General features: G+C 43.7%; 1 protein-coding gene and 1 long non-coding RNA gene across 3 annotated transcripts; one reads left to right on the top strand and one right to left on the bottom strand.

The window, feature by feature from the left end:
• The first annotated feature begins 1,434 nt into the window (after positions 1-1,434).
• On the top strand, positions 1,435-2,026 carry LOC120910692. The gene is made up of 2 exons (XR_005741536.1): positions 1,435-1,732; positions 1,816-2,026. It is a non-coding gene; the product is annotated as an uncharacterized LOC120910692 (long non-coding RNA).
• A 24,960-nt stretch (positions 2,027-26,986) lies between these two features.
• HECTD2 (HECT domain E3 ubiquitin protein ligase 2) lies at positions 26,987-132,692 on the bottom strand. Of its 2 annotated transcripts, none has more exons than XM_040362129.1 (21): positions 132,117-132,692; positions 94,063-94,192; positions 84,697-84,835; positions 72,532-72,634; positions 68,887-68,976; positions 64,034-64,098; positions 62,601-62,646; positions 62,397-62,506; positions 60,351-60,499; positions 57,499-57,622; positions 51,748-51,844; positions 49,148-49,255; positions 47,781-47,913; positions 45,531-45,619; positions 42,145-42,303; positions 39,996-40,070; positions 37,658-37,745; positions 37,458-37,564; positions 35,692-35,807; positions 33,272-33,415; positions 26,987-27,538 (listed from the first exon to the last, which is right to left on the bottom strand). In XM_040362129.1, the coding sequence occupies exons 1-21, from the start codon at positions 132,216-132,218 to the stop codon at positions 27,418-27,420; spliced, it is 2,295 nt and encodes a 764-aa protein (XP_040218063.1). In that variant the 5' UTR covers positions 132,219-132,692; the 3' UTR covers positions 26,987-27,417. The 2 variants fall into 2 exon arrangements, with proteins under 2 accessions (XP_040218063.1, XP_040218064.1); XM_040362130.1 differs by lacking the exon at positions 132,117-132,692 and adding an exon at positions 131,136-131,162.
• Between the last annotated feature and the right edge of the window lie 11,487 nt (positions 132,693-144,179).

The following is a 144,179-nucleotide window of genomic DNA, read 5'->3' as shown; positions in this document are numbered from 1 at the left end:
GTTCTACTGTACGTCCTTACGTGTAGTAGAATGACAATAAAGCTTGACTTGACTTGAGAAGAGGAGGACCAGGGCTGCTCTGTGCAAAACCATTGGACAGAGTAGGTAAGTATAACATGTTTGTTATTTTCTTATACCTTTCCCTATACAAAATATGCTAGAATTGTTTAACCAAGCAACTTTGTAAATGTTGCTTTTTTTATCTTTCCATTTTAGCTTTAGGCATGTAACAACAGTGTCTGCGGTGTCTTTAGAGATTTGTCACCCTAATGAAGTCTGTGTGCACCATTCTTAAGCCATAATAATATTCTTTTGCTATGCATAGGTTACCATAACTCATGCACTCTGTATAGTTCTAGAAGAGGGGGGTTGTCACCACATTGGCTTCCTCGGTCATTTTTAGACATCCAGACTATGTGTCACCACTAATAATGACAGGCTCTAGAAGGTCAGAAGTACTGTGGTTATATGTGGATAAGTGTGACAAGAATGCTTTGGAAAGAAAATAGAAAAAGTTCATATAAGTAACCTTAGCTTTGGAAGTAGAAAACTGTTAAACGCGTAGAAACTAGAAAACATAAACACTGGTATCCCTGATATTTTAAATCAGGAATTTTAAATAAAATGTCACCAAACTGATTTGAAGCTACGAGGGAGGGTAGTTAAAAGGAAGCTGCATATAATAGATTAAAAATTAACAAATACTTCAGTTGTTTTGGTTCACTTAACACTCTGTTTCCAAATTTCACAATTTCAACCCTAAATATAACCAAGGTCAATACACCTCCAAATACTCACGTAGCATGCAATGTTATCATATGTTGTTTTTTTTCCGAAAAACCTGTTTGCAGTACCTACTGTACTTTGTAGGATCTTTCTATTATTGAAGGCTTAGTACACATTAACTTATGCAGAATTGAGAAGAATCCAAAGCTGGCCATACACTACAGCAGGGGTGTGAAAATCAATTTCATTGTGGGACACATCAGCATTATGATTGCCCTCAAAAGGGCCGGTTGATTCTGTAAGATTAGATGTCCAGCGCATCCCCTCCCCTTACATTAGATGTCAAGAGCCACCCCACCATCAGAAGTTGAGTCCCCCACTCTCCCTTACATCACAGTGTACCCACTTTCCTTATGCTGCTGCCGGGAAGAAGCTGGATGTTTGCTTGAAAGCAGAAAGTAAGGGTCTGGAGGAGGACCAGAGGTTGGCTGGGGGTGCGAGGGCCACATGAAATGGCCTAGAGGGCTGGATTCGGTCTGCGAGCCTTTTGTTTGACACCTGTGCACTACAGGATTTTCAAACAAAATAAAATTCATATGAAAATTCTCATTTCATGACATGTGGGTATCTTTTTTTTTAATTAATAAATACATTTGTTTATGAATCTGCTGCACTATAGTCTTTGCTTTGATGTATCTTTTATGCCAGTCCCTCTTTTTTATATACATGCCTTACCCACAGATAATCCTACACTTTAGCACAATATGCTATGATTTAATATTTCTAATTCTCTTTAACTACACAGGGCTAACCCATTGGGGGCACTCTGCAGGCACCGGCTCCCCTGATCCTCGGAGGGCGTCCACTGTGCGGCTCCTTGCAACCCCCCTGGGGTCTGTTTTGGTTTCCCTCTCTCCCCCCTGGGGTTGTGGGTGGCGCTCCCTTCGGATTTTCTAACGGCTCTGCACATCTCTGGTCATTACAAAACTCACTTCATTCGTTAACGGTAAACCTTTTTCTTTGGTCAATTTATGTGATTTATATTTATACTTTTTTGATCGCAAATTTATGTTATGTATATTTTTGTAGAATCAACCATCCCCCTGAAGAGACCACTTAGAGGTCGAAACGCATCGGGGAACGCACATCACACAGCATAAAGCAATGTTGTATACATTTGTCCAATATTGTGGAATATGTATTGTATCACCTGATCCGGAAAGGGTTTTCTTTTAATTGTTATTGCATTTAAAATGTTTGTTATTGACAACCATAAAATAAACCATGTTTTATTATATTACATTTGTTACACTTTTATACTATTGCTGTCCAAAGCCCCGTGGGGTAAATTCCTTTTTCTACATGATGTATCTTTTATGGGGATGCTATAAACCATACAGTGGAGACTGGTAAATTGGAGAAAAGGGAAGATTATATGTGCTTCCTTGCCCTGGCAAGTGAGGGCAAATATTTTTGGATATGAGTATATTGACACGTGGGTTGTAGTACTTGGTGAGAGCAACACATGGTGTTTGTGGGATTGTTGCACTTGATGATCACAAATAAATGTAAGCACAACTGCTTATTTATATATACTTTGGGTTTAGTATACTAAATTAGTATTATTTTTTTGGGGGGTAATAACTGTGGAAAAAAATAGAAGCGATGAACACTGGAGTCTAAGTAATAGATCTGAGAGTTGCAATATGTGTAATGTTGCCCAGGACCTTAGGGCAACACAGTTTGGTAGGAGTATATTGGTTTAGGGGATAAGGCACTTGGTGGAGAAACCACATGGGGAAGAGAAACTGTTGCACTGTATTGATACAATAAATGTCAGCAATGCTGATAAGGCAATACATGCCTTATCAGTACATTGTGGTTTCCTTTAGAACATATTATACCATATGGTTTTATTTCTTTTTTCTTTCTGGTATAACTTCTGGAGGAGAAGAGCACAGTGTGAAAGCAAGAAAACACAGATACCTGTATAGCACCCTCCTAGTTAGGTTGCTAAGAAGATAGGCAAATCCTGGGCTAACCCCACCCACAGCAGTTCTCCTGGTTGAAGCTAATCTCCATGAAGGTCCGAGCTGTGGTATAGCTGAGGGGTATATTCCTAAATACCCACGTTTGAAGCTAGTCAAGAGAACACTCCTCCAAGGACCTGGTCTGGAGAGCTCACTGAAGAGTGCCTTGGTGGAAGTTAGGAGCTTGGCTGTACTGTGGCATTGTGAGCATTAACCTTTCCCTCACTGAAGAGTGTCTGGTGGATACTGGAAGGAGGCATGGTTCCGTTACAGCAGCTCCTACAGGGGTAGCACTACACCTGGATTATGATATGACATGCATTAAAGGGGTTGTAAAGGAATTTTTTTTTTCATAATAAGTATCCTTTACCTGCAGACATTCCTCTTTTCACTTCCTCATTGTTCGTTTTTTGCTCAGAAGTTGTTCTATTTCTTCTCTGTTCTGTTCACTTCCTGCTTCTCTGATTTTACTCACCACCGTGATGGAAGGCTTTACTGCGGTGGTGAGTAACGTGCTCACCCCCTCCTGGGAAGTACATCTGTGCGGCAGGACGCTCTCTACGTGTTAGAGACTTCAAGGAGGTGTGAATTACTGGGCGTGCCGCAATTCATACTGGGAAATGTAGTTCTTACATGAACAAACGATGCAAACCAGGAAGTGAATGAGAGAACAGAAACTAGAATGCCGGAGGTGATATAGATGAAGGAATTTAATAGGTATTTACTCGTTTTTTAACAGAATCATTACACTATTCTGTCTGTCTACCTTGCAGACATTAATTTTAGGCAAACATTTTTTTTCCTTTAGTGACCCTTAAAGGGTCACAAGTTTTGTTGAGAATTTGAGATTTTTTTAAAGAAAGAATAGGACTGATGATATGGGACTGTATTTTTTATGTAATATTAAAAAGCTGGTTTACCTGTTGTAACGGTCACCACCGTTTACGATATTCCCATTCCATCAGCCACGACAGCTTATCTGACACTCCAACCATCCAACAGACACGATCCATATCAATTCTCCAGAAAGACGAGACAAGCTCCGTTCTCTGAGTGTATGAACACTTTTAATGGTAACTTAGCTTTCTTATATACAGTTTTAGAAACCAAGTGAACAATGAATCAACTCCACCCAAGAGGGCACTTTAATACACACTCTTAGACAATGACATTCAGTTGAGTTAATTATCCCCAGACGACCGGACTCCGATAATAAGTGATTCACCTGCATAATACACATTTCTATATGAAATTCCTATAGAAAGGGGAGCATGGCTGAGAAATTAGAAGCATTAAATCTGGAGGAAAAATAAAGGAACACTAGTGTGGAGAGCCAGCGGATAGGTAAAAACTTGATCCTTCTTATGGTATAGTTAGGTATTATGTGCTCAGGTGCTCTTTTCTTTCTATACAGAGAACATATACTCCCCCCCCCCATTTTCTCTTGCTTACTTTGTCTGATCTCCCACATTTACATTACTCCTTTTTTAAAACTCCCCAATCTTGAATACATCTGTACGAAAATTGAAAAAATTGCAAAGTCACAATTTTATATAACCTCAGCTGACTAGTCCTGCTTGAGCAAAAAGACACAGAAACACATACATTAATGGTACTCATCCATTGTTTAATTTGCAAACCTGAATATGACTTTGTCTCATTTTGGCCCTTTGGGCAATTCTGTTAAAGTGTTTACAAGTACTGCATGGTCTCTGGTATTTTAAAATAAAAAAAAGGAGCACGGACTTCTGGAAAACAAATGTGCTATTGATATCCTGGAGGATACCAGGGGGGTGGCGATAGACCCCATAATTTGCTGAAATGATGAGGCACTGGGGAATTAATGGTTTCATATTTAAAAAAATAAAAGAAATAAACAGGAAATTTGAAGTACAATCATTAATTAGTTCACTGATACTTTACTTAAAGTGGACCCACTGCATTCTCTCTTCTGCCCTGTGTAAGTATATATAACCAAATACAACTTCTCCGTCTACTTATGTAATTATAACAGTACTACTGTTGAAAACAAGGGCCCAGATCCACAAAGAAGTTACGTCGGCGTATCTTATGATACGCCGCGTAACTTCTAGGATGCGCCAGCGTATCTTTGTTTTGTATCCACAAAACAAGATACGCCTAAATGTGGGCTAGATCCGACTGATGTACGTCTTAGTATGCCGTTGGATCTTAGGTGCAAATTTTACGCTGGCCGCTAGGTGGTGCTTCCGTTGATTTCCGCGTAGAGTATGCAAATTAGCTAGATATGCCGATTCTCAGAGCGTATGTCCGCCCGGCGCATTTTTTACGTCGTTTACGTAAGGCTTTTTTCGGCGTAACGTTACCCCTGCCTCATGAGGCGTACGCAATGTTAAATATGGACGTCGGGACAGCGTACAATTTCCCGTCGTTTACGTAAAACGTTCGCGAATAGGGCTTTGTGTAAATTACGTTCACGTCAAAAGCATTGACCATTTGCGACGTGATTTCGAGCATGCACACTGGGATACCCCCACGGACGGCGCATGCACCGTGGGGTCAAGATGTATTAACATAAAACACGCCCACATCTTAGTTATTTGAATTTTGCGCCCTTACGCAGACACATTTATACTACGCCGCCGTAAATTACGGCACAAATTCTTTCTGGATATGGAAACTACGCTCTAAGTTACGGTGGCGTAGTGTATCTGAGATACGCTACCCTGCCTAAAGATAGGCAGATCTTTGTGGATCTGGCCCTAGGTTTTTAAAAAAATCACATATGTATAATATTTACATAAAATTGACTTGTGGCCACCCAAAAAAAATTCAGGTGTCTGCATACCAACTTTGTTGTCCCCTTAAATAGCTGGGGTCGAGAAACTTGGGGTGCATAGTAACCAACTTTCATGGTTGCTGGCATTTTTTTAACTCCCCATTCCCAGTGGTGTCTTTGGTTGGGTCTAGTGACAGCACAAGTCTTTTTTGCTCTCTTTTTCCTCCGCTGATGGGCAGATCCAAAATTCTGCAGACCAATTATGTGCAATCTTCTATGAGTCAAGGGCAGGAGGCAGAGCCTTGAAGCCTTGAGCTTACAGGAAGTGGGTTAAATGAGTATCATTCAACCTGGAAGATGTGTGATGCTGGATTAGTGAATCTGCATCGGACAGCACAGAGAACAGCCGAGTATATCAACCAGAGATTGTTTTTATTATTAGGCACTGCTGGGGGAGCAAATATCCGTTTTTTTTTTACACAAAATTGAATTGAGTGCTTCTTTACCTGCCCAAAGATTTGTTTTTCTGTCTGTCCAGTCAAGATTTGCACAGCACTGTCACACAGCACAGCCAGGTGGATGAACAGTTTTCTCTGTTATAACTATAGACTGTAGAAGGATTACCATGGTCCCCCCCCCCAGCTTACTGACTGGACAGTGACAGAGCAGCAGCAGACTGATGAGGTCATCCCTCTGCATATTCCGTTTACTTCTCCGCTAAGCATGTTCCTTGTTAAAATATTTGCATGCATCTCCCCTCATTGTCTCCCAGTCTTACCTCTAAAGAGGCTGGTATCAAGTCAAAGTAAGCCCCATTCACGCGGGACGTACTAAAACATATGCCTGTGCAGGATTGTGTTCCATGCATCCCTGTGCAGAGAGTCCCACTGATGTCAATTGGGATGCAGTGGCTGCAAGGGCATGGCCACTGCACTCAATATGACATCCGTGTTGATACAGGATGCATGAGGGATACAAACCTGCACCCACCTGGATGTCATTTTGGATGCATCGGCCGTGTCTATGCAGCCACCGTACTCTGATTGGCATCATTGGGACTGTCTACATGGGAATGCTTGGAACACCTGTGCATCCCAGTGCGAGTAAAGCTGTCTCTGCATGGGTGTACACTAGTAAACCCCAAGTTAATGAGGTGTTAAGGATATGAAGCTGCATTTATTTGCGTATTTTATATCTACCTGGAGTTCAGCTTTATCTATCCATCGAACAGAATCCAACATACTGATTTATATCAGCAGGGCTTATGTTTTCCAGAAACCTAGGATTAATCTCAGACCCCCTTCCTCAGTACATGTATCCTCAAATTTGCTTTTCCGTAAAATTTTGCTGCAGTTCAGAACATGCACTTACAAGCTGGAAAGCATAATATGTGGTCATATAGCTAGATTCACAAAGAGTTAAGCCGGCGTATCAGTAGATACGCCGTCATAACTCTGAATCTAAGCCGTCGTACATTTAAGTGTATTCTCAAATTGAGATACACTTCAATGTAGCTAAGATACGACAGCCTGCGCCGTCGTATCTTAGCTGTCTAGTTCCGCCGGCCGCTAGGGGCGTGAACGCTGATTTACGCCTAGAATGCGTAAATCAGCGAGATACGCCTATTCACGAACCTACGCTTGCCAGTCGCAGTAAAGATACGCCGTTTACGTAAAGCGTTTTCAGGCGTAAAGTTAGTCGAACAAATAGCTGGCCTAGCCAATGTTAAGTATGGACGTCGTTCCCGCGTCGAATTTTGAAAATTTTACATCGTTTGCGTAAGTCGTCCGTGAATGGGGCTGGACGGAATTTACGTTCACATTGAAACCAACAAGTCCTTGCGGTGTACTTTGGAGCAATGCACACTGGGATATGTCCACGGACGGCGCATGCGCCGTTCGTTAAAAACGTCAATCACGTCGGGTCATGGTTTATTTACATAAAACACACCCACCTCTTCACAATTTGAATTTGGTGCGCTTACGCCGGCCCATTTACGCTACGCCGCTGTAACTTAGGAGGCAAGTGCTTTGTGAATACAGCACTTGCCTCTCTGACTTACAGTGGCGTAGCCTAAATGCGATACGCTACGCCTGCACAAAGATAAGCCAGTCTTTCTGAATCTGGCTAATAGAGTGGCACTCAAATTAGGAATTTTACTGAGAAGAAAATAACTATTTTGCTTTTTATTGTCATATCTTACCATTATATCAAATTGCGGTATAATAAAATTAGAAAATAGTGTATACTGTACTTGTATTTAGTTGCTAGGAGTAAAGTATTTTTACATAGAGCACACTAGCATTTGTGTATGTATAGTATTTACTACAGCATACGGTTGATGATATACTGCCATCATGTGTTCATTTTATCTCAGTGCATTTTTCCTGAGAAGGATTTTCACACTTTGGCCATGTAAGATAATAAGAAAAATAATATAATAATTAAGAAAAGAAGACTAGAGGAGGATGCCATCTGTGTACTACTAAAGCCCCATACACACGATCGGACCTTTGTCCGACCAAACTCACATCGGAAAAGAGAACATGTTCTCTATCTAAACTCTGCTGGAATTCATCTGAATATCCAATCGAAAAACTCAGATGGGCATACACACGGTCGGAATTTCCGATGGAAAAAGTCCGTCTGACCCTTTCAATCGGAAATTCCAATCGTGTGTACAAGGCATAAGAGTATGAGGCAGCTAATGTTGTGACACTGGGGTACGTTACATGCTAATTTGTTGCTACTTTACAAAAATGTGGTGGAACAGCTTTTCATTATTTTTTTTGCTACAGTTTTTGTATAATACGCAGATATAAGCTTAAAAATGTTCTGTTGCAGCTCACTGTTAATGAAAAATATATGAATTTCTTAACACAAACATTTTTTTGGATTTGGAAAGGGATAGAAATTTGTCATGTTTTTATAGCTGCCTATGGGCCAGATTCTGAAAGGACTTACGACAGCGCAGCGCCATATACGCCGTCGTAAGTCCTAATCCGACCCGTCGTATCTATGCCCCTGATTCTTAGAATCAGTTACGCATAGATATCCATTAGATCCGACAGGCGTAAGTCTCTTACACCGTCGGATCTTAACTGCATTTTTTTGCTGACCGCTAGGTGGCGCTTCCGTCGAATTCCGCATCGAGTATGCAAATTAGCTAGATACGCGAATTCCCGAACGTACGCGCGGCCGACGCAGTAAAGTTACGACGTTTACGTTAGGCTTTTCCCGGCGTATAGTTGCCCCTGCTATATGAGGCATAAGTGCGGCGTACCAATGTTAAGTATGGCCGTCGTTTCCGCATCAAAATTTGAAAAAGTTACGTCGTTTGCGTAAGTCGTCCGTGAATGGGGCTGGACGTCATTTACATTCACGTCGAAGCCAATGACGTCCTTGCGGCGTACTTTGGAGCAATGCACACTGGGAAATTCCATGAACGGCGCATGCGCCGTTCCGCAAAAACGTGAATCACGTCGGGTCACGGTAGTTTTACATAAAACACGCCCCCCTGATCCAAATTTGAATTAGGCGGGCTTACGCCGGCCGATTTACGCTACGCCGCCGCAACTTACGGAGCAAGTGCTTTGAGAATACAGCACTTGCCCGTCTAAGTTGCGGAGGCGTAACGTAAATCGGATACGTTACGCCCGGGCAAAGTTACGCCGCTGACTGAGAATCTGGCCCTATGTTTACAGTCAGAAATTAATCTTCCCTTTCCTGGTAACTAGTATTGTGGGATAGCAAGACATGTACAGTACTTGTTATATTAGTGGTAGGAGTTCAAGATGGTCACATTTTATTACTCTTTAGGTCCTAAATGGGAGATTTCCCATTTGTTTTGTTTTTTTTTGCTGTTTTTTTTTGGCTAGACTTCTACTGCAGGTCCTCAGTTGTTGGCAGCAAAAAAGCTACCTAGTACTTTAGGGTATGGAGGAGCATGTGACTTACTCCATGTGACCAGCACTGTCATATTGGGAGAGTCCCTAGTTCTGTGTAAGTTACAACTTAATCCTGATCCCAGGAGCCAAGCGATGTGGTGGGCAAGTGGGAAAAAAGGTAAGTAGGTGGTGGTGGAGAGTTGCTTTCTCAGATCAACTTTCCAGATCAGTAAAGTACAAATGAGATGGACAGAAAAAAAAAAAAAAACCATCATGAAACTTTATTATGATCTTGACTTTAACCTCCCTGGCGGTATGATTATGTCAGATTTTTGATGCTGAAAGAGGTAAAATTGTTTTGTATGGAAATTTGGCGTTTTTATATTGTAGGCCTGTAATTCTTAGAAATAACTCACCTTATTCTGTCCAAACATGAGTCTAGTAGACATCCCGGGTATTATAAAGTTTGAAACACAAAATCATAAATTATAATATAATAAATAACTATAAATAATTATCAAAAATAATAATATAATAATAATAATAACATTTATTCAATAATGTAATCAACTCAAAAACACTGAAATTTGCTCAGTTGCAGAATTGTCGCTGTCATAACTTTTAGTGTTTGATGACGAATTTCCCCACAAATCGCTATCGCTCAATTCTGCAAGTGGGTCTAAACCAGCTTTTGATGTAAAGGGACACTTTTTGGTTGCTATGGACAATCTCTAGTTTCCAGGCAGAGAGAACAGTATTTATAATATAAAACTGCATGCAGGGCACTGGACAAAGCACTAGGGACAAAGGGGAGGTGAAATAATTTGATACAGTAATTTAATTTGTAAGATTACAGTGTACTGTATGTATTCTGTTTTTTGCACTTTTTGAATTTCCTGCCGGGATCCGTCTCCATGCGTCACGCTTCTTGCAGGAAACGGAGCACGGCATACAGAGCATCGCACGGAAGACACAGCCACCGCAGTGGGGGACATTGCAGGATCCTGGGGACAAGGTAAGTAACTTTCCCTGGATACTGCAATGCAGCCCCAAGTGTGGTTCGGGGGTTACCGCTCTTGGTATGGAAAATTCACCCGAGCCACACTCGGGAATACCGGTAAGGAGGTTTACAAACGTGCTGCTCTATTTTTCTATGATTTGCATTGCATACTGATATGCAGATTCAGGCAAATATTACCATATTTTTCACTCTATAAGACGCACCTAGGTTTTAGAGTAGGAAAACAAGAAAATAATTGCCTGGTGCCTGCTCAGTATTCACTCCATAAGACGCAGAGACATTTTCACCCATATTTTTGGGGGAAAAAAGTGTGTCTTATGCGAAAAAATATGGTAGATCTTGATTTAAATAATGCTCACAGATAAAGGTGATATCAGCGGCTGCAGCAATGTCCCGTCGCGGCCGCTGATAGGCTGAGCGCACTGTGAGTCACCGACCCGCAGGAAGTGGAACAGACCGGGACCGGAGAACGGGACGGCGATATCGGAACAACGGGGGATCGTAGGCAGGTAAGTGAAAGTTTATTTTGTATAGTTTTACAGCCCGGGCACAGCGGGGGTTAAAAGTTTTAGCTTAGAGAACTCCTTTAAGTTACGGCACTCTAAATTTGTGTCGTAAGTGCCGTATCCACAGCGCATTTGCGTCCAAAATTGCGCAAGTGTAACTTAAATTCCGAGACGTAAGGCGGGGTTATTGCAAGTGGGAAGGAAGTGGGCGTGCTTCATTGTAATGAGCCGTGACCCCATGCAAATGAAGGGCCGGCCGTACTGCGCATGCGCGCACGAATCTGCTCCTCACTGGGCATGTGCAGAACTTGGCTCAGCGCAATCAGTGAGATAGGTAAAAGGCCAAGTGTACTTAGTTTGAGGATCGCCCTGTGTATAAAAAGCCCCAGACAAACACACTTCCCTTGCAAAAGTATATCCCTGTGTTCCCCTTCCTAGAGCAAGTTGCTTCTGCTCTGTCGTTTGTTGGTGTGTGTTGGTGAGTTGTGTGTGAGATAAAAGTTTGGGAGGAGTAGTAGAGTGAAGTTGGTGTATTTTCTGTTTGTTTTTTGCGTGTTTGTTTTTGAATTTGTAGTAGCTGTCTGCTTGTGTGTTTTGCTTTTTGTGTGTGTTTCTTCTGTGAGTATTTTTGTTTGTTTGTTGTGTGAGTATTTTTGTTTGTTTGTTGTGTGAGTATTTTTGTTTGTTTGTTGTGTTTGTTTTTTGTTGGTGCTGAGTGGTGGGTGTGATGGCACCGAAGCGTGGGAAGCTTAATTTTTCCACCATTGAGAAGCAGATACTTGCTCGGGGCATCGTCCAATATGGGCGTTATTTACATGGCCCTGAGAGCCGGAACACCTCCCCGGCCCAGAGGAAGGATTAAAAAAATCACGGATCAGATCAATGCGGGGGGGGGGGGAGACGAGGACCACCGCTGGCATACAAAAGAAGATGAACGATCTTAGGAGCCTGGTCCGTGACAAGATGGCCAGGATCAATGCCCATGCCACGGGCACTGGAGGAGGCGGACCCTGCCCCGTCAGGCTGACTGAGGAGGAATGGGCAGTGGCCCGGTGTTTCCACCCACAGCAGGTGGTGGGCCTGCCTGGCTATCAATCAGATGTTCCTGTGAGGACAGGTACATTTTTGGTTTTTCTATCTGGTGATTAGCATATGTGGGTGGGGGAAGGGAAGATGTGCCAAGTGTGTGGATCCTCCAACCTGTGATTGTTTTGTGTCCTCCACAGATGGCCAGGAGATTGCTGGCCCATCAGGCCAGGAGGTGCCGGCCCATCAGGCCAGGAGGTTGCTGGCCCATCAGGCCAGGCTGCTGCACCATCCCAAGGACAAGAGGCTGCTGAGGAGTCCCAAGAAGGGCAGGAGTCCCCAGGTGAGGGGATTGGCCACACCTCCCCTCATGAGGAGGTTGAGGGGGAGGAGGATGAGGGGGTGGAGGCTGAGAAAGAAGATATGCAGATTGGCAGGGAAGTTCTTTTGGCCTCGGATTTGTTTACCCCTGAGGCTACCCCTGAGGCTGCCAGCAGTCAGGCCACCATTAGGGGTAGCCCCTCCCATTCCTCCCCCAACAGGCCTCAACCCACAAGGGTCACTCTCTCCCCTCCTCCCAGGCCACAAGCCTCAGGGGCAGGCATGATGGCGACCCAGGAGACCAGGGGGGTGGCCGAGCATCTGCCGACCAGTTTGCAGAGGGACAATGCCCGGCAGACCCGCAATCTGGCTCAGATAAAAGAGACTCTGAGCCAGATGCAGACAAGCCTGGGTGCAATGAAGGAGGCAATCACTGATGGGGCCACAAACTCCTTGGCGGTCATCACATGCTTGTGTGACCTGCAGACTGCCACAACAGGCGTGGCCCAGGAGGTGAGTGCCCTGACCCAGGCTGTCCAGGACAATACCCGGGCTGGCCAGGCCAATGCAGCTGCCCTCACAAACTGTCTGACCAGGATAGCAGTGGCCTTGGAGGGCAGGCCAGCAGGAGGACAGTCACCAGGGGAGGCTCCTCCTTCCCGTGCTCACCCACCTCCCCAGGACGATCCTCCTTCCCCTGCTCACACCCCCCCCAGGATGATCCTCCTTCCCCTGCTCACACCCCCCCCCATGAAGATCCTCCTTCCCCTGCTCACATCCCCCCCCAGGAGGCTCCTCTGGTTGGCCGTGCCCGTGTCCGTGGGCGGCCCAGGCGTAGCTCACGCCTCCGCCGTTAATTTTGCAGGGTACTTTTGTTTTTTTATTTTTATAATTTTGTTTTGTATACTGTACTTATGATTTGTTTCATGTGTGTGAATGATGTGTAAATGTGGGGGGTGGCATTCCTGATTAAATAAGGGTGTCACCCTCAGTTTTGGTGGAGTAGGGATCCCCAGGACCAGGGAGAAGTGATCCCAGGTCCCTGAATGGTGTATGAATGCACAGTGACATAATTGGAGCCATGGCGGGGCGTTACTGCTCCCAAGTACCATTGGGGGGGTATTTGGATCTAATCCAATTTGATGTGCATGTGATGTGTCTGTGCTAGGGACCACAGTGGGTGTGCATTCATGCATTCTCATTGTGACATAATTAATGTGTGTGTTTACTGTGCAAAGATGCCTTCTGCGAGGCGTCTCCTGGCTGCTGTTCCCTCAGCAGACCGGGTAGAGTTGGTTGGGGGGGGATTGTCAGGTTCGGGGGTCAGGTCATCACATATGTCAATCTCCAGGCCCCTTCTCACTGCGAAGTTGTGCAGAATGCAACATGCCCCGATGATCTGGCACACAAAGTCTGGGGAATACAACAGGGTACCCCCAGACTTATCCAGGCATCGGAAACGTGACTTCAGGAGGCCAAATGTGCGTTGCACCACCACAAACCAAAAATGTATTATATTGCAGCTAAGATGTGGTGGCTGCCAGAGGTGGCTCTTGGCTTTATGAGGGCTTAGGCAAAACTTAGACATGAGGCCCCACAAACACCGCAACTGCGTATCAGTAAGGCAACTAAGCTTAGGGAAAGAGGCAAGGCCCCTGTTCAGAAAGTGACCAAAGTCACTATAGTTACAGTAGAAAAGGACTGGAGATAAGATTGCCATGTGGCTCTTTGCAATGTGTTAGCAGCAGCGGGAAGATGCTTTCTTGGCACTGACAGTCAAGAAAGAGAGTGTGCATGCGTGCAAACACTTCACCTAGCAGATGACTTAAGAGTTTGGCTCCCCAGTGTTAACCCCTTCTGTAGTACAAACTGGCAGAATGTGAGAATTTTAAATGCACCCAACGTTGGTGCCCGAGTAAATCAGCAGAGAGACGGCAAACGCAGAGGCAATGCCAATGATCCTGGACCTGCAAAGCACTTTGTGGTTAAGATGATACCAGAACTGGAAACAATTTACTAGTGCCCAAAGGTCACCTACAGGTTAGCCTTCCGCATCCAGTCCAGTAGGGTAGGCCAAGCAGAATAGCTGAAATTCTAGAGACCAGATTTAGCGGTTAAGTATGTAATAGAATGTATAAATAACTGACTTAATTTTTAAGTAGAAATTAACTTTTCAATATGTGTTTTGACATAATTAGCTTAGCTAACAGTTTGCAGAGTCACACCCTGCTACTGCTAAGTCATTGTGGTTAAGCTTACTCATAGAACAGCCTGATTGTATAAGCAAAGTCATCTTTTAGTCCTTGTTAAAACTAAATTCAGCTGGTTTAAATCATGATAAGAATATACTGACTTTGTATGATATTTACAGACATATGCAATAATATGCAGCCCCTCCTATCTTTCTTCTGTATATAAGTCACTCTGAGAGAATGCACTTTATAGATCTAATGAACACTCAAATGCTTCCTTGTGTCTCATTTTGATTTCTCACGGAATTCCGGGGGTTACTGAAATTTATCCTGCATTTACCTGAAGTACACCTGGGTGGCGGTATTACCTGCTTCAAAGTAGAGCAGCATCTTGGTTTAAAACAAAAGAAAAAGGAAAAGCGCTAGTAAACAATAGGCAAAACCTTCCTCTGCAGAACTAAAAAAAAAAATGAGGGGGTTATAATGAGCTGGTCAATATGTGTCTAAACTCCCTGTAAGTGACAGGTGATAAGACTTCCTGCATCCTTCAATGGACGAGAAAAAAGTAAGGCCTGAAGATAGCATTGCGCCTTGGTTTTAATAATTAAAAAAAAAATGTTAAAACAAATATATTAATATATTTTTATAAACAATAGTGCTTTTATTTAAAAGCGTACCAAATAAAAGCTTGTTTGAAATAAAAATGTTTTAGATATGCAAATTAGCCAGTGTTACAGTCATGCTAATCGAGGCATGCCTGCGCTGTTAAATTTGGTCCGGATATCTAGATGTTAATGACCTCTAAAGGGTTAAAGGGCTTACTATAAGTGCAGTGGACGTGTCCTGTATAGAATTTGTAGTAAATACATTTTCTACAAATGGTTTAAAAAAAATGATCTGTCTCTAACTCTGTACATTAAAAAAATCCATTCACCAAAGCCCATTATGGTTTCTCATTATGCATTGCCCAACAATACTAAGACAGTTAATTTAAATAAAATATCAAACTAAAAAAAAATTCTAGGTGAGTACAAAGTGCAGATAGATTTATTATTTTTTTTGTACAACGTATAAAATGTATCCCTAACATTTCTATTGAATTTATAATTTATGCAAACAGCAGTATTTTTCTGAGGTATTATTCATACAGTAAACAAAACATCTCATTAATAAATAATAAAAAAAAATCCTAAGGCAATGTTTAATTCTCTAAACAAAGTCAGCGATAAAGCTTTTTCATTTTGTTTTTGAAATACAGGCAACAACTGTCTTGTGTTCAACATACATTTTCAAATGCTTCGTTTTATCCAGAAATACTTACAACAGATCTAGGAAAAACACTTAGGCCCCTTTCAGACGTGCGGACCGTATGTCCGCATTTTCATTCATCCGTTGCGGATGAAAACGGGACATACATTGGTCCCTATGTGATTGCGGGTGTCAGCGGATGACCATCGCTGACAACCGTAATCACCCGCCTCCGCAAAATCGGACGGAAGAAAATCCTATTTTTCTTCCGTCTGGCGGATCGGATCGGATGAACACTGACATACGGTCCGTGTTCATCCGATCCCCCCATGGGGGAGAGTGGAGGAAAGACAGGGCGGTCCCTGCACAGAGTGCGGGGACTGCCCTGTCAGCCGACGGCTCAGCGGGGATTTTACGGAGGATGCCCGCTGAGCTTGACAGACACACGGAGGTGGATCATTACTGACCCGCCCCGTGTGAAAGGGCCCTTAAGCTGAACTCCAGAAACAAAACATTTCATATAAATATATTCCCTTTAAAAACCACAGAGGAGATGATTGCACTTTATGTGCATTAAATACCTTTCCAAACCTAGATATTGCCTTGGTCTGTATTACAGGATCCTCCTGCACAAAGGCAAAGTTCCCCACTGAATTACTGCACTGATCTGGAAGAAATACACAAAGCACACCAAGATTCAAATAATAATACACATACCTCTCGTATTGAGAGAATATTGGCTTATCCTGGAGTTCAGCTAAATGTATAGAAGCTTGAAAACAAAAAAAAAACGAATACTAAAATGTTAAAAGAGTAAATTGTTGCCCATGATGGCCAATTCAATTCTTTGTTATGTCTGGCAAGGAAAAAAATATAAAATTGGATTGGTCAACATGGGCAACAGTTTTTTTTTTTTAATTATTATTCTTGTCTATTTTTTTTTTTAAAAAATAGACAAATTTGTCTATATTAAGGCCCCCCTTTAATTGTGGAAAAGACCTACAATAACAAGGACATGACACTAACGTAAACATGTAATGGGGATTTTATTTGGAATTTGAGCTTAATGGTTGGTTCTAAGAAATACTTTATATAATAAAACTTAATGAAAATAAACTGTAAAGCCTCGTACACATGATCAGAATTTCCGATGGAAAAAGTCAGACGTCTTTTCCATTGGAAATTCCGACCGTGTGTATGCCCATCGGAGTAATTCCATCGGAAATTCCAATGAATTTCATGTTCTATTTTACTCTGATGGAATTCTGTCGGAATTCCGATGTGATTTTGGTCGGACAAAGGTCTGATCGTGTGTACGAGGCTTTACTTTAAAGCCCTGTACACACGATCGGATTTCCATCGGACAAAGCTGTGGAATTTTGTCTGAAGGGCGTTGGCCGTGAACTTGTTCTGCTTACAGATGGCAAAACCTTGTCAGCCAACAAATACGAAACAACGTGGTTTTTAAGCTCTTTAGAGTCACCCTTTGGGCAACTTCTGCTAATGTTGCGCTATGGTTAGCATTGCTTCTGAGCATGTGTATTTGTACTTTGATTTTTTTCCGACGAACTTGTGTACACACGATCGGATAATCCAACATCACACATTTGTTCTCGGAAAATTTGAAAGCATGCTATCCAACATTTGTTGTCGTAAAAACCCACAATTGTCTGATGGAGCAAACAAAACGGTCGGATTTTCCGACAAAACCCTGCCATCGCACATTTGTTGTTGGAAAATCCGATCGTGTGTACGGGCCTTTACTTTTGTGTTCTGCTCTAGATACTGATGTGATTTATATACCTTTATCATATATAGAGACCCCCTTAAAGCTCTAAATGGATTGCCACAAAATCCAAATGCAGTATCCACATTTTCCAAATAAGAAATAAAAAAAGTCAGTGGCAGATAAATCTTCAAAGGGGCCAGTTTTTCTACGTGCGCCTTAAGACTGACTGCTATGTAGTTATTTGTTCTATAACATCAGCTGCTAGTTGTATTACGTGCAGTTACTTTTTGGTACCAAAAGTCGGGGTATATTTTTGTACCACCCACAATTCTGACTTCCTAACACTTGTCTAACACTACATTTAAGTCGTCTCTTGTTGGTCATGTGACAAGCAGGGTCCTTCCTTTTTCCTCCAGTATTGGTAGTGGGGGTAGCCCATCAGATGCTGATGAGTCGTGCCAAGTGCCCCCCCCCCCCCCCCCACACACACACACCACCACCAGCACCCTGCATCCCATCTTAATTCCTTCTATTTCTCCTTAAAATGATTCTCCCTAACCGTAAAATGAACCCCATAACTCTTGTGGTATCCCTAAACCAAATTTAACATCCTTCAAATGCTAGATTACTCCCTCCCTGAATTGTCTGTACTCTTTTGATCCAGCAGTTATGGCAGTGGGCATAATATATCTTGTTGTGGGACACAAATTACAAAAAAAGGGGCCACAGGGGTTATAACCATCTGTTACTCTATCCAAATGGAAAAAAATAATAAAAAAAAGTTGTGTCTTTAGTTTTACTTTAAAGTGGTTGTAAACCCCATTCATAAAATCTTATCTCAACACATATATCTGTAGTGTTTACTTATCTCTCTCCAAAGCCCTAAGTGCGGTGTCTTTCGGTTGCTTCATTCCTCTGTTATCAGCATGATAACGTCTCACAAGTTCTCAGACACAGGAGATAAAAGCAGCTGGAAATTTGTGTAGGGGAGGGAACTTAGAGACAGATAAGCAGAGAGCTTGTCCATTCAGACTGCAGCTCTGCAAGTTTCTTCATTCCTCTGCCTATGTGGTGGGGGGTGTGTGCCTTTTCTCCAATCAGCTCTCACACAGTGTATGCCCAGACTCCCCTCCCACTGCCGAATGGGGAAACAAGATTTCTAACACAATGTGCACTTTTTAAAAAAATTAAAAAGTTGAAGACTGCAGATATACAAGTAAAATTTATGTTGGAGGATTTGTTTCATCTCTGTGTATCATCTGAGGCTGTTCACTTCACTGGGTATATGTGAGGGTTTACATCCACTTTAAGACACAGCTTCCTAATAAAAACAAATACCAATAAAGTAACACTGTATAGTAAACCACAATAAGCAGGAATTTGGCATTTAGAAGCTTAATGTAAAATCTCTAAATATACACCTGGTGGAAATGAGTTATTGTATATTGCATTTGTTCATTAAACATACATCTAGAGAAAAGAATTGGCAAACAATGCTTATGTACTAACAGCACGTAAGCTGAATGAATGTACAGATATTTTTGAACATACATGAAAGGCAATATATTGCAAAGTGAAACCTAGGTCACCATGCTGTGACCTGATGACCTTATTAATGTAATACAATAGTGTGCTTACTGTACATGATATGGTATAAGATACTGAAAAACGTGCAAGTGGTCACAATGACAGACAACTCAGAAGATACAAGCTTCATAATACATATTTTACACCTACGCTACTAGAAGTGCAACATATATTCTAAACTTCATACAAGTAAAAAATGTACACATATTGTTTTGCCTGTATATGTTTGAAAATGTTGCAAGCTTATAACAGTTCTTTGTTATCTTGCTTTTGTCAAAGTCCATAGAAAACGACATAAGTTCTTTTTTAATTAAATAAACATTAATAAATGAGCTTTGTAATGTTATCTTATGACCAGCAAATAGTAACTTCCTAGTTCATAAAATGTGGTCAAAGTCATTATTGCAAATCGTGAGGCCTCGTACACACGACCGAGAATCTTGTCGTAAAAGAGACGTTGTTTTCCTCGACGAATTTCTTGTCATGCTTGTCGAGAATCTTGTCAAGCTTTCTTTGTATACACACTGTCAAGACAAAATCTTGTCGTTCTCAAACGCGGTGACGTACAACACATACAACGGCACTATAAAGGGGAAGTTCCATTCCATTGGCGCCACCCTTGGGGCTTCTTTTGCTAATCTCATGTTACTGCGTGTTAAGTAAAAGTTTGGTGAGAGACGATTTGCGCTTTTCAGTCTGTTACAGCGTGACAAATGTGCTATCTCCATTACGAACGCTACTTTTACCAAAGGTGCGCTCCCGTCTCATACTTTATTCTGAGCATGCGTGGGTTTCTAAGCATACACACAAACGTGTTTCCCGTCGTAAACCAGCCTGACGAGAAACACGACAAGGAAATTGAGACTTCCGACGAGAAAAAAGAGAACATGTTCTTTTTTTTTCTCGTCGAGATCCACGAAGGTTTTCTCGACGAAAAACATACACGCGACCGTTTTTCTTGGCAAAAATGCTCTGCCAGCATTTTTCTTGATGGATTTTGCCGAGGAAAACGGTTGTGTGTACAAGGCCTCAGTCAAGTATCTCTTTCAGTTGATAAAGTAAACTTTTTCCTCTAGTATCAACAACTGGTAATGTATTCTACTGGAATCAATACTACAACTCCAAATTATTAGAAACAGAAAACCATTTCAGAGAGACCGTTTTCTCTCAAAGTCATAAACCTTTCCTGCTAAAATAGTTTTTTCATGGACACAGTTTTTTATATTACATATAAAAAAAATAAGAAAATAAAGATTCCTGCATTAAATATCCGAACTGCATTTTAGGACTGTAGAATCGTGCTACTTTGATATTTATAATTTACCATAGGTCCACAGCCCATCGTATCCAATCAGATATAATCTATTAGCAGAACAGACTTAATTCATCAAATCTGTGGCTGCTCTCGTTAGACAAGACCGTTAGAGTGCTGCTTTGTACAGTATATTGCTATGTTCTGGTTATTATTTACATTATAGCAGGTTTTAAATCATTGCGTGATGCAGATACCAATTATGAACGAGCATATTGAGGCACATACCGTATTTATCGGCGTATATCGCGCACTATTTTCCCCTTAAAATAAGGGGAAACCGTGGGTGCGCGATATACGCCGATAGCCGCTTCCCGGGCTCAGTTGAAATCCTGCGCCGACATATACCGAGTGCAGTACACTCGGGTACATTTGGTCAGGCTCAGCTTCGCTCGTGCTCACGCATAATTGTCACAGAGCATGAGCGCGAGCTAAGCCGAGCCTTGCCGAATGTACCCTAGTGTACTGCACTCGGTATATGTTGGCGGAGGCATTCGAACTGAGCGCTGGAAGCAGGGACTCGACGTGAGGCGCGCGCTGGAGAAGCCGGGAGGACACCATCGAGGCCGCAGACGGACGCCGGACCGGACCGGACGATGGACGCTGGGAAGACACCAAAACTGTAAGTAATAAATTCATATAACATTTTTTTTTACAGGAATTTCGGGGGCAACTTTAGGGGTGCGCGGTATACGCGGGAGCGCGTTATACCGCGATAAATACGGTACTTTTTTTTTCTTTCTGCTTTTGTCTTAGTGTAAAATTTTAAAATTTCCAGTAAAAAAGAAAAAAAAAAGGTAAAATGTTTGGGGGTTACTGTTTCCCATAGACGTGCTGTCAAAGATTTGGGCTCTGTAGCCCAGTCACATAATTTACCTGTCATTGAGCATAGGTTCACACTGACAGCGGGAATCAAATAGTGTGAGTTCAGCTGAACTCGCACGATTTTATTCCGGCATGTCAGTCCCGACTTCGGGGGGCGATTTCAGTTTGGGTTTCTGCACAGATGTCTATTGAAATCACACCCTGAAGTCGCCAAAAGTAGTACAGAAACTACTTTTGGGAATCGGTGTGGAGCCCCAAATGCGGCATCGCAATGTTTCGGACAGTGCCATTGCCGGCAAAAGCCACCAATTTGGCATGTGAACCAAGGCTTACAGGCATTTCTGTCATCTTAAAAGTCCAAGAATTACAAGCCATGGGCACTGACTGCCAAATGCTTGCATCTACACCCAGCTAAAATAATCCTCTTCTTAATAAGTTCATGGTCGAAAAAGTATTAAAACATTGGATTGTCTGTTTTGTACATACCCTACCCAAGATCTACCTTAACATGTCTACAAAATCCTAAACTGACTTTACAGTCCTCTTTGATGAGGACTGGCACAGAAAGCAAAGATTGCTCCACCACGCTCTATAGAGAATGGAACCATTTACTGCATGTGCACCACCAAAATCAAACACAAGATTCACATTCACAGAAGCAGCAGACTCGACCATTCCTTTTACTGAGGGATCTTCCCTTCTATCACCATCCTAACTAACCCAGTTCTTGTTTGCCAGTACCTTGTTACTTGTTGGTACACACAGTGCTTATGATACACTTAAAATGGAACTTCAGTCACTTTTTCAACTTTCCATCTATTAAATCTTCTGCCCTTGTTCTTTAAGCTTTGGATAGTAAAACATTTTTTTTTCTGCCAGTAAATACCTTATACAGCCCACTTCCTGTTTCTTGTCTGGTAAAAAGTCTAGGCTTATGACATCATGCACAGCTTTCTCTCACTCTTGTGAGAGTTTTCCAGGAAGAGGGGGGGGGTGAGTCATATGAGGGCCAATGAACCTCTGCAGAGCTGGAGGTGTACCTCTGTGTGTCTGTGTAACTCCAGGAAGTGAACAGGCAGCAGCTTCAGCTGCCCATAGTCAAAATGGCTGTAGCCGGACTTAGTGGAGGGAGATTTCTGCAGCATATTTGGCAAGTACAGAATTACAGTATATATAAAATAATATGCAAAGTGGTTGGAGGGAAGCTTCAGAATGGCAAAGATGTTTTTGTATTACAAATTATGTGAGCAGACTGCAGTTCCTCTTTAAGGCAGCATTAAACCCAAAACAAATACTGTAATATTGCAGCTTACCAACTCTTCATTGTGGTTGCTGCAATTTTGTTTAAAGGCTTTTTCCCCCTAGTGATCCAGCCAGTAATGCAATTCCTGTCTTGGGGTATTTCCACGCCACAGTAGGGGCAACTAAGACACCTTTGGACAGCAGCATTGCCAATCTGGAGAGAGGGTAGTGTTCAGTTATTATAGAAGATATCAATAGGGAAACTTGTCATGAAAGTCCTACCTATAAGCGTTATATTTATTTTTTCTTTATAGTTCAATACCACTTTAGGTTGAACATGTTTTTGCCAGAACCAGACTTTTTTATGGGACCCAGGTCATTCCGCTTGCTATCCCGTCTACCAATACAGCAGCCTCCCTATTATCACAGCTCTCTAGCAAGCCATTGACAGCAGGTGTGATACTATGTGAATAAATCCACCATTGGAGGTCTGCGCACCAGTTTTCATTTTGCCTGAACACAATTACATTATTATATTATTTATTAATTAAGGGGGGATATGATCAACGTGTATAAATACATAAGTGGTCCACATAGTGAACTTGGTGGTAAGTTAATCACTTTAAGGTCATCACAAAGGACAAGGGCGCACACTTTACAACTAGAGGAAAAGAGATTTTATCTCCAAATACGGAAAGGTTTCTTCACAGTAAATGCTGTGAAAATGTGGATAAGGCCCCGTACACACGGGAGGATTTATCCGCGGATACGGTCCAGCGGACCGTTTCCACGGATAAATCCTCTCGAGGATTTGCGCGGATTTTGATGCGATGGAGTGTACTCACCATCGAATCGAAATCCGCGCCGAAATCCTCTGGCGATGACGTGTCGTGCCGTCGCCGCGATGATGACGCGGCGACGTGCGCGACGCAGTCATATAAGGAATTCCACGCATGCGTCGAATCATTACGACGCATGCGGGGGATCCCTTTGGACGGATTGATCCGGTGAGTCTGTACAGACCAGCGGATCAATCCGTTGGGATGGATTCCAGCGGATAGATTTGAAGACATGTCTTCAAATATTTATCTGCTGGAAATCCATCGCATGGGAGAAAAATCCGCGGAAACAGATCCGCTGGATTGTACACACCATAGAATCTATCCGCTGAAACCGTTCCGCTGAGATTTTTCAGCGGATGGATTCTATCGTGTGTACGGGGCCTAAGACTCCATCAAGAGCTGCTTCTGGCCAGCTCAGTAGATTGCTTTAAAAAAGGCCTGGATACTTTCCTAAATGTACATAATAAAACTGTATACTAACATTTATAGGTAAAGTTGATCCGGGGAATATCTGATTGCCTCTCGGGGGATGAGGAAAGATTTTTTTCCCCTGCTGTAGCAAATTGGATCATGCTTTGTTGAGGTTTTTTGTCTTCCCCTGGATCAACTGTGGGTATAGGATTGTGTATATGGGATTGTATGATTTTTTTTTTCAACCAGACTAACTATGTAACTGTTGGCTAGAATTATTATTATTATTTTGGCTGAGGAGCTCTTAACAGAACTGTTTGATGGGATAGCAAGAGGAATAGCATAAGCCATCTTATGACTTTTGTGGACAACAATTTTATGATAAAAATCACACTATTCTAGATTACATAATGGAAAGATGAAGTTTGTAATTTTTTCCCCTAAAAACATCATTATTAAAACCTTTTAAAGCACAACTGCTTCAGCCAGAACTGCTTCAGCCAGTTGCGTTAATTTTTTATCCTCTCCCTGTGCTAGTAAGACAAGAAAAAAAGGCAGTGTTTTTCACAGGGACAGGAAGAAATAGCAATGGTTAACTGACAACAATTAAAACCCTACATCATTTCACTGAACAAAACTTTTTTTTTTGTCACAGTCGGTGTCACCATTTAAATTGTGACTTACACAAAAAAAATAATACTTGTGAAAAGGCAGGATTTTTAATGCAGAAGAGACATACTGTGCTGCTTCTGCATTAAGTACTGTTCCCTGCTTGTTCGCAATGTACACTGAGCTGAGAACAATCAGCTTAATGTACAATTTCGTCACCTACCGAGATGAATGAACTCCTGCGAATACAAGGGAGTCAAGTCATTCCTGGCCAGCCAATTAAAATGGCTTAAGGTCAGAACATGTCAGCAACCAGTGAGGGAACGAAACAAAATGTGAGTGAATATCTTCCCAATGGAGACCGCCGGTTAAAAATAAAGCCCTGACAAATGTTCCATCACTATTACCCTATCCTTTCTCTGTCCAATAAAAAAACTGTATTTCAAACAATATACTGTATCTTTCATCAACAACAGATAAATGGGATAACTGTTTTTTTTTGAGAATTTAAATATTACTACTTTTTGCAAACAATAGCTTTCAAACTGAGCTGTTTATGTCAGGCCAATTTCAGATTTCTATTGAATTAGTCATAACATAAAAAAGCAGGCTCAGGCCCCGTACACACGTCCGAGAAACTCGACGAGCAAAACACATCGTTTTGCTCGTCGAGTTCCTTGTCAAGCCGCCAAGGATCTCGGCGAGCCAAGTTTCCTCATTGACTAACGAGGAAATAGAGAACATGTTCTCTATTTGGCCCGACGAGATCCTCGTCGGCTTCCTCGGCCAAAAGTGTACACACGACCGGGTTTCTCGTCAGAATACGTCTCCGATCGAGTTTCTGGCTGAATTCTGTCGTGTGTACGGGGCCTCATAGAAGGAAAAAAACTGTAATAAACATTATTATCTTCCACCTACATTCAAAGCTTGTAAATACATTTTGATAAGGTCTAAGTTGCAGATCTGAAATTTTACTTCCCTTTAAACCTATGCTATAAATGTCCTCTGCTGTGAGGATCCCTTCAAAAATCCCATTTTAACTGCTCCCTATACATGCAATTGTCAGAATGGAGTCTCTTACAACATACTGGTACTAAATCAATGAAGAGTCTGCCAAGAGAACTATATACAGTAGATCCTTTCCATAAAGCATCTTGAGTAACTTAAAGTGCATATTGGGTTCACTAATTGCTCTCCACCTACAACTAAATTTCAGTTTGGATAAATATTTATTTAACGGGGTTCTAAAGCCTGAAGGTTTTTCACCTTAATGCATTCTATGCATTAGGCCCCTTTCACATGTGCGGATAGTTCAGATCCGCTTGTCAGTTTTATCAGGCGGACCTGAACAGGCCCTGTATGTACCTCTATGGAGCGTTGGATGTCAGCCTGATCAGCCCTTATCCGATCCACTCCGCTAAACCCTAACCCTAAAGCAGAGATCCGACTGGTCCGTTTCTGCACAGTGTGCAAAGAAGGACTAGACATCCCCTGGCTCAGCGGGGATCAATGGTGCGATCCCCGCTGAGCAAGCGGATGCCTAAAAACGGATCCGCACATGTGAAAGGGGCCTAAGGGTGGAACAACTTCTGTGCTGCAGCTGCCCCCCAGACCCCCCCCCCACCTTGTTCATACATTTTTCTTACCCGATCCGATGCAGCGATGTGCATGAGCAGTGGCTCCAGACACTGTCTCTCTCTTCATTGAATAGCAGCAGGAGTCATTGGCTCCCACTGCTGTCAATCAAATCATGTGACACAAGAGTGGGGGCGGGGCAGACTCCCGCTGTCTGTGTCAATGGCGTGAGCCCGCACAGGTGCCCTCAGGGAAGGCAGATTTCCATGGGGGCACCCTAAGAAGGGGAGGGGCCTGCAGTGCTGGGGAGGACGCCAGAAGAGGAAGATTAGGGCTGCTCTGTGCAAAACCATTGCATGGAGTAATTAACTATAGGCATGTTTGTTATTATTATAAAAAAAGGAAGGTTTACAACCACTTTAAGGCTAAATCGGGGTTCCTGCTTCCACATCTGACAATTTAAAAAAATACTACTGAGCATTTTCAATAGCATTTAGCTAGTGATTCCCCTGTGCTCTTATTGCATGGGCTAAATACATTGCAATCGTGACAGCTCAACAAGGCTGCCTATTGAATTGCTAAGGTGACTACATGTTGGAAGATGTCACAAACATCAGTGTATAAGTAGAATAATAAAAGCAGAAAGTGTGACAAGTAGTTTCTCTATAGCAGGGGTCTCCAAACTGCGGCCCGAGGGCCAGATGTGGCCCTTTGCCAGCCTTAATCCGGCCCTTGGGGCACAATTCCTTCCACTGATATGAGGCACTATTCCTCCCACTGACACCAACAATGGGGCACTATATCTTCCACGGATACCAATGATGGCATACTATTTCTCCTACTATTAGGGGGAATACTCCTCCTCCATTTGACCACCAACCCTGAGGCCATATTTTTTCTCCCCGATGCTGGGATCGTGAAATTTTCTGCCCCTTTTGGCCACAATACGGCCCTCCTAAAGTCTGAAGGACAATAACGTGGCCCTTTGTATGAAAAGTTTGGAGACCCCTGCTCTATAGCAATAGCATCGTAACATTTTTTTTTAAAGAAACCATAAATATGTACATTATAATTACAGTTCCCAGAGCTCAAACAATTTCAATATTTTTCTATTTACAGTAGAAAATAGAAAAAAACTATTCACTATTTTTCCAGCTCTTTATAAATATATCTACATCCCATTAGCGTAATAAAGCAACGTAAACCAATAGTGGAAATAATAAAAGTCGTTTCTGGCAAAATCTGCTGATCAGAATTGTGCCAAGGTCAGGGTAATGTAGCAGGTGTGCAGAGGTGGTGAGTCTCTTGTGTTGGTTTCATCGTGGGTAATAGACATTCTGCAGGTCTTTCCAGCACAATGATATCATTTAAAAGCACAGTAAATGGAAGTGCAGATGCTGACAGACTCTGTTGATTACAAAGTTTCCTCCTTGCACATCTGAAGTCAGGCAATAGTTGCACGTTCTATCAAAGTGTTGAGTTGACAGCACTGCTGCACTCGTTACACAAATATAACATTCTAGATATCTACAAAGAAAAGGTTGAAGTCTGTAAAGGCCTCTGAGTTTCTTCACTGCAGCCCAAATCCTTCTGCATTGGAAATGGCGATTGTCAGCTTCTGCTTTAATTCCTTCTTCGTTTTATAGGGTGGTAAACACAGCTGGTTAAAGCACGTGTGCGAAACTGGCAACCTGAAAAGGACAGACACATTAAGAAGTTTTATATCAGCTACTTGCAAGATTTTAAGTAAAATAAATAGCAGTTTATTCAGGGGGGCTATTATTTTTCATGTCCACATGGCTCAGGCCTCGTACACACGACCGAGTTTCTCGGCAAAAACCAGCATGAAACCTGTTTTTTTTTTTTTGCCGAGGAAACCGGTCGTGTGTACACTTTTCGACGAGGAAACTGTCGAGGATCTCGTCGAGCCAAAAAGAGAGCATGTCTTCTTTTTCCTCGACAGGAATGGGGAAATTTGGCTTGCCGAGATCGTCGACAGCCTAACAAGGAACTCGACGAGCAAAACGATGTGTTTCGCCCGTGGAGTTTCTCGGTCGTGTGTACGAGGCTTCAGTATATGTCCCTGTACCTGGTTGCTTTCCACAGTCAAACTTAAAGGTTAACTCCACTTTCGTGGGGAAAAAAAGCAAATGAAGAAAAAAAATAACCTGCGACACTAATCATATAGTAATTGAATGTTATTAAAAATAACCCTTCCTTTTCAATCTGTAGCCACTATAATTTTCTTTGAATGCATTGCAATATGGCTACCTGGAGTTGTTCTGTACACATAGTGTATACTGACCACCCCCCAGAAACATAATTTCCTGCTTGTGTTATTGGCTCACCAATCTTTCCAGAAGTCTGCCTAAGATGCAAGTCAGATTTCAGGCATCCCCTACAACAAAAATTTCATTTTTGGAGAGGTACTTTGAATAGGAACATGTCTAAAGGGATGCAGGCCCAGCAGATTTCCTCATTAGTGCTCTGCAGCTGCACACCTGACAGTTAACTATGAAATCACTCCCATTAGACCCACTCAGGACAGAGGTACAGAGAAACACAGAGGGATTTCTTCAGAATAACAAAAGGTAGGAATCTCCAACAACGTTTTTTATAATCCTTGCAATGAACATAGATCGCCCAGAGAGGAATGTTTTTTTTCTTGACACAAGTGGAGTCACGCTTTAATTGCAGGTGAAGAAACGTTTAACTTTACATGCCCTGGTATCAGTGTAGGCATTTCTGTGACTGTTATAAAACCTTGTTCTGCCAAGAGGTGCAGCACTGAACACTGCTTTGTCCATTTTTTTTTATTCTAATGAATCAGAGACTTGACCAGGATGAGCATGTGATTTGGAGAGCGAGGCACAGAAAAAGGTATACCATACAAAGGAACAACAGAGCATGCATTTGATACCATAGTCAGAGAAAAGACACACAGCAAAAGGGCCTGTGGAGGTACACAAAGAATAGTGCATTGAAGCTGCATAGGAAAAATAAAGTTGAATGTGCAGTAAAGCTGTACAGGAAATAGGCCATTAAGCTACATGGGGAGCAGTCGGCAGTGTACCTTGTACAGTCAAGGTACAGGGCCTCAAACCTTACTGTCAGAAAGTAAGCACAAAACCCAGGAGTAGCAAGCAAGCTATGGAGAAAGAAACCTGGTGGAGAAGAGTGAATTAACCTGAAAAATAGCAGATGGGATGAAAATAAGTCCTGCAGAAAATCATTGTAAACTGAGAAGTAGAGCAAAGAAAATGTAGTGGAACACCGTGTAGTAGAGAAAACAGCAAGGTGGTGCATGAGTATGAGGATGTAAAACGTGCAATGACAAGCACACAAAGAGCTCCTTTGCTGCTTAAAAAGATAAGGCGTTTCGAGAGGGATGTATGTTAAGCCCCTTCTTTTTTTATGAATTCTTTATTTAAGGCTTTTCATAACAGTAACAAAAAAACATATCATTTCTCAGTCAGGTACAGAGTAAATATGAACTCCAGTATCCCCTGAAGATATGCATGTACACAAAACAAGTTGGGAGGAGTTACGTGCTGACGTCATGCTGCGGCTTCCATTTCTGGGACCGGCAGCCGTCTTAGTAAGTGAATGTCCCCACATGGTAGATTTACACACTGCTAAAAGTTTCTGTATGGATTTAATGGATAGATAGAAGCTTAATTTACGAGTAAACTACTACACAAAATACCTAAAAATATTTTCTGTGGTTCCCGTGTGGTGAGCATTCCTCTTAAGCTTGATATGTTGGTTGTGCTAGCAGCATGCAAGTGGAGGTCTGCAATGCAAAAGCATTCCCATACTGATATGCCCTGTCTGTGCTGTCTGCTGTGTTTCTGATGCAGCTTAATAGCTGGTAAGTGTGCAAAGGTGGTGTTTTGGATTGGGGTAACACTATTGTCAGGGCTGGGCTCCTGCTATTTACGAGCAGCTCTTTTCTTGCACAGAGGCTGCTCAGCTGTTGGTTAATTACCAGCCACTCATTGTTTCCACAGTGACTCCCCTGGTTACCATTACCTGCCTCATTAGTCCTATAGCTAGACCCTTTTGTCTCTTTAAAAAGCTTTGCTCATTTTCTCTGTGCCCTTGCATTGTCTATGATCTCCAGTGTGTTCCTGTGTACGACTTAGCCTGGCTGATTTCTCTTTGATACCTGTTCCTGGTTTTGCTCCTTACTTCACTGAGTTCCAGCCTCCTGACCCCAGCTCGTCTGACTACCCGCTCTGGTATCCAAATCCTAGTTTCAGTTTTTGACTACTTTCCTGAACTGTGTTATTTTTTGCTATTTTATTAAAGGTGTGATTTTAACTGCATTTTCTGTCTCCGCTGGATTTATGGTTCCTGACAACAATACACAGATAACTGTTTTTTTATTTACCACTAAGAAGAGTCACGTGTTTGTGGGACTTTTTATGCACTTCTTAAAGTTTAAAACATTTTTGGTTGTTTTTGTTATAGGCAACAGTGGTTGTGGTCAAATTTCACTAACAGTGGGGGGATCTTAAAGGGGTGCTTATACGAGTTTAATCTGGTTTCTTCCAAAGCGTGGGGATAAAGGCAAAGCCTGCATTCATCAGGTGAATTATGAGGGACTGCTTTTTTTATTTTTGAAGCAAATGTATAGGGATATAGAAGAAAGGCTGTTTTTTTTTTAAGGATCTGGAAGTTGGTGGACTTTTGGGTAGTGGTATGGATTTGGTCCCAAAATTGGCTTAATTGGTGCATCTCCGCTGGATTTATGGTTCCTGACAACAATACACAGATAACTGTTTTTTTATTTACCACTAAGAAGAGTCACGTGTTTGTGGGACTTTTTATGCACTTCTTAAAGTTTAAAAAATGTTTGGTTGTTTTTGTTATAGGCAACAGTGGTTGTGGTCAAATTTCACTAACAGTGGGGGGATCTTAAAGGGGTGCTTATACGAGTTTAATCTGGTTTCTTCCAAAGCGTGGGGATAAAGGCAAAGCCTGCATTCATCAGGTGAATTATGAGGGACTGCTTTTTTTATTTTTGAAGCAAATGTATAGGGATATAGAAGAAAGGCTGTTTTTTTTTTTAAGGATCTGGAAGTTGGTGGACTTTTGGGTAGTGGTATGGATTTGGTCCCAAAATTGGCTTAATTGGTGCATCTCCGCTGGATTTATGGTTCCTGACAACAATACACAGATAACTGTTTTTTTATTTACCACTAAGAAGAGTCACGTGTTTGTGGGACTTTTTATGCACTTCTTAAAGTTTACATTTTTTTTGGTTGTTTTTGTTATAGGCAGAGCTTTTTTTCTCAGAAGATAGGTGCAGGAACTTAACCATGACCCCCTAAAACTCCCTCACCCCCCTCCCCAACAAACACACCTGCCAAACCCCATCCAAGAGTGGTTGTGGTCAAATTTCACTAACAGTGGGGGGATCTTAAAGGGGTGCTAAATACCAGGAGTGCATTAAATACCAAGTGCAGAGTTGGGGGGGGGGGGGTTACACAAAGACTGCAGAGTTCAGGGGTGTGCTACGAAAAGGGTTCAGAGGTGTGCTGTGTACATACTGTAGAGTTCAGGAGTGCACTGCATACAGACTGCAGAGTTCAGCCTTTTTCCATAGCTGCATCCCCTATCCATGGCTCACTTTCACCCCTCTTTAGCTCTGACCTCTGCATGCAACCCCTCCTCCACTGCCCCCACCCCCCCTCCTTAAAAGCTCCACCATCTTCCACATGTCTTACTTTTAATGCATTTTTAAGCTGAAGCACCCAGCCGGCCCTAGTACCTCCCCGTACACTGTAGGTGGCTCTGCCTCTCTCACTTGCAGGGAGATCATCCAGTGGGGGTGTCAGCATCTGCACTGTACCCAGGGCACCTGCATCTCCCTTGTCCCCATCCTGTCCTCAGTGGGAGCCGCTCAGAAGATTAGATCTGTGGGAGCTGTTGGGAGTCAAGCTGTCACTTGTAAAAACAGAAGCCGAACTTCTGTGTTTACAAGTGTTAGTGGTAGGCAGGGAGCAGAGGGCCTGGTCCAGAGTTGGTAGAATTGAGTTCCACCAATTTCCATCTGAAAAAAAGCCTTGGTTATAGGGATATTGTTTACACGTTGGTTTTTGATTATATAAATTGTTATATTCATTTTTGCTCACTTAGGTACTGCAGTTTTGTTTTTACATCTTATTTTGGGGTTTCTATACTTACCTTACTTGCTAGCTGCCTAAATATTACACTCTGCACTTGTCTGATTTCAGAAGCTAAGCAGGGTCAGGTCTGGTCAGTACTTGGATGGTAGACCGCCTTACCTTACTTACTAGCTGCATAAATATTCTCCTTTTCCCTAGTGCTGACTTTATCTTTTGAATCAACGCAAATATGTCATAAATGTGCATGATTACCATATTACTGCATATTTAAAATGAATGCAAACAAACAGGGAGCATTCAACCTTTCTATGCAGCTTCCAATGGTTGCGCACCAAAAAGAGGAGGAGCCCAGAGTATCGGTGGGGGACTTGAAAAGAGAGGTTCGGGGCCACTCTGTGCAATACAAATGCACAGAGCAAGTTAATATAACATGTTTATTTAAAAAAAAAGGCTTTATAATCACTTTAAGGACTTGTTTGTTCAGCCTGTTGAACCAGTGTTTTATACGAGTTTAATCTGGTTTCTTCCAAACCGTGGGGATGAAGGCTTTTTTATTTTTGAAGCAAATGTATAGGGATATAGAAGAAAGGCTGTTTTTTTATTAAGGATCTGGAAGTTGGTGGACTTTTGGGTAGTGGTATGGATTTGGTCCCAAAATTGTCTTAATTGGTGCATAACCAAAAGATGTGTAGAAAGTCAACATAAACTATTAATACATGGGACAGTAGGAAGCAGAGTCCACATATCATTAAGAACTAAAAAAAACAACCTTAAAGCTATCTAAATGAGAAAAATACACAAAATAAGCATATGAAAGTTATATAAATTTATATATTATTAAGTTCCTGCATAAATTAACCCTTAGGCCGCGTACACACGACCGGTCCAAACCAATGAAAATGGACTGAAGTCCAGTTTCATCAGTCCAAACCGACCGTGTGTACGGCCCATCGGTCTGTTGTCCTTCGGACAAAAATTATAGAACTTGCTTTAAAATCGAACCAATGGATGGCTGACCATCAGTCAAAACCGATGGTTAGTACAGAAAAGCATCGGTTCAAAACCCGCCCATTCTCAGAATCAAGTCGACGCATGCTTGGAAGCATTGAACTTCATTTTTTTCAGCACGTCGTGTATTTTACGTGACCGCATTCTGACCTGATCGGGCTTTGAACTGATGGTGTGTACGCACATCAGACCATCGGTCTGCTTCCGTGGTGAACCGTTGAAAATGGTCTGTCGGACCATTCTCATCGGATGGATCGACCGTTCAACAGCATGCACTATTACCAGTTAGTTGATGTTTCACTCTTTGAAATCTTGAAATTCAAGTCTGCCATCCCTCCCACTGGCACTCTGTCACTCCCCGTTGTGAAGTGAAGCAATTTCTTTTGAAGGTCAAGAGGAAATCCCAAAACGACATCCCAAAAATGTCTGCAAGAGAACAATCCATTAGGACCATATCATTTATATAGGTGTACTATACATTTTTTTTGTCTCTCATTGAATGGCCCTTTTTAAGAAAAAAATTAACACCAGTCTAAAAAATGTAAAGACCAAAAGTAGTCCCTTGGCGTGGGGCTGTGCTTGCACTGCAAAGGTTGACTGCTTGTTTATGTCTAGGGTTCAGTAAAAGTATTTATATTACCTGATCCTCCACAATCCCAGCAACTGGTGTTCCCCTACCTTTAGGCAGTGGACTATCCCTCAGCACCCTCACCTCCAAATGCAGGGCTATGGTCCCTGCATCAGTTTTGATGACATCAGGTGCATTCGGCCATTGGAGTGCAGGGGAAAAGGTGCTGCAGGGACTGGTGCTGCAGAGGATAGTTAAGTAAAACTGTTTTACCCAGTCCCCCTTGCATAGAATATTTTGGGCTTGTTTAGACCATGTGCAGAGAGGTGTTTTTTTATTTATTTTTTATTATTATTATTTAACATAGGTCTCTGCAAGAACACAAAAAAAAAAAACAGCATCCATGTTGCAGATTTCTGTGCAGGAAAAAATCTGCACATTGACCAGTGCTGTGGTGTGAATAGGGCACATCGAGAACAATTGTCCTTGAGTGGCCCAGCCAAAGCACAGAACCTGATTGAACATCTCTGGAGAGATCTGAAAATGGCTGTGCACCGTTGCTCCACATCCAACCTGATGGAGCTTGAGAGGTCCTACAAAGAACAATGGGAGCAACTGCCCAAAAATAGGTGTGCCAAGCTTGTAGCATCATACTCAAAAAGACATGAGGCTGTAATTGATGCCAAATGTGCTTCAACAAAGTATGGAGCAAAGGCTTTGAATACTTATGTACATGTGATTTATTTATTTATTTATAAATTTGCAAAAATTTCAAACAAACGTCCATGTTGTCATTATGGGCTATTGTTTGAAGAATTTGGAGAAAAATAATGAATTTAATCCATTCTGTAATAAGGCTGTAACATAACAAAATAAGGAAAAGGTGAAGCGCTGTGAATACTTTCTAGATGCATTGTAAGTGCGTCTTGAAGCAACTCTGAAGCAACTTCAGGGAATGTCTGGGTAATCTTCCTGTAATGTCGGATCCAAATCACATCACTATAGATGAGGATCTAACTTGGAGGCGACTTCCATTAAAGTCTATGGGCCAGATCCACAAAGATCTGCCTATCTTTAGGCAGGCGTAGCGTATCTAAGATACACTACGCCGCCGTAACTTAGAGCGTAGTTTCCGTATCCTGAAAGAATTTGCGCCGTAAGTTACAGCGGTGTAATATAAATGTGGCGGCGTAAGGGCGCGCAATTCAAATGGATAAGATGTGGGCGTGTTTTATGGTAATTCATCTTGACCCCACGTAAATTACGTTTTTTTGGAACGGCGCATGCGCCGTCCGTGGGGGTATCCCAGTGCGCATGCTCGAAATCACGTCGCAAATAGTCAATGCTTTCGACGTGAACGTAATTTACGCAAAGCCCTATTCGCGAACGTTTTACGCAAACGACGGAAAATTCCCGACGTCCATACTTAACATTGCGTACGCCTCATAGACCCAGGGGTAACGTTACGCTGAAAAAAGACTTACGTAAACAACGTAAAAAAATGCGCCGGGCGGACGTACGTTTGAGGATCGGCGTATCTAGCTAATTTGCATACTCTACGCGGAAATCAACGGAAGCGCCGCCTAGCAGCCAGCGAAAATATGCACCTAAGATCCGACGGCGTACTAAGACATACGTCAGTCGGATCGAGCCCACATTCAGTCGTATCTTGTTTTGTGGATACAAAACAAAGATACGACGGGGCATCTTAGAACTTACGCGGCCTATCAATAGATACGCCGGCGTAAGTTCTTTGTGGATCTGGGCCAAAGGGCACAAGTCGGATAGAAGTCAACTTGAAGTAGTACAGGAACCTGTTCTAAAGTCAAAGCGACTTCAGTAGTTCTAATTAAGACAGCTCTCATTGACTAAAATGTCACGCGACTTGGGATCTCACAAGTTGGATCCCAAGTCACTGCAGTCTAAACCGAGCTTAATGCACTACTTAGAGAGTCAATGATCTGGAACAAGTCAAGTGTCTGAGCAAGTTTGATACTAAATGTGAAGTGAGAAAAAATTGACAGCCCTGGAGCCTGCGCCTTCAAAAACCGATTGGTAGTGACAGTCCCAGTCATTTTCTCACATTATTTTTTAAAGTTTATGTAAAAACAAAAAAAAACAAAAAACAGCTGACCTGATTGTAAGATCTGTTTTCTGGTATCCATCATATTGAGTATTTTTCTGGAGTGCATGCAAATCTAGTTCAGGATTTCCACAAACAAGAATCTCCACTTCTTCTGGACGTAGTAACTAGAGGGAAAAGTGTACCATTAAATGTTTTCCCATACAATTGATCTCAGCCTTTTACATTACATAAAGCTTGACAAGGAACTCTATAAATATGCAAACATGTTCCCGGGGGCAATGCTTTGTTCAATTTGCAACTCCCAATGAAAGTCCCAACACTACTTGCAAAGTCAACAATCTCTAATAAAAACACACACATGCAGAAATAAGTTTGAGAAAGTTAGCCAACTAAAGTGTAAAGAACTGGACTATAGGGTAGAGCTATAAATCGCCATAAGTTGTTTCTTAAGTGCTGCAGCTCAAAGTTTACTCTCTGAACTCAGACCAGAACAAGATCCTGACTCTTTGCAATGGTTCACCTTAACTGAGAATTAAAGCTTTAGAATAAGGACTGTTTATTAAATTAGGTCATTAAAGTTTTAAAGCTAAACTCCACAAATTCAGCCATTTAATACAATGTGCTGGATTACAAGTTCCTCAGTTTAGGCCAATACTTAGTATTCTTCTACTTATTTTTGGTAAAAAAAAAATCACAATAAGCGTTTATTGATTGATTTGCGCAAAAGTTATAGCGTCTACAAAATAGGGGATAGTTTTATGGCATTTTTATTAATATTTTTTTTTTTTACTAGTAATGACTGCGACATTATGGCGGACACATCGGACACTTTTGACAAATTTTCGGGACCATTGTCATTTTCACAGCGAAAAAGTGGTATAAAAATGCACTGATTACTGTGAAAATTACAATGGCAGTGAAGGGGTTAACCACTAGGGGGCGCTAAGGGGTTAAGTGTGCAATGAGGGAGTGATTCTTACTGTAGGGGGCGTAGCTGTAGGTATGACCTCACTGATCGTCGTTCCCTATAACAGGGAACAGACGATCAGTGTCGCTACCACAGAGAAGAATGGGGAAGGTGTGTTTACACTCACCTCTCCCCGTTTTTCATCTCCTGTGACCCGATCGGGGGACACCGGCGGCAATTGGGTCCGCGGGTACCGCAGGCGCGGTCACAGGGCTTCGGACTGGGCCACGCGCGCCAGCAGTTGCGTGCGAGCGACCCACGGCTGGGCTCTTAAAGGCGACTTACCGGTACGTGCCTGTGCTCAGCCGTGCCATTCTGCCGACGTATATCGGCGTTAGGCGGTCCTTAAGTGGTTAATGTACAATTTGTATTTTTACTGATCGATACTCTGAAACTGAACCTTCTGGTCTCAGCTATTGCAGCTGCAGAGTTGTATGCAGCAGCTGTGCCAGCCTCTCCCCTCCTACTGCCCAATCACAGAGCGCTTTGTATTATGTGAACTAATTCACATAGCGTAGCAATATGAGCTCCATAAAACTGTCAGATGTAAATAGGAGATAAGTCCAGGAGGTGGCATGGACCTCATTGGACGAGCTCCTACAGTTCAGCTTTAAGTACCAAGGCAAATTCTTGTATGACTTGGAGGAAAGGAGTTTGCAGATATGTAGGCACCTGGTCTGAATTCAAACCCAAATAAACAACACTGTAAAAATAAAAAATTAAAAAAAATATTTTTTATATAACTGAAACAGTATTAATTTTGCCATGTTTTGTACTGTAGGTATTTAACCGTTAATATCAACTACTTTAACATTTCCAAACATATTGCTTATATGGTCACTCTTACCATCAATGCATTAGAGGAACACACACTGTGGAAACCATAATAAAAGGCAGAGAATTGCTTGTAGATGGATTTATTAAGCAGAAAATCTACATACAGCTGGACATATTCTAGAAATATAAAACAAAACTTAATGTAAACATTACAATTCCGCTATAATAGTTTCAAGCACAAACTAACACATTCCTAATACATATTTGTACCTTTTCTGTTCTGATTGGTAACAGGGATTTTATCTCCACCAGGTTTAAGACTGTATGATTTAATGACTCCAAACTCTTCTTGAAAGACCTGAAAATAAATTATCTGCAAATAATTGAATGTTGTAATTCAACTAAATAAAATGACGGTATCTAGATAACTGTGAGAACAGAGTTTTGAGTTGATACCCAAGGGAAGAGAAACTATTCATTATGAATATATTTTTTTTATTTTAAGTGGTAGTAAACTCTTTTTTCAATTTTTACCTACAGGTAAGCTTGTAAAAAAAAAAAGAAAAAAAACCTGTACGTGAAATGAATATCTCTTAACCTCCCTGGCAGTATGATTATGTCAGATTTTAGGTGCTGAAAGCGGTATCATTATTTTGCATGGAAATTTGGCGTTTTATATTGTAGACCTGCAATTCTTAGGAATAACTCACTTAAATCTGTCCAAACAAGAGTCTAGTAGACATCCCAGGTATGATAAAGTTTAAAAAACAAAATCATAAATTATAAAATAATAAATAACTATAAATAATTATAACAAATAATAATGTAATTATAATAAAAAATATTCAATGATGTAATCAAATCAAAAACACAGAAATTTGCTCAGTTGCAGAATTGTCGCTGTCATTACTTCAGTGTTTGATGACGAATTTCCCCACAAATCGCTATTGCTCAATTCTGCAAGTGATTATAATTTAATATCGCTGTTTTCTAGCTGATCTAAAACCACTTTTGATGTAAAGGGACACTTTTTGGTTGCTATGGATCTCTAGTTTCCAGGCAGAAAGAACAGTTTTTATTATATATTATGCAGGACACTGGACAGACCACTAGGGACAAAGGGTGTGTGTATTTATTTCATACAGTATACCGTATGTTTTGTGTGTATTTACTTTTTTGAGTTTGGCGCCGATCTCCGCCCCCAGGAAAACCTGCTCCAGGACCTCAGACTGGGGCGAAGGTTCAACTTCGCCCCAGTCTGAATACTTATGTACATATCATTTTTGTTTTGTTTATTTTTAATAAATTTGCAAAGATTTCAAACAAACTTCTTTCATATTGTCATTATGGGGTATTGTTTGTAGAATTTTGAGTAAAATAATTAATTTAATCCATTTAATATAGGCTGTAACATAACAAAATGTGGAAAAGGTGAAGGGTTGTGAATACTTTCCAAGTGCACTGTAAATCTGGAGGATGCGTAGCAAAATATACACTATAGTATCAAAAGTATTGGGACACCTGCCTTTACATGCACATGAACTTTAATGGCACGCCAGTCTTAGTCAGTAGGGTTTAATAAAACTCAATATTAAACCCTACAGACTAAGACTAGGATGCCATTATAGTTCATGTGCGTGTAAAGGCAAGTGTCCCAATACTTTTGGTAATATATAGCTGGATTCAGGTAGGGCGGCTTACTTTTGAGGCGGCGTAGCATATCGCATATACGCTACGCCGCCGTAAGTCAGAAAGGCAAGTGCTGTATTCACAAAGCACTTGCCTCCCAAGTTACGGGAATGGGCCGGCCTAAGCGCGCCTAATTCAAATGTGGAACAGGGGGGCGTGTTTTATGTTAATGTCTAGTGACCTGACGTGATCGACGTTTTTAACGAACGGCGCATGCGCCCTCCGTGGACATATCCCAGTGTGCATTGCTCCAAAGTACGCCGTTTCGACGTGAACGTAAATTACGTCCAGCCCAATTCGCGTACGACTTACACAAACGACGTAAAAAGATAGGCCTGTTCCGACGTCCATACCTTGCATGGGCTGCGCCACCTAGGAAGCAGCTTTATCTTTACGCCGGCGTATCTCTAACGTAAACAAATTGCGACGGGCGCACGTACGTTTCGGAATCAGTTTATCTAGTCATTTGCATATTGTACGCCAAACTCAACGGAAGCGCCACCTAGCGGGCAGCGTAAATATGCACCCTAAGATACGACGGCGTAGGAGACTTACGCCGCTCGTATCTTAGCCTAATTTAAGCGTATATGGTTTCCAGAATACGCTTAAATTTGCGACGGCGTCGATTCAGAGTTACAACGGCGTATCTACTGATACGCTGGCGTAACTCTCTGTGAATCTAGCTAATAGTGTATATAACAAGATATAACAGCAGAGCACCACACACGAAAGATTAAAAAATTCAGAACTGGGTAGCATTAGATTTTCCTCAACCCTTAAGCTCTAATACTTGACATTTGATAAAACCTGGAAATTTATTGGATGAATAATTAAGGCATAATAGTCAATCAATCAGCTTATCTCAAGATGATCTAACGACAGACAGATAATCTTATCCTAAAAATTGTTTAAAACAGACCTGGAATGTTGAATAGAAATCTTCTTCTACATTGCCCTCATACGTTAGAAGCTCATTCAGTCCATGAGCCAATTCCTGAAAACAAAAAAACATATTCAGTACAGAAACATTACTAACATACAGCCTTGAGCCATATTTTGCAGTGTTATGTTAACCACATGAGTACTAGTCTGTCTATAACCCTTAAATACCAGGCAATTTTTTAGTGCTTTGACAGTTTGTCTGACAATTACTCTGAACACAAATTCATTTTATAACTTTTTGTCTTAAATAGAGCCTTCTTTTGGTGGTATTTAATAACTACTAGTTTGTTATTTACTTTATTATAGAAAATAGGCCACAAGTAAAACATCTTAATTACTGTTATAAAACAGATACAGTATATAACAAACAAAAATGTATGAACACACCCTCTCCCTAATGAACAAGTAGACACCCCAAGGGGGTCTCATTTGTTGCCGCATTTTTTTTATAAATGAAGAAACATGCTGGCATTTCATTTGGGTACAGCAAAAAATACAAATAAAGGGAGGGGGGCTGCCTCAGGCTCTTATGCCGCGTACAGACGGTCGTTTTTTGTGATGAAAAAAAACAACGTTTTTGAAAACGTCATTTAAAATGACCGTGTGTGGGGAAAACGTAGTTTTATGTCTTCTGAAAAACGACAAAAAAAAAATTCGAACATGCTCGAATTTTTTGTGTCGTTTTTCAAAACGTTGTTTTTTGTGTCAATGAAAATGATAGTGTGTGGGCAAAACGACGTTTCAAAACAACGTTTTTAAACCCGTGCATGCTCAGAAGCAAGTTATGAAGCTAGCTTCAATGGAAAAGAGTGCCGTCGTACGTGTTGAACGTAACCGCGCTTTGCTAGAGCATTTTAAAAAACGATGGTGTATAGGCAACGTCGTTTTTGAAAATTAAGTTTCAAAAACGTCGTTTTATTTCATGATTCAAACGTCGTTTTTTTTTTATCACAAAAAACGACCGTCTGTATGTGGCATTAGACTCTCGCATTACTGTTGGGATCCCTGCAGAGCCTGGACGGCTATGTGACGTCAGTCGACAGCAGGCTTTAGCCCGCTGCTGGCTGAATCGGAGTCACAGAAGTGCAAAACGAAGTGCACTAACAGCTACAGTGTGGTCGTAAAGTTCTGAGAGGGCGTCCACGCTCTGTGATCACTGTATCCTTCTGACCTAACTGAACACAATGTACACACGCTTTTTATCGACATTCCTTTCCTCACGCACTGTCACAGCTTGAGGGCAGGAGAGCCGGTAACCAGCAAGTGTGACAGGGGACATCTACACTGATAATCAGGGCACTAATTATCAGTGTCCTGATGATCAGTGCAGCCCCAAAAGTGCGAATCAGTGCTGCCTATCAGTGCCTCCTCATTAGTGCTATATTGTCAGTGCTGGCTATTAGTGTCCATCAGTGCCACCTATCAGTGCAGCCTATTAGCGCACATCTGTGAAGGAGAAAAAATAATTATTTGCTAGATTTTATAACAAACTAAGAAAAGCTTTTTATTTTTCTCTCCAAATTTTCTGTCTTTTTTTGTTTGTTTAGCAAAAAATAAAGAACCAAGGGGTGATTAAATACCTAAAAAAAATATGCTTTATCTGTCTCCAAAAAATTATAAAAACTTTGGGTACAGTGTTGCAAGGCCGCTGCCATTCAAAGTGTGACATCAATGAAAGCTAAAAAATTGGCCTGGGCAGAAAGGTGGTGAAAGTGCCTAGTAGGCAAGTTGTTAAACTTTAAAATACTTCCAGCCTCCTGCCTGCTCAAATGTGAAGTTCAAAGAGGTGAAATTGAGGAAAAATTTGTGACTTCGGGGAGAAATAAATGATTGAATGTAAATATGTGTTTTCAGTAGTTATTCCACACCTGTGTGATATTTATGTTCATGAACTATACATTTTATGAGAAAACTGACATGATATTACAACAAACAGCTAAAATGATCCCTGTGGCTTAGTGAATGGACCCAACGTGGCCTGGATCTAAACTTCTCTACATAAGAATCCAAACACAGATCAACATAGACTGCTTTGTGGTTATATCTAATATTCAATCCAACATCAAACCTACTTAATTAAGACAGTATTAATTTTTCTAAGAATGCAAACCCAGTAATAAACTTACCGGCATAATTTGATAGAGGTCATCCAGAGTGACAGTTGCGATGCCTACAGGTATGTTCTGATCGCAGGGTACTACAGGAGGACTCAGCAGCTTCTTGTAACAGCAGGGTGGAAAGCGAATATCTAGGGTTATGCTGTTATACACAGCCAGTCCCATCAACTTGCAAGGTTAAGTAAAATTCAATAATTTATTGTTTTGTGCCTATTTTAAAATTAACCTCCCTAGCGGTATGATTATTTCAAATTTTAGGTGCTGAAAGCGGTACCATTATTTTTCATGGAAATTTGGCGTTTTACATTGTAGGCCTGTAATTCTTAGGAATAACTCACTTAAATCTGTCCAAACAAGAGTCTAGTAGACATCCCCGGTATGATAAAGTTTGAAAAACAAAATCATAAATTATAATATAATAAATAATTATAACAAATAATAATATAATTATACTAAAAATTATTCAATAATGTAATCAAATCAAAATCACTGAAATTTGCTCAGTTGCAGAATTGTCGCTGTCATTACTTTTAGTTTTTTATGACGAATTTCCCCACAAATCGCTATCGCTCAATTCTGCAAGTGATTATAATTTATTATCGCTGTTTTCTAGCTGCTCTAAAACCAATTTTGACATAAAGGGACAGTTTTGGTTGCTATGGACAATCTACAGTTTGCAGGCAGAAAGAACAGTTTTTATTTTATAAAAGTACATGCAGAACACTGGGCAGACCACTAGGGACAAGGGGGGGTGTATTTTTTACAAACAGTACTGTAATCTATAAGATTACAGTATACTGTATGTAATGTGTTTATTTACTTTTTTGAATTTGGCACACGGGGACACTGTGTGAATCGAGCGAGGACGCCGCTCGCTCACACAGCGGGGATGCATCGCAGGATCCAGGGACAAGGTAAGTAACTTTGTCTGTGGCTTCTGTGAGGAGAGCCCGAGTCTGGCTCGGGGATACCGCTTTTGGTAAAGAAATCTTACCCCGAGCTAGACTCGGGAATACCGCCAGGGGGGTTAAACATAAATATATAAACATTGGTGTTACTAGAAAGAGCGAAGACATGCATAAGATATTAAATATTATGTATATCACAAAATTTCAACATGCTAAAAATCTGTCAAAAGAAAAGAAAACATAATTTCCCTGGTGAAATTATAAGCTGAAATAATTGTGATTTGCTGGAGGGAAAACAATACGTGACATCTCAGAGCTCGACTGAGGAGTTTGTAACAGGGCAGAGGGAGTCTGGATGAAGGGTGCCCACACACCAGCCAATTATGGCCAAGCAAGTCCTTGTCATCGAAGCCCTATATGGCTTAAAGATATTCAGTCTGGTACATAGAGGAACTTCACCCTTATCATAAAATATCAAAACAAAGGCACCTTTAGAAATGTTTAGTAATGCAATCTACAAACAAATGCTTATAGATTGCAGGCTTTTTTTTTTCTTTACACATCCCACTTTTATTTTCTTCCCCATTTTCATGGTGGCCTTTTTACTAAGGGTAGATGGAACCCATGATTCTTTGGGTCTGCCTCCTGAAACATGAGGCAGGAACTTTCAATTTATATCAATAGTGCCTCACCCAACCAGGAACTGGAAAATCAGTAATGGTCAGGGCAGCTGTATGGTGTAAATGATGGTTCAGTCACCACTCTTATTCATTCCCTGCACAAACTCGATTTTTGGGCTGGTGCTTGGCAAATGTATTTTTTGGATTTTGTTGTCACCATGGATGAGCATCCTATCACATCTGGCTGCCCACATCAAAGACATAAAGGAATACTGTAGTTAAAAAAGAAGCAAGAATCAGCTATAACATTATGACCACCCACCATAACATGACCACCGATCTAATATTGAGTAGGTCCTCCTTTTACTACCAAAACAGTCCTAATGACGAGGCATGGACTCCACTAGACCTCTTAGGCCCGTACACACGTCCGAGAAACTCGATGGGCAAAACACATCGTTTTGCTCGTCGAGTTCCTTGTGAAGCCGCCGAGGATCTCCGCGAGCCAAGTTTCCCCATTGACTAGCGAGGAAATAGAGAACATGTTCTCTATTTGGCTCGACGAGATCCTCGTCGGTTTCCTCGGCTGAAAGTGTACTCGGCAGAATACAGCAGAATACGGCAGAGTACTCGGCAGAATACGGCTCCGATCGAGTTTCTGGCTGAATTCTGCCGAGAAACTCGGTCGTGTGTACGGGGCCTCAAGGTATACTGTGGTGTCAGGTACCAAGCTGTCAGTAACAGATCACTGCCTCCACTGGCTTGCCTTCTTCCCATAGTGCATCCTGGTGTCATCTCTTCCCCAGGTAAGCGATGCACATGCACTTGGCCATCCTCCAAAGCATGTAAAAAAAAAATGTGATTTATCAGACCAGGCCATTTTTTTTTATAAATTTCTCTGTGGTATAGTTCTGATGCTCACATGTCTATTGTAAGTGCTTTTGGTTGTGGACACAGGTCAGCATAGGCACCCTGACTATGCAGCCCCATATGCAACAAATTGCGATGTTGCATATGTGTGTTCTCACAACTTTCTATAAAAATCAGCATTAAATTTTTTTTCAATTTGAGCTTAGTAGCTCTTCTACTGGACTGGACTACATGGGCCTGCCTTCGCCTCCCATGTGCATCATGGAGCTTTGGCTGCATATGAACCAATGTCGCCAGTTCCCAGGTTTTCCTTCAATGAACCACTTTTGGTAGGTCCCGACCACTATAGACAGGGAACATCCCAAAAGAGCTGAAGTTTTGGAGTTGCTCTGACCCAGTGTCAAAGTCACTCAAAATCTTTACGCATGCCCATTTTCTCTGCTTTCAACACAACAACTTTAGGGACAACATGTTCACTTGCTGCCTAATATACCCCACCCACTTTCAGATGCCCTTGTTAAAAGATAATCACTGTTGTTCAGTTTGTCATAATGTTATGGCTGACTGGTGTATTAAATAAATGCACCAAGAACTTTGAAACACTGTGCACTATGTGGCAGCATAATACAATTGTTATGTATATAAGATAAGAGAAAGGGTGCATTAAAAAAGATAAGCTGCTTATAACAGCAATGAGAATTCATCACCTTTGCTGCACAGTATAGCAGCATGCATGGAACAGGAGAAAATATACATGAAACTTGACCTGCCCCCCCAACCACCACCACCACCACGTGTGCTAATCAATAGTATCCCTGTGCCAATATAAAATACCATGCCCCTGAGTTGTGTGAAAAGTGAAAAGCTGCCACAAATCAATGGACAAATAAGAGGCACTTTAATTTTCACTAGATACAGTAGACATACAATTATGTCTGTGCTGCTTGATAAATTCCCTTGGGTGCATCATGTATTTTTTTTGAAACATAAAGGATACAGTTCCAACCAGACGAAACTCTGAATAGTTATCACACTTAAAGCTGCTAAACCAATGAAAGTTTGAGTCTTTGTGAAAGGTAAACATACCTGAAAATAAAATAAAATGGCATGCATTATTTATTTTGCAAAAGATTTACACTGTGATAAATTATCTGAAAGGACTTCACCAGGCTTGTCCATGTACTTCAGCTATTATGTAAACAAAGGAGATTGTGGCGCTGAAAATTAGTGACACATGGGTAAAGAAAGAGTCAGCTGCATGGATGATGAATCCTTGTTACAAAAAATAATAAATAAAGAAAATTCAAAAAATGAAAAATGACAAAAATAAAATAAGAAAAATATGAACCTGGGAATAATGAGTGATGCGATGGGTCTTGGAGGGAGAGACACTGTTCTGTGATGAGCTGATGGTCCCAAAATCGTTGTCCTAGGGCAAGCCTTCCAAGGCAGGGGAGACCAGAGCAGGGACTCCAAACATGTATGCAGGGTAAGGGAAAATAAAAAAACAGAGGGCGCCTCCAGGTTAAACGTTTAAAAAGCTTGTTTAATACACAGACAACAGTGTTAACTTACGTAGTAAAATCTTAAAATCCAGTATGGAAATTTACTCATTCAATGCTGGGGGGGGCGGGTAGAAGGGACGTCGATCCGGGCTAGTTGTTTATGCTGATCTTGCTCTCTGGTTGCTCTCTTAAGCCTGTCAGTCCTTTTGCTGTGAAAACAGCTGGTCCGGAGGGATAGTGGAAACGAGGCCCGGAGCTCAGCGTAGGCCGCGGTGACGTCACCAAATGCGACGACGTTTCAAAGCTGGCGCCGTCGGATGACCTAGCGCGCTTCTTTCTCAAGCATGGCCATGCTTGAGAAAGAAGCGCGCTAGGTCATCCGACGGCGCCAGCTTTGAAACGTCGTCGCATTTGGTGACGTCACCGCGGCCTACGCTGAGCTCCGGGCCTCGTTTCCACTATCCCTCCGGACCAGCTGTTTTCACAGCAAAAGGACTGACAGGCTTAGGAGAGCAACCAGAGAGCAAGATCAGCATAAACAACTAGCCCGGATCGACGTCCCTTCTACCCGCCCCCCCCCAGCATTGAATGAGTAAATTTCCATACTGGATTTTAAGATTTTACTACGTAAGTTAACACTGTTGTCTGTGTATTAAACAAGCTTTTTAAACGTTTAACCTGGAGGCGCCCTCTGTTTTTTTATTTTCCCTTACCCTGCATTCAGCTATTATGTGAAGCCTTGCCTTTTCTTCTCAATGGTTCATTCAGGTTCCATTAGAGACTGCAGTAGGAGAGTCTTCATGTATGTGTGTGTTAGCATTTATGTTGGGGGTATTGGACACAGCATCAGTAGGGAGATCTCATAGGATAACACAGTTTATTATCACAATTTTAAGGCTAAATTCACCTTGAAATTTATTTTTTTAATGAATTTTTTTAAATGTATTATTGTTTTTTTCATAATCTGTAAAGCATTGTACCTGCAATCAGTGGATCAGGGGATCGCAGGTACAATGCCAGGCTCCTGCAGACTCTTCCTCCAGTTTCCTGTCTGTGCTGAGGTACAGGCTTTCAATTATAGAGCTGGAAGAACGATCGGGAGGCTAGAAGGCTGGCTGATCCCAATTCCCCTTTGCAATAGGCAACGACTATTAAATATTTAGGGATTAATATTTCTTTCAACACTAAGGATTTTAGACAACTTAACGTGTCCCCAGTTCTTCAGTGGTGTAAACAGAGGCTAAAAGCCTGGTCACATCTCCCTTTATCCCTTATTGGAAAAATAAGTGAGATACACTACGCCGGCCGTAAAGAAGCGATGCGCTTCGTGGATCTGGCCCCAAGAGTTGGATTGGATTATAAAGTGTTTTTTGATCATCTTATTCAGTTAAATTGCCTCATCAATTCAGTTTTTTTCTACTGGGGGGACTCCGGTGGTGGTAGAGTTGTTTGCCTGAAGTAAGAATCCCTGAATGAAGATTGATAGTTAGCATTTCCAAATCTATGGATTTTCTTTTGGGCGCTTTGAAGTAACTTCTGTAGTTTAAAGGACTGATTTGGACTTTGCTCGAAATCATTTATTTTATTGCACAGGTACTTACTGAATTTTGAATATATGTATATTGCACTATTTGCACTTCGATATTTTTTAGCAAACAAATCACTTCAGCCTTCCTTATCTATCCATTGAAATATAAGGGATTTCTCCCTGTTGGGACACTAAAAAGTAGTCCTGGACTTACCATAGTCAGGATGGAAAATTTGTCTGATTAGCAGGAGAAACCACTCCTTAGTCAGGCCACCCATGTCAAGACCAGCTTCCCCAACAAAAGTAACCTTCAGCTTTTTCTTCAGGTCTGCCCGTTTTCTTGTGAGCTGGAAAAACAAAGTAGTGTAACCCCTTAATAAGTTATACCAGAGTTATTTTTATCAGTTTAAAGAAAATATGGGCTTAGTAAAACATATGAATACATACATATAACATAAATAGAAACTGCAGTACTACAACAAAATCTCCTATACCTTTGTGTTAATTGAAAAAGCTGCTACATGCTCACATAGTACAGCAGGCTTTCAATGGTTAAAACAAGGGTTCAGGAGGCAACAGGAGGAGGGGTCCAGGGGAGGAGGGGGCTCCGCAGTGACGTCACTGCCGCGGCCGGACTCCCGGAAGTGGGAAAGGAAACCTGTCAAAGACAGGTATCCTGTCCCCCCTCCCCCCGGAAAGGTGCCAATTGTGGCACTGGAGGGGGGGGGGGGAATACGATGAGCGGAAGTTCCACTTTAGGGTGAAATTCCACTTTAAGCTGGCTACACATTATACAATTTTTATGTTCAATTTCCTTTAGACTTCAATTATGTAGTGCAAGGGCCGGCCTGATTGCATACAATTTGAAAGTGTTTAGGTTTGACCTCATATTATATGGTTTTGGTAAATCTAATGTAAAATTATACAAGAAGATTGTATAATGTGTAGCCAGCTTTAGATGTAGTAACATATTTACAGTAAATACATGTTTAAATTGAAGCCAGACTTCTAATACTTTGCCAGCAGTTACAGCAAGACTTCTTTTCTTTATCTTTTGGGATAAGGGTTCACATAAATAAAAGCTGGTAATGTTAGGCACCCCTGCCAGTGTTAAAGGATCTGCCTCATCCCTGTAACTACCGTGTTTCTCCGAAAATAAGCCCGGGTCTTATATTAATTTTGGCAACAAAAGACACAGTAGGGCTTATTTTCGGGGTAGGTCTTACCATGTAATGTACGGTCTTATTTTCTGGGAAACACGGTACAAGAGAGCTTTTCTGTTGAAAAACAACAGACTTACTGGCTAAATCAAAAGATGAAAATAGAAGAAAGACTAAAAAAGGAATAATACAGCCATCAAATCTAGGAATTGGTAAGCTGCAATATAATAAATGTTTGCTTTTGGGTTTCATACTGCTTTAAATAGCTATTGCAGTATCTTGTTCATACAAATAACAAGTCACACAGTAGTTGGGCACACAATGCTTTTTCTGGCTTAGTTTGTAAATAATATGTTAAAATCTGAGCTCCTATAACCTGTCATTTTATCTAACCAAGGATAATGTTATTGAAAAATAATACCTCGTCAAGCGAATCACTGACCAATTGTAGCCGTCTCACTTTAATATTAAGAAACAACATATTCATATCTGGCTTTTGCCGCCTAGCTACTTTATCCACAAGGCTTTGCTGCAAAAAAAAAAAAAGACAAGTTAAGAAATAATTCGATTTTTATTTCTAGAAATCTACTATACCCAACTTAATCTTTGGTTGTAGGCCCTTCCATCAACCTAATAAAAAGAACTGCTGGTAACTGCACAAAAATCAAATATTTTCAATGAGTACATTCAGGGCCAGATCCACATAGAAATAGATCGGCGTAGCGTATCAGAGATACGCTATGCCGCCGTACCTTACCTAGCGTTCTTTCGAATCCTCAAAGATTTTGCGCCGTAAGTTACGGCGCCGTAGTGTATTTCTGGCGGCGGAATTCAGAGATTAGGGGGTGTGTTTCATTTAAATGCCGAATGAACTGCGCATGCTCTGTTTCTAAATTTCCCGCCGTGCATTGTGCCAAATGACGTCGCAACGATGTCATTTTTTTTAACTTAGTCGTGAATTACATCCATCCCGATTCACGGACGACTTACGCAAAAAAAAAAAAATTCAAATTTCGACGCGGGAACGACGGCCATACTTAACATGGCAAGTCTAACTATACGCCGCAAAATAGCAGCTTTAACTATACGCCGGAAAAAGCAGACTAGAGACGACGTAAGAGAATGCGACGGCCACACGTATGTTCGTGGATCGTCGCAAATAGCTAATTTGCATACCCGACGCGGAAAACAACGTGAACGCCACCCAGCGGACGCCGAAGTATTGCACCTTAGATCCGAAGGCGTACGAGGACGTACACCTGTCGGATCTAACCCAGATACCGTCGTATCTTGGTTTGAGGATTCAAACTAAAGATACGACGCGGGTAATTTGAAAGTACGCCGGCGTATCAGTAGATACGCCGGCGTACTCTGTCTGTGGATCTGGCCCTCAGTGTTTTTCCTTGATAGAAAAGTGTTTTTAATCATTTGCAATGTGCCTTTAACTTGCTAGAAAATGTGACTACTCCAGAAAGAGTCAATTCCCTAGCACAGCTCCTTCCCTCCTTGCACATTATATCCCACTCCTCTTCTGGAAGTGTCTATTTGCTCTCTGTGTGGTACTATTCGCATCACCCCTCACCTTCCTATATACCGTTATGTAAAGTAGCTGCTGGGGGAGAGGTTAAAGCCTCATACACACGATCGGACTTCCATTCGGACAAATCCGTGGATTTTTGCCTGAAAGGCTTAGTCCGTGAACTTGTTCTGCATACAGATGGCAGAACATTTTCAGCCAACATACACCAAACAACGTGGGTTTTCAACTCTTTACCGCCACCCTTTGGGCAACTTCTGCTATGCATGCGTGTTTGTACTTTGGATTTTAGTCCGACAGATTTGTGTAAACATGATCAGATAATCCGACGGAACACATTTGTTGTTGGACAATTTGAGAGCATGCACAGCCAACATTTGTTGTCGGAAATTCCGATAACAATTGTCCGATGGAGCATACAAACGGTCGGATAATCCGCCAAAACACGGAAAACTGTTGTTGGAATATCGATCATGCGTACGGGCCTTAAGACGTATCATTTTATTGGTAGCTTTGAGACTGCCAAGGCACATACTGTATATTCTTATGGGAAGGTTTTTGTTAAAATTGGCCCTTTAAATATTAACAAGTGTATCTGGTTGCTACACATTACAGCACTTTGCTTTGTACAATGTGCCCATAATGGGGGGTGCTAAAATTCTCAATTAAATACATTTTTTATAATGGGAATCACAAATAACATTGGAAATTTAGCACATTTGTTAATAGGTTTTCTAAATAAAATAAAAAAACAAGACAAAGCTTATTTCTTTCCGCAGTGGATTGTCTGTCAGTTATTTTGTGATGAGCAATTGAATCACAAATAGAAAAACTTGCACATTTTTTTTCTCCTGTGTACAATGTATGAATACAGATTTGTCTAATCAGTGGTGAATCCTACATTTCATAAATCATGCTCAGATTTCTTAACTGTCTGACTCCCATCAGATCAAAAGAGTATCATAAAATGTAAGCATCGCTAATTCTAATGATTAGATCATTACTGCTCTTGAAGGTAGCTCAGGCCTCTTGGAAACTGAGGCTAACATAGGCAAGTTTCATTGAACTTTCTGAGCAGCTTCTGCTTGCTGGAGCAAAAAGTCCAAAAACGCACACACGGTCCAATCGGAGAGCTTGCAATTCCAAAAACATTTTTTAAAGAAGCCATTCACCCCAGGGCAATCGGCTGCAGTACATATAACACAACTGCATTAACACGTATTAAGTTAAGGCAGGCTATTTATTTGAATTAGCTGTCAAATGAATATGGGTTTATAAATGTACCTGCTGCATTTTTGGTAACGCAATGCACTTCAACGTACATTACTCATTGCAATGTATGTGTGCTGTAGAGTTACTATTCAAAATGAATAGCACTATAGCTCAAGCTCACCAGTGAACCATAGCAAAATGGTTGGGCTCTAAAGTCTTACATGAAAGATAATTTCAAAATGATGTATTAAGACTAACAAAGACTGACTTACTCTTGCAATGCTGATCATCTGTTGCTCGGAGTCCTTCTGAATGATGACTTTTTTTGCAGCAATGGAGAGGACAAAAGGAAACTGACAAAATGAAAACCTACAAAACATAAATAGATTGTTAAATATTATACCCAAACCTTAATTAGCATTGTCGAATTGCATTTCTGTTTAGATTTTATATTTGGCATCATGGACTGTTGAAAAGTAACAACTGTAGCAAATGTTAAAAGGTCTTCAAAAGTTTAAAAAACCTTGTGCCTGGAATTGGGCCTTACTGAGCCTCAATGTACAATTAGACGAAGTGCATTTGTCCTGGATTATTACAAAATACACTGCTCAAAAAAATCAAAGGAGCACTTTTTAATCCGAGGATAGCATCAAGTCAGTGAGCCCGGGTTCACACTTGTGCAAACTACTGGCAGCACGAGGCGATACCTGGACCCTATAGAAGTTGCACAGGCAGTCCAACTCCTCCAGGATGGCACATTAATACAGTAGGTGAACCCGATTTTGTGTCAATCTCGCTCTCTTTCTCGGCGAGATTGAGCACCTACGAGCCCCATCGCGGGAGCCAGCGCCGAGCTGGCTTGCCGCGATGGAGACAGAGCCGTCATAGAAGCGACGGGAGATCTGACTTGGATTCCCGCCAATTCTACACGTGTGCGGCGTTTGTTATGAATCCTGAGGGGGAAGTCCCCGCCGGATTTTAAATAAAAATCCGGCATGGGTTCCCCCTCAGGAGCATACCGGGCCCTTAGGTCTGTTATGGGTTGTAAGGAGAGCCCCCCCTACGCCGAAAAAAACGGCGTAGGGGGTCCCCCTACAAGCCATACCAGACCCGTATCCAAAGCACGCTACCCGGCCAGCCAGGAAGGGAGTGGGGACGAGCGAGCGCCCCCCCCCCCTCCTGAGCCGTACCAGGCTGCATGCCCTCAACATGGGGGGGTTGGGTGCTCTGGGGCAGGGGGGCGCACTGCGGCCCCCCCACCTCAGAGCACCCTGTCCCCATGTTGATGAGGACAGGGCCCCTTCCCGACAACCCTGGCCGTTGGTTGTCGGGGTATGCGGGCGGGAGGCTTATCGGAATCTGGGAGCCCCCTTTAATAAGGGGGCCCCCAGATACCGGCCCCCCACCCTAAGTGAATGAGTATGGGGTACATCGTACCCCTACCCATTCACCTGCAAGAAAAGTGGTAAAAACACAAATAAACCACACAGTGTATTAAAATATTTTATTAGTCTGCTCCGGAGGCCGCCCCCTGTCTTCTTTATTAGCTCTTTTACCAGGGGGGGCTTCTTCTTTGACGTCTTCGGGTGGATGGGGGCCGCCGTCTGGTTCTCTTCCACCGCCGGGGGGGGGGGTGGCTTTTAAAAAAGCCCCCACCCCCCCGGCGGGTTTCCTCCGGCGTCTTCGGCGGGGCTCTTCTTCTTCCGCTATCCCGACGGGTCTTCTCCGCTATCCGGGGGGTCTCCTTCTATATTCGCCGCTCTCCGCTGTTGACTCGTCGCACCCCGGTTCTTCGTCTCGCAGTCCGGTCCCTTCTTCCGTGCTGTACGTCTTCTCCTTCCGTGCTGTGATGAGTTCTTCTTCCGTGCTGTGACGTCATGTTCTTCACTTCTCTTCTTCTCCCGATGTTGACACGCCGGTCCTTCTCGCTGAAATGACGGATGCGCGCCTTGCATCGGACCTATATAGGCCTCACAGTCCCATCATGCTCTGTACCTACCCATGTGATACCTACCCACGTGGGTAGGTATCACATGGGTAGGTACAGAGCATGATGGGACTGTGAGGCCTATATAGGTCCGATGCACCCGCGCACCCGTCATTGCAGAGAGGAAAGGCGACGTGTCAACATCGGGAGAAGGAGAGACGTGAAGAACATGACGTCACAGCGCGGAAGAAGAACTCATCACAGCACGGAAGGAGAAGAAGACGTACAGCACGGAAGAAGGGACCGGACTGCGAGACGAAGAACCGGGGTGCGACGAGTCAACAATGGAGAGCGGCGAAGACAGAAGGAGAACCCCGGAGAGTTGAGAAGACCCCCCGGATAGCGGAGAAGACCCGTCGGGATAGCGGAAGAAGAAGAGCCCCGCCGAAGACGCCGGAGGAAACCCGCCGGGGGGGGTGGGGGCTTTTTTAAAAGCCACCCCCCCCCCGGCGGTGGAAGAGAACCAGACGGCGGCCCCCACCCACCCGAAGACGTCAAAGAAGCCCCCCCTGGTAAAAGAGCTAATAAAGAAGACAGGGGGCGGCCTCCGGAGCAGACTAATAAAATATTTTAATACACTGTGTGGTTTATTTGTGTTTTTACCACTTTTCTTGCAGGTGAATGGGTAGGGGTACGATGTACCCCATACTCATTCACTTAGGGTGGGGGGCCGGTATCTGGGGGCCCCCTTATTAAAGGGGGCTCCCAGATTCCGATAAGCCTCCCGCCCGCATACCCCGACAACCAACGGCCAGGGTTGTTGGGAAGGGGCCCTGTCCTCATCAACATGGGGACAGGGTGCTCTGAGGTGGGGGGGCCGCAGTGCGCCCCCCTGCCCCAGAGCACCCAACCCCCCCATGTTGAGGGCATGCAGCCTGGTACGGCTCAGGAGGGGGGGGGGGCGCTCGCTCGTCCCCACTCCTTTCCTGGCCTGTCGGGTAGCGTGCTTTGGATACGGGTCTGGTATGGCTTGTAGGGGGACCCCCTACGCCGTTTTTTTCGGCGTAGGGGGGGCTCTCCTTACAACCCATAACAGACCTAAGGGCCTGGTATGCTCCTGAGGGGGGACCCATGCCGGATTTTTATTTAAAATCCGGCGGGGACTTCCCCCTCAGGATTCATAACAAACGCCGCACACGTGTAGAATTGGCGGGAATCCAAGTCGGATCTCCCGTCGCTTCTATGACGCGCTTGCTGGGATGTGCTGTCACTATTCCAGTGAGTGCGAGGTGTCGGCGAGATCTCGGCACCATGTCGCTGAGTATCAGCGCGACGCTGTCGTGCTAAAAGCACAATATCACAAACACCTACTGTATGTGCCATTGCCAGATGGTTTGCTGTGTCTTCCAGCACAGTCTCAAGAGCATGGAGGAGATTCTAGGAGAGCTGGACAGGGCCGTAGAATGTCCTTAACCCATCAGCTGGACCAGTGTGCTCGTTTGTGCAGGGAGGAACAAGTTGAGCACTGCCAGAGGCCTACAAAATGACCTCCAGCAGGCCACCGGTGTGAATGTCTGACCAAACAATCAGAAACAGACTTCATGAGGGTGAGGAAAAGATGATCCGCACTCCGGTCATTGCTCTTAAACAATTGACGCATATATTGACAAGCCACAGTAGACAAACGCAAATAGGAAAGGTTGACGCGTTTCAGCACCCAGGAGCTCTGCTTTCCATGTGATGTATGGTAGTAGCACTGACTTTTTTGTTTATATTCATGAGGGTGACCTGAGGGCCCAAAGTCCTCTAGTGGGCCTTGTGCTCACTGCCTGGCACCATGGAGCTTGATTGGCCATTTGCCATTGAGCACCAGAATTGCCAGGTCCGCCACTAGCACCCTGTGCTTTTCACAGATGAGAGCAGGTTCACCCTGAGCACATGTGACAGACGTGAAAGGGTCTGCAGAAGGCATAACATCATGCTGCCTGTAACATCATTCAGTATGACTGGTTTGGTGGTGAGTCAGTGATGGTCTGGGGAGGCATATCCATGGAGGGACACACAGACCTCTAAAGGCTAGACAATGGCACCCTGACTGTCATTAGGTATCAGGATGAAATCCTTGGACCCATTGTCAGACCCTACGCTATGCAGTGGGTCCTGGGTTTCTCCTGGTGCACAACAATGCCCAGCCTCATGTGGCAAGAGCATGCAGCCAGTTCATGGAGGATAAAGGAAATGATAACCACTGAATGGCCCCCATGCTCGCCTGACCTAAATCCAATAGAACACCTCTGGGACATTATGTTTTGGTCGATCTGACGCTGCCAGGTTGCACCTCAGTCTGTTCAGGAGCTTAGTGATGCCCTGGTCCAGATCGGGGTGGAAATAACCCAGGACATCATCTGTCGTCTCATTAGGAGCATGCCCCGACTTTATCAAGCATGCATACAAGCATGTGGGGCCATACAAACCGAGTACCATTTTGATTTGCTGCAATGAAATTTCAGCAAAATGGACTAGCCCGTTGCATCATTTTTTCACTTAGATTTTTGGGGTGTCTTTGAATTCAGCCCTCTGTAGGTTGATAATTTTCATTTCCATGAAATGATGTGGCATTCTTTCATTCCTAACAAATTACCCAGTCCATATGACAGCATGACATTTTTCTCTATTGAGATCTGATATGTTTTCAAAGTGTTCTGTAAAGTTTTGAGAAGTGTATATATGCATTGGGTGCCATTCAAAGTGTACAATGGCAGCTCTGTCTTGTATGTAGGTGAAAATGTTGCTTCCTATCATCAAACTGCAGTGCCCTATGTTTTTTGAGTATAGTAACAGCCAAGCCCCTCAGTGCAAGTGTTCATACACAGATTTCTGTTGCAGGTAAGGGGAGGGTGTTTGTCTGATATGCTCAGTGTGCATTTCCAGGTCTTTTCTGGTGCCTATTAAGCTGCATAATCATATGTGCATACCCATAACTAATCATACTCTTGGCTTGCCCGACATTAAAGATAATTCATTAAAGGCAAATAGGCAGTTTACTTTGTAAGGAAATTTCTCCTTAGCTTAGTGAATACAGTAAAAATTCAATTTGAACAGAACATCGAATAGCACCTGCATACTCACAGTACTGTTATGTCTGTATTTATTACCATTGTGTGATCTTACTTGTTCTGTATTGATATATGTTTTTATACAAAGCTCATATCTTGAGTCCCTGTTTCGGGGCTTTTTTGGAACACTATATTAAATAAATTTATACTTTTTTATTCAATTGGTACATTTTCATTTTTTGCTGCAGCACAAAGCCCCTAGGGGTAATTTTCTCTTTCTTCAAGAACATCGAATAATGTGCAAGAAAAACGCAATATTTTTGCTTGTGTGTGACTGGGCATAGAAGTCAGCAGAGCGTTACCTCATTCACTAAGCTAAAGAGGAATTCTCTTGCAAAGTGAATATCCTATTTGCCTAGTACAAGCTGGGGTCTTCTAAAGTTATAACAAAATACACCAAACGTTATATTGTCCTGTGCTGTATCACCTGGAAGCATAAACCTGTACCCGTTTGATTGTATCAATAAATATGCCTTCTGTTGAAAAAAATAATACACCACCGTTGTCTCATTAGGAGCATGCCCCAAAGTTGTCAGCATGCATACAAGCACATGGGGGCCATACAAACTACTGAGTACCATTTTGAGTTGCTGCAATTAAATTTCAGCAAAATAGACTAGCTTGCTGCATCATTTTTTCACTTTGATTATCAACCGTTCATTAATAAAAACAATAGACATCTTTTATGCTATGGGTAACAAACACTTGCATGAATGTTTCTTAATTACTATAGGGTATATTTATCAATGTTTTCACCCATGATTCATATGATTTTCACCCAAGATTCAAACATTTTTCACATAAAACATTATTAGAAAAATTGATGAATATTGGATGAACATTTTGTGAAACTTGGATGACAAGCTTGGATGTTGGATGTAAACATTGTAAATGGACCCCTATATCTGTTAATATTTTCATGACAAACAATAATTGGAATTCATAGCAAAAATTAAGACTGGTTCAATTTAAATACTCACCTGTGAGTGTTGCCATAAAACTGCCAGGTCTGATAGTCTTCCATAAGATCAATATGATCCAAAGTGGAATTATAGAAGTCGGTGTAAGGGATAATTGGTGGATTGCAAAGAGAGTTTGCAGCATCTGTGGGAGCAAAACAAAATCTCAGTGGCAATAATATAAATTTAGGCATTGTAGAATACTGTGTCTAAGACTGGCCATAGACAGATACTATATATATCTACCAAAAATAGAGAAGTTTGTCGCCTCTATAGTGCCAGGACAATAAGCTACCCAATGATCTGAAGCAGAGCACACGCTGTTGACCATTCTCATATCTGCTCTCAGTAACAAAAGAGAAGAGTCGTACATTCTCAAGGTTTCCCAAGGATGTCCCTATAGGACCCAATATTTGCCTTAGCACCAGACTGGACCAGGTCATTTATGGCCAACATTAGTTCCTCAGTGCTCCCCAGAAAGCCTATATCTCTGTCTAGTTTAGAAAACAAGGTGACCATGTAGATTATATGAAGTCCAACAGATATCCAACTAGTTAACATGATTGATGTGCCCATTCGAACATCATATCAGTACATGTATGCAATTGTAGTGCTACCCCCTCAGGAGCCGCTGATTGTTGTTGGGATCGGCATATTAAGTTACCTCTTACCGTTGTCTAGGGGTGAAGTGGATGAGTAGATTAGTGAGCGAATGTCCAGACAATAAATGAAGATTTTCTGAATGCTTTATTCTCGGCCCAACATGACCAACATCAACATGAGGTAGAGAAAGGGTTGATGAAGCGATAGAGAACTTTGCAGTATCAGGCCTGGATATGAGAAAGAGCAATCCTGCTCTCAGTAGTAGTAGATACAGTTCGTCGCCACTCTAGCCAGAGTGGGTGAAGTGCCCCCCGGACAGACTCCTGCCACGAGCCTGGCAGCCGAAGTGTCACTTTAGGTTGCTGGGAGGAACAGGCCTCTGCCACAGACCTGGCTCTATGGACCTATGCCACAGGCCTAGTACTTGGATGAGCTGAATGGATTGAGCGAATCCTCCCAGTAAATTAAGTCAGGGTCACCGGGTGACAGTTGAAACGTACCTGTCAATGTTCCGGTCACCAGATCCCCGATGGTTCGTTCAAGCCCTATTGAACAACCTGCCTCTGGGTTCGCCTCAAGCCGACCCCCACCGAACGGCATACAGCCTGGGATCTCCTCAATAGAGCCAGGGACTCAGCGAGTCACTGGGGCCCCTTTCAGCAATATGGAGCTCCGAGTAGCATGCGACCCCGGCCTGGTAGGCCATATCGCCGGGGTCCGTTGGATGCACACACCCCAAAGGTGGGTTCCGCACCTGTAACCTGTAACCCGCGAAGAACCAACAAAAATGGCGTCTGCCACAGATATACTCTCCCCCAGCATGCCCCGCGAGGGAAAACTCCTCTAATTGGCTGCTGTGGAAAAGTGGCTCTGCCAGAACCCCTCTAGCACTTACTGTCGCCCAGTGGTGGGATCGGCACCCCTGGCGCGCAGACTGACCTACAGGACAGTTCAGGAATGACAGCAGCCCAAATTTAACATATTATGAATGGGAGCAAAATAACTCTCCCATTCCCCACTAACTTTAGCGTAGTGCCCATACTGAAAGTAAGGGGGCGCTACACAATATTTCAAAGTCTCATGTATAATATGGCCATTCAGCATCTGCACTAACTGCCCATATGTCATATCTGTTCATCCGCCATGTATGGTCAAATTTGCTGCAGACCAGGCAGCCTAGGTAGAAAACTGTTAGCTTTGTATGGCCATCCTTGGTAATTTTAAATAAAGGCCCATGCATTCAAATCATTGGTATATATTTAAGTGCAGACAGAAATATTTTGCTTGACTGATTACAATAGGCTGAAAGTCTGATCTTCAAAATGTGTAGAAAGGCTTATCTTTAAACACCTTCCTCCTGTCCTATTATAATACTTTGGCCAGGAAGGAATCGTTATCCTGGGAGAACATCATATGCCTTCCTCCCACTCAAGAAATGAGACAGGCCATCAGTATTGATCAATTTTCAAATATATATACCAGTTTGTAAAGTGTATAGCTTTTACACAAATTAAACAATATACAGATTTGGGTTATATCTACCAAAGAAATGTAGCAGAATAACTTTTGGCCGAAAAATATTGATTTGCAAACAGAAACGAAGAAAAACTTTTTTCTGTATCTTTTTTGTGTATAGCAAAAAATAAAATCCCAGTGGTCACTAAATACCACCAAAAGACAGCTAAATGATGAAAAAATTGGAAACAGTGTTGCATGAATGAATAATTGCCATTCAAAGTGTGACAGCGCTAAAATCTGAAAATTGGCATGGGCAAGAAGGGGGAGAAAGTGTCCTGAAATTAAGTGGCTAAAGAATAAGAAGCGTTCATTTCCACCTCGCAATTACATGGTTTTCAAGTTGTATGATTTTTTTTCTCGTGGTAATCATATATATGGAAATGTAATTGCAAGCACTGCAAGACCATCTGGACGAAGAATAATTAAAGGGTCTGTCCAATTAAAACCTATTTTAGTCATGGGTAAACGCTGGCCTGACAAGAAAAAACAATTGTCTCTCCCTATCAGAGTAACCCAATTCATGCCTAGCTTTACTATTGAGAAATGCTGCTTTCGTACATTATTCTTTAATGTAAACTAAATATTCAACAATGAGAACCCTTCATTATTGCTGCAGGAAGTAAGAATTGAAATAATTCAAGAAGATGGCATCTACCAAAAGAATCACTTCTTGGTGAAAACACACATTAGAAAACATATGTTAACTAGCAGCAGTCCTAGGACCAGCAAATCATATTTTTGTTTTAACTTACTTAGCAAAGCTAGCACTTTGGTTGCAGATGGAATCCACCAAGTGCATTTTGCTACCGATGGAAACTCTTCAGGCTTTGCAGGAAAGAGGCGCAAGGATATAAACTGTAACAATCGGTCAACCAATTGCTTGAAACGTTTTGGTGACATCCTAGCAAAAAAACAACAACAAAAAACTGCATTTAGCCCTCCCAAATTCATTTATATTTTTCAAACAGAAAACTTTAAACCTCAGCTTTAAATAGGAAATTAATTAATTAACTACTAATGCTAGAAAATAAATAAGCAATTGTGCTGAAGTTAGTAAATCCTTTGTACATTAAAGGAACACTAAAGTTTCCCATTTAAAAAACAAACAAAAACAAACATGTTATACTTACCTCCACTGTGCAGCTCATTTTGCACACAGTGGCCCCAATACTGGTCTTCTGGGGTCTCTCGGCGGCTGTCTCGGCTCCTCCCTATGGGAGTTAGTTCTTGCTGGTGTGCTCCCGTGATACAGCCAGCGGCTATAGCCGCTGACTGTATCACTCGGCCCCACCCCCCGGCACATCATTGGATGTGATTGACAGCAGTGCGAGCCAATGGCTGGATGCATAGGATGCATTAAGGTGAAAAAAACAAACCTTTACAACCCCTTTGATCTGTGTTTTTCATGTAATTCAATACAACAAATCCAACCAGAGATGGTTATTCCTCTGTGTCCAGAATGGTAGTAGAGTATAGCCATGGAAATGATAAACAGATTGCTGGTTTGAAATACTAGGGAGAACTCTGCCTGCAGGTCTAATCCTGTTTTAGCCTTCCTCCATCCCCTTCTTCTATGTCTGGTTCCTAGACATACTGTTCTACTAAATTGAGCAGAATAACTCAAATCTTGGACTGCTCAAATCGAAAATGATTTTGGGGGGGGGATAACCTTCAGAAGTGGATGTCACTGGTAAAAAAAAAGCATATGTACTGGCTGCTGGACTGGATACAGATTACATACACAAACTATTCAATGGTGTTTGTCCTCAAATGTATTTCCACTTTAGCAGTCAAATTGTAATAACACCAACTTCATATGTATTACCTATTCCCATTCAATGCTGCATATTAAAATTGACGCTCATCCATTTAAATGCTCCTTTCTAAAATTTCCAGGACTGAAAAAGTCTTACGTAACGTCTCTTTTTTTTTTTTTTTTTGTTTACAAACGGTTTATTGAAAAAAAATAAGTCTCAGTACAATTTATGCATACATTGGCAAGAAATATACATATAAAGAAGGGAGCAGTATACAACATCGTAATATATGGGTAGCAGTAGAAGGTAGGGGAACATTCTAAGTGAAGTATAATACAATCACTAATAATCTATTGTAGAGGCATAAAAACCTAGTGAAGTTGACGATAAATAAAAGGCCAATCATATCAATTTGTAGTTCAATTAATCAGCAGGGAAAGATCCCATGGTTTCCATTTTCTATCATATGTGTCCATAGTGTCAAATAGGGTGTGATGAATGTGTTCTGATAGCTTGATGGTCTGCATGCGATTCATAATTTGGGACCATTGCACAGTAGAGGATCGCCAGTTAAGGGCTATGGCCCAGTGTATTGAGCTGAACAACGTGTGTATTAGCCTAGTGTGGGCTATAGGTAGTAATTACCCATCTGTACTATGCTAGCAAATTTCATTATTAAATCATTATCAGATTATCACAATATTAAAGATCTAGAAGCTTGACTTCACTGTTGTATGATATTGGGGCGTGCCTTTCTTTGTCAGTGGGGACTGATGCCGTTTCCCCTCATTTCAAATGCCCAGAAGTGTGCTCCAAACAAACATCCAAAAGGCAAGAAATATTGTTTAAAATGTTTAAGGCATATTTAAGGCAAGTTGAGTGAATGCGAACACCTGTAGCTGTTTAAAAGGTGACTAGAAGCAAGAATAATCTGGAGCTGGGACATTCATAAAGACCTTAATAACTCCCCCCGCCCCCACCAACCAACAAAAAAAAACAACATTGACTGACGTTGACTTGAAATATGAGAAATGTCCTTACTTTTTGAACCAATGTATTAACAAATTGTGGTCCGCGTCTGACAGTGTGGTGATTTGTCTAAGCAGATGTGCGTAGATGACATAAGTAGAAGTGCTGCTGAACTGTGGATTCTTAAAAGTACAATTATAGACAAGTTAGAAACGAAAACATCCTGCTTTCTAAAAAAACATTAAATAAATTAGGAACTAGTCAAAATCTTCTGACCTGTGTTAGAATAAAATAGGCTCGAAGGTCATCCTTTGTTCTTGGCCTAATAAAACATGTTGAAATGTTAGAGTCCTGTACAGCAAAATATTTAATGGTTCAAAAACATCATAAAAAAAAAAGCAAACTTCTTCATTGTCAATATTTTCTTACAGACATTTATGACATTAATTGAACACTGAAAAAAATGGTTTTAATAGTGTAAGGAAGCATTAGAACATCATTCAGGGTCTTCTTGCTGTCAGTAAGTAACAGCACTTTTTGCAAATTCTTTATTTTAGAGCGGTGTTCCGCCCAAAAAAAATAGATAAAATAAAAGCCAGTAACTACACATACTGCAGCTGCCGGCTTTTAACAATAGGACACTTACCTGTCCTGGAGTCCAGTGATATCTGCACCGCAGATGATGTTTCCATCAGCTGTCAGGTGCTCCCGCGCCGCTGCTAGTAAGGGAACCTGGCAGTGTAGCCTTTCGGCTTCACGTTAGGAACCCTAATGCACATGCGCGAGGCCCGCTCCTCTCTCCTACTGGCGGACGGCCGGGAGAGGAAGCCCCAGTGATGACATTACGGGCTGCGCCCTGGACTCCTGGAAGTGGGAAAGGATACCTGTCAATCAGATGAGCGGAAGTTCCACTTTTGGGTGGAACACCGCTTTAAACTCACGGAGGAGAACTTAGTTTACAGATTTCTCAGCCATAAAAATTATATATATATATATATATATATATATATGATATATGCATACTGAATCAATAGTTGTTAGAGAGAGTTCTTGTGTGGACCTCTAGGCGAGTCTCCTGCATCTATGGTTCCCTATGGAACCATGTCCATGAAAGAGGGCCTTGCTCTCTTCTGAGAACAGGAAAGCAGTCCAGTAGAGCCATGTTTTTTTTTTTTATACGTTTTTTTTGTTTATTGTGGGAAGAAAGTACACCATTCTCCATAGACCCGATTTCTACTACTTTCTGCATCCACATGGGAATAGTGTGTGTGTGTGTGTGTGGGGGGGTCTTTCCATCTCAGTGGGATATAGGATTTAGTAACGGCACTTTTTATCTCTGTGACATTAGGACACAAACTGTGGAGAATTAATTTGGATGTACACTGCAACAAACCGTAGAGGTTTATAACATTTTTATTTTTTTTCAAATCCAAAGGGGGGGAAATGTAAAATGTATCAATGAGAACTTCTGTTGCATTGAGTACTGTCCAAGAGGGCTTTTCTTCTCACTTTGTATTGGGCCTTTGGAATAGAAAGTGATGGGAAAAATGTCTGATGTAGGAAAAAAGACAGGAGTTTATACCATTCCTACCATTACTACTTTAATCATAAAAAAGGTATGGCTATACCTATAATTTAATAACCACAAAAAGGCAGCTGAAAAAATCTTAATGTTTTATTTTAAGGAATAGACAGTGAATTTATCTTACCCTTTCCATTCTCTTAAAAGACTGTTAATAATCCCTTTTAGCACTGTTTTCTGGATATCTTGAGCCTGGTAAAAAGAAAATGGTTTTGGGAGTTAGGAAATGACAGGATAAGGCGAAGTAAGCACATGATGCAAAGTTACCTTCAGTAAAAGCTATATGCCAGAATAAACAGTAGCTCTCCATAGGCATAGACAGCTGACATTATATGAACATCCTAAACTTCCTGTTAAAAGTTGATCTTGGAGTCACCTTCTTCTAGGGTGGTCAGTTATACCATCCATCGCATTAAATTACCAGCCAAGCTTGGTAGGTAGGAGGGGTAGGAGAAATTGTAACTTGACAGGAAAATGTGATATTTCCATATCCTTTATCTTCCTATATCCCTAGATCTAGTATAGAGTAACATAAGTGAAAATGCATCCCCAAAGTAAATTACACAAACTATAGCAAAATAAATACAGTAAATAAGGTCATTATACTGCAGAAATGAATGTACAATATATGCTATGTTATATCAATATATTGCCAGTTACCATTTACACAGACCCTACTTCACTAATAATGGATTGCTGTAAGTCTTGGGTTGAAGAGAAGGGTTTTAGTGCTTTGAGCTAATAGGGGGGTTTATGTTTTTACTCCACACACACTATATTGGTCAACAGCTGACAAGGCTTAGCTGGATAATCAGTCAGTGTCAGTTCAGTGAGGGAGTAGGACGCTTCCCGACGAGTCTGCTCTCTCCAGGGACCAGACAGATAGCCAGCTGGATACCGCAGACAGGCAGGCAGGCTCCTACAATCTTTGCTGCATGAATCAACTTGCAGCCCATAGGACCGGCTCCTTCCTTCCCTTCGTGGGCCCCTCTCTTCAGGTAAGACCCTGTCTTTCAGGGCCATCTTTCCACCCCCAGGAATCGCTAGTGACCGTCCTTTTCAGGACAGCCACTCCAGCGATCCAAATTGCGGCTGTTTACCTTCTCTTAGAGCCGCATGCACCCCAATCAGTCACCCATAATCACCCCGGCCACCCGCCGCGCATAGCAGCGCTTTTTTCTGGCGATCTGCGGCTCTTTCCCGCATCCGCGCCAGACCAGGCCTTATTCGCGGCCGCCGCAATTAGGAAAGACTGCGGCTTCAGCCGCGGCGCGCCGCAAAAAGGAGCACTGACAGCCTGGAAATTTTCCTGGAATTGTCAGGGATCATCCCCCTATCCCTGGAGGATCCCATCCTCCCCTGGATTAACAACCAGGTCATACCCACCAAGCCAAACAGCCCCCAAACCTGAGGCCTGTGGCCCGGTCGGCGGCCATCTTGGTACTCCTCAGCTACAGTGACACCCTTCTTCCCCCCCTTCCCCCCCCCCCCCCCCATTCCAAACAGTACTTGATCCAGGGTTTCGTCCGATCGCCTTTCAGGGATCAGGAAGGAATTTTTTCCCTGCGGCAGCACATTGGCTTAGCACTGCCAGGGTTTTTTTGCCTTCCTCTGGACCAAGGCCAAGCGAGAGGATTCAGCGAATCTTCCCTCTATTGCAACAGTATTACCAGCCGTCACCAAAAAGGCCTTAAAAATAGACCAACTTTTGAGATTCGATCAACGATCGACCATCAAAAACTTCAACCATTTAACCCAGCGCAAGCACATATCATGTGCTTTGATCAACACAAGATCGGCAGTAAAACACCGATCAGAAATCCACGATTTTTTACTACAAAACGATCTAGACTGCCTCTTTATTACAGAAAGCTGGCTTTCAGACGACTGCAACACCATTCTCGGAGAATTGGTGCCAGAAAATTATCGAATTATAACGGAAAACAGAATAGGGCAAAGAGGAGGAGGCCTGGCGGTGATCCATAAGTTTCATATTGCAATCACTAAGCCGGTCCTTCAAAATCCTCTTCCATTTATGGAAACCCTTGCTCTTCAACTTCAAACTAACCCCCAGGAGACTGTTCACATTCTCCTCTGCTATAGGCCACCTGGGCCAAAATCGCAGCTTCTACCATCATTAACGGAGTTCATATCCACTTATACCCTTAACAGCAAACATCTTTTGCTGCTCGGGGACTTTAATCTGTGGGCCAACTCCTCACAGGATCCCATTGCGGATGCCTGCATCGATCACCTGGAGGGATTAGGGCTACAGCAACTTATATGCGGACCCACGCATGCTTCAGGTCACACACTCGACCTAATTTTCAGACAAAATCTGAAAATAAACATTTTGGGAAATGAACCTTTGCCATGGACAGACCACCATGCAATTAGTTTCATAATTTCCAAAATTCCCCCAGTGATAAAAGCACCCAAGCCGGTGACAATACACTGGGCTAGATCTCAGAAGAAGCTCCATTCGGAACTCTTCAAATCTACCTTGGGAAACCGAATCAAAACTATTCATCCTCAGTTAGCAGCCTCAGATACACTGGATGCCATAAATGCAGCCCTACTACAGTCAGCCGACTTAGTAGCACCGAAACGCAAAGTCCGCATCCGGAAAAAAAAGTCCGGCTGGTTCAGTAGGGACAACCAGCTGTCCCTACTGAAGCAAGAGCGCAGAAGGGCGGAAGCCGCCTGGAAAAGAAGCCCTTCAGAAGATCACCTCATCATCTACAAGGCAATAACAACACAATATCATAAAGAAATCTTCAAAGCCAAGAAACATCATTTTTCTATGACGATTAACAGCGCCATGAACCGCCCCCGAGAACTCTTCAAGATGGTCACCCAGACCATGAATCCGGGATGTCTTGAAGTTCCCAATTCAGACACCCAAGAGTTCTGTAATGAACTATCGGATTTCTTCATCGACAAAATCGAAAGAATCCGGGTAAGTATTCTGCAAAATAATACCCCCCTCAGCCCCCTCTTCAATCAACCACAAAACACCAACAGAAACCTTCTACAATCAACAAAGTTCACTCTGGAACCCATCTCCATCGATACCACCAAAAATATCATTGGTGCGTTGCGGAACAGCACAGCACCCAATGACATCATTCCCACCAAGCTGCTGAAGGAATGCGCCGACATTCTGGCGCCTCCCATCACACAGCTTATAAATCAGTCATTTAAGGAAGGCATAGTGCCATCCCTGCTGAAAGAGGGCACAATCCAGCCCATCTTGAAAAAACCTAACTTGGATCCCAAGGACCCAACTCACCGCCGCCCCATAACAGGCCTAAATATTCTCTCCAAGATAATGGAGAAAATAGTGGTACAACAGCTGCAACAGCATCTGGATACCCACAATCTACTCGATCCATTTCAATCAGGTTTCCGTCCCGGACACGGGACAGAAACGGCCTTACTCAAAATATGGGACGATGCCCTCGAGGCCGCAGACGAGGGAGAATCCTGTCTCCTGGTTCTGCTGGACCTAAGCGCAGCCTTTGACACAGTAGACCACAAAATGTTACTGATGCGACTGGCCAAGGTAGCCAGAATCGCAGAAGGTGATTTACCATGGTTTTCCTCCTTTCTTGAAAACCGATCACAAACAGTGAAACTGGGATCTTTCACGTCGGAAAAACGCACGGTGCCATGTGGAGTCCCCCAAGGATCCCCCCTGTCACCGGTACTGTTCAACATCTATCTTCGCCCTCTCTTTGATATTATCAGTAGCCAAGAACTACTTTATCACTCTTATGCAGACGATACGCAATTGTATTTTCGTATCTGCAACAAAAAGGATCATCATCCCAGTTTAGAGATATGTCTCTCTTCGATAGAAAACTGGATGACTAAGAGTTATCTTAAACTCAACAGTTCCAAAACAGAACTTCTTATGTTTCACGCTAGCCGAAAGAGTCAACTGGCAACAACCTGGACACCGCCGCCCATTCTGGGCCAAATCATCACCCCTAGCTCCAAAGTCAAAAGTCTAGGAGTCATTTTTGACACCTTCATGACAATGGACGCACAAATAGGGTCAGTAGTCAGCGGATCGCACCATTTGTTGCGCCTACTACGCAGACTTATTCCATTTATCCCCAAAGAAGACGTAGCAGTCGTGGTGGGAACAATCGTGAATTCCAGACTGGACTATGCAAATGCCCTTTACCTCGGGCTCCCAAAGTACCAAATCGCTCGTCTGCAAGTCGTTCAGAATACGGCCGCCAGACTGGTGACTGGGAAAAGGACATGGGAATCAATCTCACCTTCGCTGAGAACCCTTCACTGGTTGCCAGTAAAAGACAGAATTGTATTTAAAGCACTCTGCCTGACACATAAGTGCATCCATGGGAAGGCGCCGCAATATCTTTGCGACAAGATAGAACCTTACAATTCTAATCGCGTTCTGCGATCCACCGACCAAAATCTGGTCAAGGTACCAAAAACCAAATACAAGTCCAAAGGAGAAAGAAGGTTTGCTTTTCAGGGTCCGAGACTATGGAACGCTTTACCAACCAGCGTTCGGTTGGAGGAGAACCACCTGACTTTCAGAAGACAGATCAAAACTCTACTCTTCTGATGTCATGAGACACGAACAACTAGCGCCCAGAAGCGATTCAGTTCGCATGTGCCGCGCTATATAAGTTTTTCATTCATTCATTCATTCATTGCAATGAGGATCATTCAGTTTATGGTAAATGAGACATAATCATAATTATCACATAGCATATCCTGTATGTCTGTTCCAGCTGTCAATGCTACTGGGGCAAGACCACATTTCTGTACTACTGCACAGGTCGAGGGATCGGTATATATTTTAATTGTACATGCAGTTACATCGATTCACACAGATGAATCCTGCAGCAGGTACTGGCTAAGCTTCCCATCCCAGGAAAATAACTAGTCAATAAATGTAAAGGTACAAAAAACTGAAATTGTTAAAATTCTCATACTTACAGTATTTAATAAGGCATCATAGACAGTGTTTAAAAATTTTGTATTAATTCTAGAATCCTCAACAGTGTTGACAGAAGTATTTACATCTCTCTGTGAAAAGAAAAATAATAGCTTACTACTGGAGGATAAGCTTTATTTTTATAAATGTTACAAATGTCCTGTATTTGAATGCAAACTACATTTATTTTCAAATGGTAGGGATGAGATTACTGACCATTACATTTCAGTGTATATGTGAAGCAATATTATTTTTCATTTGCAATATCGGTGTCTATTTAGTGTTGCATCCTACAATGTGCAAAATTATAGCTACTAATTACCAACACCGAAGAGAAAATCCCTGGCCTAATTAATAGGCAGTATATTGCTTTAAGACAGGGTGATATGAAGTCACAAAATATAACTATTTTATACTTTTCTACTTTATGCTTTCTACTTTGTTTATTAAGATATTACAGACCAATAGATACAAATTGACAATGAATTGAGCAGTGAGAGGATGACACGCATATTTGAGAGCTAACAGAAAGAATAGAAACAGTAGAATAGTATCGCTGATATTAACAAGTTATTGGGGATGATATATTGGCGATACAAAAAATTATTACCTATAATGTACTACAAAGAGAGTAAAGTGTATCCCTCAGTTCAGAAAACTAGTTAGATGGTGGCCCAAGTGCTAGAAAGACGGTATAGATGCAAATATTGTCCACCGCAGAAGGGAGTGCTGACAGAGAGTTGGCCTGCGCAAAATGGACAGAGGAAAGGGAAAAGGAAGAGGGAGTGGAGGGTGGACAGAGTGGGGGGGGATTTAAAAAGAGGAGGAGCGTTACCCTTCCCCATTTAGAGTTACAGAAGGCTCCGGTTGAAGCCACCAGGAAGAAATTTGGAGCTCCAGTGTTGCCAGCTAGCCAGGAGTTTAGTCATTTTTCCAGTCAATTTGACTTCATTTTTCTAATGTTGATTCTGTCTTTGGTTTCGGTTAGGAAGAGAATCAGTGATTTCCAGGCTTTTGCAATTGTTTTCTTAGCGACTGTCAGGACATGGAGAAGTTCCAAGCAATTTTAGGAAAGGTGGTAGGTTTAGGATTTAGTTAAGCATATTGGGCCAAAAAAGGGATAGAGGAATCTAGTAGGTCAGAGATCAGCAGGAATACTTGTAGCCAAAATTGGCGTACTATAGCGCATGTCCAACATTTGTGGAGTAAAGTTCCCATTTGTCCGCACCCCCTAAAACAGAGCAGTTGATAACCTGGCACCCAATGTGAAATTCTAGAAGGCATTAAGTACCAACTTGTTAGAACTTCATAATTGGTTTCAACTGCCAAAACATTTTGGGAACATGATTCAGTTGCTTCTCTTATCAGAGACCTTTCCTGTTCATCCAAGTCTAGACCTAGGTCTCGGTTCCAGGACGCAAATAGGTAGGAAGCTGTTGTGAAGGAAGAGAAAGGAGTGCAGAATAGAGTAGTGAGATCATCCCTGGTGCACGAAACACAGAGTCACATTGGCACTCAAAAATATAAGCTGTAAATAGTTATCAGGTTTTTGAATACTGGATTGTAAAACAATGCTTTATTTGGGAGTAGCAAAAGAGAGATCAGTTTGTTGCAATGACTGGAATGATTTGACCCTGCCTATGGTAATAAAGTACCTAACTTGAGGGAGATATCTTACTGTCCATCCTTTAAAGGACAGAGGAAAGTGGAATCTGTAAGTAAGATGCATTAGGGGCTTACTAGGAGATTAAAGATTCCCTGAAAATGTAACCACGCTCCATGTTTGCAATGTAAACTTAGTAATAAGATTGGAGATGTAATCATTTTATACTTTTATTGAGTTGTCTTAGAATAGAATGCAAACATGCACTCTAATACCTGATACCCATGCAGCATACTATAGAAGGGATGTGCATATGACCATTGTGTGCACAAATAATGACCCACTGCACTTATTACTAATCACAAAAAAATTGTCATCAGGTTGATTTAAACAAAAATCTAAATTACATATTAGGTTACATATTACCCAAATACATACCAGATGAGGTTGTATATAAAACATTTTTTACACTGAGTAAATTGTTATAACCCAAATGCGTAAATCTTAGAGTGATTTACTAAAACAGGAACAGCCAGAATTTGGTGCAGCTGTGCATACTAACCAATCAGCTTCTAACTTCAGCTTGTTGAATTAAGCTTTGCCAATGAAACCTAGAAGCTGACTGGTTACTATGAACAAGTGTGGGCCAGCACAAGATTCTGTGTGCACCAGTTTTAGTAAATCTCCAACTTAGTGTTTTAAATCTTAGTATTCTTCAATCTTATCTGTTCAGTTTTACTGAGTGCTCTTTTTCACCAGGGACTGTACAATCAGAATCATTGTGTATTCATATACTTTCACGTGTGGATGTCATAAGATTTTGCTGGCAACATTCCTTGAACATATCTTACTATCTAAACAAAACCAGTATGTGACCAAATACTATAGAAGTGTGGGCCAGCTTTACACAACATGGGTACAAAAAAGTATCAGTTGCATCCCTGGAACTTAGCTTTTTTTCCTGGTTAAGCAGGCCATGAAAATGAATTTGTGTGCCATTTTCTGAGACTATGCAGCATTAAAGGTGCAAGATGACACAATAGATACTGTGATGCATTTGCCTATATGTCTCATTCTCCCTGCTTGCCCTGTGTAATTCTGTCCTCGGCTAACAGGTTATTGACGTGCTAATGTCCCCTCACTATTTCTAAAGGTTAATTGATCTATTGTGTTGTGTGAAGGAGATCTGTGTTTAAGTGGCTTGTGTTAATTATTCTGATTGCTCCAGTGTGGTAATTATCTCTCTATATGCGGGGTCGAGCGGTCTAGTTAATGTATTTAGTACAACTAGTAATCAGCGTCCTTGATGTCATTGTCTAAAGAAAATGTGTTTTCAGCATCGGCTCCGTCGTGTCTGCCTAATCATCTGTATGGAAGCCCCAGTGTGAGGGGGGCGGAGATTTGTCATTGTAACAGTTTTGGAAATGACATATAAGCTGTGTGATATAACATTAAAGTCTGTCTTGTTCTAGCAGTAAGCCTGGACTAATGTGTGGCTTAATGGGCGATCTCAGGAATGTTCCTCCTCGTGGAATATTGGGGTGATGTTCTTATGGAAGAAGGGAATCTTTGACGGGGATATCATACCGATACCGTCACAGATACTATAAAATGCAGAGGAAAAATAACAACCACACAAAGGAGCTGTCAATCAAATGCTGGCAAATAGTCTTGAGAGATGCATAGGGGTGCCACAAAACCTATCCTATAATTATAATAGAGCAGAAATAACTCGGCTTACTGTATGTAACTGAAATAGTAAAACAAAACATGTTAGTGTTTACCAGCTCAAGTCTTCTGTGTGCCGAGAGTGTGTGTTTGATTATGTTTTTGCCTTCACTTGTTCAACTAAAGGTTGTATGTGCCGATACTTACCTTCACTTAGCATTACTCATCATTAGGCCTGCTGACTCCAGTGTGAGTTTTTGTTTTTCTATTCTATATGCCTCTGATATCCAAGTGAGAGCTACCGCGGTATATTCTTTATAAAAAACATTACTGACAAAAGTAAAAAAGACTTCCACAGAATGCTATAGATTGCTACCTTGAAAGCAGCATTTAACTCCAGGAATGAATCAAACGTAGTTAAATAAAAATCGTGCACAGCTTTCCATTCCCCCGTTGATTTGGCTTTGTCCAGGTCTATCCTGCAAAACATAACACATAAGTGTAAGAAAACAATATAACACTGGTTGCTTTATCCAAGAAAGATATAATAATGATTTCTTGTAATACCTGACATAGGTAATTAAGATACATAGACCTTAATGCTCCTGTAACTCAGTTGGCGCATCTTTTAGTAGTGCTTCTGACTGCTGGCAATGCAAAAATAGTTCTTTAGGAATTTAGTGTTAGGAACTGGATTGAAGTTAGGGGGAGAATCAGTATTATAGGGTTGCATGCCTGTTAGATCAGCTATGCATTGGGACTTAAAAATGGCTATTCTGGGCACCCACAGATGTGCCCCACTAACATGGTAAACATTTCTGATCAGCTTTGCCTGGCAACAATTATGTTTGATTTTACTTAGTCAGTGTTTGATTAGTGTTGTCAACCAAAAACAATGTAAATGTCTTATTGTTAAATGCAGAATATTCAGAATGTCAAGTCAAAAGGTCAATGTCAGATAAACTGATGATTCATTCCTAGTAAAAACTGAAATGACATCTTCAATATCATCTTTCAGAGATCCTGTCTCTGATGAGTCCCCCTTGCCTCTCACCAGGAAGTCTCAGTGCTCTTGCTGCCTAAGTATTAATCAATATTCATGCAAATAAAACACCCTGGCATAAAACTGGGGCACAGTGATCTTGTCATTAAATTATTTCCAATTTTAGTCTGAATATTTAATTAAATGAACTCCACTCCCAAATATTTCTAGAATAACTATGATTAAGGACCAAAGTGTGTAAACAAAATCCTATATAATCCTTATTTAGGTTTTAGTATGCTGATTTGTGTTTTCATCTACGAGTCGTTTCACATTGTTGAAGTTCGATATATTTAAAGACTTCAGTTGGTTCTATATTTATTTATATTTGTCTGTATCAATAAATTAAATTTTTCTATTTTTTAAATTGGTGTCTTGTTACACTTCATTAGCACCGCTTCATAGTCCCAGGGTTCTTAGGTACCCATTCCCTCTCCTTTTTTCTTGTGTTTTCATCATGTTTACATCTATTGCGCGATTTGTCTTAATTATTTTAATTCCATGCACAGCAGCTGAGTTTTATAACATTTTAGCCATTGAGAAATGTTTGATACTAGATCTGAATCCATTATGATGAAGTATTCAAATATAAGTACCAAATGTAGCCAATAATTTGATGTCTGGGATGGCTAAAACCCTCTACAATTTAACATCAAATGAGCTATAATGACAAAGTAGATACATGACTAATGACTATTCTTTTCTAGGGATAACTGTTGCCATTTTAAAGAAGTAACCCCCACAGCAGAGAAATTACACAATTCTACCGTGAAATTGGAGGAAGATAACAGGGAGTACAAGATTTCTGCAATTTGTGGTGTAAATTATACAGTAGAGGGCACATATTTTAAGACTTTCACATAATGACGGACATACAGTAATACTGTACCTTGTAAAATGTTTCTACATTACGTTACTTTGGATTTTTTCCATGCTATATAAATGCATTAATATTACCATAGAACACCTTATTTTTTCAGAAATAAAATGTTGAGCTTAACAGGTAGGTAAACGTCCACTTTCCAGATTGCAGGGACTTTGTTAGCCTTATTAAGTTGGGCATATTGCATCTCTGACATTAGGAGTACATGAGGTGGAATCCTAGGACTACAAAGTGGAGTTTTTCCCCTCCTCAGTTTCTCACCTTCAAACTTCCCGTGTCATCACACAAAATTCAAGTTTTATATCAAGCCTTCTTGGATCTGGATCTTCATTTTATTGCCCCATTTTCTGTGGCTGACCAGTTTTATCCGTTCAACAGATTTTTATTATTTTCATTTGTTTTCAAAATTAAGGTTGACAAGCATAACATTGAAAGAGGTAAGGGATGAGCAACTTGTGCACCGTTCCCATCAGGGGAGCGTTGGCAGCCTTAGGCCTGGGGGGAAAGTCCAGTCAAGTGGCCCATAGAGCCGGTGGTGGCAAAGTGATGGATCAGGGAAAACAGTCTAAAGGTTTTCCAAAATCACAAAGGTGGGGGGGGGTCACAATTTGTCCCTTCAGAGCCTCTGGCAGGGGCTGACTGTCAATTTTTGCCCTGGGGCAAGTATAACTCAGAGGCCCATGGTGGAGCAACTCTGCCCCACTCTCCCTCTTCTCTGCCTCCTCCCAACTTCCACCTGACACTTTCGTCATCCATGCAAATTTACCTTTTCATTGCCAGAGCCGTTTTGGCGTTTTTTTGCACACACGTTTAAAAAATGATTTTAGGCCTGAAGATTACACAAAACCCCCAAACATTATGGGCCAGATTCACATAGAATCCGCGGCGGCGTAGCGTAAGCCATTTACACTACGCCACCACAACTTACTGGAGCAAGTGCCGTATTCTCAAAGCACTTGCTCCGTAATTTGCGGCGGTGTAGTGTAAATGGCCCGGCGTAAGGCCGCGTAATTCAAAGGGGGCGGCTTGTATTTAAATTAAGCGTGCCCCCGCGCCGATTGAACTGCGCATGCGCCGGCCGTAAAAATAGCCCAGTGCGCATGCTCCAACTCACGTCGGAAAACGTCAATGAAGCCGACGTGAGCATCATTTCCGCAAATCCCTATTCGCGAACGACTTAGGAAAACAACGTAAAAAATTCAAATTTAGTCGCGGGAACGACGGCCATACTTAACATTGGCTGCGCCTCATAGAAGCAGGGGTAACTATACGCTGGGAAAACCCTTACGTAAACGGCGTAAAGTGACTGCGTTGGGCCCACATACGTTCGTGAATTGGCGTATCTCGCTGATTTACATATTCTCGCCGTAAATCAGCGAGAACGCCCCCAGCGGCCATTTTAAAATTGCAGTTAAGATCCGACGGTGTAACACAGTTACACCTGTCGGATCTTAGGCATATCTATGCTTAACTGATTCTATGAATCGGTCACATAGATACGACCGACGCAACTCTGAGATACGACAGTGTATCAGGAGATACACCGTCGTATCTCTATGTGAATCTGGCCTTATGTATTTTCTGAAAGCAGACACCCTGGAGAATAAAATATTGATAGTTTACCACAAAGGTCTAGGAAAGGCAACATTTCGGTAAAAAACAAACGCAATAAACTACTCAAATTTTTGGTAATATATAAAAGACGAGGTTGCTCCATGTATATAGGTCCAACATGTTAAACCTAAATTTTGTGTGAAATGGCGACAAACTTTAGTACCCTATATTTTCTATAGGCGAATCTTCAAAAGCCCCATATAGATATCAGTTTAGTGTTACGGAGGAAGTCTTGTGTTGCTCTCATTCCGGCGTGCATGGTAATATGTAACATGTTTATCGCAATTGACTTTTCACACATAGGCGCCCCTGACACATGTTTTTATGTCCCTACGTGTGTATATGTGGGGGTGGCGGGGCTTCAAATAAATTTGGGGAGGGAGAAAGGTTTATGTGCTTGGGTGTGACTTTAGTTATTTAGTTATTTTTTTTTTATCACATAGGTCCCCAATGTGATGATTTTAAGGTGACAGGAGGCGGGATAAAGATAAGGGGCCTGGAGTGCTGGCGGGGACCCCAGAAGAAGAGGATCAGGGCCAAGGTAAGAAGTATACCATGTTTGTTATTTTTATGAAAAAGGAAAAAAAATGTTTACAACCAGTTTAATCCACAATGCTATTTGGAATGTGCAGCATGGAGGGGGTTAATGTACTGCCATTGGTCACTGATGCATTACTGACCAGTGGCAGTTAATTAACCCCTTTGTGCTGCATTAGTGTCAGTGTTTATTAACCAGTTTAGTGCCAGTGTTAATTAACCCCTTTATGATGCAGTACGAAGGGGTTAATTAACACTGACACCACTGCCGCTAATGCAGCACAAAGGGGTTAATTAACTGCCACTGGTCAGTAATGCATCAGTGGCCAATGGCAGTACATTAACCCCCTCCATGCTGCACATTCCAAATATAATTATAAATTAATCTCCCACCCCCCCAAATAAAAAACACTTCAATAAGATCTGACAAAGCAGATAAGCAATGTTCAGCCTCTGCTCGCTCACTCACCCACAGTAGTGGATTCTCCCCACAGGTTGCAGAAGCTGCACTCCTCCTCTTTTATCGCGCCTCCCAGTCTTTGAATGATGTCACAACGGGTGGGACCTAGGAAGCTCCTGACACTTGCCAGTTGAGTACAGGAGCGCACTCGGCATATTCCTACTGCTCTGCTGCAGCTCTGCAAGCACAGTACATTGTAGCGGCATTGGTAATCGAGCCCTGAGTGCAGCCTTTTCCCCAGGCATGGGAGCGGCCCAGGGGGAGATTGCCACCCTGCCCCTCTGGCCCAGTCCCCCCCCCCCCCGGTTCCCATACCCAAACAAGGCAATTTTCCCATCTTGGATCTTGGTTAAAAACGTCTTAGCGTTGCAGCAATTTGTGTGGATCCTGAACCTTTGGAAAATGTCACTGGCATATCTGGCTCTTGTTCAGTATACACAGGTCAGATGTGCCTTTCACAGGAGAAACATCACACTTTCCAGTCTCAAATTCTATCTCTTTTGTCCAAGAGTCACGTGACTCTCCTCTTTTTTTTGCTTCAGAGTTGCTTCAGCGGGCTTGATGATAGGCTCCTATAAGGCAAGTCCATTTGCTAAGTTTCTCCCCAAACCATTAAAACTCAACATTCTGACATGGTGAGACCAGTCAATCAGGTCCCAGGACAGATCAAGCAGTTTGACACTGGGGACTGAGCATTTCCTCACTTGGTGGCTCCAGATTCAGGAAAGTATTTACTTTGCACCTTTTGGAGGATCGATGAGTTCCAGCCTACCAGGCTGAGAATAAATCCTAAGCACCCTGTTGGTAAGAGACTTGGTCGTGGAAGGAGTATTGTTTCCTGGTCAACATACTGGGGCATTCAGCAAATTGGCTATCCTTGCAGCACTGGATTATCCTGCTGGAAGGTCATCCAATTCAAATTCAGTCAGACAAAGCCACAGCAATGGCGTACATCAACCATCTGGAACAAAACAAAAGTGTGATCATGTCAAACCGGTAGTTCAGGTCTTGTGCAAAATTTCACGTTCCCGCCTTTTCTGCCATGTAAATTCCAGACATAGACAATTGGCAGAACTTCTTTACCAGCAGCTGGACCAGGAGCAGTGGTCCCTACACATGAAGGTGATGCAGGACATATGGAGATCGGTGAATGTGACCCTCTTGGCCTCCAGGCTCAACAACAAACTGAACGGGATTTTCTGCAGGTGCAGGGATCTTCCTGTGGAAGCAGTGAATGCTGTGGTGCTTCAGTGGGATTAGCACATCCTGATCTCTGCGTTCCTCTCCCCTGAAACTTCTTTCTAGTCTGCTTCACTGGATCGAGATGGAGAGCTTTTCCAGCTACCCCATTTCTCTGAAATGGACAAGACTGATGTGGTATGCTGACTTGGTAACACTCAACTGGTTTTGCACGGAGACAAGGTGGTGTTGAGGCCCAGGACTTTCCTATTGCTTAGATTCTGACTTTTACTTCAAGCAGGACATATTTTTCTGTCCCTCTACCTGGTTCACTTGATCCAAAAGAGATTTCCCTCCATTGTCTGGATGTCATTTGGGCCGTCATTTGCAAGGCTGCCACCTGGTCTTCGTTCACACATTTTCCTGGTGGACATTGAAACCTCATTTGATTCCAGTTTTGGGCGGGAGCTGTTTGAGCTGCTGGCAGCCCCAGTTTTTTGGACCATTAGTGTTTGTTTCCTGTGTTGCCCACCCCTCACATGGACTGCTTTTGAACAGTATGACAGACAGTCTAAAAATGCTTGTGTCCCTTAATGGAGAAGAAATAAATCTAGATTTTTGTACATACAGTAGAAAAAAATATTGATGTTTGAGGGACAGAGGCCCTGCCCCCTGTTTATGTTCAAGCTCTCAAAACTGGTTGTGGAAGGGTTATCCATTGCTGGCTGACCGAATTTTTTTTAGTCCGTGTCCATTTATTCTGCAGGGGGTAGTACAACCTCAACATTCAAAGAATTCCTGTATGTGGCATATTTTTTAAAACAGTTACCTGTATTGAAACTTTCTAGCCTAAGCAACATTTTACAGGTAATCCAAACATGGCATCTCCCTCTTACATCTATTCTAATTTATTTTAACATTTTAAATCTGGCTTTATGACATGCCTGTTCATACATGATGATGCTCTTTAAGCAAATGAAAACAGCAGAGAAATTCATCTGGAATTAGGCACCCTTTGTGGTTACCAAAGTCATATGTTTCTGAAGCCTCGTACACACGACCGGTTTTCCTGCCAGGAAAACTGTGGGGAGAGCTTTTGGCTGGGAAAAACGACCGGCAGTTTTTTTAAGGGGAAACACTGCAAGGGAGAATACACACTCATTTCATATTTGTTTTGCCAACATCTGTGCAATTTTATACACAGATATCAATGCAAGTCGCACATGAAATCACCAAAAATAGTGCAGGAACCTTTCAAATTGGTGAAAGTCAGAGTCACATCAATTTAAACGCTTCCACAGGCACAAGCAAGGTGCAATTTGTCATGTATTTTTGAACTGTCAAATCGCATGCCAAGTCGCACCGGTGTTTGAACGGGGGCTTAAGCTTCTGCAATTAATTAAGCTAAGATCCTTGCAGTGCATACAGTGGGCCTGGCGAGCAACGTTTTTCTCCCAACTCATCTGAAGTTTCAGTTATATTGGATAATAAAAATTTGGCAGACAAACCTTGATCTGTCTTGACATTTTGTTCCTTTTGAAAATGCTGTTTAGTGCGCACTTTAAATTGTACAGGGGCAAGATCAACAAAAGGCAATCTTATATGCGTATATCATTGTTATTTGTTGGTCACACAAAATTGTGATGCAAAAAATTACATGGTGAAAGGGTTGAAAGGTTTGACATTAATGTCCTTATTCATTGCTGCTTTCGCATTTGGAATCCCCACCTCCAAACACTTGTCCTAGCGCCGATATTTCTAAAGTTCACATTTGCATACATTCTGTAGAAGACATTCATGTAAAGCCTAAGTTGATGAGAGAATCTCAAATGTAGACTTTAACATCACATTTAAATGTTAGTTGTTCTATGATAATAACTCTGCACCCCTTAGTGAAATGCCAAACTTATTCCAGCTTTGACTTCTTGTATTTAAGTTCACAGTGAACAAACAGCTATTGGTAAATGCAGTCATCAGGAGCAGAAATGCTTCCTAAAGGTTAACTTCATCTTTTGTACCATGCCACATCTTATACCCTTATTTAGAGCCCTTTCACACTGCCAGCGAGGGGGTGTCTCCGGTAAAGTGCCACTAGTTTTAGCGGCGCTTTACCATAGTTTTTGCAGCGCTTTTCGGGTGCTAGCAGGGGGCTTTTAACCCTCGCTAGCGGTCGAATAAAGGGTTAAAAGCGCCCACTCTACTGCTGAGGCGCATTCCAGGTGTCTCGGCGGCGCTGCCCATTGATTTCAATAGGAAGGGGCGCTTTAGAAGTGGTGTATACACCGTTCAAGCTGCTTGTAGGACTTTTTTTGGACGCCCTGCCAGTGCTGCGCCTCAGTGTGAAAGCTCTCTGGCCTTCACACTGGGATTGCAGATGAGGCTTTTTTTTTTTTGGCGCTTTACAGGCGTTGTTTTTAGCGCTAAAGTGCCTGAAAAACGCCTCCAGTGTAAAAGGGGTTTTAGTGTGTCACATGGTGCAAATGGCCTCCCCACTCTTAAACTGCCCCCCCTCCCCCCCCAGTAACAGCATGCAGGGGTTCTTCACCCCTGAAGGTGCTGTGATTTTTTACATTGATGCCACGTCATACATTCACAGAGATCTGAAAATGAATAAACTATAAATCCCATCCACCACAGCGGCAGCTGAATTTGTAGCTCTCAATGGAATACAAGTGTATTCATACCACTCACAGACCCGTCACTTCCTTCAGCTCTGCATAAGAAAGACCATACTTCTGTTAAGGCAAAGAGCTGGAGGAAGATTCTACAGGAGTCTGGCACTGCACAGGCAAACTACTGGGTGTGGGGTGGAATACTCTGCAGCCTCCTGTGAAAAAAATAAAAAATAAAAGTGTATTTTTCTGCAAAAACATGTGCAATTATTTTTATTTTTTACAGGTGAGCTTTTAAACAGCTCCCTGTGCACTGGCAAAGGTCTTAAAATTCTATATTAGTGCACATGTGGCTGCCTGTTAGAAGCATATAAAGCAATTTTTATTTAATTTCATGTGGCAATTTTTGACACTCATTGTGCTTAGTAGCATTCCACTCAAAATGGTCCTACATTTTATATCTCTGTAAGTGCCGGTTCACATTAATGTGCTATGCGGGATCTCATGTGATAAACACTGCAGTGCAATTCACATGCAATGCGATTTCAGCCATATGGCTGAAAATGCATCGCATTTGGATTGAAAAACGCATAGACCCTTTTTTGGGTCTCAACAGTAATGGATCGCATGTGTGTTCACACCTATGTGATCCGATTCATGTCCGAACTGTCAGTTCGCAGTGCGATATACAAACTGAAATGGGGGTGTCATAAACATTGTATTGACACTCCCAGCAGTTTGCACATGGCAATGTGATCTGCCTTGCGAATCAGGTGTGATAATGGAACTAGCACTGGATTTGCAGTGTTCCCAGCACCTATGTGAACCGGGAATTAGCCCTGGTTCACATTGATGCGATTTGGCATTAGATTTGACATGTCAAATCGCATGCCAAATCAGTGGCTATTGCTGCGCAATGGCACCGTTCAAATTGGTGCGACGCTGACTTTGTGGCAGCGCACCGATTCCCAAAAGTAGTTTCTGTGCTACTTTTGGTGACTTTGGGGTGCGATTTTTATAGATATCTGTGCAGGAACCCACAGAGATGTCTCTGTTTTTTTTTTAAAATAACAAACATGTCATACTTACCTCCTCTGTGCAAGAGTGTTGTACAGAGTGGCCCCGATCCTCCACTTCTGGGGTCCCCCCAGCCGTGCACCTGGCTCCTCCGTGCATCGAGTGCCCTCTTGGAGACCTGCATTCCATGAGGTCACCCGTGCGGGCACACTTCCGAATCCTGCTGCTGCTGCGTCCATTAACACAGACAGCAGGACTCGGCCCTGCCCCCCGACTCTTGTGTATTTGATTGACAGCAGTGGGAGCCAATGGCTGCTGTTGTTATCAATCTATCTAATGAGGACCTGAGACAGTGGCTGGAGCTGCTGTGCTCGTTCTCGTCGCTGAAAAGATCGGGTTCAGGTAGGTAAAAGGGAGGCATCTGCACTACAGAAGATTTTTCACCCTAATGCATAGAATACATTAAGGTGAAAAACCTTTAGGGTTTACAACCCCCTTTAAAGCTCCATAAGAGAGGTTTTATAAAAAATAAATAAAAAATTAAGTATATTATTCAGCCTCTAGGTGTCACTGCTGTTACAGATGACTGTATGACATATTGTAATGCACACAGTTTTCCAAACGGTCTATTTAAAAGTACACCATACTCACCAGCTGCATTTGATTTAGGCAGATAATTCTGTTTTGTTTTAATCCTGGAAATGATTGCATTTTTTGGATGCAGTTATTTCCTCTGTTCTTATGGCTTTTCCCCTCATAGCACACCAAGTAGAATATATACTAGTAAGTCTCCATCCAGCTTTTCCAGCATTGTATAATGACTTATAGCCAAGCCAAGTACTACTTGAAGCCCCTGCCCCCTATTAAATCCAATCTGGGGACAAAACCAGGGACAGACTTGGTCCGGGGACAGTGCCCTCAATCAGGATGCTGTCCCCTGAAAATGGGGATGTCTGGTCACCCTAACCTAATGGGTTAATGACCTGAAAGGAGTATGCAGCCAGTTAAATCTGGAAAAGGCTTGGACTTTCCTTGCATGCTTATTCCAGGTCAGTAACTGAGTGGTAGGTGGTGAAGCCAGGATCAAGGTGATGGCTAAGACCCCATACACACTATTAGATTTTCTGCAGTCTTCAGATTTACCAAAACCATAAAATATGAGGTCAAACCTTAAGAGTTTCAATTTGTATGCAATCAGGCAGGCCTTTGCACTACATGGTTTTGGTAAATCTAAAGACAAAAATCTGCATTAAATCTAATAGTGTGTATGGGGTCTTAGGCATCTTCAAAGCATAGGTAGCTACATATACCTCTTCTTTTTTTGTTGTCAATGTTAACGTGTTCTCTCAAATGTTTATGTCGCCACATCTGAAACACTAAGGAGTGTGTAGAATGCTAAAAGCTTCTTCAATTCTTCAGGTGGTGTCAGTGGCGGCTGGTGCTAAACTTTTTGGGGGGGCTGCAAACAAACCCCTCCCAGGTCTGCCCACTCACCCCTCCAAGATGAAGGTCGCACTCAGCTGTCCATGGTGACGGTCACACTTAGCCTCTCCGTGAGCACGGTTGCACTCACCCCTCCACGGTGTGAGACTAAACCTTGTGTGTCTCATCCCTTGTGTGTCTCATCCCTTACACCAAGTTAAGCATGGTAAGCTTGGCCAATGGATGTAGTAAAGCTGCACATGACTGTGTGGCAGAGTTATTGTGTGACTTCAATTTGACAGCACATGTGGCACTTATGTGGCTGGAGGGGGGCGGCAATTTTTGTTAGGGCAAAGCAGCTTATAGTGGGAGGCAAGACCATACAGACGCAGCACTTAAAGTGGATCTAAACCCTTCATATTAACTGTTTCACAAAACAGTTATGTTCAAGTCGTGACGTGACGTCATGATGTGAACAGCAGCTGCCACAGTTGCTTGTGCTCTCAACAAAACTGTCAAGCCATCAAATAGCTGGTGTCATAAGTGATCACATGTGCAGCACCATGAAAACTACAGATCAAACAGAGGCTAAGATGGCAGCTTCCGTAGTTGTAAAGGATAAGAGGGTTTAGTTCTGCTTTAAGGCTATACAGCGGCCAAAATAGAAACACAGCAGTATATGGAAGCATAGCTATGATTTAACAGACACTTTCCCCCCCCCCCCCCCAATTATATACAAATATGCCTAATTGTTTTTAACTTTTTTGAATGTCCCTGGAAATCCCCCATAATCCTTCCTGTCAAACTTTTACATCTACTCTTACAATAAGACACGTGATCTTGTATGTATTTTATGTACTATCTTGCCTGGCCGTTTTATTTATTTAATGTTTTTTTGTGTTCGTGACAATTAAACAAAATTACTGTTGTACCATAAACTTGGTGTTCTGCAGTCAGCTATATTACTATTCCATCAGAATATCTATAGTCACAGCGAAAAACATGTGTTAGCTGTTCTTTCAAAGCTCAGTCGTGTATTTCTTCTAAACATGCTGTAATTGTCTCTAATGTGGGCCTCCAAGGTCTGACTTTAAGAAATGCTTTTACTGGGAAGTGCCGTAAGTATAAAATTCTACAAACTGACCCCTATGGATAAAATATTGGTGTCGTGATTTTCTGCTTTTCATCATAAAGCGTGAAGATATTTTTATGGCAGAAATAAGAACAAACACATTATAACCATTTCCCCAAAAGATGTATTTAGAATTTATCATACACGATTCTATAAAAGGGAGATTAGGACTTATTTAAATCTAACCTCTTCATCACCTTAACATTTTGGAGCGTGACTATTCTCCCAGATGCGATTACCAGCCTTTCTATCACAATTTAACCTGCCACTTGGCAAGGAACACACGCTTTTATTAAGAGAGTGAATTTACAGTGCCCCCTCCTCCAAATTAAAAGTAAACCTGAACTAAAAAAGTTGGGATTTTCTGTCTTATAGCATACAGTACATCTACAAAGGTAGATGTAGGGGGAGAAACCAGCTAGCTTTTAGCTGCAAGTGTGAAAGGGTATTGTTTCCAGTAATTGCCGTCCCCGCTCCTGTCCAGGTTCCATAAAACCTAATGTGCCAGGGAGGCCACGCAGGCCCCCAAAAACATGGGTGGAGCTGCCTTTGCGACTTTGCAACTACTGAAGCTATGACCATTAATATGAAAAATCTGATATTTCAAGAAGAAAAAAAAGGTTAAGGCTTATGCTGCACTTACTGGAAATCCTTCAGTGTTTTGCTGCGTGTTGGATTTGGCGATTCGGGCAGGATGGGGGCTTTCATCTCAGGCGGCAATGTATCAATTGAGATACGCTGCTTTTGTCGGACGTCAAGGCAAATTGGTGGAAGGTCCCTCACTGTTAAAACAAGATTTAAAAAAACGTTAATTTTTCTGTTCTTTATAGTTCACCTATTATATTCTCAAAATCTTATTAGTTTGTATAAACAAATACAGTGCCTTGAAAAAGTATTCACACCCCTTGAAATTTTCCACATTTTGTCATGTTACAACCAAAAATGTAAATTTATTTTTTATGTGATAGACCAACACAAAGTGGAACATAACTGTGAAGTAGAAGGAAAATTATAAATGTTTTTCAATTTTTTTTTACAAGTAAAAATGTAAAAAGTGTGGCGTGCATTTGTATTCAGCCTCCCTGAGTCAATACTTTGTAGAACCCCCTTTCGCTGCAATTACAGCTGCAAGTCTTTTTGGGTATATCGCTACCAGCTTTGCACATCTAGAGAGTGACATTTTTGCCCATTCTTCTTTGCAAAATAGCTCAAGATCTGTCAGACTGAATTTTCAAGTTTTGCCACAGATTCTCAGTTGGATTTAGGTCTGGACTTTGGGCCATTCCAGCACATGAATATGCCTCGATCTTAACCATTCCATTGTAGCTCTAGCTGTATGTTTAGGGTCATTGTCCTGCTGGAAGATTAACCTCCGCCCCAGTCTCACGTCTTTTGCAGACTCTAAGGCCGCGTACACACGGTTGGTCAAAACCGATGAAAACGGACTGAAGGACCTTTTCATTGGACTAAACCGACCGTGTGTGGGCCCCATCAGTCAGTTATCCTTCGGTCAAAAAATGTAGAACTTGCTTTAAAATTGAAAATCTTCAATAGATTTCAGAAAATCGATGTTTGGTGGTTTTAACCAATCTTCAGGACTAGAAATATTTTAACATGTGTCCAAAAATCCAAAAATATTTTAAGCAGCGAAAGGGCGAAGGTTGAATATTTTTTTCCTACATTCAGCCACAGGATTAGGATGGAGTAGGCCTGCAGTGAAGATTTCTCCAGGACCCAGCTGTCTGCATGACAGGTAAGTGATGCAGCTGTAAAGTTCAATTGTTTATATTAAAAAAAAAGTCAACAAATACATTTAATATTGATGAGAAGCTTTAAGCCCGGGTTCACACTGGTGCAGCTTTAAAGCGGAGCTGCACCCTAAAGTGGAACTTCCGCTCATCGGAACCCTCCCCCCCTCCAGTGTCACATTTGACACCTTTCAGGGGGGAGGGGGGGTGCAGATACCTGTCAAAGACAGGTATTTGCACCCACTTCCGGGAGTCCTCTCTGCACAGACCTGCGGGTAGTGCGTCACCTCCCGCCCCCGCCCGTTGGGTTCTGGGAAACGCTCAGCTCCCAGAACACAGTGGGAACCAGTGAGGACGGCGCTGCGTGACTCGCGCATGCGCCGTAGGGAATCGGACAGTGAAGCCGGAGCGCTTCACTTCCCGATTCCCTCACCGTGGATTGCGGTGGGGCAGCAGAGTGACGAGCGATTGCTCGTCTTCTGCTGCAGACGGAGCTGGACTCCAGAACAGGTAAGTGTCCTAATATTAAAAGTCAGCAGCTGCAGTATTTGTAGCTGCTGGCTTTTAATGTTTTTTTTTTACAGCGAAGCTCCGCTTTAAAATCATGCTACTTCACGCAATCTCAAAGCCGCACGCTAGTGTGATTTGCACTGCCAATTTCATTGCGGCTTGCCACTTCATTTACCAGAAGTCTATGCAAGTCACAATGAAATCGATATAAAGTAGTGCAGGAACTTATTTCATAATCGCTGCGACATGAGTCGCGTCAATATGAACGGTTCCATTGGCGGCAATTGGGTGTGACGTATCATGCGATTTGGAACTGTGAAATCGCATGACAAGTCTCACCGGTGTAAACGGGGGCTAAGTCCAACTTGGTTACTGTTTGCTGTGATTTCATTATTCAGAGAGTCTAAACACTTCCCTTTCAAGCTCTGAAACTTCAGAGAGTGTTTTGGACCTCTGCAATGAGATGCTGTTTCCACGCAGCTTTCTGTGTGGTCTTTCTCTGCAACTTACTGTTGGGAGGAGTGGAAAGTGTTTGTACTCTTCACTGTGGAGCCATTAAACTATAACAGACAATAAAAGATTTTAATTTAAGCTTTTTGATCAATTAGAAATTCATCTGCCAACTTTTTTTTTTGGAAACTACATTTGGGCTTTAAACGTGAAAACCACACATTTGTTTTCAGTTAAATCCCTGCTGCTGCTCCTATCAGTACAGATGGTCCCCGCCATGTTTATAATGCTGAGCATTATGCTGGGAGCCTGAGTGGGAAGTCATGATGGTGCTTGCAGCCTGATTTGCGTCTGCTGAATTTGTGAATGAGAAAAGCAATACAGATGGGAAGCCGTCATCTACTGAGTATGGAGTGTGAATCACACCAGCCCACACACACTAGCAGCCACCAGTGCCATTGATTTTGCTGAAAGCCTTCCCCTCTGTTTTCTCAGCTAGGAACTGGAATGGCATCACAGGGATCCTGATTAAACAAAACCGAAAGCAAAAAAAGAGCTGGAGTAAACAAAGTTTTTTATTTTTGCCATAACTCCTGTAGTTGTTTTGTAATTAGAACAGTTAGAGCCCATTCACACAGGGACAACACAACTTCCAGCACGACTTTGGGAGGCAACTTGGACACGACTTGAGTATGAATCATCAGGCAACTTACAAGGAAACTTCAAGTCCCCTCCAGGACAGTACAAGGCATCTTCAAGTCGCCTCCAGGACAGTACAAGGCATCTTCAAGTCGCCTCCAGGACAGTACAAGGCATCTTCAAGTCGCCTCCAGGACAGTACACGGGCATCTTCAAGTCCCCTCCAGGACAGTACAAGGCATCTTCAAGTCGCCTCCAGGACAGTACAAGGCATCTTCAAGTCCCCTCCAGGACAGTACAAGGCATCTTCAAGTCCCCTCCAGGACAGTACAAGGCATCTTCAAGTCGCCTCCAGGACAGTACAAGGCATCTTCAAGTCGCCTCCAGGACAGTACAAGGCATCTTCAAGTCGCCTCCAGGACAGTACACAGGCATCTTCAAGTCCCCTCCAGGACAGTACAAGGCATCTTCAAGTCGCCTCCAGAACAGTACAAGGCATCTTCAAGTCCCCTCCAGGACAGTACAAGGCATCTTCAAGTCCCCTCCAGGACAGTACAAGGGCATCTTCAAGTCCCCTCCAGGACAGTACAAGGCAACTTCAAGTCCCCTCCAGGACAGTACAAGGCATCTTCAAGTCGCCTCCAGGACAGTACAAGGCATCTTCAAGTCCCCTCCAGGACAGTACAAGGCAACTTCAAGTCCCCTCCAGGACAGTACAAGGCAACTTCAAGTCCCCTCCAGGACAGTACAAGGCAACTTCAAGTCCCCTCCAGGACAGTACAAGGCATCTTCAAGTCGCCTCCAGGACAGTACAAGGGCATCTTCAAGTCCCCTCCAGGACAGTACAAGGCATCTTCAAGTCCCCTCCAGGACAGTACAAGGCAACTTTAAGTCGCCTCCAGGACAGGAGGCTTTCCAGTGGCCAATCAAACAACAATCAGCTCTGTGGGAGGAAGGGGGGAGGGAGAGGTTTGCCTGAGAAATGTATGTTATATTCCTTTTCCTTCTCTCTTTATTCTTTCTATATAGGTTTTAGTTATTGTTGTTTGGTTGTCTTTTGAATTACTATACAGTCAAGACGTTTGCTATTACTGATATTAGAATACGCAGAGCTTTTTTTCTCAGAAAAAAGGTGCAGGAACTCAACCACGACCCGTTCAGATTTCACAAACAGTAGAAGGGTCTTAAAGGGGCATTAAATACCAGAATTGCATTACATACAGAGTGCAGAGTTCAGGGGGTTACAAAGCTGTCACTTGTAAACACAGAAACCAGACTTCTGTGTTTACAAGTGATTGTGGTGAGCGGGCACCAAAGGGTCTGAGCCAGAGGTGGTGGAACTGAGTTCCCCCAAGTTCCCCCTGAAAAAAAGCCCTGAGAATACGACTATGAATCAAATTCTTTTTTTTATTTTCTTAGGTTTATCTTTTGGTATGCACGCAACTCCTTCTCTTATGTTTGTTTGTATGAAAAATGATTTAAAATGAAATAAAAATAAAAAAAGAAATAATCTACGACACTGCTGCTGCACTGATGAGAATAACTCAACTCAAAATGTGTGTTTATAAAGTGACAGCGCTGTGAACAATTTTATTGCAATTTAATTGATATTTAAACATAAACAATGTGTCAACCATGTATGTGAAACTGCTGTGAATATATATGTGTAAAAATACATAAATTATTATTATCAAGAATAAAGTGCTAAAGTGCTAAACAAAAAACAAAACAAAAAAATGAAATAAAACAAAGCTTACCAGTCACCAATTAAAGGGGTTGTAAAGGTACATTTTTTTTCCCCCTAAATAGCTTCCTTTACCTTAGTGAAGTCCTCCTCCACTTACCTCATCCTTCGATTTTGCTTTTAAATGTCCTTATTTCTTCTGAGAAATCCTCACTTCCTGTTCTTCTGTCTGTAACTCCACACAGTAATGCAAGGCTTTCTCCCTGGTGTAGAGTGTCGTGCTCCCCCCCCTCACTTGGACTACAGGAGAGTCAGGATGCTCTCTATGTTGCAGATAGAGAAAGGTGTGTTAGTGGGTGTCCTGACTCTCCTGTAGTCCAAGGGAGGGGGCAAGCACGACACTCCACACCAGTGAGAAAGACTTGCATTACTGTGTGTGTGGAGTTACAGACAGAAGAACAGGAAGTGAGGATTTCTCAGAAGAAATAAGGACATTTAAAAGCAAAATCGAAGCATGAGGTAAGTGAAGGAGGACTTCACTAAGGTAAAGGAAGCTATTTAGGGGGAAAAAAATTGTACCTTTACAACACCTTTAATTTTTCACATCTAGTTACCAATCTTTAGTACCACATGTACTGCTTCACTAACACCACTCATGTAGAAACAGAGCAGGGAAGGCTCACACTATTTTTTTCTGAACTGCATGAGGAGTGCAAATTCACAGAAATTAGATTGAAAAGTCAGAAATACCCTACTTCAGTTATGTATTCATTATGGATGTACAAGAAAAACCTTCTGGTATAACTGTAGAGTTGGACAGTGGCCGGTCTGAAGAAGACCAGTGGATGCTGCAGATCACCACTGTGCCATACGGTCCGTCTGGCTCACATGAGGTACCGCACACCAAAACAACCATATTATACTTTTAGAGATTTGGCTGCTATTGGTTACAGCAAAGTATTACTCTTTGTGCATTGTTGAGTATGTTTCTTTTACCGTACATTGTGCTAATAGAAGTCTGATGACTTTCCCAAGAAGCTTGAGAGCTGCAAATTCAGGGATTATATAACTGGATCAGTGAGTGGAAAGGATTAGGCAGCATTACATTTAAATAGATACTACTGCCATCTACATAAATACTATCCTGTTTTATTTTTGGAAATACACGATTAGATTTGTGCCATTTCATTAACCTTTAATTAACATTTTCTTCTTGCTTGTGTGGATCTAATTGATCTAATTGTGGATCTAATTGTTTTTAGAATTTATTATGGAATAACTGCAATTGCCCCAAACACCAATGTTTGTTAGGATAGTTCTACTTTCAGATGCCTTTAAAGCCATTTCATTCAATTCTTTGTATGAGCTTAAAGCGGATGTGCCATGGGAACAAAATATTAAAAGCCAGCAGCTACAAATACTGCAGCTGCTGACTTTTAATATTAGGACACTTACCTGTCCTGGAGTCCAGCGCCGATCGCAGCAGAGCACGAGCGATCGCTCGTCACTCTGCTGCTCCCCCCGCCATCCACGCTGAGGGAACCAGGAAGTGAAGCGCTGCGGCTTCACTGCCCGGTTCCCTACGGCGCATGCGCGAGTCGCGCTGCGCCCGCCGATTGGCTCACACGCTGTGTGCTGGGAGCCGAGTGTTCCCAGCACACAACGGGCGACAGACGGGATGTGACGGAATGCCCGTCTTTCGCCCGTAGCGTGTGGCCGGAAGTGGGTGCAAATACCTGTCTTTAGACAGGTGTCTGCACCCCCCTCCCCCCTGAAAGGTGTCAAATGTGACACCGGAGGGGGGGAGGGTTCCGATCAGCGGGACTCCACTTTAGGGTGGAGGACCGCTTTAAGGTCCCTTTTACACTTGTATGACTTCAAAGTCGTGCGACTTTGCCGCGATTTCATGGCTGCGATTTCACGCGATTTTGGATCAGTACTACTTTGCCACAACTTTGGCATTAACCAATGAAAACATACATGGTGTGAGGTAATTCCTTTTCCTGCCATAGTTGTTTCCAGTTCCTGTTTGCTTCCTGGTTGTTGTGGTGTGTTATGACAGAAAATGTTTGCTACTCAATATATTGCCGCAGCAGTAGCAGTGCATGAGGAAGAAGAGGAGGAGAAGCAGAGGACAAGGACATTTTTTTGGGTTGTTTGGAGCACATTGTTCCTGAGGGAATAACCAGGAAGTGAATGTGTGCTAGAAAAATGTGCTAGGGAGGGGCTACTATGTTGAAAGGATTGGGTCAAAAAGCTGCTTGTGCTTACAAAGTTGTACTGAAATCATGTCTATATTATTCAGGTACGATTTGCATGCTACTTGAGGGTTTAACATTGAGGTCTATGGACATCAACTCGCATGGAAGTTGGACCAAAGTAGTGCAGGGACTACTTTAAAGTCGGCACGACTTAAGTCATTGAAAATCATGGAGAATGACTTCTCATGCGATTTTGCAGTCCAAAATCGTGGGACAAGTAGTATAAGTGTGAAAGGGGACTAAAACTTACGTTTTAGGACACCCAAGTAGAACAGGTCAGCTTGCTGTAAATCTTATTGCTATATGTTAAAAAGTTCTGGAGCACAAATAATTTCTGCTTGTTACATACACAGACTCGTCGTTCTGCTCTGCAGTGCTATCTTATAGATCTGCGCTCTCACTCTTTGCCACAAATAAAGTCTATGGGCCAATCAACACCAAGGCCTTATGCACACTGCTGCTGTTTAACTCATGTTTTTGTGAGTTTAGGCGTTTTTTTTTTTCGTTCTGCCCTTAAAGTGGAGGTCCGTCTACCGCTGCAAAAATGAAAAGCCAGTAGGTGCACATACTGCAGCTGCTGACTTCTAATAATCAGACACTTACCTGTCCTGGAGTCCAGCGATGTCAGAACCGCAGGGGATGTTTTATATTAGCTGTTGGGTGCTTCCGCCTCCATTGCGAGTAAGGGAACCCAGAAATCCTACTGCGCATGTGCGAGGCGCCACTGCTCTTTCCTACTGGTTTGGCAGCCGGGGAATGATGAGGGTGCCCGGGCGGTGACATCAATACCTGCGGCTGAGGCTCCCGGAAGTGGAACAGGATACCTGTGAAAGACATGTATCCTGTCCCCCCGAAAGGTGCCAAATGTGGCACCAAAGAGGGGAGCAGTAAAACGAGCAGAAGTTTCACTTTTGGGTGGAACTCCACTTTAAAGTAAGAGTAAACTCCCATACATTAATTTTACCTATAGGTAATGTAAGCCAATAATAATAATTTTAGGTTAAAAATAAGCCTTTAGTATCACTTTAACCCCCGTAGCACCGGAAGATTACCACTGCAGAGGTACGGGGAAGTGTGAAGGGGCAGAAAATGTTAACGTTTTTAAAGCGGCTGTAAACCCGCCAAATATTTTTTTTTTTTACACCTGCAAGGAAAAAGCCATAATGAGCTAGTATGCACCGCATATTAGCTCATTATGAAATACTTACCTCGGAACGAGGTAGGGAACTTACCTGGTCCACGCCGAGCCGAGTATGTCTTCCGGGTATCGCCGCTCCAGCGATGTGATTGGCTGGAGCGGCGATGACGTCACTCCTGCGCATGCGCACGGGAGATTTCCGGCATGGGTCGGCGGGGCCGGGCCCTTCAGCCGAGGATCCCCCCTGCGCATGCGCCGCTGCGGCTCATTGCAAGGGGAATATCTCCTAAACTGTACAGGTTTAGGAGATATTCTTTATACCTACAGGTAAGCCTTATTATAGGCTTACCTGTAGGCAAAAGTCAAAAAAGTGGGTTTACAACCACTTTAACTAAGACAGCAGTTGCCAAGGGACGTTTTTCATTCAACATAGGTACCATCCCTTGATATTAAAAAATTTAAAGGGATACTAAAGGTTCCTTTTTTATTTTTTTCAAATATTAAACATGTCATACTTACCTCCACTGTGCAGTTCATTTTGCACAGCGCGGCCCCGAACATCCTCTTTTGGATGCTTCCGAGTCATACACTCGGCATCCATAGACGCTGTGTATGACTCGGCCCCGCCCCCTGGCGCCCACGTCATTGGATTTGATTTACAGCAGCGGCAGCCAATGGAGAAGAGTAAACTGTCTCAGGTAAGTAAAACGGGGGGCTGGGGGCCGGTGATTGCTAGGTGTTTAGGATGCATTAAGTTGAAAAATCTTGAAACTTTACAACACATTTAACTAACTTAGTGTCAGGATCAGCGTCTAAGGTGACCAGACACATAGCTACACAAGGGAACTGAGACCAAACAAAGTATTTAGCATTAAAGTGATATTTATTTACAGTGAACACACACCAATAAACATACACAGCAATCAGTGAAAGCACAAACCACTCCAGCAAACAAGAATAACTAATGAACCTAACTGCATCTATATACAATATCTACAACAAAAGGGACAAAGGTAACAGCCGCCTGACGAGTCGCGTCCCATTCAATGCAATGGAACCATTCTAATAGGAGCGACGCAAGTCGCTCCGACTTAGTAAAAAGGTTCCTGCACGACTTCGGGGGCGGCTCGGGGCGACCTGCATTGACTTCTATACAGAAGTCGTTTTGCTGGTCGCCTCTGAAGTCGTGCCACAGGAGTGTGAACCGGCTCGAACTGCAGCCATCTGTGTCACCAGCAGTGTCACCAGCAGGTAAACTCAACCCTGACACTTAGGCTTTGATTATTGTAGTCAACTAAATCGGTTGTTCCATAGTTTTTCATAACTGCATGCCTTCTATATTGGAGTGACTGGCAGTAGAAAGCCATTGCTACTACACTGCATATAGGTAATATATCTAAACTGACAAAGTAAACACATAAAGACAATCAAATTATTTATGCAAAAAATAAAATAAAATGATAAAGTAGCCAGCCTCCGTACTGACTCTTAACGCTCCATTAATCCAGCACGGTTTTGCACACTGAGGCGCTTGCTGTTTTTTCTCTGGAGCAGCTGTGCACACAATACTTTTATTTACCGTTTTTGCTGTTGGGTATAACGAGCTGCGTAGGTGAGCATCTGTTCCCAGCGGCCTCTTTCTTTTGGTTGATAGTTGAAATGAAACTGCTGAACGTGGAGAACTGGCCCTTAGCTCCTCTCTCCATCCCCTGTAATTAAAGGAAACAATTACTGCAAGATTTCCTTTTACAGCTAATGCTCCTTGTGTGATTTGTACTATCACTAGAACATGTAGGAACACAAAGTATCATTACTCTATAAAAAAGCTGCAATTTCTACATAAACAATCTTCCTACACTCAATCTGTGAATAAGTCACTGTTGACATAATACTAGTGGTGAGTGCGAAGAGGAATTATGAAAAGTTTTATACTGTAATTATGGGTATTGCCGCTTCAATGTCGCTATTGTAATTTATATTAATAAAATGGAGAGCAAGGAGAAAAAATTCCTTGTGCATAAAAAGAAAAAAAAAATCAAAACCCCAACATTATTTTTGTTAATGTAAGCTTGGCAAAGAAATCCTCAGCTTTGTTAACATCATTTATTAAAGCTTACATTCCTTTCCCCCTCCATCCATTGGTTTTGATGCCCAGTGGACCAGATGGACTTCCCGATCATGTGACCATTGTGATTGGCTGTCACAGTGGTCACATGATCAGGAGCCCATCCTGCAGCTTTAAATCATGATTAGAGTCTGAGTGCTGTCATTGACTGCTTGGTCACAGAAACATATATACTGCGGCAAGGCGGCTCGGCTGCGCAAACCAACGTTCGGTCTGTGCATGAGACACAGTGGGCACGCACGCGCCGCCGGAGGTACATCACTGTACAATCTTCAACTCGGACACTATTCACATATATACAAATTTGATGCCATTTGAACTGCATCCGATTCGCATGACATGTGGCTCAAACCAGCTTTCTATGGAGTCGGTTCACATATGTCCGCTGCAGTGGCAGTGCGAATTCACTGCAAATTTGCACTTTTTGAGCACTGCGGTGCGGTTCAGATGTGAATTTCAGGCTATTGCCTTTTATGATAATCGCACATTGGATCAGTTTTGAACACAAGTTTGATCCAGAAAATAAATAAAAAACAGCGTGGGGGTTCCTCTCAGTCCATGCCAGGCCCTTTCAGGTCTGGTACGAATTGTAATGGAAACCCCACACCAAAAAAACAAAAACGCATGCCAAATCCACGCCAGTCTCTTATTTGAGCATGCAGCCTGGCAGGCAAAGAAAGAAGAGTGGGTAGATGCTTTGTTGCATGCTGGGTCAGTGACGTCCCAAAGGGGCGGTGCCACCTGATGATGTTGTTGGGTGGCCCAGCCCCTTACCTATTTAAGAAATGTCACACGATTCCGGTGAGCGTCGTGAATGACGATGGATCTACATCGGGGGGACATTGTGCCAGACCCGAAAGGGTATATATTTGGGGGACCCCCACACCATTTCTTTATTGATTTTTTTATTGCCAGCAATGTTTTTTTTTTTTAAATTTAGCTGTCAGCCGAATACCCTGCTGACAGCTGATAAGTCATCCGTTGTTAAGGATGCGCTGGCAAGATTCCCGGCCCGCTCCTTAACAACCAGCTATTTGAAAGATGCCAGTGGCCTACGGCTCCAAAAATTTGCACCTGAACGGCATCTAAAATCGCAGCTGAACCACTGAACAGCTTCTTGGAAAATTTGTAGTGAAAACAGAAGGGGAAATTCGAACAGCACATGTGTGAATTGAGCCTCACTGGTGTGCAATTGCTGCTAATGATGAATGCTTTTTGGAATCTGCGATCTAGAAAACACTAAATTATATCTATATGCTCCAAAATAATTTATACACATCCACTGCTTAATGGTCCTGTAATTTATTTTCCATAAAACATCCTCCATGAACTTCAGAATTTTTCCTTTCCCCTTATTTCCATTTGTTTGGAACAAGCATTGCATGTTAGTTGCTGTCATGTGCACTGCTCTATGCACACTACACATCTCATAAAGCATAGTCCCCTAGTCCAGGGGTGCTCAAGCTTTTGAAAAGCGTGCCCCTTAAAGTGGATGTAAACTCAATTCATGAAATTCGAGCTGCGCACATATATCTGCAGTGTTTTCTTATCTCTCATTAAAGCCCTAAGTCCCATTGCTTTCTTCTACTTCATTCTTCTGTTATTAGCATGATAATTTCTGACAAGTTCTCTGTCAACTGTGATAAAACCAGCCTGAAATTGCCTGTGTCAGGGTGGGTGCTATAAATAGAGTAGCAGAGAGCTGGTCTATTCACAGCACAGCTCTGCAAGTCATACAAGTAAAACTTATGTAGAGAGATTTGTTTTATCTCTGTGTATTATTTGAGGCTATTCACTTTACTGAGTATATGTGAGGCTTTACATCCACTTTAAAGCGGGGGTTCACCCTTAGAGGGCACTTTTCCCCCTTCGCTTCCTGCTCGTTATTACTAGGGGAATCGGCAATTTATTTTAAAATATGTGCAGTACTTACCCGTTTACGAGACGCATCCTCTCCGTCGCTTCCGGGTATGGGCTTCGGGAATGGGCGGTCCTTCTTGATTGACAGGTTTCCGAGAGGCTTCCGACGGTCGCATCCATCGCGTCACGATTTTCCGAAAGAAGCCGAACGTCGGTGCGCAGGCGCAGTATAGAGCCGCACCGACGTTCGGCTTCTTTCGGCTACGAGTGACGCGATGGATGCGACCGTCGGAAGCCTCTCGGAAGGCTGTCACTCAAGAAGGAACGCCCGCTCCCGAAGACCCATACCCGGAAGCGACGGAAGAAGATGCAGCTCGAAAACGGGTAAGTACTGCACCTATTTTAATATAAATAGCCGATTCCCCTAGACCGAACGAGCAGGAAGCTAAGGGGAGATTTTTTTTTTTTTTTTAAATGGGTGAACTCCCGCTTTAAGTGATTTAGTAACCGGTTGAAAGCCACAATGAACAATGGGCTTTTACTGCCCTCCAAACTGCAAATGTAAATTAGCCCTTACTGTCCTAAACCCCCTATAAGGCTACTTTCACGTTGATGTGCTGCAGTTTACTTTCTGAAAGTGCGCCAAAACTCCTTCATTCAGAAGTTTTGGTGTGTTTTCAGATAGCACATTAACTCCTTCAGTGCGCTGAAGATAGCGCACTAACCCTTCAGATAGCAGCCTAATAACTATTGCAAAACTATTGTTTATATATACCCAAACTCTGAAAAACTCTGACATTATGCAGATTTCTGTGATTGCTGTGATGCTCAAACTGATTTTCATAAACTGACCTACCTTCACTTTCTGCATCAGCAGGAATCGCCAGCTGTAAAACATGTTGCTGTCTCAGGTGGAGTGCATTTGGTATCACTACGCCTAGGAAAGGGACCGTCACTATAGAGGAAGCTTCCGCTTCATCCACAGCCGCTTGCTTGCTCTACCGCTGGCTTTATCCATAACCCTGATGCTCTGGGATGGTGGGTCGACAACCCAAAATCTGGCCTTGCCAACCCACCATGCCAGACCAGGAGGTTGCAGGCCAAATCAGAGGTCTCAGCAGGCCACCAATTGGGCTCCCCTGCCCTAGTCCATCTCAACAGCAAGCAATAAAGGGTGGCTACATTCCTATATACCAGTGATGGAGAACCTTGTCAAACCAGATATTTTGAAACTACATTTCCCATGATGCTCATGCACTCTGCAGTGTATTTGAGCATCATGGGAAATGTAGTTCCAAAACATCTGGGGTGTCAAGGGTCGCCATCACTGCTATATACAGTGGGACCATGAAGAATGAACATAGCCACCGTCTAACAGGAAATCGGATCACAGCAGCAAAAAATAAATTGGGGGGAGGTTGAGAGCCATAGAAGGTACTTAGTGACTTAAGAATATATACATACTTGAATAGAACTTTTAATTTAAACTTAAACTATTTATTTATTTCACTAGTTTAGTGTTGTTTTAACTCATTGCCCTACCATTAATAGTTACCGTATTTGCCGGCGTAAAAGACGGCCTTTTATACTTTATACTATACTCTAAAATCAGGGGTCATCTTATACGCCGGATGCAGACTGCGGGCGTCCATCTTTTAAAAGCCGCGCCTCCTCCTCGTGCTGTTCCGTTATAGGCTCAGTGATCCGCCTATCAAGGACGTCGTCTCATTGTCAGCCTCGGACGAGAGGACGTCCATGATAGGCAAAACACTGAACACAGGCTCTGCTGGGAAACTGAGTGTTCCGCCTATCACAGAACAGCACGAGAAAGAGGCGCTGCTTTTAAAAAATGGACGCCCGCAGTCTGACTCACTAAAGTAATGAAGATCGACACGGTGAGGTGAGGCAATGGCACGGTGAGGTGAGGCAATGGCACGGTGAGGTGAGGAAAAGGCACAGTGAGGTGAGGAAAAGGCACAGTGAGGTCAGGAAATGGCACAGTGAGGTGAGGCAATGGCACGGTGAGGTGAGGCAATGGCACAGTGAGGTGAGGAAAAGGCACAGTGAGGTGAGGAAATGGCACAGTGAGGTGAGGCAATGGCACGGTGAGGTGAGGCAATGGCACAGTGAGGTGAGGAAAAGGCACAGTGAGGTGAGGAAATGGCACAGTGAGGTGAGGCAATGGCACAGTGAGGGGTCGTCTTATACAGCAAGTATATCCCAAAACCAACATTTTAGCTGGAAAATTAGGGGGTCGTCTTATACGCCCAGTCGCCTTATACACCGGAAAATACGATACTGTATTTCAGAAGAGAAGGCGAGCAAAGGCAGGTTCCATGCTGCCTTAGTACAAGTTTAACTGTAATGAATATTACACATCTAAAATGAAAAAAATATTTTGTAATATGTAATTTCATGAAAGATATTAAAAAAAGTATTCAAGGGTTTATTTCTAGAAAGGCGCAGAATTCTAATGAACATTTGTTGTTAGAAATGGGTGAAGGATAAAAGCAGAACAGCATCAAAGCGTTTATATTTTATGAGATCAATGGCTTTGAAAACAAAGGAAGCCAGACCATGGGAAAGAACCTCATCTGAATAGGCTTATTGCGGCAGGCAGCGCTTTTCTGGCCAGATTGAATCTTCGTTCTCTGTGTAAAGTTTTTAAATAAGAAAATTTTTGTTCTAACACCAAAAGACAATCTAGAAAATGATTGGGCCAGATTCTCAAAAGAGATACGCCGGCGTATCGCCTACCCGGATCATTTGAATTAGGCGGGCTTGCGCCGGAGGATTTACGTTACGCCGCCGCAACTTTACAGGCAAGTGCTTTGTGAATCAAGCACTTGCCCGTAAAACTTGCGGCGGCGTAACGTTAATGAGATACGTTACGCCGCCGCAAAGATGCGGCGATCTACCAGAATCTGGCCCTGTATGTCAGGACTACCTATTTATATTGTGATACAGAGCACTGAGTTCAGAATGTTATTTTTGGATGAAGCTGTAAAATATTGTCACCGTCAGACTGGGCTTAAAGTGGTTGTAAACCCACTTTACAACCACTTTCTCACTTCCTGTTTCTCCTCAGTAAGCTGTTCTGACTGACTTTCCACAGCTCAGATGATAGTGGAAAGCTTACTGAGGAGAAACAGGAAGTGAGAAATTCAGACAAAGAAAAAAAACATTTAGAAGGGAAATCGAAAGAAAAGGTAAGTGAACCAACAATGCACCAGCTTAAAGGAACCCATTTAGAAAATAAAAAACAAACTTTTACAACCCCTTTAAGCCATTGCTTCAGTTGTACTGTGCCGTTCCCAGGGGCTACCATGCGCATGCGCGGAAGTGACGTCATCGTGGTTCCAGCCAATCACAGTGCCGGAGCTGCGATACCCGTAAGTAACCTCTGGGATAGATGTCGCCAGCTGGAAGGGGAGACGAGGACGGCTGCGGGGGCTTCATTCTCGGGTAAGTAATTCATAATGAGCTAGTATTCTATACATACTAGCTCATTGTGCCTTTATCTTGCAGGGTGGTTTTTTTTCTTCTTCAGGAGAGTTTACAACCACTTTAACCTGTTCTTTACCGAGCCATTGTAAAATGACATCGGCAGTAACCTTCCATCCCTCTGGGTGGACCTCATATGACGTCCTGGGCTTCCCGGGCGGCTAGGGGGCACCCGACCATGACAGCTTACGGCTTCATGGCCAGCGATTTTCTGGGACCTGTGTTGTCCCAGAAGATCAATGACAGGTGGAGTCGCCCAGGCAGCCTAGGACCCGGAAGGAGGAAGTGGGACAGGAAGTCTCACTAAAAAAAGGACACACACCCCTTTATGGAAATTGTTTAACTTTAATTTCCAGCAACAGTGTCATCTTAAATGAAGTAAGACCAGGTCCAATGAGAAAACCTGCATTTTCTTGCAATTATCCCACAGCAATATTTTTAAATTTAGAATTTGAGTCTACATTTTAGTTGATTCCAAATGACCATAAGGTATGTGAGATGTTATTTTCAGGACCTACAATGTATTGTGTCTTAAAGTTGTGTAATGCCGCGTACACACGACATGACATTTTTTAAATTGGTCATTAAAAACGAGTGTGTAGGCTCCAGAGCATTTTTCTTGACGTGAAAAATGGGCATTTAAAATGTAGAACATGCTCTATTTTTTCTCGATGTTTATCACTTTGACGTTTTTCACGTCGTGAAAAATGGTCGTGTGTAGGCTTTAACGAAGGGGCAAAAACGTGCATGCTCAGAAGCAAGTTATGAGAAGGGAAATTTGCATAATCAAGCCCAAAGAGTGGCACCATTCGAATGGAACTTCCCCTTTATAGTGCCGTCGTACGCGTTGTACGCCACCGCGCTTTGCTTTGAGCAATTTTTTTTTCATGATTGTGTGTATGCAAGGCATACAAAAACAAAGTTGTTTCCAAGACATTAAAAACGGTCGTGTGTATGCAGCATTATAGCTATGTAGCTTGGGTATTGTAAGGGGTTAGCTCGGTAGCGGTGTGTGTGACCCCCTGGATGGGTTCACTACACACTGAATTTATACAGACAGGCAGTCGAAGACGGTTGAAAACAAAGATTTTGGTTTATTCTTCCATCTTGCTGGAAACAAGTGCAAGCATCCAAACAGCATAAACAAAATCAAACATAAAATAAACCCTGGCCACTTGGGGCATCTACCTTCACCACACAGGAACCTATCTAGGGAGTCTGGCACAGCCTAGTGCTGAGCAGACAGTGCTGGTCATACAGCAGAAAAACAATAGACTTTTGATTTTTATCACACAGAAAAATCAATCCTCTCCTCACCTTCTCAGAAGACTTTCAGTACGCTGCTCTCCCTGCTCACAACGCCTCAGGATGCAGCAATTCAGTGGTAATCCTCTGGATTACTTATAGAGGCCTTAATTGCCTCATTCTGAACAGCTGAAGTTTTCCAACACCCTTAGACCTCTTCTGGCCACTTTTGCAGCCGACGCCTAATAACAATTGGTGTATTGTCTAAACAAGGCAGAAATGTATGTCCCGTCTGTGACAACACCCACAGATTTACCTAACTTCCTGTCACATACCCCCCCCCCCTCGTTTCAACCCTAGTGTTGGGACACAGGTTGCCAGGCAGGCATGCACTCGGAAAAACCCATCTGCATTCCCCATTTTTCTCCAACACTTCATAGGGACCCTGCCATTTAGCTAGGAATTTACTTTCGACCGTGGGGACCAGCACCAACACCCTATCACCAGGAGCAAAGGAACGGACCTGGGCCCCACGATTGTAAATCCTTTGTTGAGCCAATTGGGCTTGGGCTAAATGTTCCTTCACAATCGGCATTACTTGGGCAATTCTATCTTGCATTTGGGCCACATGTTCAATCACAGTTCGATGAGGGGAACTCTCACTCTCCCATGTTTCCCTGGCAATGTCCAGTAGGCCCCGGGGGTGCCTCCCATACAGTAGCTCAAACGGAGAGAACCCCTGTTTGGGGAACCTCTCTTATTGCAAATATTAGATAAGGGAGAAGATAATCCCAATTCTTTCCGTCTTTATCCACCACCTTCCTCAACATTTGTTTTAAGGTTTTATTAAACCTTTCCACTAACCCGTCTGTTTGAGGGTGATATACTGATGTAAGTAATTGGGTCACTTTCAGGAGTTTACAAAGTTCTTTGGTCACCCTGGACATAAACGGGGTGCCCTGGTCAGTTAGGACTTCCTTAGGAAGACCCACACGGCTGAAAACCTGAAATAACTCTTTGGCAATTGTTTTATCAGAGGTGTTTCAGAGAGGAATCGCTTCTGGGTACCGGGTGGCATAGTCCATTATTACCAAGATGTGCTGGTGCCCTCTAGTGGACTTTAGTAAGGGGCCAACCAAGTCCATGGCGATCCTCTCAAAAGGGACCTCGATAATGGGCAGGGGTACCAACGGACTACGGAAATGTGGCATGGGTGCAGTAATCTGACACACTGGACAGGAAGAGCAGTACAATTCCACTTCTTTAGTGATCCCAGGCCAATAAAACCTCTGGGTGATCCTCTCCCGGGTTTTTTCCGCTCCCAAATGTCCCCCAAGAATGTGCCCATGGGCCAGTTTCAAAACCATCTTGCGGTACGGTTTAGGCACTACCAGTTGCTCAATGGTGTCCTCTATCCTCTGTGACACTCGATATAACAGGTCCCTTTCAATAATGAAGTAAGGGAGGGCAACCCTCTCGTCAGGGTTAACTAACTCCCCATCTATCTTCACTACATTCTCCCGGGCTCTTAGCAATGTGGGGTCCGTCAATTGCTCAGTGACAAAATGTTCTCTGTGCACCTCGAGGTCATCAAACCCTATCGGCCGCTGTTCCTCTTCTGAGGTAGCAGGCTCCTCCCTAGGGACTGGTGTTTCCCCTGCTAAAACTGAGAATGGAAACTCAGGAGAATCCTCACAGTTATACAGTAGGTTTCTGGAGTATATGTTTCAGGCTCAGAAGAACCACCTACTGGGGAATCTGGGCAGTCCCAGAGTTCCCAGAATTTTGGGAAATCCCTTCCCACATTGGCGTCATGTGGCAGTTTGGGAACTAAACCCACCTGGTGACACAAGTTACCGAGGGAGGTTTCAAAGGAAACCGTAGTCACTGGATATTCTCGAGTGTCCCCATGTACACAAACTACAGCCATTTTCCTAGGATGTAAGGTTTTTCCCACCACTAGATCACTTTTCACTAAGGTGACCAGGCTACCTGAATCCAACAATACCACAACATTTTTACCATCTAAGCACATTCTATATAAAGGTTTCTCATTTCCCTTTTCTGCAGTGCATGTGGTTGCAAAAAGGGACTGTCGTCTCTCGGTCAGAAAGTCACACTGCATGGGTTCATCACCCGCTGGGCAAACCGCTGCTACATGTCCCTTATCCCGGCAACGGTAGCAAATCAACCTTCTGGTCCTCTCCTGTGGGATGGGTCTTCCAGGCCGCTCTAACCAAACATTAGTAGTAGTCCCGATAATTCCTCTAGCTGCTCCTTGGTACCTCGCTCCACCCCCATCCCTTGATGCCGTCTTACCTATAGATGGAGAGGGTCTGGTCTTGGGGTAAAAAGTCTGTGCGTCTCTGGTGGAAGAGGACAAATTCTCTGTTGTTAGGTACCTTTCGACCAGGTCTACAAGTTTGTCTGCAGTTTCCGGACCACCATGGTTCACCCATTTCTGCAGGGTGTTAGGAAGAGACCTAAGAAATTTGTCCATGACTACTCGCTCCAAAATTTTTGGTCCGGACAGAGTTTCTGGCTGCAGCCATTTCCTAGCCAAATGGATGAGGTCATACATCTGCGACCGAGGTGGCTTCCTCTGCTGATAACTCCAATTGTGGACCCGCTGAGCACGAACATCCAGGGTTACACCGAAACGTGCCAATATTTCCTCTTTTAATCGATCATAGTTTTTTGCGTCTACAAGCTCCAAATCAAAATATGCCTTTTGGGCTTCTCCAGATAATAGGGGGGCCACTAGTCCAGCCCACTGTTCTTTAGGCCAACTCTCTCTTTCCGCTGCTCTCTCAAACGTGGTCAGAAACATCTCAGGGTCCTCATCTGCAGTCATCTTTGGCAATAAGTGTCATACCCAAAAAGTCATTATGTTACTGGCCTGACTCCCAGCCTCAGTCTGCTGTCTCTGAAGCTGTTTCACGATGGCCTCCATTTGCTGCTGGTGTCTCTGTTCCAAGCCTGCAATGCTCTCTCGGTGAGCTGCAAGGCTCTCTTGGTGAACCTGTTGTTGAGCTGCCATGCTCTCTTGGTGAGCCTGTTGTTGAGCTGCGTGAGCCTGTTGTTGAGCTGCCTGAGCCTGTTGTTGAGCTGCCATGCTCTCTTGGTGAGCCTGTTGTTGAGCTGCGTGAGCCTGTTGTTGAGCTGCCTGAGCCTGTTGTTGAGCTGCCATGCTCTCTTGGTAAACCTGTTGTTGAGCTGCCATGCTCTCTTGGTGAGCCTGTTGTGGAGCTGCGTGAGCCTGTTGTTGAGCTGCCTGAGCCTGTTGTTGAGCTGCCATGCTCTCTTGGTAAACCTGTTGTTGAGCTGCCATGCTCTCTTGGTGAGCCTGTTGTTGAGCTGCGTGAGCCTGTTGTTGAGCTGCAAGGCTCCGCTGCAAACCTGCATTCGTCTGCTGTTGATTTGCATTTGCTATAGCCAGCTGTTTCAGTATCTCCTCCATTTTGGGTTTACTTTAACTGCCCGCATTCTCCACCATGTGTAAGGGGTTAGCTCGGTAGCGGGGTGTGTGACCCCCTGGATGGGTTCACTACACACTGAATTTATACAGACAGGCAGTCGAAGACGGTTGAAAACAAAGATTTTGGTTTATTCTTTCATCTTGCTGGAAACAAGTGCAAGCATCCAAACAGCATAAACAAAATCAAACATAAAATAAACCCTGGCCACTTGGGGCGTCTACCTTCACCACACAGGAACCTATCTAGGGAGTCTGGCACAGCCTAGTGCTGGGCAGACAGTGCTGGTCATACAGCAGAAAAACAATAGTCTTTTGATTTTTATCACACAGAAAAATCAATCCTCTCCTCACCTTCTCAGAAGACTTTCAGTACGCTGCTCTCCTTACTCACAAAGCCTCAGGATGCAGAAATTCAGTGGTAATCCTCTGGATTACTTATAGAGGCCTTAATTGCCTCATTCTGAACAGTTGAAGTTTTCCAACGCCCTTAGACCTCTTCTGGCCACTTTTGCCGCCGACGCCTAATAACAATTGGTGTATTGTCTAAACAAGGCAGAAATGTATGTCCCGTCTGTGACAACACCCACAGATTTACCTGACTACCTGTCACAGTATGTATAAGAAGCCTTTCAGGATAGAACTCTGGGAGCTGCCATTGAATTGGTGTAAAAGCTAGTGCAGTCATGCTTATTTTTTCACTATGACATGATTGGTCATTGACCTGGAACAAGCATGCAGTGAGGGAAGTGTTAGGTCACCTCATACACACATATTTGTTTCAGGTCTGTGACATGCAAAATATGAAAGACGGTAAAGGGTGGCAGCCATGGAGCATGCGCCATAATCCAAGTTGGCAATGGCAGATTCCATATTTCCTTACTGACCAGCTCCTATCAGGTAGACCAGTGATGGGTGAATTTATTTATGGTTCATGAGCCAACCAGTTCAGTTTGATAGCCAACAAGTCCATAAATGGGACCAGGGGAAATCTGTTGCAGTAAAATAAAATGATATAAAATACCTAGGTGTGAGCAATAATTTTATAGGAACATAAACTACTAGGTTCCTGGGGTATGCTAAGCCTCGAGGCAGACTATTATCCCTTCTCCAAAACATTAACACCAAAAGTACTCATATATTGTTACATTGACCCCTTTTAGAAATTATCATATGAACAGATTGCCCAAAGCCTTTGCCTCTCAACAAGAGGTAGAAAAACGAAATGGGCAACTCTCATTAAGCTCTGTTACCTGCTGAGCAAAATCAATTTTTTTTGTTAAGACGGCTGATTTCTGCACGTCCAAACTTAACAATTACCAAGCGGGCAGTTTATGCCAGTTTTTTTAACAGGCTATTTATTATAGGAAAAGCTATTGCATGCTGCATTGCCTGTGGTGTGCTCACAAAAGCACTTGGATGAACAAAATAGATAAAGACAAGAGCATGTAAGAATGGCAGAAAGGACATAATAATCCTTTTATTGTGAGTTAGCAAAATCGCTGAACTGAAGTTCCAGGCAGTTCATATATAAATGATTTTCTCCTTTTAAACTATTGCATTAGTGGAGCCGATTTATAAAAATGTAGCCGTAGTAAAATTCTAGAGACAAAATAAACCAGTAAAGCTAGTCCCCTTGGATATATATGGGGCATGCATTGGTTTCCTTTTTTTTTTTCAGGCTCCTTTTCTTCTTCTTTTCATGTCATAATTCTGCACATCAGTCATCCTGCCCCTACATCTGTGTAGTGCATTGCGATTTAGGCAAGTTTTACATGCTCTTTCAGGGCTTTACAATTTAACTTTATAGAGGCAGAGGACACTACTGGGGGGTTCGGTGGACAATTCTATGAGTGCAGAGGGCACTACAGGAGGGAGGAAACTTTTGTGGGGTGGATAGGGGGCTACAGAGGACAGTGCTATGGGGGACACTACAGAGGGGGGCAGAGGACACTACTGTGTGGGGGGTGCACAGGATATTGCTATGGGGTGCAGAGGGCACTACGGGGGAGCAGAGGAAACTATTGTGGGGGGATAGGGGGCTGCAGAGGACCAAAGGACACTGCTATGGGGGGCACTACAGAGGGGGCAGAGGACACTACTGTGTGTGTGTGGGGGGGTGCCGTGGACATTGCTATGGGTTGCAGAGAGCACCATAGGAGGGCAGAGGAAACTTTTGTGGAGGGGATGGGGGGATGCAGAGGACATTGCTGTGGGGGCACTACAGAGGGGGCAGAGGACACTACTGTGTGGAGGGGTGCACAAGACATTGCTATGGGGTGCAGAGGGCACTACGGGCAGGGCCGCCATCAGGAATTATGGGGCCCCTTACACAGCTTCAGGCATGGGCCCCCTGGAGCAGAAAACCGGGGGGGGGGCTGCCGCCATAAATTGAGAAGCGGGGGGGGGCTGCCACGGACTGAGAAGCGGGGGGGGCCTTTACACAAAAACGAAGAAATAAAGAAAAAAATATATAAAAAAAAAGGGGGGGGGGTAGCCATCCGGGGCCCTGGGGACCTCTGGGCCCTTTAATAAAAATAAAAAATATATATAAAAAAATATATATTTTTTTTTAAAAAAGGGGGTTGCCATCTAGGGCCCTGGGGACCTCTGGGCCATTTAATTATATATATATATATATATATATATATATATATACATATATATATAAATGTATGTGTATATATATATATATATATATATATATAGATATATTTTAAAGAAATTGCAAAAAAGGGGGGTTGCCATCCAGGACCTCTGGGCCCTTTAATAAAAATGAAAAAAAGAAACCTCTGGGCCCTTTAATAATAATAATAATAAAATATATATATATAATTAAAAATAAACATTTATGAAAAAAAAGGGGGGTTGCCATCCAGGGCCCTGGGGACCTCAGGGCCCTTTAATAATAATAATAAAAAAAAAAATATATATATATATATATATATATATATATATATATATATACATACATACATACATACATAAACAAAAATAAAAAAGTAAACATTTATTAAAAAAAAGGGGGGGTTTGCCACACATGGGGCCCTGGGGACCTCTGAGCCCTTTAATAATATATATATATATATATATATATAAATATATATAAATATATATATATAAAGACAAAAAAATATATATATAAAAAAAAATATATAAAAAAAATATATTTTTTTTATAAAAAAAGGGGGATTGCCATCCGGGGCCCTGGGGACCTCTGGGCCCTTTATTAATAATAATAATAATAATAATAATAATATTATATATATATATGGGGACCTCCGGACCTCTAAAAAAAAATGGCTCTTTATTAAAAAATAAAATAAAAATATATATAAAAAATATTTTTTTTTATAAAAAATAAATAAAAAAAGGGGGGTTGCCACCCCGGGCCTCTGGGGACCTCTAAAAAAAAAATTGCCCTAAAAAAAAAAAAAAAAAAAAAATTTTTTTTTTTTTTTTTAAAGGGGGTTGCCATCCGGGCCCCTGGGGACCTGCGGGCCCCTTACAGGTGTAATGCCTGTACCCCCCTGATGGCGGCCCTGACTACGGGGGCAGAGGAAACTATTGTGGGGGAGATAGGGGTCTGCAAAGGACCAGAGGACACTGTTATGGGGGGAAATACAGAGGGGGGCAGAGGACACTACTGTGTGGGGGGTGCAGAGGACACTGCTTTAGGGGGCAGAGGGCACTACGGTGGAGGGGGTAGCAGGGGGCACTGGACACCACTGTTGGGGGGGGGGGTCAGAAGACACTACCATGTGTGGGAGGGTCAGAGGACACTACCATGTGTGTGTGTGTGTGGGGAGGGGGGGCAGAGGACATTTCAGTGGGGACAACATAGTATATTACTAGGGGGGGAAATTATGTGAAAGGAGGCAGATGACACACCGTTGTAGGCAAATGGTAAGGCAGAGGATACTACTGTGGTGGGTGGGAGTGATTTGAAGCGAGCACAAGACACTACTGTGATACACTATGTGTTTTTATTGAGTGCTTTATTGATTTTAAATGGCGACACCAACGCCCCATCCACCCCCGCCAGGGATCTTTGATTCCCTACATGTTGCCCAGGTAGGTCTCAACTTCTGAAATGTTGCCTACTCCTGATGTAAACTCTCACATATACCCAGTAAAGTGAACAGCTCTAGATGATACACAGAGATTAAACTAATCTCCCTACATAAGTTTTACATATATATCTGTCTTTCCCTTTCCATATTCTTTAGAATTCGGATTCGAATTTTCGCTTCCTCATTCAGCTGTAGGGGTGAATTCTTAGCTTACACTGGGAGACAGCTGATTCGAGGAAAGGCACACACACCCTCTCCACATTGGCAGAAGAACAAAGATACTGATCTCTCTGCTAATCTAGCAACCTCCCCTCCCACACATTGTCAGCTGCTTTTATCTCCCGTCTTGGAAAACTTGTCAGACTTTATCATGCTGAAAACAGAGGAACAAAACAGAAGAAACACACGGGGACTCAGGACTTTGGAGAGAGATAAGAAAACACTGCAGATATATGTGCCCAGGTCCAATTTAATGAATCCGGTTTACATCCACTTTAATCACTTCAATACCAGGCACTTTCCCCACCTTCCTGCCCAGGACAAATTTCAGCGCTATCGCATGTTGAATGACAATTGCGCGGTCATTCAACACTGTACCCATATGACATTTTTATGATTGTTTTGAGACAGATAGAGCTTTCTTATGGTGGTATTTATTCACCACTGGGTTTTTAATTTTTGCTAAACAAATGAAAAAAAGGTGCCTCGGAAGATGTACAAATGCATGAAACGTGTCCGGTGGAGCCCTATACAGTGATGTCACGCCGCCGACTGCTTGTGGAGCTGCCGCCATTGGAATATGTTTTGCCCACATTTGTTTGCCAATATCCACATGGATATTTTTTTTGTTGTTTTATGATTATTAGTCAATACTACACTATATACCGAAATTTCTGGCTCCGGGTGGTGAGCATTCCCCTATTAGGACAGATGCCTGGCAGCACTTTATATTGAGAAAAGCATATTGTAGATCTCCTGAGAAGGTGGATTATATATACAGGTTAATTATCATTGATCTTCTAGTGAGTGCAATGCGGTGGAGGATTTGCACCAGTGGATAAGTGGATTGAACATGCACCTTTCCCCTTTTTTACTGCACTGAAAGCACTTTGCAGTTGATATCTGGGATATAACGTGCTTTTTGGAATCATCATCATAGTGTGGGCTACTAATGGACTGACACAGCTGGATAACTTATTTGAGCACTTTTTATGCTGATATATTGATATGGTTTTTACTTGAATATTTATATTTCTTTGTGAACGCATTTTGTGACACTTATACCTTTATAGGTAATAGATTTATGAGATATATCATTTGGTATTTGACGTTGCACTTTTTGTTTTGTTTAAAGTAATTTTTCTTCTTCACTGATGTGTGCTGATGAAGCTGCACTGATGGGCACTGAAAGGCTGAACTGATGGGTGCTGATAGGCTGCACTGATGGGCGCTGATGAGGCTGCCCTGATTATCATTGTAAATCAGGGATATTAGCGGACCTCCAGCTGTTGCAGAACTACGATTCCCATGAGGCATAGCAAGACTCTGACAGCCACAAGCATAACACCCAGAGTCTGAGGCATGATGGGACTTGTAGTTTTGCAACAGCTGGAGGTCCGCTAATTGCATATCCCTGGTGTAAATGATGTGCTGACAGGCTTGTCAGTTAACAGCACTCCTTTCCTCACACAGACACAGTGTGAGAGCAAAGGACTGCCAATAACCGGCAAGTCTGTTTACATGTGGTCAGCTGTGATTGAACACAGCTTATCACATGGTAGAGGGTCGCTGTGATTGGCGCTTGATTTGTGATCAGCTTTGTCCGCAGGAGGCAGCTGCACTGGACGCGTGCCGCAGGACATCCTCCCCGAACTAGACAGCCATAGCCGTCTTTTGGCTATAGCGTGGTCGCCAAGTGTTAACATGTATTTACACATTTGCAGGCAATTTGGCGTAACACCTACTTTATATTTGCTACATGTTCCCATTCACAGAGAATACTTTAAACCAGAAGTAAAGCAAAAAATGAATAAACTGCTGACAGCTAGGATATGTAGGACTGAGAAGACCCTGTTCGTCATAAATTGCTTCTTCCTGGTTGTGTACACTGAACTGCACAGGCACAGCTTAGAGTACATACAATACACGGCTCTGTGCCAATAGTTGCACCATTCTGGCCAAGTCAACCAAAGTGGTCAAAAAGTTCACAGCCAATCAATTCCCTTTAAAGAGATTACATCAATAACTGTATATTCCTGTCTTTCAAACAAGCCAAAGACATGTTTCCATTTTTTTCAGTACAAGGACCATATTGTATTCTTTACAAATATTTACAGGCCAGAAAAGTATAATAAATGAATGATTACAAATGAAATGTATGAATACACATGTTCCAAGAAATTACATTAAATCAGCAGTCCCCCTTTTTGCATCACATGCCCCCCTTTGACATCAGAGTCCCCCTTTCACATCAGAAGTCACCTTCACATCAGAGACTACACTTTGACATCAGAGTCCTCCCTTCACTTCAAAGTCCTGTTTCACATCAGTCCCCCATTTCACAGAGTCCCGCTTTAATATCAGAAGTCCCTTTCCATCAGAGAGCCCCCTTTCCATCAGCGTCCCCCCAGGGCCGTTTGAAGGAATTTGGGGGCCCCAAGCAAAATGGACATGGAGGCCCCCCCAACCCCCCCGCACGCAAAGCCCAACCTATGTTCTTTTTACACCCCCTGGGCCCCCCCTCCCTACCGGGTCCGTACCACGCGGCAGAAGATTCAGTTTCCTGTTCCCGGCCGGACTGAAAGTAGGTGAGCACTCAGTACGGACTGACAAAAGGAAGGAAGAGGAGCTCGGTCACGCTACAGAGAAGGGGAAGTGACGACTCAAGGCAGCAGTGCTGTAGGCTCTCTATAGAGCGCTCAGGCAGCTGCAGCATATAGGAAGCGCGGCAAGGGCCCTGCTTGGGGCCCCAAGCCAGTTTGGGGCCCCAAGCAATTGCTTGGTTTGCCTGCCTTGTAGCGACAGGCCTGCGTCCCCCCCTTTTACATAAGAGTTAGGTAAAATCTTACAGTGGGCTGGATATGGACATGGTTTTGAAACCCCTGATCCAAAGAGTACAGCTACATCCGCAAATAAAATGTTGGTCCAGAGATGACACAGTTCTGTAATTCTTTGTGCCTGAGCAGGAAACTTTAGGTTCTTGGCGATCTACAATTCTCATCTTATGAGCTGCCAAAGTCATAGTCAAGAGCTTTAGTTTTGTTTCTTTACAGTTTTTCAAGGAAAAAAGAGTCACAAGACAAAATCTGTATCTATAAAAATGTTATGTTATACTGTCTTTTATTAGCAAACCTTACTAATCCTCGTTCCTTATAATCCTAATAAATGTTAGTAGTATTCCATAGCTCTTCAAAGAAGCTGGAAATTAGACCTAATGCCTTGTACACACAACGAGAAAACTGCCATTTTTTATATTGGTCATGTGTATGCTTCCTAGCAGTTTTCTCGACAAAAAAACTGCCTGTAAAATTGCAAAATTGAAAGTAGCTCTCTTTTTTCTCGTCGTGTTTCCCATCAGTTTTTTTCTCGTGGCGAAAAACAGTTGTTTTGCAATATGAACTGGTCAAGATAGACACGTTTCCTTCTTGTGCTGATTACCGTATTTTCCGGCGTATAAGACGACTTTCTGGATGCAATAAAATGCATCCAAAGTCGGGGGTCGTCTTATACGCCGGGGACGGTCTCCGTGCTCACTTTTTTTGCCGGTGGTGACAGTCTCCGTGCTGCGAGCGCGAGCGTCAATGATTTAAAAGACGCTCCTTCTCCTCAGAGTGTTTTGTGATAGGCGGAACACAAATCTTCCCAGCAGCGCCTCTGTTCTGTGTTCCTTCTATCACAGATGCCTTCTCATCCTCGGACGAGATGAGAAGACGTCCGTGATAGGCGGAACACAGAACAGAGGCGCTGCTGGGAAAATTTGTGTTCCGCCTAACACAGGACAGTCTGAGGAGAGGGCGCGTCTTTTAAATCATTGACGCGCGCAGCACGGAGACTGTCACCGCCTGCAAGTCTATTCAGAAAAAAAGTGAGTGATTCCACTGTTTGCAGTGATTGCACTGTGGGGCAAGTTCAAGCACAGTGGGGGCAAGTTCAGGCACAGTGGGGGCAAGTTCAGGCACAGTGGGGGCAAGTTCAGGCACAGAGAGGGGCAAGTGATGGCACAGAGAGGGGGGAAGTGATGGCACAGAGAGGGGGCAAGTGATGGCACAGTGAGGGGGCAAGTGATGGCACAGTGAGGGGGCAAGTGATGGCACAGTGAGGGGCAAGTGATGGTACAGTGAGGGGCAAGTGATGGTACAGTGAGGGGCAAGTGATGGCACAGTGAGGGGCAAGTGATGGCACAGTGAGGGGCAAGTGATGGCACAGTGAGGGGCAAGTGATGGCACAGTGAGGGGCAAGTGATGGCACAGTGGGGGCATGCGATGGCACAGTCGGGGCATGTAATGTAATGGCACAGTGAGGAATGTAATGTAATGGCACAGTGAGATTTGAAAAAGCCTGTTTCTGTCAGCGGTTCTGGCTACCCCTCAGCTTCCAGAAAGACTAGTAAGAAGGGGGTAGTCTTATACAGTGAGTATATCCCAAAACCAACATTTTTCCTGGAAAATTAGGGGGTCGTCTTATACGCCCAGTCGTCTTATACGCCGGAAAATACGGTATACAGTTGAGAATGTTGAACTGGTGCAATCTACTTTCGTTAGGAAAAGTGGGAAGACATAAGGATATATTATTTTTTAGCTTCCCGCACATCATAACTTCTGACAGTTTTTTTCAGATTCCAGACATTTTCAACATTTCTCTCAAATGTACTCCAATTCTATTCACATGTTTACATAAAAAGAAAAATTCCAAAATGCGTTTTTATGGATTTTTTTATTTTTTTTTGGTTTGCAGCAAAATGTATGGTGACACATGAAAGAGCACATAAAAAACATCATCACCAAAGTGTGCAATTTTAATTTTAAAACTGCAATTTTTTTCCTAAATAGTGAATAAAAATAATGTTTTTTTTAGGCTGCACAGTATGTAATTTAGAAGTTTTCATAAAGGTTTAAAGTCAAATATGTTTGTAGAAATTAGAAGCTATAAATATTCAGGTTTTATGTTGCTAGAGAAATGAGAGAAGCTGGTAACAATTTTTTAATGTGTATGCCAATGAATAACTTTTACATTCAATAGTTTGTTTTTCCATTCTTAGGATTGTACTTTTTATGCTAGGGTGATGAGCTAACACCATTAATCAAGCTGTGACTGCTACAACATTCCATCACAGCTCCCTATAGCAACCTATTGTAACTTTCCTACTACACATAGTAGGCCCACTAGTCTGTTTTTTACATACAGGTCAGCCATCAGCACATATTTTAAAATTCACAAACTTTCAAACCTGAAGTCCTGTTGAAATTTCAGACAAGCCTTTCTCATTCAGCCAACATGACTGTGATGGCAGAAATGCAGTCCTACTGAAATATCTGTTTCAACCCAAAATACCACAAAGGTTTTGCTTGCAATGGACAGACACTGCAAATTCTGAAACAGCATAGCAATTTTTTTTTATCAGACTAAAACATTTCACATAGCAACTCCCTGTCAGTAATTCTCCATGTCAGACATCGCTAAATAGATGATCACAACAGTCCCATCTGGATTGATGTGGTCCCTCAAATCAGCAGCCAGAGTGTCTCTCTTTCCGCTTTGTCATCCAGCTGCGCTGTAGACCCTCTCCCAGGTCTCCCTTTAGCTGCCACTGCTGCTGTCATTCTGGCAGCAGGACAGAGGGTCCTATATGCAAGTGGGTGAATGGTTGGTAGGATGAAGGGAGGTCCTAGCAACCAATCACTTGCTTGTTAACATGAAAAACCGGATAGCTCCAACCCTCCATTCAGGAGTGCTGCACCTGTGAGGTGGGCACTTGTGTCTGTAAAGAGTAGGGAGCTGTGGACACTAATATGAATGGGGGGATGTAATATGAAGGAAAGTCTGAATTAAAAGGGGGTGGGGGGGGGGGTGGGCTGTGATATGAAAGGGAGACTGAGCAGACCAATGTAAAAAAGGGGGGGGGGGGGTGATGTAAAGGAGAGTTGAGGACACTGAATTAAAGGGGGGCTGTGGTGTGATTGGGGGGGGCACTGAAGTAAATGGGGAGGGGCTTTTATGTAAAGGGGAGCCTGTGATGTGAAGGGGAGGTTGGTTGTGATATGAAGAAGGGACTGTTATGTGAGGTGGGGGGGTATTAAGGGGGCATGTGATGTAAAGGAGGGGGGCTGTGATGTAAAGAAGAGGGGCTGTGGTGTGATAGGGGGTATGTGATATAAAGGAGGGGGGCTGTAATGGGGTTATGTGATGTAAAGGAGGGCTACTCTGATGTGATGGGGGTATGTGACATAAAGGAGAGGGGCTGTGATGTGATGGGGGTATGGGATGTAAAGGAGGGGGCTGTGATGTGAAGGGGGTATGTGATATAAAGGAGGGGTACTGTGAGGTGAAGGAAGTATGAGATGTGAAAGGGAGACTGTGGTGTGAAGAGGGTACTGTATGTGACATAAAGGAGGGGGGCTGTGATGTGAAGAAAGTATGTGATGTGAATGGGAGACTGTGGTGTGAAGGGGGTACTGTGACCTAAAGGAGGGGGACTATGAGGTAAAGGGAGTATGTTATATAAAGGAGGGGGACTGTAATGGGGTTATGTGATGTAAAGGAGGGGTACTCTGACGTGATGGGGGTATGTGACATAAAGGAGAGGGGCTGTGATGGGGGTATGTGATATAAAGGAGGGGGGCTGTAATGGGGTTATGTGATGTAAAGGAGGGGTACTCTGACGTGATGGGGGTATGTGACATAAAGGAGAGGGGCTGTGATGGGGGTATGTGATATAAAGGAGGGGGGCTGTAATGGGGTTATGTGATGTAAAGGAGGGGTACTCTGACGTGATGGGGGTATGTGACATAAAGGAGAGGGGCTGTGATGTGATGGGGGTATGTGATGTAAAGGAGGGGGCTATGATGTGAAGGGCGTATGTGATACAAAGGAGGGGGGCTGTGAGGTGAAGGGAGTATGAGATGTGAATGGGAGACTGTGGTGTTAAGGGGGTAGTGTATGTGACATAAAGGAGGGGGGGCTGTGAGGTGAAGGGAGTGTGTGATGTGAATGGGAGACTGATGTGAAGGTGGTATGTGATGTAAAGAAGGGGGCTGTGGTGTGAAGAGGGTACTGTCACGTGAAGGAGGGGGCTGTGAGGTGAAGGGAGTATGTGATATGAATGGGAGACTGTGATGTGAAGGTGGTATGTGATGTAAAGAAGGGGGCTGTGGTGTGAAGGGGGTACTGTCACGTGAAGGAGGGGGCTGTGAGGTGAAGGGAGTATGTGATGTGAATGGGAGACGGTGATGTGAAGGTGGTATGTGATGTAAAGAAGGGGGCTGTGGTGTGAAGGGGGTACTGTCACGTGAAGGAGGGGGCTGTGAGGTGAAGGGAGTATGTGATGTGAATGGGAGACGGTGATGTGAAGGTGGTATGTGATGTAAAGAAGGGGGCTGTGGTGTGAAGGGGGTACTGTCACGTGAAGGAGGGGGGCTGTGAGGTGAAGGGAGTATGTGATATGAATGGGAGACTGTGATGTGAAGGTGGTATGTGATGTAAAGAAGGGGGCTGTGGTGTGAAGAGGGTACTGTCACGTGAAGGAGGGGGGCTGTGAGGTGAAGGGAGTATGTGATATGAATGGGAGACTGTGATGTGAAGGTGGTATGTGATGTAAAGAAGGGGGCTGTGGTGTGAAGGGGGTACTGTCACGTGAAGGAGGGGGGCTGTGAGGTGAAGGGAGTATGTGATATGAATGGGAGACTGTGATGTGAAGGTGGTATGTGATGTAAAGAAGGGGGCTGTGGTGGCTGTGGTTGATCACAAAGGAATAGTTCACTACAAGCTCATAGAACATAGTACAGCGGTCAACCAACAATGTTACTTGGAAATTTTGAAAAGGTTACAGGAGGAAAAGATCAAAATTCTGGCATGACAAATGGATTCTCCACCACGACAATGCTCCTGCACATGTGTTAAGTGTTTGTGGGTTCTTGGCCCAGAAATCCATTCAGAAACTTGACCAACCACCTTGTTCCTCTGACTAAGCACCCTGCGACTTCTGCCCGTTTCCAAAATGAAAATGACATTCTGGACATCCATCGCGCTGCAACAACGATACTGCACAAGGTTCTGGGAAATGAACTCCAGGAAAGTATCCACCAGTAACACAGCAGTCTACAAAATTGTGTTGCTTCACAATGGGATTATTTGGAAGGTGACAATAGCTATAAGAATTGTCACACCTCGTAAATGAGGGGGATTGTGGTGTAAAGGGGAGAACTAGGGATGCTGATATAAAAAGGGGGGACTGTGTTGTGAAGGATCACCCAAACATAAATTTCGGACCTTTGCTGGAAGTTTTTTTTACATCATTTAATTCATTTTTAATATTCAAAGCAAACTCGCCCATCCATCCACGTCTCTATGCTTTATTATGCTGAGAAATCACTTTGGAAAACAACCCCCTAGCATTTCTAGCCATTGCTATCTTGAGTAAGGGCAAATGATTCATGTAGCATTTACCGTATTTATCGGCGTATATCGCGCACTTTTTTGCCCTGAAAATCAGGGCAAAATCGTGGGTGCGCGATATACGCCGATACCCGCTTGCCACGCCGAGTTTGATCCACTGCGCCAGCATATACCGAGCGCAGTACACCCGGGGATAGTCGGGCAGGCTCGGCTCCTCTCGCGGTCACGTCCTGGATGTACAGGACGCACAGGACGTGACCGCGAGAGGAGCCGAGCCTGCCCGACTATACCCGAGTGTACTGCGCTCGGTATATGCCGGCGCAGTAGTTCAAACTCAGCGCGGGAAGCGGGGATCGAGCGTGGAGGACACCGCAGAAGGACGCCGGACCCGACGAGGAGGACACCACCGAAGCCGCAGACGGATGCCGGACCCGACGAGGCCGCGGATGGACGCCGCGCAAGACACCAAAACTGTAAGTCCTAAAATGTTTTTTTACAGGAATGCGGGTCCACTTTAGGGTTGCGCGCTATATGCTGGAGCGCACAATACCCCTATAAATACGGTACTTTCTGGAATCGATCTGCCCTTAGCTCAAGCTTGCAAACAGAAGAGTGTGCGTAGCTGAAAAAATCCTCCTCCTCTCCTCCCCTGCTGAAGACTGGCATAAATGACATCATTTGCCTTGGCAAGAAACCAGGAAGTAACTGAAGAAATTAAAAATATTTTTTAAACCAAGTAAAAATGATGTATTTTCCTATCTATAATGTTTATTGGGAGAGTGAAGCAGCAGTGCTGGGGGTTAAAACAAGCAGTAGTGCCCTCATTTCATAATTATTCTATCGCAGTGAAATTTCTCATTATCACAATCTTTTTAGTGGGTACAAACATGACCAGGCATTCATCTAGCGCCAACAAATTCAGCTTTGAAAGATGTACTAGGACAACTAATAAAAGATGTATAAAATTGCTTGCAGTATAGAACCATCTTTAACCTCTTGGCGTCTGCGCTATAGCCGAATGACGGTTACAGCGTGGATCTGAATTTTCGGGAGGCCATCAATAAACGTCCTCCCCTTTTCTCACTCCGCGCACGCCCCCTGCAGGGCGCGCGGCACACACTGTGATCACGAGTCACTGAGACTCAGGTGATCACAGATCCGAGTAAGGGGCTGATCCCGGCCCCTTACCACTTGATCAGCTGTCAGCTGATCACGTTATGTAAACAAAAGCTCAGTAATTTTTTTTTTCTCCTCACGCTGACAGTGTGAGGATAAAAAAAAGCCGATCACCGGCTTATGAGCAAGGAACATCGGTCCCGGAGAGGAAGGAGGCTCATCTGCGCCCACAATTACCGCCTGGCAGTGCCCACTAGTGACACCTATCAATGCCACAAGTGTCACCTACCATGCCCACCAGTGGTGTCAATCAGTGCCTCATCAGTGCCACCCAGCAGTGCTGCCTATCAGTGTAATCTACCAGTGCTGATCAGTGCCCATCATTGCCACCCATCAGTGCCCATCACTGCCACCCATCATGCCCATCACTGCCATCTATCAGTGCCAACAATTAGTGCCACTTCTCAGTGCCCACCAGTGCCACCTATCAATGTCCACCAGTGCCACCTCTCAGTGCCCACCAGTGGCACCTATCAGTGTTCACCAGTGCCGCCTATCAGTGCCCACCCTTGCTGCCTTATCGGTGCCCATAAATGCAGCCCATTGGTGCCCATCGGTGCAGGCTATCGTGCCCATCAGTGCAGCCCATCAGTGAAGGCTATCGGTGCCCATCAGTGCAGCCTCATCAGCGTACATTTTTTTTTTATTCTGTCTTTTTAATATTTTTTAACAAAAAAATAAAAATCTCAGAGGTGATCAAATGCCACCAAAAAAAGCTCAATTTGTGGGAAATAAATTATAAAACATGTATTTGGGTACCGTGTTGTATGACCGCACAATTGTCATTCAAAGTGCACCAGTGCTGAAAGCTGAAAATTGGTCTGGGCAGGAGGGGGGTTTAAGTGCCCAGTAATCAAGTGGTTAATAGAGCACAGGGTACGGGTATAAGGTAAGTTCTACAGCCTGTAAGTTAATGCAAGTGTGAATATTTTTACCATACGCCCGTGATTAACCTATTTCTGTGGTTACTGTAAGAGCTTACACTACTTCCCAGTGATGCTGAAGAACATCTATTGACAGCTCCAGCCAATAGGAAAGGTGAAGGACGCACAATGGCTGATCTATAAATAGCACACATCAGCAGTAAACATTACATTGATGCTATCCATTGGAGTGGTTGCTTTTGCAGCTCATTGTTCTCGTTTATAATACTGTCCAATGTTTTTCCCCCCAAATATAAATCAAATCATTTACCTAATGAAGGACCAGCTGTCCAACATGATTTGTATCTGGTGTCTGCATTTATTTTTCCCATTTCCAGCCATACCGCCACAGCTTTAAGGGCTCTGACAACTATAATAATCAATTAGATTGCAAGCATCCTTATTCCTTAGAGGCCTAATCACACACTGCCATCTTTGTGCGTTGCAGTGGTGTACATCAGTGGCGTCACTATGGGGGTGCCATTACTGTCATGCACTGAAATGTCTTCTCTGGCAGCACTGTGTTCCTGGATGACTCTCTCTGTGTGCTTCCACACAAATCCTGGTGACCGTGAAGGCAGCCCCTGAGTGGTGTACACACATGATGAGAGCTATAGAAGAGTGCTGGTACCTGGGGGGGGGGGGGCAGGTGAAACAATTTGGTGGGCAATCATGACTGGTCAATTATTCTCCCAGGTGACTTTGTCTGGGGGGAGGGGACACTGATTAAAAGTGAGTACAGATTTCAGGTGATTTCCCCATTTCTCTGTATGCATTCAGGTCACAATGACCCTCCCCGATGTCTGTTGGCAAAGCCCATCTGCTGTAATTCCTCTGCCCTGATGTAAGGGGGAACTCTTCCAACTCTGATGTAAGGGGGAAAGGGGAGGGGGCTCTGGTAACCGGAGACCACCTTACATCAGAGTTCCATTTTACACCAGAGTCCGCAGTATTCCCCCCTACATCATGGTCCACAGTGTTCCCCTTTACACCAGAGTCTGCAGAATTCCCCCTTACATCATGGTCTGCAGCATTCCCCCTTACATCATGGTCCACAGTGTTCCCCTTTTACACCAGAGTCCACAGCATTCCACCTTACATCATGGTCCACATTATTCCCCTTTACATCAGAGTTTCCCTTTTACACCCGAGTCTGCAGCATTCCCCCTTACATCATTATCCGCAGCATTCCCCCTTAACTGTATGGGAGAGCCCTGAACACTCTGATGTAAAGGGGAACTCTGTGGACTCTGATGTAAGGGGGCACTCCGCCAAGCTATGATCATGTAAAAGGGCACTCTGCAAGGCTCTGAGGAAAGAGGGAACAGCAGCCAGATTCTAATGTAAAGGGGCATGCCGCTGGATTCTGATATAAGGGGGCACTCTGCTGTAAGGTGGACTTCTGATGTACAGTAAGGGGACATTTTCCAGACTCTAATGTAAAAATTGATAAATAATGTGCAGAAATCCAGAGCAATGAGGGCATTAATCAGAGAGGCAGCACAGAGACCTGAGGTAACCCTGGAGGAGCTGCAGAGTTCCGCAGCAGAGACTGGAGTATCTGTACATAGGACGACAATAAGCCGTACGCTCCATAGAGTTGGGCTTTATGGCAGAGTGGCCAGAAAAAAGCCATTACTTTCAGCAAAAAACAAAATGGCACGTTTTGAGTTTGCGAAAAGGCATGTGGGAGACTCCCAAAATGTATGGAGGAAGGTGCTCTGGTCTGATGAAACTAAAATTTTACTTTTTGGCCATCAAAGAAAACGCTATGTCTGGCGCAAACCCAACACATCACATCACCCAAAGAACAGCAGTCGGGCCTGAGAAAGTTGAGGGAAAGGTGGATGGCGCTAAATACAGGGATTTTCTTGTGCAAAACGTGTACCACTCTGTGTGTGATTTGAGGCTAGGACAGAGGTTCACCTTCCAGCAGGACAATGACCCTTCAGTGGTTTAAGGGGAAACATGAGAGGGCCAGGTTCAGGTAGGAGATATGACGGTGTATCTCCACATACGCCGTCGTATCTCTGAGTGTGAGGCGTCGTATCTTGGCGCCTGATTCAAAGAATCAGATACGCCAGAATTTGTCTAAGATACGACCAGCGTAAGTCTCCTACGCCATCGTATCTTAACTGCATATTTACGTTGGCCGCGTGTACGCTGATTTACGCCTAGAATATGTAAATCAGCTAGATTCGCCTATTCACGAACGTACACCCGGCCGTCGCAGTACAGATACGCTGTTTACGTAAGGCTTTTTCCGGCGTTAAGTTACCCCTGCTATATGAGGCGCAGCCAATGTTAAGTATGGACGTCGGCCAGCGTCGAATTTTCCGTCGATTACGTCATTTGCGTAAGTTGTTCGCGAAAAGGGCTGGGCGTAATTTACGTTCACGTCAAAAGCATTGGCTTTTTGCGGGTTAATTTGGAGCATGCGCACTGGGATACTTTCACGGACGGCGCATGCGCCGTTTGTAAAAAGCGTCTTTTACGTGGGGTCACGATGATTTTGCATAAAACACGCCCACATCTTACAGATTTGAATTAGGCAGGCTTACGCCGGCCAATTTACGCTACGCCGCCGCAACTTACGGAACTTTGTGAATAATGCACTTGCCTGTCAAAGTTGCGGAGGCATAGCGTAAATAGAATACGCTACGCCCGCACAGAGTTACGCGCTCCCTACCTGAATCTGGCCCTAAATGTGTTGGAATGGCCTAGTCAAAGCCCAGACCTCAATCCAATAGATAATCTGTGGTCAGACTTAAAGATTGCTGTTCACAAGCGCAAACCATCCAACTTGAAGGAGCTGGAGCAGTTTTGCCAGGAGAAATGGGTAAAAATCCCAGTGGTAAGATGTGGCAAGCTCATAGACTTATCCAAGGTGACTTGGAGCTGTGATAGCCGCAAAAGGTGACTCTACAAAGTATCGACTTTAGGGGGGGGTAATAAGTTATGCACATTGGCCCAGATTCAGGTACAATTTGCCCCTTTTTTACGGAGGCACAGGGCAGCGTTTTTGCCCTGCGCCCCCGCAAATTATCTGCGCTGCGCGCGATTCCACTTATGGTTGAGGGTGTATTATATCAAGTCACAGCTCACATTTGCAGAGATTAAACCCTCTGGATAATTAGATCAGCGCAGTAACATTTTTTCCTATGCGCGATTCACGGAGCAGTAGCTCCGTAAATTGCGTGTGCGCTCTTTAAAATTGCCCTGCGTAAGGGCGCCTAATGTAAATGATCCCGTAGGGGGCGGGAATCATTCAAATTAGGCGCGCTCCCGCGCCGAGCGCATGCTCCGTCGGGAAACTTTCCCGACGTGCATTGCGGCAAATGACGTCGCAAGGACGTCATTTGCTTCCAAGTGAACGTGAATGGCGTCCAGCGCCATTCACGAATTACTTACGCAAACGACGTGAAATTCAAATTTCACGACACGGGAACGGCGGGTATACTTTAGCATTGGCTGCCCCTACTATTAGAAGGGGCAGCCTTACGCTAAAGACGCCGTACGGAAACTCTGTAACTTGCGTACGCAGGGCCCGCGCAACATTGTGAATCGGTGTTAGTATGCAATTTGCATACTATACACTGAGCACAATGGGAGCGCCCCCTAGCGGTCATCGCAAGAATGCAGCCTAAAATCTGCGTGGCATAAGAGCCTTATGCCACGCAGATTTTAGCCTGCAGTCGGCGTTACGATGTTCCTGAATCAGGAGCATTCGTAACGCCGGAGCAAGTCAGCAATTGCGCTGCGTAACTATGGTTACGCAGGCACAATTGCTCTCTGAATCTGGGCCATTGACGTTTTCTGTTATTTTATCCTATTTTTTGTTTGCTTTACAATAAAAAAAAAAAAAAAATCTTCAAATTTGTGGGCATGTTCTGTAAATGAAATGATGCAAATCCCTAAACAATCCAAGTTACTTCCAGGTTATGAGGCAGCACGGAAAATGCCCAGGGGGGTAAATACTTTTGCAAAGCACTGTATACTTAAACAGATTTATTTTTTTGTTGTTTAGTGTCACTTTAATAATTTTGACAATTTAACATTCAAAACAAACCAAAATAGGAAACTTTTAGAGAACACCTGTAGTGGGAAAATACTATGAGAGCTGCTGAAGCACTACTTCTTATGCCGATACAAAGGCTTCCATTACTAGGACTAGTGTGCACATGGAGGGATCTGACTTCACTAGCTGCATGCTTGTCCTGTATTAGTGACTAATAAAACATGTAGCCCAGAGCTATCCAGACAACAACAGCTGCCTTTACTATTCCTATAGTACGGCTTTCTGGGGAAAAGGCATCTAGTATATAATATGAACTTTGCAGCACTGGGTAGACAAGTTCAGAGATTGGAATAGAGAACTAGAAAAAATAAAATATCTTAATAAAACCAAATACTACACCTCAAATCTAACACAGACATCCTCGATGCCGCCTACGGCACACATTTTACAAATACGCAAATGTTTGGGTTTTAAATGTAAAAACAACTGTAACGGACACAGGCATGCTGCCGAGACAGTTATAATCTTCGTGCAGGGGGACTACAAGGAACTGCATGGCTTGTCACAAGTGGATGTACCACATTGTATTCTGAGCTCAAAGGGTTAACTGGACAAGTCTCTTTCATTGCTGGAATGCTAATGAACCCTCTTTTGTGTGCAGGTAAACAGCCCCCCTGTGAGGTGTATGCTGATGGGGATTATGTGTGAGTGATAATTGTTTTAAAGGTTAATTGAATTCTATGTGCCTGGCCAGGAAATGTTAAGTGGGGTGAGGTGCCGAAGAGTCTAGAAACTGGTCAAGTGATTAATTCAAGGAGATGTCATTGTTTCAGGGGGTCTGTGTTGAAGCCCCCTACTGGGAAAAGGGGAGAGCGGAAACTGTCATTGTTCTTGTAACAGTTGTAACCAGATATAAGCAGGTGAAATATGCCAAATAAAGTCAGTCTACTTGACCCTTCAAACGTAGCACGTCTCGTTTCTTGGAAGGGCGTTCGATGGGATATACCAGCGGTACCTGCATATCGCAGCTTGCCAGGGAAAAGGACGTCTCCAACGGCCGATACCCCTCACTACCAGTGGGCAGCCGTTACATTGGTTGGTAGCAGTGGGATGGTCCTTTTATCCAAAGAGCAAGTGCTGAATGGAGTCGCAGTACGCCAGGCTGAAAAGATCCACACTGAAAGATCTATTGGAGATTCGTGGTAGGAGCGCCAGCAACAGACCACGGAGGGAGCTGATAGCTGACCTGCTGGAGCTTGACGAAATGGATGGATCCATGGAAGGAACGGAGCCCCTTGCACCGGTCAGCAAAGAAGATGTAATTACTGGGATTGTACAGCGGAGATTATCCTTGTATCCAGAAACGTCCGTGGAACTAATCAACCAGCTGTTCCGGGAAGCAAGGGAAGAAATACAAACGAAGAGGGGACAAGAACTGGAACTGGTAAGAGCGAGACAGCCCATTACACCTGCAGTTCCTACCCCCCCACCTACTGCTACAGGAAAGAAAATACCGTTCACTGCATTCAAAGCTTTTGTAGAAAGTGAGGAGGAAATCGATGGATATTTGGCGGACTTTGAGAGGCAGTGCTCACTACACCAGGTCCCACCAGACCAATGGGTCACTATTTTGTCGGGGAAATTGTCGGGCAAAGCCAATGAAGCCTTTCGGGCTCTCACTCCAGAGGATATTTTACAATACCAGCAAGTTAAAAAGACGCTGCTAACCCGATATGCCGTAACGCCAGAAGCCTACCGCCGGCGCTTCCGGGAGTCCAAGAAGATGGCTGTGGACTCCCACATGGAATGGGCCAACCAGTTACAAAGGGTGGCATCGCTTTGGGTCCAAGGGTGCAAGGCCAACACCGGGGAGGAAGTATTGCAGCTGTTCCTAATGGAACATTTCTTCCAAGACCTGGCCGCAGACATACAAGACTGGGTACGAGATCGCCGGCCCGCTAACTTAAACGAGGCGGCTCGGCTAGCAGATGAGTACGCGGAAACAAGGAAAGTAAGCCAGGGTACTACACGGCTGGCTCATAAGGTAGAACCGCGTACTCCAACCGTCACCCCACACCCAGAGTTTCGGGCTCCAGTCCCACCACGTCCTCAGGGGCCTAGCAACTACCCCCGGGATTCGCCTAGGGTGACGTGCCATCACTGCAGCGACACGGGACATATTGCTCGTTATTGCCCTTTGAGAGCTACAAATAACAATTGGAGACGCACAGAACCTAACCCAGAGGTCACTCCATCACGTCCCTCTGCGGCCCACTGCCTGGAGACCGAGGGGGGCCCTGAGGAATGTCTGGGAATTTGGGATGAGGCAGACTCAATACAAGCGGCCTCTCCGGATAACCGTCAGCATCACCGTCAGGAGGTACGAGTGAATGGACAAGTAGCACAAGGCTTGAGGCCCCATACTCACGAGCAAACATGTCTGCTGAAACTGGCCCGCAGGCCAGTTTCAGCAGACATGTTTGGTCGTGTGTGGGCGCGAGCGGGCCGAATTCCAGCAAACATTTGCCCGCCGGGCCTTTTCCCAGCAGACAAATATTCCTGGACTTGTTTTAAAACAGCCCGCTGGAATTCAGCCCGCTCGGACATGTACGGTCGTCAGTACAGACCTACCGTACATGTCCAGGCGCCCGCCGTCCCTCGCATGCGTCGAATGACTTCGACGCATGCGTGGAAGCATTTTAAAGGCGGGCCGCGCACGTCGCCGCGTCATTGTCGCGGCGACACCGCGTCATCGACGCGGCGACACCGCGGACACGCCCCGCGTATTGTTTACGCGCGGACTTCTGTACGATGGTGTGTACAACCATCGTACAGAAGCCCTCTGGCAGACATGTATGGTGAAAACGGTCCGACGGACCGCTTTCACCATACATGTTTGTCCGTGTGTACCCGGCCTAAGAGATTCCGGGACTACTATCACTCTGATTCAAAAACATCTGGTAAAGCCAGAGAACGTGTCCACTCGCACAGTTGCCGTCCGGGTCGCAGGGGGTGCTGTATTTCACGTACCCACCACCCGGGTGCACTTAGACTGGGGAGCCGGGTCAGGAAAGACCACAGTTGGTATCATGGACAACCTACCTGCCGAGGTGGTGCTGGGCAACGACATTGGCCCTCTGACTTCGGCTTATTTACCTACACCTGCTGCTGCTTGTCCCGTGACCACCCGCGTTGCTGGAATCAACCCGCTTGCTGCTGAGAACCGGGTAAGACTACCTTCCCCGACATGTACTGTAGATCCGGCACAATATCACAGTCTAAAATGGGAATGTGACAAGTTGGCCAGTGAGAAATCAGAGATGCAACGACACTATGTCACGTATTATGAGATGTCCCGTGGCTTGAACATTGAAATGCACAAACAGGCGGAAATTGTCAAAAGATTAAATGGGATTTGCATCCAGGTGGTGCCGTATCTGTCCCAAGAGCATCAGCAACAGGTTTTGGGAGCCATTGAGAGAGCAAAGCAAGTGACTGTTCCAGAATTGAATTCTATTCTTCACCGTCACCATCAGCTACCGACATGGTAAGCCAATGGGAAGGCCGACGGACTGTCCAGGCAAACGGAACTTTTACCCTAACAGCAGACCGGACATCCCCAAGTTGATCCGAAAAGGATCAATCCGGGTCTGCCGGAGTGTTCCACAAAGGGGGAGTAGTGTAACGGACACAGGCATGCTGCCGAGACAGTTATAATCTTCGTGCAGGGGGACTACAAGGAACTGCATGGCTTGTCACAAGTGAAGGTACCACATTGTATTCTGAGCTCAAAGGGTTAACTGGACAAGTCTCTTTCATTGCTGGAATGCTAATGAACCCTCTTTTGTGTGCAGGTAAACAGCCCCCCTGTGAGGTGTATGCTGATGGGGATTATGTGTGAGTGATAATTGTTTTAAAGGTTAATTGAATTCTATGTGCCTGGCCAGGAAATGTTAAGTGGGGTGAGGTGCCGAAGAGTCTAGAAACTGGTCAAGTGATTAATTCAAGGAGATGTCATTGTTTCAGGGGGTCTGTGTTGAAGCCCCCTACTGGGAAAAGGGGAGAGCGGAAACTGTCATTGTTCTTGTAACAGTTGTAACCAGATATAAGCAGGTGAAATATGCCAAATAAAGTCAGTCTACTTGACCCTTCAAACGTAGCACGTCTCGTTTCTTGGAAGGGCGTTCGATGGGATATACCAGCGGTACCTGCATATCGCAGCTTGCCAGGGAAAAGGACGTCTCCAACGGCCGATACCCCTCACTACCAGTGGGCAGCCGTTACAACAACCAAATACTGAAGCAAAATAAACCCACCGTCTGTACGGAAAGCCGAGTATTACTGCTGCTTATATAAAGAGAGCGGAACACCAACCCCAATACATCATCTCTTCATTTCATTGCAAAACAAATGAAAACCATAAAATCGAATCACAAATGTCTTCATTGTAATACAAGCAACACTAAAAATCACCCACAGCCGCAGCCTGCAGTATAACATATACATCATACAGTGCAGAGAAACAGTCCCATGCCCCTCTGCAGGGAGAGTGTCTGGAATATAGACTGAAATAAGGATGGCAACTACCACCAATCAGGATAGATAGATAGACAGACAGACAGACAGACAGACAGACAGACAGACAGACAGACAGACAGACAGACAGACAGACAGATAGACAGATAGATAGATAGATAGATAGATAGAGATACCCTCTTATGTTACCAACAGGAAACACAAACTCTGCCAGAAACCTGACTTGTGTAAACAATGCTCTTCATCACATCAGAACAGCTATTCCCAACCAGACTTCCTCCAGAGGTTGTTAGGGGTTCCTTGAGCTGACTGACCTCCATCTGGTCCAAAGTCACCTGTGGGCTTTTTCCCACCGACCCCCAATGTAAGGGGCATTCTTCCCACTGACCCCCAATGTAAGGGGCATTCTTCCCATTGACCCCCAATGTAAGGGGCATTCTTCCCACTGACCCCCAATGTAAGGGGCATTCTTCCCACTGACCCCCAATGTAAGGGGCATTCTTCCCACTGACCCCCAATGTAAGGGGCATTCTTCCCACTGACCCCCAATGTAAGGGGCATTCTTCCCACTGACCCCCAATGTAAGGGGCATTCTTCCCACTGATCACCAATGTAAGGGGCATTCTTCCCACTGACCCCCAATGTAAGGGACATTCTTCCCACTGATCCCCAATGTAAGAGGCATTCTTCCCACTAACCCCCAATGTAAGGGGCATTCTTCCAAATGACCCCCAAAGTAAGAGGCATTCTTCTCACTGACCACGAACGTAAGGGGCATTCTTTCCACCAACCCCCAAGGTCAGGGGCATTCTTCCTACTGATCCCCAATGTAAAGAGCATTCTTCCCACTGACCACCAATGTAAAGGGCATTCTTCCCCCTGATCCCTAATGTAAAGGGCATTCTTCCCCCTGATCCCTAATGTAAAGGCCATTCTTCCCCCTGATCCCTAATGTAAAGGGCATTCTTCCCCCTGATCCCCAATGTAAAGAGCATTCTTCCCCCTGATCCCCAATGTAAGGGGCATTCTCCTCACTGACCCCCCAAATTATGGGGCATTCTTCCCACTGATTCCCAATGTAAGGGGGATTCTTTCCACTGACCCCCAATGTAAGGGGGATTCTTCCCACTGATCCCCAATGTAAGGGACATTCTTCCCACTGATCCCCAATGTAAGGGATATTCTTCCCTCTGATCCACGATGTAAGGGACATTCTTCCCACTGATCCCCAATGTAAGGGGCATTCTTCCCACTGATCACCAATGTAAGGGGCATTCTTCCCACTGACCCCCAATGTAAGGGACATTCTTCCCACTGATCCCCAATGTAAGAGGCATTCTTCTCACTGACCCCCAATGTAAGGGGCATTCTTCCCACTAACCCCCAATGTAAGGGGCATTCTTCCAAATGACCCCCAAAGTAAGAGGCATTCTTCTCACTGACCACGAACGTAAGGGGCATTCTTTCCACCAACCCCCAAGGTCAGGGGCATTCTTCCTACTGATCCCCAATGTAAAGAGCATTCTTCCCACTGACCACCGCTAATCTTCTCACTCATCACCTGGGGTAAGGAACATTCTCCCCCCTGACTTGATGAATGGCTGTTAGTTGGGGTTCCCCAGAATGGAGCTGACAATATGTAGAGGTCACCTAGATATCAGAGCAAAGTCCTGTGTGTCCTGGAGGATCCCCCAACCTGAGTGTAGCAGTAGTGATGAGGATGAGGAGGGTGATGATGATTCTGGCTAGTACCCCGGAGGAGGCGATGGCCCTACACAGGATGGGGATGAGGATAGTGATGAGGATGAGGAGGGTGATGATGATTCTGGCTAGTACCCCGGAGGAGGCGATGGCCCTACACAGGATGGGGATGAGGATGAGGAGGGTGATGATGATTCTGGCTAGTTACCCCGGAGGAGGCGATGGCCCTACACAGGATGGGGATGAGGATAGTGATGAGGATGAGGAGGGTGATGATGATTCAAGCTAGTTCCCCCAGAGGAGGCACTGGCCACAGGGAGGATGAGGATAGTGATGAGGATGCCGGTTAGTTACCCCAGAGGAGACGCTGGCCACACAGAGGATGGGGATAAGGATACTGACAAAGATAAGTAGGGTGCTGATGCTAATTAGTTACCCCAGAGGAAATGCTGGCTGCATGCAGGATGGGGATGAAGATAGTGATGAGGATGATAATGAGGAGGATAGTGATGAGGATGAGGAGGATAGTGATGAGGATGAGGAGGAGGAGGATAGTGATGAGGATGAGGAGGAGGAGGATAGTGATGAGGATGAGGAGGAGGAGGATAGTGATGAGGATGAGGAGGATAGTGATGAGGATGATAATGAGGAGGATAGTGATGAGGAGGAGGAGGATAGTGATGAGGATGAGGAGGATAGTGATGAGGAGGATAGTGATGAGGAGGATAGTGATGAGGAGGATAGTGATGAGGAGGATAGTGATGAGGAGGATAGTGATGAGGATGAGGAGGATAGTGATGAGGATGAGGATAGTGATGAGGATGAGGAGGATAGTGATGAGGATAAGGAGGGTGATGATGAGGATGGTGATGAGGAGGAGGAAGGTGATGAGGATGGTGGTGATAAGTACAGCGGTAAGTTACCCCGGAGGCGCTGGCCGCACACAGGATAGGGGTGAGGATAGTGATGAGGATGAGGAGGATAGTGATGAGGATGATGGTGATGAGGAGGAGGAAGGTGATGATGGTGGTGAGTACAGCGGTAAGTTCCCCCGGAGGAGGCACTGGCCGCACACAGGATAGGGGTGAGGATAGTGATGGCAATGAGGAGGATAGTGATGAGGATGAGGAGGGTGATGAGGAAGGTGATGATGATGATGGTGGTGAGTACATCGGTAAGTTACCACGGAGGAGGCGCTGGCCGCACACAGGATAGGGGTGAGGATAGTGATGAGGATGAGGAGGGTGATGGTGAGGATGGTGATGAGGAGGATAGTGATGAGGATGAGGAGGGTGATGGTGAGGATGGTGATGAGGAGGATAGTGATGAGGATGAGCAGGGTGATGGTGAGGATAGTGATGAGGATGAGGAGGAGGAAGGTGGTGGTGAGTACAGCGGTAAGTAACCCCGGAGGAGGCGCTGGCCGCACACAGGATAGGGGTGAGGATAGTGATGGCAATGAGGAGGATAGTGATGAGGATGAGGAGGGTGATGAGGAAGGTGATGATGATGATGGTGGTGAGTACATCGGTAAGTTACCACGGAGGAGGCGCTGGCCGCACACAGGATAGGGGTGAGGATAGTGATGAGGATGAGGAGGGTGATGGTGAGGATGGTGATGAGGAGGATAGTGATGAGGATGAGGAGGGTGATGGTGAGGATGGTGATGAGGAGGATAGTGATGAGGATGAGCAGGGTGATGGTGAGGATAGTGATGAGGATGAGGAGGAGGAAGGTGGTGGTGAGTACAGCGGTAAGTAACCCCGGAGGAGGCGCTGGCCGCACACAGGATAGGGGTGAGGATAGTGATGGCAATGAGGAGGATAGTGATGAGGATGAGGAGGGTGATGAGGAAGGTGATGATGATGATGGTGGTGAGTACATCGGTAAGTTACCACGGAGGAGGCGCTGGCCGCACACAGGATAGGGGTGAGGATAGTGATGGCAATGAGGAGGATAGTGATGAGGATGAGGAGGGTGATGAGGAGGATAGTGATGAGGATGAGGAGGGTGATGAGGAAGGTGATGATGATGATGGTGGTGAGTACAGCGGTAAGTTACCCCGGAGGAGGCGCTGGCCGCACACAGGATAGGGGTGAGAATAGTGATGAGGAGGGTGATGAGGATGGGGAGGATGGTGATGAGGATGAGGAGGATAGTGATGAGGATGGTGATGGTGAGGAGGGTGATGAGGAAGGTGGTGGTGAGTACAGCGGTAAGTTACCCCGCATGAGGCGCTGGCCGCACACAGGATAGGGGTGAGGATAGTGATGAGGATGAGGAGGGTGATGAGGATTAGGAGGGTGATGGTGAGGATGATGAGGATAGTGATGATGAGGAGGGTGATGAGGAGGAGGAAGGTGGTGGTAAGTACAGCGGTAAGTTACCCCGGAGGAGGCGCTGGCCGCACACAGGATAGGCGGCAGTCTGTCGTCCATGTCTGCAGTGTTGGTGTGAGCTCCGGCGGAGGGAGATCCGTGCAGAGACATGGTGCGGAGATCCCGGAGTAGCCCGGATGTCAGTACAGTCCCGGGCCGGTCCTCCGCTCCTCATGTCCCCGGGACTAGCAGGTGACGGGTAGCCCCCCCATTGTGAAGTCAGGACGGACTCCTCGCCTTCTCTCCCTCCGGCTACTCTGCCCCTCCAGCCTTCCTGGCCGCCATGTTGTTTATAAGATGTTCCTAGAGACCGGCTTGGAGACAGGAGGAGGAGGCGGAGGAGAGGGGCTTCTCCTGTTTTCGGGGGCTGAGATACGCCTTTTGCGCAGAGAAAGTTCCGCTCTCTCCCTGTCACACGCCGTTTGCGTAGACGGTGTTAGTGAATGGCGGAGAGTACGTAATCCGGATGGGAGTCTTCGTAGTCAGGGATCCGCACACCAGGCGGAGGGCTGTCAGTGTCAGTCAGTGGTGGTCCCCTGAGTCCCGGGCACTGGGCTGTGCCAGGCTTCCTCCAGGATGGGGGTTGGCACTCATACACATGACATACTTTCACACTGCGCTCATATCCTGACCAGCCACAGGCAATGGAAGCCTTCATGTGATGGGAGAGTCATCATCCTGTTATATCTGGTGGGGGGGCTCAATGTGATCACAAATGAGAAAAGCCAACCCCTCATGGTGTGTGGACGCATTTGTGTTTTTCATGGCTCACTTCTGTCCATTTCTTGCAACCAAATCTCTCTCTTTATTTTTTCAGTTGCCCCCCCTCAGTACTCACCTCCACCTTCCCGCAATATGGCAGATACATGATCCAACGTACGTGATTATGTACATGATCCAACGTAAATGACCCAATGTACATGATCCAACGTACATGATCCAACGTACTTGGTCCAACGTACATAATCCAACGTACATGATCCAACATACACAACCCAACGTAGCTGATCCAACGTACACGACCCAACGTAATTGGTCCAACATACATGACCCAGCGTAAGTGATCCAACGTACATGACCCAACATAAGTGATTCAACGTACATAATCCAACATATGTGATCCAACGTACGTGATCCAAAGTACACAATCCAAAGTACACGATCCAACGTACATGATCCAACGCAAATGATCAACGTACATGACCCAACGTTGCTGATCCGATGTACATGACCCAACGTACATGATCCAAAGTACATGATCCAACGTACATGATCCAACGTAAATGATCAACATAAATGATCAACGTACATGACCCAACGTAGCTGGTAAGGCCCCTTTCACACTGGGGCAGGAGGAGCAGTGGCGGTAAAGCGCTGCTATTTTTAGCGGCGCTTTACCATCGGAATTGCGGCGGTATTCTCCCGCTAACAGTGCTGTTTTACCCCCGCTAGCGGCCGAAAAAGGGTTAATACTGCCAGGGATGCGCCGCTGCAGAGGCACATTGCCGGCGGTTTCCCATTGCTTTCAATGGGGAGGAGCGGTAAACACACCGCTCTAAAGATGCGGCTAGCAGGACTTTTGGAGCGGTCCTGCTATCCAAAGTTAAAACAAGGGCAGAAGATTTAATAGATGGAAAGATAAATGCTAAGGCCTGGCTCATCTCTTTGCAGACAGGGATCGCAGGTCCCTATAGTGTAGCAAGAAATAGAAAGTCTATAGTGCTAGCTGTCCTACAGGTGGACTACTGCTCCCAGTCAGCCCTCTTCAGGCCCTGCCAGCCCACCTGGCTGCAGCTGCCCGGCTCCACTGCCCATGACATCATAGTCCTCTCCACTGGCTCTGCACCCATCCCAGACTGCATGGTCCCATGCCTTCCCAGTCCTCCCGACTGTGCGTGTCACTCACCAGCTCTCCTGGCTGAAACCGATGGTTCCCTCCTGAAGACTTGCCCAGCAGTACTAGCTCCTGCTGCCCTAATTCTCCTGTCCAGAACCTGCACATTGTCTTGAGAGGCTCTGTCTTGCACTCGAGCTCCAGGCCCAAGGTCACACCCCCAACGGAGGGGCTCACTCAAAGGCCCCGACAGCCTAGTACTCCCTGTTCAGTTCTTCCACCCGACAACTCCTCCCCAGCTTGGCTGACCCTGGGTATTTAAGGAGGCCTGCCCCCTGCCAATCCAGGTTGGGGATTGGTCAGGGATCCTTAGAACACTCCAGGCAGCTCCACCTCTCATTTCCTCCTCTCCTTCTAGAATCCTCTAGAAGAAAGAGGGAGGTCTCATTGACGCTGCCTGTGAGTCACCAGCTGCTGCTCTGAGCCACTTCCCGCCCACAGAACAAACAAACCTAAATTTACAAAAATCATATTCTAGCACCTATGTAACGGTCACCATTGTTTACGACCTTCCATCCCATCCCATTTTCCCAGAATCAAGACGAAACACGTAGCTCTGTACTTGTTCCAAATGTAATGACACTTTAATGGTTTCTTCTCAGCTTTATATACAGTACAAGGCATTAAAGCAACAATGAGATCTCCACCCCCCTAATCACACACTAAGGCTAATTACTAAACATTCCTTCATTAACAGCATAACAAACAAAACACCATCACACACTGAGTTCCCGGGCAGACGTTCTGTCTCCGACAAGTACGTTCCACAAATAAATAGTATTTAGCATACATAATTTAGAGGTCTGGGAGCAGACCTGGTTTAACACCTCTACAGCCTTACACAATGGTTAATGGAATATCTTAGGAGTCTATGCAATTAACACCTTTACACAAGGACAATGGAATGTCTTCCAGGCCCTGACTCAATTAGCATGTCACTAGTCAGGGCTAAGCATAGAAATGAGTCATAGAATATTCTTTGCAGGCATTAAGGAATATACTGTAAATCACTGTCCACGCCAAAACAATCCAACATGTGTACCCCATCTCCTGGCTCAATCTGTGCCCAAAAGTCACTCCTGTTACAACCTACAGAAGTAGAAGGTGCTACACTAACATAGGCTGCCAACATTCAGCTCTACACTGTCCCAGCCGCATAAACATACGGCTCTTGTCAGTTGTAGGAATATGGAAGAAGTACAATTGGGCATGCAGAATAGAAGTTTGCGTCTCTTCTCAGAACTTTTTTTGGGAGAAGTAAACTCTTCTACTCTTCAACGCGGACCCAGTTATACTTCTTCCCCATTCCTTCTTAGCCAGACTTCTACAGCCAGCAAAAAAATGACAGTGTGGGGACCGCTGTATATGCTGTATAAACATCTTATAAAAGTGTTCTGCTGTATACCATAGCCTAGTAAGATGTCTTCTGGCACTTGGCGCCCTGATCAGGTATTCCAGTAGTTGTAGCGTTTGGAAACATTCATTACCACAAGTGGAAACTATATTTTTTATCCACTTTCAATCCATGCATGAATTGAAATTAGTGTAGCTGTATTTTCCTTATGGAAACTGTTATTCAGATGTCCTACTGTGCAGTCGGAAATAAAAATAGAAATCCACTTTTTTTTTTTTTTGTCCACTTTACAGAAGCGTCTCATTTTAGGTTGAATTTATTCTGGCAGGCTGCATAGAAAGTGAGGTCATTCTCTTGGACCGTATCCTGATTTTATCTTTGGATGCGTACACTGTGACAGCCGCCCTAGACGAATAAAAAAAATGTGTAATTTTATTGATTTAGTGATTTTTAAAAAAAAGCTGCCGAAATTCCATTTTGAGGATGGACAGTGAAAACAATGGATTTAATATCCTACAAAGTTGCCAATGTAATGTTATTTTGTTAGACATTGCTAAGGAATACACTTCAATCCTGCAATGTAGATGTTAGGCAGATATTTAAAAATACTTGGCATAAGATAAATATTGATAGTCAACAAGTACACTGAAGTATGGCGTGTAAACAAAATATTTGTCTGTTGGGATATGTGGAAGAAGACACTGAAAAATGTGTTGGTGTAAAGTAAACTTTTGCAAGCTTGAGCATATGAAAAAAAAAATGCAAAACAGTGGGGTGGATTCCGGTAGGGGCGCGCAAAACCGCGGCGGCGTAACGTATGACATTTACGTTACACGGCCGCAAGTTTTACGGGAAAGTGCTTGATTCACAAAGCACTTGCCTGTAAAGTTGCGGCGGCGTAGCGTAAAAGGGGCCGGCGTAAGCGCGCGTAATTCAAATGATCCCGTAGGGGGCGTGGATCATTTAAATTAGGCGCGTTCCCGCGCCGAACGCACTGCGCATGTGCCGTCCCTAAAATTTCCCGACATGCATTGCGGTAATTGACGTCGCAAGGACGTCATTGGTATCGACGTGAACGTAAATGGCGTCCAGCGCCATTCACGGACGACTTACGCAAACGACGTAAAAATTTCAAATCGCGACGCTGGAACGACGTCTATACTTAACATTGGCTGCGCCTCCTAATAGCAGGAGCAGCCTTACGACGAAAACGACGTACGCAAGCGACGTAAAAAAAAAGACCGCCGGCCACACATACGTTTGTGAATCGGCGTAAGTATGCAATTTGCATACTCTACGCTGACAACTACGGGAGCGCCACCCAGCGGCAGAATGCACCCTAAGATACGACGGCGTAAGAGACTTATGCCAGTCGTATCTTAGGCTACAGTCGGCGTATCTAGCTTTCTGAATACAGAAAGTAGATACGCCGGCGCAACTTAGCAATTACGCGGCGTATCTATGGATACGCCGGCATAATTGCTCTCTGAATCTACCCCAGTGTTTCTCGACCAATATGCCATCTAGGTTCCACTGGGGTATCACATGCATGGGCCCCAGCATAATATGTTGTACAGGCAAGCTGGCTGGACCATGGCAATGCATGACTGATCCAGGGCAGGCAGCATTCAGAAGAAGATGCCGCCTGCAGATCACCTCCACCTCCTTTCTGAACAGCTGGATGCAGCTCTTCGCCACTGTGAGCAGGAGAGGCAGGATGGATCTTCTGTAGATCTTGCTCGGAATCTCGTGGTGGTGAAGAAGGAAGAATGCGGGGGTCAAAGGCAACTCTCGATCGGTGAATTTCTGGACAATGCAGTGGACTTGGGTCCAGTAAGGGAGCAAGAGGCGACACGACCAGAAGATATGGAGGAGAGAACCCGGTTCCTCCCCACACCTCCAGCACCTGTCTATGCTCTGAGGGACCATCCTACGGATCCTCACCTGCGTGTAGTACCACCTTGTGAGCACCTTATATCCTGCCTCCTGGTGGTTGGCACAAAGCAAAGTTTTACTAGAGAAGAGAATAAGTCTCTCCACTTGCCTCTCCGTGCATTGAAGTCCCAATTCCTGCTCCCACTTAGATATATAGAGAGGTCTGAAGTTCGGGAGAGGGGGGTGCTAATAGCAGTTGGTGAGTCTGGGAGACCACATGGCGTGTAGGAGACTTTTCCAGGCATAATAGCTCAAAGGTCGTGAGACTCCTCCGGAAGGGTTCTGGGGAAGGTAGAGAGCCCACAAAATGGGCTAATTGGAGTTTTTGCCAGAAGGAGGGACCCACCAAGGGTTGGTCCTCCATGATTTGTTGCCTGGTCATCCACTGTCAATTTGTAAGGAAATGACAGACCTGGTATCTTTGAAACTCCTTTAGATCCTGGAATCTAGGGTCACAGAGTCCTGGACTGAAGGCTGGGTTCCCCACCACCAGGGTGAGCGGCGAGGGAGTGATAGAGAAGTCGCAAAAGGCTTTTTGGGCAATCCGCCACATTTCACACACAGTGAGGTGGTCTAAAATTGAGGCATATTCTTCTGGCAACAAGGCAACGCATCCAGCTGGACCCCTGCCAGGAGTCCTTCCACCTGAACCCAATGTTTCAGAGGACCGTGGCGACACCAGTTCAGGACTCATTTCAAATGGCAAGTCATATGGTAAATGTTGGCATCTGGCAAGGCCGTGCTGCCCACCGCTTTTGGCAGTCACAGAATAGACTGGGCCAGCCCTTAGGGGTTTCTGGGCCCAGAGGAAAGAGGTAATAATGCGGTTTACCGCTTTGAGAAAGGAACTCGGGATCCAGGCGGCGAAGGCCTGCAGGTGGTATAACAACAGAGGCATAATGTTAATTTTTACTCTGCCGCACCGCCCGAACCAGGAGAACAGACCGTGCTGCCAGGATTTAAGGTCTTGTTTAATGCCCATCAACAGAGGAAGGAAATTGAGGGGGGAAATACCCTCCGTCCTACTCGGCAAAAGGATACCCAGGTATTTGATTTTGCCCATTTGAAGGGACAATCAGAACGTAGTAGCGCGGCCATAGAGTCCGGCATGGAGATGTTCAGCGCCTCCGATTACTGGTAATAGATTTTGAAATAAGATATTACCTAATACATCTTCAATTCTTGTAGGAGGCTAGGGACAGCATTCTTCATCTTTAAAGCACCAAGCAAAATCTTGCCTACTATTTTCTTGAAAGTACTTCTTTAGTTCTTATGTCAGCTCAAACACGCAGTAGAGACTCTGATAATCCACCTGATTTATGCATGTTTAATGAGATTTTATGTTCATGGTTTCACAAGTTTTTTTTAAATGTTCTTGAGTGAACTGGTCAAATATTGCTTAACCACTTGCTTACTGGGCACATATACCCTCTTCCTGCCCAGGCGAAATTTAGGGTTTCGGCACTGTCACACTTTGAATGAAAATTGCGTGGTCATGCGACATTGCTCCCAAACAAAATTGACGTCCTTTTTTTTCCCACAAATAGAGCTTTCTTTTGGTGGTATTTGATCATCTCTGCGGTCTTTATTTTCTGCACTATAAACAGAAAAAGAGCGACAATTTTGAAAAAAACACAATATCCAATTTTTTTATGGTTTAGGTTGATATGTATTCTTCTACATATTTTTGGTAAAAAAAAAAATCGCAATAAGCGTATAGTGATTGGTTTGCGCAACAGTTATAGCATGTACAAAATAGGGGATAGAATTCTGACATTTTTTTTAAAAAATGTTTTACTAGTAATGCCGGTGATTTGTGATTTTTATTGGGACTGCGGCATTATGGCGGACACATCGGACACTTTTGACACATTTTTGGGACCATTCACATTTATACAGCAAACAGTGCTATAAATATGCACTGATTACTGTATAAGTGTGACTGGCAGGGAAGGGGTTAACACTAGGGGGCAAGGAAAGGGTTAAATGTGTTCCCTAGGAGTGATTCTTACTGTGGGGGGAGGGAACTGACTGGGGGAGGTGACCGATCTGTGTCCCTATGTACAAGGGAATACAGCATCGGTCTCCTCTCCTTGACAGGACGTGGATCTGTGTGTTTACACACACAGATCCACGTCCTTGGATGTGTAACCGCCGATCGCGGCCGCCAGGCACGTGCATCAGCACCTCAGTGACGCGGCGGGCAAGCACGTGCCCCCCAGTGGCCGGAGGAGCCGAGGACGTCAATAGACATCCTCCCGGCATTGTAGAGGCACCTTGTGGCCGTCAAACTACAATGGCCCGGATACAAAGTGGTTAATAAAGTTAACCATATTTCTGGCATCATCCAAAACATTTTACATTTTAGCTCCAAGAGTTTTTGACATAATCACGCAGTGTGGCGTACAGTCATACAGTGGGCAAACGATGCATGGGCTACAAAAATCTTCATGTGAAAAAAGTACTTGTGCGCTGCAATGCAAAACTATTATATATATATATATGTGTATATGAGAAACAGCTGCAATTTCATTCAATTAGTGATCTCACACTAACAATAACATAAATTCTATAAATAATGGTGTGCTACTTCTAACATAAAATCAAACAAATATAATAAAATAAAACAGTACTAAAATCTTATGACCCCAAATAAATGAATCAATTCCTCACCATATCTCTGTGAAGGACTTGAAGTATAAACAAATACATATAATAAATATACATCTGAAAAAAATCAAAAATCATATAATAAAGTGCAAGTGAAGTCCATAAAAAAAAATATATAAGCAAAAACTGAAACTGCAGTCATTCCAGTGATGATGAATACAGTTCACTCCAAAATGTGCCACACAGCAGTTATCAAATGAGAATTTGGCAAACCACGACCGCTCCCTTTGGGTGCAATGCCTTCTAACCTCAAATTAGGACCCACAGATGTTTAGGTCATGAGTAATCCTGAGGAGAAGCAGCGATTATATCCCGAATCCTGTGCAATCCTCTTTAGGTACCATAAGACCCAATCCCATACCTCTCAACTTTCTGAGATGGAAATGAGGAACACCTATCAGCAAAAGTATGCAGGCATAGGACACACCTCCTTGCCACGCCCCCTTAAAGGAGAATTATACAAAAAATATGATTGCTTAAACCCACAAGTGCTTTTTTACCACTACTATTCCTTTATATTGGCTTTTGGAATTTACAAATGCAGCAATTTAGAAATCAGATGAAAGGTTTAGCACTGGGAAACACTTTTTAATAGATAAAAAGTGCATTTTATATACATCTGTATAGATCAGACCAAAATGAGGGACAAATGAGGAGAATGAGGGACAGAGGGCATTGTTCCAAATGAGGGACAGTCCCTCAAAATCAGGGACAGTTTCGAGGTATGCAATCCTTCAGGTGTTGCTCAATGTAAAAAAGAGAAATTCATAGTGCAAAAATGCTAATATAGAATCTTTTATTATACACATAAAAATGCCCACTCACATTAAGTACATCTTTCAAGATTAGAAAAAAATGTGATCAAACAATGGCGCCCTATTGATTCACACCTCTGCACTCAGGACAACAACAATAGTAGAAATCACAGCTGCTGTTCTAAAAGTGTCAATATGAAAAAGTATATATAACGTGCTCATTCCATGAATAAGTCAAATTTTACGACGAAACATGTCGGAAGCTTGGTTATCATCTGATCAGTGACCAATTGCTAACGTGAGAAGATAGGCCAGTTGCGTGTTTGTTCGCCAATGACCGGCGTTCGGTTTTTCGTTCACGCCAGCTTCAATTTCACTTCCAACACAGTGTGGGGATCGAGTGGTGTGAGTTGCCTGGGTTTTATTTTCTGGGTCCGCCGAGACCGTTGCATTTCAGCCGCACAATACAGAGGAATCTTTGCTGTGTATTTATCACGCTTTTTAATTTTGGCATTGTGTGAGTGCATCTTTTGAAGATTTTGCTTGTGGTTTGTGATTTAATTTTCTTTTACGGTTTTACACTATGTCACACTTTCTTCATTTATGAGGATCTTACTTGTCCACCTGTCTGGGAACGGAAGCTCGCCTGCTGATGTAAACTAACTATAACAAAGCTACTGTGCCAAAACACGAGAGTGCTAGGCATATAGTTCCGGTGAGTGGCCATTTCTATTGGTGGAGGATTCACTATTTTTTCACATCGGGTGTGGTGGAAGATTTCTTTGAATATGTTTTGAAGATTTTACACCTTGAAGGAGAGAAAGAAGTGTTTTTCCTTTTCGCTCTTCCATGAACTTTATGTTTTTCTATGAACACTTTTATCACGGGCTTTTGACTCATTTGCATTTATATTTGGATTATTATTATTTATTATTCATCACAGTGTGGATCACACACAATTGAGCGCTGTTTTATATATAATTTTTGGTTTATTGGTTTAAACACGTTATATATACTTTTTCACATCTTTCAAGATTGCTGCAAACGTTAAAACATTTTTAAAAAACAGTATACGAGACACCTGAAGTTTACATCACCGGGTCCTTCTGATGCATTGCATCACTGGGCACGTGACTTTTTTCAAGGGTATTACCCTTGAAAAAGTCACGTGACCAGTGACGCAACGAATAGGGAGGAGCTGGTGACATCACTTCTGGTTTCTCGTATACCCGGAAGCAACGATGAGGAGGTAAACTCTCTGTTTTTTTTTAAATGTTTTAATGTTTGCAGCGATCTTTAAAGATTTTCTAAATGTATGTTTATTACATATATTTGTTTATACTTCTTAGTCCTTCACAGAGTTATGGTGAGGACTTGATTCATCTACCTGGGGTCATAAGATTTTAGTACTGTTTTTTTTTATTATATTTGTTTGGTTTTATGTTGGAAGTAGCTCACCATTATTTATAGAATTTACAAAAATCTTGAGCAATCAAAAGCACAGTACAGCTCATAACTTTCTACTTCAGCTTCCAGACACACACAGACTTCCAGGTGCACAGATTTGGCATGAATATATACAACTGCAATACAATAGAGCTGTGCAGCTAATATCCTAAAGTTCCAAGAAGTTATCTTGGTCCCAGAGCTCTTCAATACGTTGGGCCCACGTCATCCCTTTAAAACGAACACATATTAATTACACAGGTTCTGTGGCTGATTAAAGTGGTAATTAAATTCACTTAGTGCCTTATCTGCAATTAAATTCGTCTCAGAACCTGCGCAATTAATATGTGTTTGGTTTTAAAGGGATGAGGTGTCAACCCTAGTTGGACCTCATTTAAATGTCATACCTTGAAATAAGCTAGCATTGACTTCACGACCAAAACTGACAAAGGAAATGGGCATGTCAGTTTTAGTCATGAAATCAATGCTAGCTGATTTCAAGTGAATTTGTCAGCCTTTTTAAAGACCCTTCATAGGCGAAGCACAGGTTCCGTTTAGGGGTCCGTCCATCCAAAAGTGATATTTAAGTTGAAGATGAATCATGGTGGGCTTTGTGAGCACCTGGCCTCTTATATTGTTTGGCTACTTCAGAAGTGAGAGCAAAAATTCCTCTTCTTCCATTCACCTATGCATGTTCTAGAGCAGGGGTCCTCAAACTACGGCCCGCGGGCCACATGCAGCCCGCGGAGGACTTGTAACTGGCCCACCCGACCCTGACAGGCAACGCCGGTTACACTGCAGGTTGTAACACAGCGATCCCGCTGTGTCACGGAGATGACAGTGTTAACAGTTCGGGCGCGCTGTGATAAATGTCCCGCCCTCCTCCTCCTAGACTAGCTTGTGTGATAGAGCCAGTGTTCTGTCTATCAGACGAGCTGGTCTAGGAGGAGGAGGGCGGGACATTTATCACAGCGCGCCAGAACTGTTACCAACACTGTGAGCACATTGTGACACAGCGGGACCGTCACAGCAGTTGAGTGAGCAGTGGCACAGTAAGGAGAAAGTGCTGTGAGGGGCTTACGATGGTGAGGGAGGGAGGGGGGGCTTGCGATGGTGAGGGGGGCTGATATTGATGTAATGATGATGATGGTGGGGGGGGGCTGATGATGATGTAATAATGATGATGATGGTGGGGGGAGCTGATGATGATGATGGTGGGGGGGGGGGTGCTGATGATAAAATGTTAATGTAATGATGATGATGATTATGAAGATGGTGGGGGGGCTTGCAATGAGGGGCTGATGATGTAATGATGAAGGTGGGGGGGGTTGCAATGAGGGGCTGATGATGGTGAGGGGGGCTTGCAAAGTGAGGGGGGTTGATCTTGATCGGCTTACAATTAATGATTGTGAGGGGGGGGGGCTTGTAATGAGGGGCTTACAATGATGATGGCGAGGGGGGGCTTGCAATGAGGGGATGATGATGATGTAATGATGATGGTGAGGTGGGGGGGCTTGCAATGATCATGATCGGTTTTCAATTAATGATTGTGAGGGGGGGCTTGCAATGAGGGGCTTATAATGATGAAGGGGGAGGGTTGCAATGATCGTGAGGGGCTTGCAATGGTGAGGGGGGGGGCTTAGGAAATTGTTCATAGATTTGTTTATAGTCCGGCCCTCTAATGGTCTGAGGGACAGTGAACCGGCCTCCTGTTTAAAAAGTTTGAGGACCCCTGTTCTAGAGAGTGGAAAGCCTCATAATGGCCACAGCAGGTGAAACCCAAGGAATTAAACACCAGTATCTCACCAATAGATTCCATGTGCTATATAGTGGTTTACCACTCCGGCATTTACTGAAAACTATAATACTGATTTGTTTGAAGACAATGCAGTACAAAACGATCACTTCCAGCACTTATGCCCGTACACACAATCGGACCTTTGTCCGACCAAATTCACATCAGAATTCCGACGGAATTCCATCGGAGGAAAAGAGAACATTTTCTCTACAGTATGTAA

The sequence above is a fragment of the Rana temporaria genome, chromosome 8 (genome assembly GCF_905171775.1).
Source record: "Rana temporaria chromosome 8, aRanTem1.1, whole genome shotgun sequence".
Lineage (NCBI taxonomy): Eukaryota > Metazoa > Chordata > Amphibia > Anura > Ranidae > Rana > Rana temporaria.
Note: the sequence above shows the minus strand (reverse complement) of the source record. Positions and strands in the feature narration are given on the sequence as shown.

Coding starts and splice junctions, on each gene's coding strand:
- HECTD2 (XM_040362129.1), bottom strand. CDS start 132,218: ATGTCTCTGCACGGATCTCCCTCCGCCGGAGCTCACACCAACACTGCA. Junction 51,845..57,498: donor TTTTATGGCAACACTCACAG/GTGAGTATTTAA, acceptor TATGTTTTGTAG/GTTTTCATTTTGTCAGTTTC. Junction 33,416..35,691: donor AAAACAGATCTTACAATCAG/GTCAGCTGTTTT, acceptor GTTCTCTTGCAG/ACATTTTTGGGATGTCGTTT.